Source organism: Drosophila persimilis, unplaced genomic scaffold (genome assembly GCF_003286085.1).
Source record: "Drosophila persimilis strain 14011-0111.01,24,50 unplaced genomic scaffold, DperRS2 tig00000804-arrow-arrow-pilon, whole genome shotgun sequence".
NCBI lineage: Eukaryota > Metazoa > Arthropoda > Insecta > Diptera > Drosophilidae > Drosophila > Drosophila persimilis.
Genome location: NW_020825356.1, coordinates 882,833 through 1,024,134, shown reverse-complemented (window position 1 = coordinate 1,024,134; position 141,302 = coordinate 882,833). Strand labels below are relative to the sequence as shown.

The 141,302-nt window shown below is 43.7% G+C and overlaps 10 protein-coding genes and 1 long non-coding RNA gene across 14 annotated transcripts in view; 4 read left to right on the top strand and 7 right to left on the bottom strand.

The window, feature by feature from the left end:
• The window catches only part of LOC6597678 (ALX homeobox protein 1), a 20,537-nt gene extending 19,373 nt beyond the window's left edge, over positions 1-1,164 (bottom strand). Inside the window, exon 1 of one of the 2 annotated variants that reach the window (XM_026993105.1) lies at positions 724-1,164. In XM_026993105.1, the coding sequence (XP_026848906.1) occupies positions 724-1,120 (397 nt within the window). In that variant the 5' untranslated portion in view covers positions 1,121-1,164. The remainder of the gene's footprint in view (positions 1-723) is intronic. The other variant, XM_026993106.1, reaches the window with a different exon arrangement.
• Positions 1,165-22,376: 21,212 nt separating this feature from the next.
• Positions 22,377-27,865, bottom strand: LOC6597677 (gamma-tubulin complex component 2 homolog). 2 transcript variants are annotated; one of them, XM_002022795.2, is made up of 8 exons: positions 27,795-27,865; positions 27,552-27,707; positions 27,130-27,493; positions 26,522-27,055; positions 25,409-26,454; positions 25,019-25,340; positions 24,709-24,819; positions 22,377-22,804 (listed from the first exon to the last, which is right to left on the bottom strand). In XM_002022795.2, the coding sequence occupies exons 1-8, from the start codon at positions 27,848-27,850 to the stop codon at positions 22,586-22,588; spliced, it is 2,808 nt and encodes a 935-aa protein (XP_002022831.2). In that variant the 5' UTR covers positions 27,851-27,865; the 3' UTR covers positions 22,377-22,585. The 2 variants fall into 2 exon arrangements, with proteins under 2 accessions (XP_002022831.2, XP_026848908.1); XM_026993107.1 differs by lacking the exon at positions 24,709-24,819 and having other exon boundaries at positions 22,379-22,804.
• Positions 27,866-28,625: 760 nt separating this feature from the next.
• LOC6597675 (vacuolar protein sorting-associated protein 33A) lies at positions 28,626-31,020 on the top strand. The gene is made up of 2 exons (XM_002022793.2): positions 28,626-30,244; positions 30,310-31,020. Exons 1-2 carry the CDS (start codon positions 28,799-28,801, stop codon positions 30,718-30,720), a joined length of 1,857 nt encoding a protein of 618 aa, XP_002022829.2. The 5' UTR covers positions 28,626-28,798; the 3' UTR covers positions 30,721-31,020.
• A 2,857-nt stretch (positions 31,021-33,877) lies between these two features.
• Positions 33,878-40,450, bottom strand: LOC6597674 (serine/threonine-protein kinase Tao). Of its 2 annotated transcripts, none has more exons than XM_002022792.2 (13): positions 40,257-40,450; positions 38,310-38,634; positions 37,744-38,248; positions 36,607-36,963; positions 35,931-36,533; positions 35,636-35,809; positions 35,216-35,578; positions 35,005-35,127; positions 34,809-34,925; positions 34,574-34,747; positions 34,294-34,515; positions 34,110-34,228; positions 33,878-34,025 (listed from the first exon to the last, which is right to left on the bottom strand). In XM_002022792.2, exons 2-13 carry the CDS (start codon positions 38,537-38,539, stop codon positions 33,902-33,904), a joined length of 3,111 nt encoding a protein of 1,036 aa, XP_002022828.1. In that variant the 5' UTR covers positions 38,540-38,634; positions 40,257-40,450; the 3' UTR covers positions 33,878-33,901. The 2 variants fall into 2 exon arrangements, with proteins under 2 accessions (XP_002022828.1, XP_026848936.1); XM_026993135.1 differs by having other exon boundaries at positions 36,607-36,960.
• Positions 40,451-42,945: 2,495 nt separating this feature from the next.
• Positions 42,946-49,089, top strand: LOC113566629. The gene is made up of 3 exons (XR_003409173.1): positions 42,946-44,421; positions 44,490-44,687; positions 48,494-49,089. It is a non-coding gene; the product is annotated as an uncharacterized LOC113566629 (long non-coding RNA).
• Positions 49,090-50,698: 1,609 nt separating this feature from the next.
• On the bottom strand, positions 50,699-55,339 carry LOC6597673. Its single transcript, XM_002022791.2, has 4 exons — positions 55,209-55,339; positions 53,089-55,149; positions 51,435-51,758; positions 50,699-51,382 (listed from the first exon to the last, which is right to left on the bottom strand). The coding sequence occupies exons 1-4, from the start codon at positions 55,277-55,279 to the stop codon at positions 50,857-50,859; spliced, it is 2,982 nt and encodes a 993-aa protein (XP_002022827.1). The 5' UTR covers positions 55,280-55,339; the 3' UTR covers positions 50,699-50,856.
• Positions 55,340-56,469: 1,130 nt separating this feature from the next.
• Positions 56,470-61,104, top strand: LOC6597672 (polycystic kidney disease 2-like 2 protein). The gene is made up of 9 exons (XM_026993103.1): positions 56,470-56,853; positions 58,626-59,046; positions 59,137-59,538; positions 59,595-59,826; positions 59,894-60,121; positions 60,197-60,439; positions 60,496-60,746; positions 60,805-60,858; positions 60,922-61,104. The coding sequence occupies exons 1-9, from the start codon at positions 56,709-56,711 to the stop codon at positions 61,028-61,030; spliced, it is 2,085 nt and encodes a 694-aa protein (XP_026848904.1). The 5' UTR covers positions 56,470-56,708; the 3' UTR covers positions 61,031-61,104.
• A 986-nt stretch (positions 61,105-62,090) lies between these two features.
• Positions 62,091-65,329, bottom strand: LOC113566636 (polycystic kidney disease 2-like 1 protein). Its single transcript, XM_026993153.1, has 8 exons — positions 64,900-65,329; positions 63,720-64,569; positions 63,432-63,663; positions 63,084-63,311; positions 62,778-63,020; positions 62,474-62,721; positions 62,360-62,413; positions 62,091-62,285 (listed from the first exon to the last, which is right to left on the bottom strand). Exons 1-8 carry the CDS (start codon positions 65,327-65,329, stop codon positions 62,177-62,179), a joined length of 2,394 nt encoding a protein of 797 aa, XP_026848954.1. The 3' UTR covers positions 62,091-62,176.
• Positions 65,330-67,368: 2,039 nt separating this feature from the next.
• LOC6597608 (polycystic kidney disease 2-like 1 protein) lies at positions 67,369-70,609 on the bottom strand. Its single transcript, XM_026993151.1, has 8 exons — positions 70,180-70,609; positions 69,001-69,850; positions 68,713-68,944; positions 68,365-68,592; positions 68,059-68,301; positions 67,755-68,002; positions 67,641-67,694; positions 67,369-67,566 (listed from the first exon to the last, which is right to left on the bottom strand). The coding sequence occupies exons 1-8, from the start codon at positions 70,607-70,609 to the stop codon at positions 67,458-67,460; spliced, it is 2,394 nt and encodes a 797-aa protein (XP_026848952.1). The 3' UTR covers positions 67,369-67,457.
• A 2,300-nt stretch (positions 70,610-72,909) lies between these two features.
• On the top strand, positions 72,910-76,366 carry LOC6597607 (cap-specific mRNA (nucleoside-2'-O-)-methyltransferase 1). The gene is made up of 2 exons (XM_002022788.2): positions 72,910-73,616; positions 73,679-76,366. Exons 1-2 carry the CDS (start codon positions 72,965-72,967, stop codon positions 75,385-75,387), a joined length of 2,361 nt encoding a protein of 786 aa, XP_002022824.2. The 5' UTR covers positions 72,910-72,964; the 3' UTR covers positions 75,388-76,366.
• Positions 76,367-84,747: 8,381 nt separating this feature from the next.
• LOC6597604 (transcriptional activator MN1) lies at positions 84,748-101,656 on the bottom strand. The gene is made up of 11 exons (XM_026993093.1): positions 101,172-101,656; positions 100,613-101,102; positions 100,333-100,549; positions 93,617-95,189; positions 93,289-93,548; positions 92,788-93,016; positions 91,842-92,099; positions 91,636-91,748; positions 91,456-91,536; positions 88,497-88,846; positions 84,748-86,044 (listed from the first exon to the last, which is right to left on the bottom strand). The coding sequence occupies exons 1-11, from the start codon at positions 101,654-101,656 to the stop codon at positions 85,166-85,168; spliced, it is 4,935 nt and encodes a 1,644-aa protein (XP_026848894.1). The 3' UTR covers positions 84,748-85,165.
• Between the last annotated feature and the right edge of the window lie 39,646 nt (positions 101,657-141,302).

Genomic DNA, 141,302 nt, shown 5'->3' with positions numbered 1-141,302 from the left:
TACAAAAAATTGCATACCGCTAACATTATAACTACTCATGGGCACAGCTTACTTAAGCCCGTCATTAAGACGTTGAAAGAGGTTGAAAGTAATGCTATTCAGGTTGAAAATATCCGATTAAATGGACTAGCCACTACAGCGTTGAAAAGAAGGAAAGATTTCATTGGCCTAAGATGCAATCTCGTACGCTCCGAGACTCAAGTCTTTGTCCATGCGGTTCGACCTTGGAATCAAGTCCCCAAGTAAAAGAAAATGAAATATTCAACATAAAAATTAAAATGTTCGTACATTCCACTTCCACATTTTACACTCCATAGAGTAGATCGATTGGATCTGCCTCCGTCTTTCAGCGGCCAAGTTTTTTTTAGTATGAACTGCGAAATGGGTCAGCCCGTCCCTATGCAGAATGTACATTTGACATCTTGCCCCATGAGTCAACCATTGTGTTGGGCTGGTGTGTGTATTGAGATGTTCTGAAAGGGCTGGCAACTGCGGGGGACACTGGAGAAGGGCACACAGGACATGTACGCAGACTATAAGCCAGGAACAAAGGGATAAAGAGTACTGGGTAATAGTAAACCAGAAATGGTAGGGGCAAAGGACAAAGGCCAAGGCAGAGGCAAAGCTGAGGCCAAAGGGTTTCGGGTGTTAAAGGATAATTCCATAGCCATATCCATTAGGCTATTGTGTGGCCAGATAAGGGGGAAATTAGGGGACACTTACAGGGACACTCACCAGATATTGTGTGGTCGGAGAGCCGTGAGGGTGGCGTGTGGGCCGGAGTGTGATGGTGCGAGGATGAGTCCATTCCAGGTGTGGGCAGGCCTGAGTACAGCGCACTGAAGTCCTCTGGCGTGCTGCTGCATTTGCGTTGGTGGTTTAGCGACGACGTGGACGACTTGTCCAGCGTGGTGATGGGCGATCGCGTGTCCTGCACGGACGTGGCGAGGCTGAGCAGACGGTTTTCGTGGGAGCCGCCGATGCCCATCAGTCGCTGATCCTGGAACGACATGAACTTGGAGTCCTGGACGCCTCCGTGCTGCATGCTGGCATGATCCTCGAGCAGCCCCTGCTGCAGGCCCAATAGCCCGCCTACCAGATTCGGGCGGAGCTCGTCCATGCTCAGCTTGCCTGCCTGCCCTCCCGACGAGAAGTTCAGTTGCCGGCTGAAGATGGCCGGGAAGATGTTGAACTGCTGCGAGTCAGCGCTGGACTGCGGACTGAGGCCGAGGCTGTGGGGCGCCACTTGTGGTATCGAGGCGACTGCTGCTGCGGCCGCTGCGGCTGCTGACACGGCGCCCGATCCTGATCCCGTTCCGGATGAGCTCGGTCCGTTGCCGATCAGCAGAGTCGGGGCGACGGACACTCCGCCGCTGTTGATCAGCTGTTGTTGACTGTGCTGCTGCTGCTGTTGCTGCAGCAGAGGCGGTGCGGCGCCCACTCCTGCGGGCAAGTGTTGCGACTGCTGTTGCTGGGGCCCGGAAACGGATACCGACGGCAACAGACCGTGATGGCCGTGTGTGATCGCTAGGGCCTGTCCGTGGGCGTGGGCGTGATTGCTGTGGACGTGCGGGTGGTTGTGGGTGAGCGACAGGGCCGAGCTGTTGCTGCTGCCGTTGCTCGCGCTGTTGCCGCTGCTGATTACTGATTGCTGATGCTGTGTTGCTGAGTTGGTATTGCCGCCGACGACGACTCCTCCAGCAGCGCAACCACTACCACCACCGGAACCAGGGCCGCCGGCACAACTTTGATGTTTGAAATCCAACTTGTGGCCGGCGTAAAACCGCTGCGTATCGATATACGTTTTGAAGAAGTCAATTGAATAATCCAACTGAAAGCTGTTTCGCGGCGAACGCGGTCTCGTGGCGTGAAAAAAAAAACAATTAGCGGGTAGAGGAGTCGGGAGTCGGGAGTGGCGCTGGAGATCAGATCGCACTGAAGCTGACTACGGCTTACGGGTTATATTATGTTCCGGCACAACTTGCGTTGTCTCAAGTCTCGCTTTTTTCGTCGTGCTCTTTCGATTTATTGCACTGCAATTCGAATTCCACTCGAGTCAACACTTGTTTCGTTGTTGCTATTTTTGTAACAGTAGGAGCACTTGAAAAAAACTACACGACACATAAAAAAAAGGATAAGCGCTGGAAAAGTTTTCCTTCTTGTGGTCGCCAGTGGCAGTTAATTGCAGTGCAGTTTTCTTTGCTACAAGCGCGCACATTTACCGTACCGTAGCGTATGCTTCTACCGTTTATGTGGATTGTGGATTGTGGATGGTGGATGGTGGATTGCGGATTGCGGATCGTGGACCGAGTGCTGTCTACCGTTGTGACGAGAGTATTTGGAGCCACTGTGCAAATTTGCTTAGGTACACGAATAAAACGAAGAATTTAAAAGCGAAAACAAAGAAGATGAGAACGAATATTCTCAACTGCGGCGCAACGTGTGCTTGTGTTTGACTGTTGGGTGTTTAATAAACTCGACTCGACTCGACTCGTCTCGCGCCTCGCGTCTCGCGTCTCCTTTCCGCACCTTTCCCTAAGAGAGCAGTGAATCGTGTGCCCCTGTGCTCTGTGCTCTGTGCTGTGTGCTGTTCCTCGCTGGTGCTTTCGTTGCTCTTGTTGTTGCTGGTGGCTTAGGCACGGCGGTACGTATTCGCGGCCGATCAAACTTAAAATGATATACAATTTCAAGCAACATACAAAATTATAACGAAATTAAGGATCATGTGCTCGGCAACGTCGGCGCCGACGCTGACGCATACGCTGGCGTTGCTGGCGCTGCTGTCGCTGACTCTGTCCCTAGGACTGTGCGCTGATTCTACTGCTGGTGGTTGCTGCTGTTGCTGTGGGGGCAATTGCGGGCTACGCGCGAACGATTGGTGGTTAGCCCTCACCCCGACTCTGTGTATGTATGTGTCTGTGAAGTCGAGACCACGAATCGTTAGTCGTACTAATAATTTTCGAAAAATGAAACTTGTGTTGGTGAGTGTCTTTATGGGAGTGCTAGTGTGTGTGTGTGTGTGTGCCCGTGTCTGGCTGTGTGTGTGCGTTCGTTGGGTTGCAAAGGACCACGTTGTATGAATGCGATAGCAGCACATGCCAGTTGTGCCTTGAAAGTGAAATACATATATTGCCTGCCCACTTGCACGGCGCTGTCACTTGCTGTCTCGCTTTAACTTGTTTGGTTAATTTCGTTAGTTGTTGCCAATGCCGTCGCCATTGCTGCCTTTGTCGCTGAAGTCGCCCTAGCTTCGTTTGTTTTGCGACAGAGAGTCAACACACATACATATTTATGTACATACATACATACATATGTGTATGCGCATATGTATGCAGGATAAATTCTCGTGCAGACATACATACATACACACACATGTCTGTAAACACACATGTATGTAAATACGGGCGTATATGTAACGATAGTTACGAAGCCAAAGCTATAGCCGTATGCATGTTAAGTATAATTTTCTCTATCTAATAAGCCTTGTTACGCTGCAGCCGCTCATGAGTTTGTTGCTCACCGCTCGCTCGCCCTCGTCCAGGCGTCGCGAAAAACCAACACTTATTCCATTGCACGAAACTTATTTTTTCTGAATATTCCAAAAATGTCTGATTACTCACTTACAAGTGCAGCCCAGAGGAGAGCACTCCTGCACAGTGAAAGTGGCACGCCTTCCCAGCTGGCATCCAATAAGTACCCACTACCTCAATCAGTGTGCTTAAAAGCTCGCCTTGGCAATCTATCAAGAGAAGGGCTTGGGAAGTCATTTCTGGTGCATTACATCCAGTTGCAGTTGCTCCAACTGTCGCCAATATTTCTACTCGAATGTGACGACCAGAGTAGCTGCAGGTTGATATCGCAATGCATGCTCCAAATGAAGTGAGGCCTCACTCGATGCTGGCCGTAAAAGAGAGCGAGGGAGTGCCGGGCATAGAAAGAGACAGACGTGAACTGCAACCACAAAATCAGGAGCGAGAAGGCAACGATACGGCGTTGGTTGGCTGCGACCTTTGGCAGAACAACTCGAACGCTGCTTGTCTCTACGTTTGTCTCGCTCAGGCGCATGCCCGCATAGGGTCAACGGCGGCGCACCAATCGCTGAGCACCAAAACAAAGTTGTCGTTTTTGTTGCCGCTGCTGCTGCTGCTGCTGCTGCTGCGCAATGAATTAGTCTTCGTTAAATGTGGCGACGGCAGTGGTAGCAGGGACTGAGAACGAGCAGAGGCAGCGGAGCGGCAGCGCCCAAGCACTTGACTTCCTGCGCTGTTGCCCATTTTCTTTGCCATTTTCTTCTTTCGTCATACTTGCAGCTGCGCACCGCTGTCCTTTTATCCATCTGTCTCTTTAATCCTTAAAACAATACATTCGACTGAGAGCCTGAAAATGGTTGACTACTGCTCCATTTTCATGGAACCAACGCCGTCGCTCATGGCATGAAATCATCCAGCTCCTCAGCGGCGTCCGCCAGGTCCCGAGCCTGGCCCTGGCCTGTACCGTTAAGTTAGTTTTGCTTTGAAGTGGTCTGCGATGGGCTAATCATCGTATCTCTTGTCGTTGTCATAATAAATGTCTGTATGTATGTATGTACGTATACATGTACCTACATATAACCCGGTTCATTCTCCTCTCTCCACCCTCTCTAACTCATTTCTATCAGCATGGTTCGAAATGACTACAGCGTTTCCCCTCGAAAACAACATAGACAGAGAGGAAAATGTTAAAGTCAACCCAAGACCTCCCCATGCACACACACACGCATACACAGCCACACAAAGCAACGGGAAATCTTAAAAATGAGCAAACTGTAAAAGGAACACGGAGGAACAGTTACGGTCAAAATTATAGTAAAAGAAACAACACTATGTACGCAAATGGGAACATTGCAGTACATACATACATACATACATATGTACATATGTATGTAGGTTTGGGGTAGCAGTCCATTGGAACCCGCTCTGTTTTATTGGAACCCTATCCAAATTGTAAAATTATGAATTTGTATCAACTGCTGGTGGCACATGCATGCATTGGTATGCTCATCATTCTATATGTACAGTGCCGGACTTAAGTGTAGGCACAGCAATAACTTTTCACTTTACAGCTGTTATAAGAGATTTTCCCTCGCGATGTTCAGAAGAACAATAAGTTTATCCGACGAATTTCCTATAAGATTACCTAATTTTTATGACCGTAATTTTATTGTTTTTTAACGAAAAATGGGTCGAAAGTATTGGCACACTTAGCATTTAGCACTTTTTAATGAGCTTGAAATTTGGGCATATGGTCATATTTTTTGGACCCACAGTCAGTTCTATGTAGTTCCGTGGAAGTGTCCAGTATTAAATCTCAGAATACCTCCAAAGCACAGGGGCTAAAACAGCCAATTTAATTTAATTTTTGAATTTGAAAGCTTAATATTTTTCAGACTGTAAGGTAGGTGATGATAGTTCTAGCCTAGAAAAGTCTAGAAATTTGTAGATAAACTTTACAGAAGGGTGCTTAAAACAGTATATTTAATATAATATAATAAATTTTTTAGTTTTAATGTAAAAAATGTCTGTTTATTATTGAAAATCTAGACTTCTTTGAACTGGCGGCAAATTGTTGCGCCATCGAAAAATTATGTGTACTTTGAGATAAAAATAATAATAATAATAATACTAAAAATATTAAAAAAAATAATGATAAAGTCCATAATGCATTTTTAATCAAATATATTTAAATTGAAATGTTTTAGGAGTTGGAAAATTGTGTTTTTATAAATTAGATTGGCCGTTTCATCGATTGAGCAATGTTCGCCAAACCGCCACAAATGTATAACAATGAGAGGTGAGGATTATAAACCACAAATGTGAGAGGAAAATTATTCTGCATTTCCCCAACCAAGGTGCCGACTTCCATTCGGAGCAAAAGGGAATCGAGTTTACGCTTATCCATCCCTGAATACTCGTACATTGGTATGAAATATTCAGTGTTCATTATCCAAGCTATGAAATATAAAAACCTTTCAAGTTTAATATACCCGGTACTCGAAGAGTTTAGTTTTCTAGTGGATGTGGATAGTACATACAAATTTTCTTGATCAGCATGAATAGCTGAGTCGATATAGCTATATCTATCTGTCCGTCCCGACAAGCAACCAAATTTTGTGTATAAAATCGTTGTTTCAAGATTGGGCCACGCACCTTCCCACCCACACAAATGACGAACTTGGTGGGTCCAAGGGATAAGGAACTTGCCAAAAAAAAATTGAGGAGATATTGAAAGACTTCCCACACCAGTTAAAGATCGAATATGATCAAAGCCCTCCGCGATATGGAAAAAAATCATTGCACCAATGCATAAATCTGCATTGATTGATTGCATTGATCTGCATTCCTGTGATGGGACTATTCCGATTCCGAAAATTATAACCTATTTGTTCGATTGCAATGATTACCCTATTACCCTAAATCCGCATTACAAGCCCAAAATTGTATCAACAGTACTTCCACACAATAGCCTTGTTTCTTTTCCCACCTACAGAAAAACTGATACAATTCTCCATTCAGGAAAGAAACCATGTAATAAATGGTGGCAAGGAAATTAGGTGTTCTTTTCTTATAGAACAAATGTTAGAGGCAGCTGAAGAACCTTCACCTGATGAATTTGCAGAATATATGTATGTATAAAACTGCACCAGGTTGAAAACAACAAAGACCAAGTACACATGTATATCATGATTGTCTATAAATATATTGTATTTCTGTGAGTGGCAAAGCTCTGAGTGAACACCGATCCAGAAAATAGATTAAATAAATAAATAATTTAAATATAAATTATATAAAACAAACGTGTTTTCTTTATGCTTTACCTTTACCTTTACAGAAAAACAAAACGAATTAAAAAACAATTGAGTGCATTCGAGTAAATTCGGAAACAGTCCCCCGCACTGTCATTCATTCAATTCGTGCCGCGTCGTTTAAATGTTGTGTGTATGAGTTATACGTGGGTGCACTCACTCATTCAAACTTTATAGGCGTAGCATTCGAATTCACTCAATTGATTTCGAGCATTACTCTCTCTCTCTTTCACAGAGTGGCGCCCTGGCGGAGGTGAGCCAGATATAATGGTGTGCTGGTGTGCGAGATAAAGGATTCGAAATACAAAATGGTCGCGGAAAACTCGGAACGGATAAAATATTCTAAAACGCTTTTTGTAAGGTTAAAAGCACGTACTGTACAATGATATTTCGGGCAATAATAATGTATAACATAACCTTTAATATTTCCTATGTTCAGAGCTCAAGTAATCTTCAGTAGAGTTTAACTAAAATTGTCCATTTATGCCCAGTCTAAACCAAGTCTAGTATGAGTTGATAATTTGGTTTGGTGTAAAAAAAAAAAAAAAGTTCTGAAATTAATATTTTGATGAAAGAGCCACAATTTTTTATTTAAAATCCGATAATTTCGCAAACTATCGGCTACAAAGTTTTGAGAGCCCATTGATACCTGCGTTCCTTAGGTTTTCAGAACTACAAAGTTCGATTTTGCAGGACCTCCTATATACTGTATTTAAAACGTTGCGACGTTCCCCGAAGCTGGCCTTACTAATGTGTGTGTGTGTGTGTGTGTGTGTGTGTGTATATATGTAAATTATTGATGTGTGCGTTGCAGCATGTTTGTGAAAGCTTTAAGATTGCATTAAAATGCACCACGACATGTTAAGGGGTACATATGTATGCGTGTATGTATGTATTTATATACATACATGGGCGCTGCGCCTGTGTTTGATGTTGTCAAAGTTATCATCCACGCATAGACGCAGAGAGAGCGAGAGAGAGAGAGAGAGAGAGGAAAGGAGAGAGCATCAGGCAGTGGAGCAGGCTATTAAGCATCCATTTAGGATACTAATTTGTGTATCATTACAATTTGTATCCGTACAGGCAGACAAGAACGCTCTTGGCCACAACCCCCACATGCTGCACCGCTTTGCCAGCTAAGCGAGCTTTGTCGCATGCGACTTATATGTACATAAAAGGCGGGCGACACAAAGAACTTGGAGCATATAGAGAATCGCAGGACATTGGGGTGGGGGGAAAATCGGAAAAAAAAACCCGAAACTAAAGTGGACACAAGGAAAAACATCAGATACATGTACGTAGGTACGTATTTATGTACATACTAAATGTGCGTGGTTCTTGTTTCGTGTTTCTATTATTTATCTTAATTTTTATGTTACCACCATTTCAATTTGGATTCAGACTAGGTCATGGAACTCCTGAACAACTTTGCCGTGTCACAAGTTTTAATCTTGACAGCTTTCACGGAAAAGAGTACACTGTGGTACAACTACATATGTACATATATAACATAATATAGAAAATTCTCAAAGACTATAAGACTATAAAGGTAACCATGTTTTGTATCCAGACTCCTGCCATATCACACCGAATCAACTTTTTTGTCCCCCCCTACCGCCCATACGAGAAAAGCGACATTGCAGAATCATAGAGAATAAGCATATCTAACAGATTGCCGAATCTGAATCAGATCGGATTATTCTTATAGTCAGAAGGAACGCTCTCACACACTCTTCGTCGTGCAATGTGCGGCCTCTGGCGAGCTAGAGCTGCTGACGCTGGTGTGACAATAGAAAGCAGAGACAGATGTACATATGTTAAGAAAAATGGAAACAGATCAAATCTAAAATATAATTAGTATTAAAATGCCAAACAGTTCGACCGACCGGTAGAGGCCGCAACTTTCCTTCTCGTTTTTGCTTGTAGTTTCCTTTGAGCTCAACTTAATATATTTCCATTTCTAGTAATCCAGTGGAGGGGGGAAAAAGAATAGGAAAATCATTTGGATTTTCTCAAGGGATTTCCCTCAAATGGTTGTTTCTCCTACTCTTCCACTCTGCCACTCTGCCACTCTTGAACCCACACAGGTTGTGGGTTGCGCACAGAGCGGCTAGGAGGACTAGGAAATGTGCTACCCTACCACCCGAAATTGTCCAACCAAGAAACAAAAATGTTTCTCATTGATGTGGCTTTTTAACTTTTCATTATTTACCGCTAAAAGCAATAGCAAGAAGGAAAAAACCTGGGGGTAAAAGCGGCAATGGGGAAAAGTTTAAGGAGCAGAGCAGAAAGAAGGAAAAAAAAAACAAAGCAACAAAAAGAAAGCAATGTGAAAATCGCTGGGTTCTTGTTAAGTGCCCGAATTCGCCTCACCATCGAATTACGCCATTTTGCCAGCGCTTTGATATGCGCCGTCGTAGGTTGCTCCCCCCCTCACCACCCACCCCCCACCACCCACCACCCACCACCATCCCATCGCACACCACCCCAGGCCTCTTCTACATCACCAACACCATCACCCCCAGCCGGGTTTGTCCTTCAACTCATTTAGCTGATGCTGCTGTCATTTTTGCTTTTGTCAATTTCTCGTTCCTCATGTAACGCAGCCTGCCCAATACCACGAATGCGAACCCCAACCTACCCGAATCCGTACTCTCACCTGATGTCTGTGTGCGCCGTTAAATTTGTCTGCTATCTCTGTCTCCTTCCCCACCCAGTCTCTCCATTTCGCCATTCTTTTTACCCATTTTCCAGTCCCTTTTTTCCCGGTTTTACTTTGCACTTTTTTCCCTTGTCCCTCGTCGTGCCTAAACGCTATTAAAGGTTTCTACCTTTTGTGCGTGTCTGAGTATGTTGTCTAATTTAGTCCATTAGTTTCTTGAATGCTTTGCAATACACACAAACAAAGCAGAAATACCAAGATGAAATTGGATATGGGCATTTCCATTCCGCCGTTTCGTTACCGACAAATGTACGACAAAATGTTAAAAAAAAAATAATGAAAAAGTCAAATTAAAACGAGGGGGAGTTGTGAGTTGCTGCGGCGACCGCAACTCTACATTTATACCCGATACTTAGTCTGTATGGCTCTCCTCCACCAGACGGCGCTAACATTGCACGACACGACAAAGAGTGCGAGCGACAGAGAGAGAAAATCAGTCTGAGCGTGTCGTCGGGCGACTGATCTCTTACTATTGGCTATAATAATAATCCGATCCGATCCAGATTCGGCAATCTGATAGATATGGTCATTTCCTATGATTGTGCGTTTTTTATTTTCGCGTATCTTCAATATTGCTGCCACAGATTTTCGACCTTTGCTGGGCCGGAAGGGAGTGGGGAGCAATTTTTAAATTTACATACGTGTAATAGTGACACATTACAGGAGTTTGGATACAAAATGTCGTTGCTCTAGCTCTTATAGTCTTTGATCACTAGGCGCTCAAAGGGACGGACTGACGGACGGACAGACAGGCAGGGCTTAATCGACTTAATCCTTAATGGGGTCGGAAACGATTCCTTCTGGACGTAACACACATCCATTTTCACCACAAATCTAAAATACTCCTATACTCATTTTGAGTATCGGGTATTAAAAAAAAAACAAAATCATTTAATCTATTTGAATAGTAATTGTTTTAAAGCTATGAGCCAAAATATAAACTGATGTTACGCTACAAAAAAAAGTGGCTTTTGAGGTTGGGATAGAAAATAGCAAAACGCTGTGAAGTGGGTAGGATTATCTGTTATGTAATATTTTTTGGCTAATATTTGAAGTGTTGAGTACTAAATTTCCAAGTTATTCAATGTACAAACCTTTCCGGAATTTCTTGGTCATAAGTCCGCTCAGACATCCGGCATTTCGGGTGATATTCCGGGGTAATAAAAGTTTCAAAATTAACCATTAGCCGAGATTGGTCAAATTTTCTGGAATTTTTAGTAAATAGTTCAATATGTTATAGAGACTTTGAGGGAAAATATTTATCAAGAATTACCTTTCTTATGGTAGATAAGGTAGTAAAGGAAAACATGACTATAAAAATACCAAAATATACTGAAAAGTGAACTTTGGCCTATTTTAATAGGTTTTCACATTAAGGTTAATGAAATTACATTTATGTCGGAAAATAATATCTGCCCAAAAGTACATATATGGTTATCTGTTTCTATTAACTACTAATGTTTTTTGGCATGATGGAGATTTTGGCGGAAATGCCCATATCCCTAGAGTATGCTAGACTTCAGGGGAATAAAAAGCAAACCCATATAAAAATAATCCTTTTTGTATCAAACAGTAAAATTTAAAGCCCGATTTAACAACGTTTCTTAAGTGTCGATAAAGTTGAAAAAAAACGATTTTTGGTCAATGGTTCAAACATGTCAGCTATACTATATATCGCTCTGATCGGATTTAATTTATTTTATGATTTAGATTTTAAATGGTAATCAAGAGTGAACCGCGGCAGGGGCCGCGCCTGTACTCGGTCAGTTGTATATGTGAGCTCACTTATGTACATTGAACCATACATATATTTCATATGTCATTTCGCAAAAGGGACAAATTGATTTTTTTGGCTAAGAAAAATTTCATAAAAATCGGTTGAACCGTTTGGGAGATTTTATCTGTTTCCCTTTTTTGCATTTTTCTTACATCTGTTTCTTTTTTCCTATTCTCCCAACAACACCCGCTATTTTATCTCGCTCCCTTCCGCCGGATCACGTACACTGAACGAGGTAGAGTGTGCGAGAGAGAGAGAGAGTGGAGGGCGTTTCATTTGTTCCTTCTGGCTATAGTTCTGCATGGGGGCGGAATGGGGCGGGCCTAAATTTGGAAATACACTTGTAACAGTGTGATATCACAGGTGTCTGGATACGAAATTTGGTTGCTCTAGCTCTTATAGTCTCTGAGAAGTAAACAGACATGGCTATATGGACTCGGCTATTAATGCTGATTAAGAATATATATACTTTATGGATTCGGAAACGCTTCCTTCTGGGTGTTGCACACACTTCCACTTTAAGTATCGGGTGTAATAATGATCTAGTCTTCTACTTAATAGATTCCAAATCGTTACGATAAGCATACTGCTGTAGCTGGTAGGATGAAAATAAGTTCTCTGAATTAGTCAGTGCTTTTTCAACTTTTTTCGAGGAGTATTAAACCATACTTCAGTGAAAGGTAACATTTTGAACATCCCAGGGACCAGCCACGAGTGTAACCCCTGACTATAACAGCTAAAGAGTGCAGATACTCGTAAAGCTTCGAGGTTTTTTGAGTGTGTGTTTGTATTTATTTTTGTGTGGACTTCACTGCATTGTCATTGATTGGCGGCTGTCGTGCAGGACAATGTGAAACATCATTCGACACAAATCGCTTTTGCCACCGCCTCCCGGTTCTATGGTCAGCCTCACGCCATTCAGGGGGACACGTGCCTCTAATTTGCAAGGGCCTGCAACAACATCATGAAGTCATGAAAAAAATCCAAAGAAGTGGCAAACCGGGTCACGTGTGTGTTAATTTTGTCACCTCCTGTTCATAAGAGCTTCCTAATTCGGTTCAGTATGAAAATGCCTTGGACTCCTCCCACATCCCCTTTCCGTTCCTCACACTTCCCCCACTGAGCGAAAAGGCGCTGCCTATTTTCAGTGCGATTGTTTTTGTGCACGTCTGCATCGGTGTAAGTATGAATGTGTGTCACGCCCTTGGTGGCAAAGTCTACAGAATTGATTCAATTCAATCATATTATTTGTTTAAGTATCAGTCACCCCAAACACACGGCTCACACAGGGTTCGCGAAAAAACCACGATAAACCGACAAAGACGAATTTAAAATAGTTTAAAGGAAAGAAAACTATTTAAAAGTAGCTCCTAAGATAATGGATAATATCAATAACCAGAGGCCAAGCCCTCAGCCAAACCCCATCTCACTTCCTAAAGCAGTTCAAAAAATACCCCCGATGGAATACGATTTATCAAGATTGTTTATCAATTTACGTGTGGAAAATATGATGTCTTAAATGCCAATGCTCTAATAACATTACACGGATTACACGGAAAAGCAACCACAAAAAGAACCCCGATGGACTTCGATTTATCAAGAACTGTCGTGTTGATCATTCTCACCTGTGAGATACACTTGTATCTGTATGAATCAAATTTCGGGCGACGACCCAAAACTATTTTGTACAATAGAGATTTATGTACTATGGGGTCGGAAACGATTCTTCTGCCGTTACATTTATACCCGATACACAGCTCTTTTTCTCTATTCTCACAACAACACCAGTTGTATCTCGCTGCCTTCCAATAGAGGGCGCACAGTGCAAGAGGAAGAGTGTATGAGAGAGGCGTTGCGAAGCCACTGCAATTTCATTTATCCGTTCTGGCTTTAATACTGATCCGATCTGATTTAGACAGACATGGCTATATTGACTCGGCTATACATACATACATATATACCTTATGAGATCAGAAACGCTTCCTTCTGTACGTTACACACATCCATTTCCACCAAAAATCGAATATACCCCCATTTATACAATTTTGAGTATCGGGTATAAAAAGGGAAGAGTATCGTACCGCTAATTTCGAAGCTTGGGTTGCAGTATTTCGTCTTTCGTTTCGCTAAAACATTGACCCTTGCATTATATTTCTGCGCGTGCTTAGCGGTTCACGCATCGAACGCTCTGTATCGGGTCGAACGTGGTTCGAACTTGGTACGTCGAGCCAGAGCTTAGCTGTTCGAACGGTTCTTTCGTTCAAGCGTGTTCGAATCGAACCTAATACTCTCTTTGAAGGCAGTGCAATTCAGCATTTTATTGCCGCTAAAGTCTCTTGATTAGACTCTAGAACTTAAACCCAGCCAATGTTTTGTTTGGTTCTTTATCTTAATGGAATCCTTAGACCAACATGGCTCAATATATAGTGGTGAAGAGAAGGCAACCGTGAGCGGAATGTATGGAAGCGCGAGGCTTACAAAATTGTATAAAAGGCTAGAAAAGATATAAATCGAATGAGGAGGGTGAAATTTCGCTAAGTCCATTTTAGAACCAGTCAATTCGGAGAGTCCCAGTTGGAAGAAACTTGTGCGGTTACAATGGTTCCTTTCAATCACATAACTCTAATTTGCCAATGTTCAGCGGCAAGGCATTCCAAGTTTCAGATACAAACTAACCAAAGGCTTACCAAGTTTGAAGGCGGTGTATGACAACAAGTGCCTACTATATTGCGATACCCTTGCCCAGTTGTATGATATCCCGGCCACGACTAAGTCCTCCGCGAGTTGCCCTAATTCTCTGCATAAAGCTACTCGTCTGGACACCCTAACCTACTGGCCAACAGATCCGACATCCTGGACTTTGCAATCTCCAGAGCAATTATAAGTTGATTTTGACCTACTTTCGGATCAGTAAAGATGCAGTAAAGGTCTGGGTCGACCTTCCTGTGGAAATTAACAGGTGTACCACCAGGCTACTCAGAAAGAACTTCAAATATTGACACTTTTAAAACAATGCTCGAGGAGACGACTGACAATAACGCCTGCCTCACTTCTGGCGAAGACATCGATGGAGCTTCGCATCTGCGAAGCTGCTTGTGCATGCCCTCCCATCACGCGGAGCAGTAGACACACTGTTTAAATAAAACAATACTATAAAAGTTATGCCTATCTGTCCTAGATCTCAAGGACTATAGGAGCTACGCCGCCTACCGCCCGGACAAGTCTTGAAAATGTATGGCTTTAACAATTTGAAGATACCGAAAACGAGAATGAAATTATCTACCAGATTGCAGAATTTGGATCGAAACATTATTTTAAAATGAAGAAAACAATTGCCCGTGGCTAACTTCCGTACTACTTCCTCTCGATCTCTTCAGTGGAGTCATCTAGCGGAGTGAGCGATATATAAGGGATTGGAGGAAACAGCTCAAAAGTTTATAACAACTACCGGGTACTAGAAGTGTCGAGTCACAACGATTCGACTGGTTCTTACATAATTTTACAATTCATTAGATCTCCATTTGCTTAATATTGTTGTGGCTCTTTCTTACGTTTTGCTGATGCTGATGCGATTTCCCCATTTGTACCCCCGAAGTTCGACCCAAAGCTGCATGGAAGCGGACGGGGCCCGTCCTACTCAAATTACAGACACATTGACATCGCCGTGTTCGGGAGAATGCAAGCAAATGGAAGAAAAACGGAGGAGTAGGAAACTGGGATAATTTTGGAAGATGGGGTGGCTGAGTCCTAGTAATGGGAACAACCCCAACGTTAAAAAAAATATAAACCTGCTGATACACGTCGGGTTTTTCACCGACGCTTCGTGAGAATAACGGAGAGCAGCATTCAAACCCTCGCGACTTTTAGCAAAGAACGCACATCCGATGAAATAGAAAACCTACTCAACTGAGGTTTTATTAATGTTTTGTGGAGTTTTCTTTTGTAATCAGACAGTATTTCGAGATAGTCCTCTATTAAGCTCTAGTCTTTCGAGTGATGCGAATAAAGGGAGTAGAAAAATGTACATAGAATACAAAAATTACGGTAGAAAACGTACTGTTCAACAGCAGTTTGGGCAAACCATAAGAGGTTTCAGTCTCTGGCTCATATTCACGCAGTTTTCCATTAGTTGTCCTCTTGCCCACTCACCGTATATGCATCCCTCTCGTTTGCTCTGCCGAGCCCTGCTCCTCCCCACCACAATATAGTGCGACACCCCGAGGTGTTGGCTTTCGCAATCACTTGGAATGATGAAAGAGTTCTGCTCGGTGAGTGTTAGCGTCAGCTTCGACGTCTGTGGCGCTTAGTGGCGTTTGTATAAGTCGTATATAAGGCGGATCCGCCAAGATCGGATCTCAATACCGTATGGCTACCATAGGAAAAATTGGTTGAAAATTTGTTGAAGTTGAAATTGGTTGAAGGAAGCGGTTCTGACCCCACAAAGAGTATATATTCTTGATCAGCATCAATGGCTGAGTCGATTGAGCCATGTCCGTCTGTTCATCCCTATGGGAGCCCAGTTCTCAGAGACTATAAGAGCAGAGCAACAAAATTTGTATCCAGACACCTGCGATATCACACTGAATCAAGCTTGTATCAAAATTCCACCACCTTCCACCTCCTCCGAAAATCTGTGCCATCCACAATTTTGAAGATACCAGAAAAGCAAGAACGCAGATCCATAGAGAACTATAGAAAATTACTATATCTATATCTATCTATATTTTTCAATTTGCCGAGTCTGGATCAGATCGGATTATAATTATAGCCAGAAGGAACACATAATTTGTTCGAACCTAAAACAACCAATATGGTCGAAGCATGGTAGAAACTCATTTGAAGAATACATCGGATTCGCTTGAAATCTCCGCAAGTTATTGCACATCGCAAACGAAACTCTTGCCAATATCCGTTTAATATTAACGACGGCACGTTGTGAGTCGCAGCCACGGCCGCGACTCTACATTTATACCCGATACTCAGTCAGTATGGCTCCTCTCCGCCAGAGGGCGCACACATTGCACGACGAAGAATGCGTTGCGTATCCACTAAAAATTGATTTGTTCCTTCTGGCTATACTAATAATCCGATCTGATCCAGATTCGACAGTCTGCTAGGTATGGTCCATCTCTATGATTTTGTTTTTGTTATTATCTTGAAAATTGTGTATGCCACAGATTTGTGTCCTTTGAAGTCTGGTTTTTGAGAACTAGGCGTCAAACAAGAGGGACGGACGGACAAACAAGACTATATAAACCCGGCTATTGATGCTGATCAAGAATATATATACTTTATGGGGTCAAAACCATTTCCTTCTGGGCGTTACACATATCCATTTTCACCACAAATCTAATATACCACTATACACTTTTTTAGTATCGGGTATAACAACTTTTTAACTTAGTATGAAAAGTGGAATATAAACTATTTAAATGGCTTGTACTTAAACGTATTGATCATAAATTTTCGGATCTTATCTTAATATTCTAAGATATAAAGAAAATGCAATCCCATCGGTCAACAATCGTTTTGTCATTTTTTAGGACAGGTCTGCACCCCTAAAACATTGTCCAATCTGGCTATAACTTTTTATTTCAGTTTTGAATACCAAAAGGAATATTTTAAGATCCAGAGATCGTAGATTTCGACAAACTTTGTTCGCCTAAACAAATAAGCCGAACCCCTATGAACAAATATAATATAATTTAATTTAATTTAGGTAACTTTAAGGGTTAGGTTATCTTTTTAATTTAAAAAATTTGTATTTTTTCAAAGTTATTTTTGTACGAGCCAGTGCTTTTTTATATCACACAACTGAAGTATCTTACATCTGGTTGTAATGCATTTTTGCAATTCTGAAAAGCTGATAGATACAGGTTCCAAATTGAACCTAAGCACTTTATAGCTTCAGCTCACCGATTGTGTTGCCTAGTGTTTTTTTTGCAATGATAAGACATGCGAGGAAAATATGGTTTAACATCGAGCTGACGTTTTAGATGACAATCGAAATCAAAATCCGAAAAAAATGTAGTGCACTTGTGAGGGACAAATGGTGATGGACCAAAATGACACCCCATTCATAGACTTCCACTAGAGCAGTCACCCCGCAGCACGCCACATATAACAAGAGCGTGAAAAGGAAGGAGTGCCAGTGTGCATTGGTTCATCATTTGCAATTATTTGGGCAATAATTACTATTGTGTCTTATGCTTACATTTTGCGCTTGTCAAACGGGGAGGCGGGTGTTGGCTTTGGAGTGGGGTACACGTCTTCTCACCCCTTGGTAGCGGGCAGCAACGCCTACCCCATTCCTGCCGTCACCCTCTTGACTTAATGAGGCCTTTTTGTGCTCTTGATGGATTTTAAATTGTTGTCATCATCGCTATTTGTTTGCCAGCTGTGGCAGACGCTGAGCCGAGGGTTGAGAGGAGTCCCCAGGGGTTCTACCGGACTACAGGAGGTGGAGAATTCACTTTGAGCATTGTACCTGCACAGGCTAATCCCTCGCAGGCGGATTGCGGTTTCGGGCCACTCTTAAGCGGATGCTGATCGGCTGAAAAACTTAATTTTTTATCTACTGACCCTGGCGATTTTCCAGATTACCGCGTCAATTGCCGACTCTAACACTAAATCGAAAAGTACTATGTGAAAATCTATTAGGGAAAAAACAAGTGATTTATATACTCTTGATCAGCTTTAGCAGCTGATATCAAAACAATAAAATATGTGACGGACACCATTTCTATATACATACATATATACATTTCTTGATAACCTAATGTACATATATGGTTTATTTGGAAAACAAATGTATTATAAGTATCTGTTATATTGGGTTAGAACTAATTTAATATATATATATATTTTTTTTGTAAGACTGTAAACTTAAGATACAATGTTTAGGGGGCCAATTGATGATTTAAAAAGAATTACAAAATTGGAAAATCTATATTTATTATATATTTATTTTCCTTAAAAGAAAAAAAGGATTCATTTTTAGTTTGACAGCTTCATATTGTCCAGTCGGTAAGCTGAACCTATAAAGATATTTAAGTTATGTGAAGAAAAACCATTGCGTCTGAAAAAAAAAACAGTTTTTGGAAACTAAAAAGAACAACCACACCTTAGAAACAAAAATAGTTAATTCCAAATTTGAAAAGCTCAAACTTTTTTAGAAAAGCGTTCGAGGCGGAAGTAAAAAATTAAATTTTGTTGTCTAGTGTAAACTGCGCAAAATTCACCTCGGACTTGAACAAAAAATGTTTTGGCTTTTTTAAATTACATTTAGCCGAGTCGAATTGGGTTAGAAGTTGTACTCAGAACTAAAAAAAAGAGGGTATGCGTGTTGAAACTTCGCTTGCAAAAAAATAAGGGACACAGTAGAGTTGAAATGTTGCTTGCGAAAAGGAAGGGACGCCTTATTAGATATTACTAATCCCGGAACACACACAAATACAAAATAGTCAAGGGAAACCTTTTAATACCTCTTATCTACCTAGTACCAGCGCTTCCATATCGTATGGAATACACCGAGCCATGTACATATACCTTTTCTCTTTGGCTATGCGTTGGTTCGACCGATTGTACTTCCTCGATAAGTTCACGCATGTCAACCGTTGGGATGAATAAAGAGAAAAAAACAGGAAACAGAGATCAGGCCGAGTCTTTTTTCGCCCTTTAAAGTTGCAAATTGAACGATTTTTATAAGAGGAAATTTAAAAGTCTCCAATTTAAAATTGTGCCGCTCATCAAGTGCTCTACCAGTGCTCTACCAGTGCTCAATCCAGCCCAAACTGTCCCAAAAGCTCTCTTCGCTTGTCGCAAAGTGTCCGTTCAAAGGGGCATAGCAAGTTGCGTATGCGGGAGGGGAGCACTTTAAACGGCAACGACAGAAACTTGACATATGTACGCCCCGAGCACTTTTTCGGAAACAGCAGGGCGACATTTTTCTCATTACACCATACCCTGTACTCAAGAGTACAGGGGAAAAGCCAGATGGGAGCGACCGACCCTAAAAAATACGAGTATATTCTTGATCAGCATCAATAACGGTCCGTTTGTCCGACTGTCCATCTTGATAGCCGACTAGATCTTAGACATTTTTAGAGCTAGAGCAACCGGATTTTCCGTCCAGAAAGTCTTGTCGCAAACAGTCCTTAGCATACTTATGTGCTCGTATCGTGTTGTTGTGTTGTGCATCCCCATCTCTATATCAACCCAAATCCCTATCTACCAGATTGGCGAATCAATATCAAATCGTATCATTATTTCCGCTGCTACGCGCTCGCTCTTCCTCATACTCGTCATCGTACATTGTGCACCACCTGGAGGTGTAAGCTTATATGTATATCGCTTAAGCCGCTGGTGGAAAGAGAGATGTACGTTTATTCTACAGGAATGAAAATGGCTGGAATATTGGTCGTTAGCTGTAATGGGATAGACGCACTGCGGGAACATGACTAAAATTAGAACACAACAGCGCTCGCTCTCTCGATATTTCCCCCATAACGGTGATGATGGACTTCTACCATGATAAGGATAAGAAAAAATCCATGTTCGAGCCCCCTATCCAACCCATGTCCTACCACCCTCCACGTATTAACCAAAAATTCATTCTGGGCCAATTGCGAACAGCGATACCAAAACGAGAGCGAGAGAGTATGCGAGAGGTTATGCGTTTATCCATAATCCACTTTTCCCGAGTTTTCAAAGTCCAAAGCTTGAAAGAAATAGCTTAAAAAATGATCAATTTTGAATTTAGAAAGCCTAAAACTTTCAAGACGGTAAGCTGAAGCTATTAAAAGATTGAGTTCGATTCAAAGCTGCATTTATCAGCTTTGCAGAATTGTAAAATTTCAATGCAACCAGGTGTAAGTCAGGTGAAAAAGCCTCTGAAAAAACTCATCAAAAAATACCAGTTTTCAAAAATTGTTAGAAAAAAAAAATCATTTTACATTTTTAAAAACAGTTTGGTTCACAGCGGAATTGTGGTGTTGCATAGTGTTATTAATATTACATTAATTTGAAGAGCATTGGAGTGTACCATATTTTTGGTCAAGCCCTCTTTAGCCAACAGAAATAAGCTCGTTAATGTGAAAAACATGGTGTTTTCAAATCTAGCCCGCAAGCTGACATGCGTTTTATTTATTGTCTTGAACTGGCGTTTCAACTCTTCCAAGAACTCGAGGTCATCACTTTGAACCCTGCTCTCTCCATTTCAGCTTTCCACCGTAACTGCAGCAAGCCACTCCCTTTTAGCCGTTTATATTTAACCATATTTGATCCCCCCGCTGCTGCGCCACTTTTTACGGGTAATTTCGGATAGAATGTGGGTGTGTTTTCACTAATTCAATCTGCTCTTTCAATAGATCAGCTGGCTCGTCGCCTATACGCCTGGATTTTGGCGAATGGAGATTATCGTAGCTGCAACTCGCATCTACGCGATTGGAGAGTCCGTGACAGATATCAAATCAAGTAACTTTAGAGGTACATCAAAGAAGAAAGCCATATTTATTTAATATTTACTTAATACTAAAATCAATAAAAGATGTTTTCCACGACACACCAGTGTGCCGTGGCACACGCTTTGCTGAACAATGGTCTACACGATTGATGTCCTCACCGTCCATAAAGCAAGTATATTTGTAAAAATGTATGTTCTTTGTTTGGCATTGGCAGCAAAAAACCCAATTTGTGGTACACTTGATCTTTGATTTGAAATGTTGCATTGAATTGTTGAACATTTTCCGCCGTATTGTGAACTATTGCGAATGGACTTCAGGAACATGTTTGAATCTAGATACTTGGCGATGGGCAAGCCGTTCAATGGAGCCTGCCTGTATGTATAAATTTTGGGATATTTAGATATTTCGGTCGAGCCGTTTGGAAGGAGTTTAAACACAAACACCGTGACACGAAATTCGTATATATCAGATTTATAAAGACCTTCAATAAGCCAAACCACGCAAGTTCTTCTTATAATTGTTATTTTCCTATTTCCTTATGGCTTCATCCTATTCTTTTTTTGACCACAATTCAGGTCAAGTTGGAACTACGAAAACCGCGTACACGATGGTTTTATGGAATAATTTTCCTAAAATATAAAAATAAGCACAAGAGTCAAAAAACATAAAGATATACCAATACATGGAAAATCTCCCGAAAGCAGCAAAATTGAGATTAATTTAAAATGCTTTTTGCTTTCTTTATTGAGAAATTTTAAAGTATTGCCCAAACTCTAAAAAAAGTATGTGTTTTAAATTATACTTAATTCTTTTCAAAAATATCGACAATGATTTGAAAAATATTAAAATCGGGACCGTACAAAGTTTTTTAAGCACGTTTTTTTCTCATATTTTCCAAAGTAGAAAAATCCAATTTATATCAACTGACTGGCTAATCCTAAGCACTAAGCATTTCCCGCAATAAATAAATACAAAATTATAAAATTTATTTTTTAGACTGGATAATAATTATTTTTAATTTGTTTTATTTTTTCCTCAAAAATAATTATTATATTATTATTTATTATTGTTAATAAAACTCAAAAAATTGGTATTTTCATCGAAGAATATTTTCTTACAAATAATGAATAACTATTATTGTGTGATTTTTTAGATATATGTACCTTATAACCGTTACGATCCCTGATCATAAGTAACATATGTATTTCTGCACAAAATATCTGTACATAAACCTGGTGTCTTACTCAAGCAAATCAGCACAATTTGTCCTAAACTTGTTGCGGCGACTATATCTCCATATATTTGTATTTGACGCGCGGAAAAAAACCATTTTTAGCATTTAAAATTCAGGTGAATTCGCACAAAAGGAATATACACTTAAACAGCATCAAAAATCATGTCGTAAAACCGAGCTACAATTTGTATGTAATGTGATTCATCTCTGATTCTCTCGGATATAGGGCTTTCTGTTATGGCACTTACAGATCAGATTATTTTGGCCTAACTGAAGATGGCAAGCAAAAATAGTTTATATCAGATTACTGATTAACAACAACTAGCTTTTCATGGTTTATTAAAACGATCTAATGAAAAAGATACTTTACAGCTAAATGAAAAATAATTATTGTGTGCTATGAAACACCAGAAGGCGTTTGGGAATGAACAAAATTATAAATAATTAAATACATGTTTAGCTTGGATGGTTTTTTTTTTTTTTTTGTTTGTTTTATACTGCTTCATCTTCTTTGCTTTTGGTATTACTTGTCGCGTGCTCCTTTGAATCAGCCCATGGCATCTTTGACGCAAAGCTTTTCCATTTGATCGGAGTAGAAGGCGTTGAAGTTGATTCGGTGCACCAGATTCATGAAACGATCGGCGGTGTTCTTCTTGGCCATATTGTTGATTTGCTTGAGAAAAGATATCAACAGTCCGGTAAATTCCAGATCAAAGCGTTTTACGCGCTCCGAAAACGTATCTGTCGGATCCAACGAGCTCTCGAACTGGCAGAAGTAATAGAATTTAGTTAAGCATTTTAATTTTTATATTTTTCAAGATCGAAAATATTTAAACGCGTTAAATTAAGAGTAAGTCCTTAGTAAGTAAGGAAGAACTTCTACGAATTTATATAGATTTTATATTCTCTTGAAGCTAAAACAATAAAACTATATCTTAATAAAAAAAAGCCTGTTAGGCTGCAAACAAGACCATTTATATATTATAGAAGATGGAAATAAATACTTGGCGATTTCGTTGATCTATCGAAACGAAATTGATTATGTGCAAAATAAAAAAGGTTTCTTCATAATCATAACTTTTCTGGCATATTAAATCGATAAGATTTTTGATTACATTTAATTAAGTAATTAAAAAAAAAAGAAAAAAAGTCACCCAGTATTAGAGTCTGACTTTTCGAAATTATCTATTGGAAAAAATTTGACCTCCATATCAAAATACAAAATATATTGTTTGAAAAAAATGATGTCGTTTTCTTTTTCGGGGCTCACACTCCCTTTAAAATTTTGTGGAGTATTGAGATACTTTTTGAATAAGCTAGTCCCCAAAAAACCCGCTGATCTAGCGGAACGAAATTAAAATTTGTTACTGGTAAAATCAACCAAAATCCCGCTGATAGATAGATAGATCAATTTTCTGCATTCGATAACTTAAAAATTGCTGGATTTGTTGTTGTTAATCAGCAGGAGCTTTCAAACACGACATTTGTAAAAAACGCTGCGTTAAATATTTTTTTATGTTTTTTTACAAATGTATAGATTATGTGGGAAAACAGTTAAAGACATATATTACTAAAGAATTTTTTGTTTTAAGTAAGTGTAAAAAAAATGTGTCGTGATCTTGTTTTTTATCTCCCGTTTTTGTGACTTAATTGAAACTTCTGTAGAATTAATTCGGGGCATACATGGACCGAAGAAGAAATGAATCTACTTGAATATAACAGGAAAATCATCTTGAAGAAAGCTTTTTTGTTTTGGATCTACATACGATGTTTTAAAATAAGTTTAAAAATTATATAAACTTAGTTTTAATAACTACAGTACATAATATTATCGTATATTGTTATTTTTGTTAATTGTTACTAATAATAATAAGCGCCTTAGTAAACAAAAAATGAAAAAATGACTTTAATGGTAAATTTTAATAGTGCCTACTAATAATTTTTGGTTTTAACTTGGCTAACCAAAAAACAATCAGCTAAAAGTTGTATGTAGAAAGGCGCCAAACTCTTTCGTTTAAATTTTGTAAATTTTTAAAGAAGGTTAACGCAAATAAATGAAAATAAAGGTCGGGTTATGTATAATGTCTATATAACCAATTTGCTGTTTATATTTGTTAGTTTGTTTTTTGTGTTTATTGGTATTTATCCAAAATTATAGAAAACTAAGTCATCGTGCGCATCTGTTGGGGAGTAAAAACTAAAATTAGAGTGGAAACTCTATTTTGAGTTGAATTTTTCCATGAAAATCTGCTACATTTTGGGTTTTAAATTTGTATTTTAATATACAAATTATCACAGTTAAAAAAAAAATAATGTTGTTGTCTGTTACTGTTTCAGCAACTTATACAACAACCAAAACAACTTAAAAAGAGAGCATTCAGATATGTATCCAAAGAAGAATTTACTGAGATGCGTTATAAATGGCTATTTCTAAAATAAACATAAATATAAGAAAATATGAATAAATAAATCCATATAAAATAGTCACTTCAAATGTAATCATTATAATTTCTATTTAAAAAAACGCAAATAATGTGGTTTCAGCTGCGCTTGAAATTAACATGCAATCCAGATCCAAATCATTAGCAAAAAAAAGCAACACAAAAACACTGTTACGGAAAAGGCAAGTAGAAATCAGAGCAGCTTTCCATAGCCATTAATGCGTAATACCTGTGGACAATTCGAGTTTCCCTGATCAACGTCGGAGTTATTTGTATTGTCGTCGCTGGAGTCACAGACCATTGACTTGAGCTCAGCGTCGAGGAAAAAACGCTGCGAGAGCTTTAAGGTCGAATCAAGGGTGTTTGGTTTATATTCAATTTATTGCAGGCAGGCAGCAAGAGAAAGAGAAATGTAAGGAGAGGAGAGCAGAGGAAAGCGCAGAACATACGTATATAAACAGGAATAAAACAGTTATCTTTGCAGGGGCAGCACTCAAAGGTGCATAGCAATTTGTGAAAGGTTCTAGTAACAGTCTCACCTGGATAAAGTCACAAAACTTGAGGCAGATCTTGCACAACTTGAATATGGCTCGATTTAAGTGCGAGGACTCAGTCAGCATGCAGTTTTTGAGGCACGAGTCCAGGAAGTCCTGATGCAGCTTGAGTACATTGTCCACGTTCTCGACATTCTTCATTTTCTCGATAAAGATGTGCCAGTTGGGTTCAATGATCTCAATCATCATATAGTACTCCAGGTTCTGTATGGCATTCATCATGCGCTGGCGCAGAGTAAACGCCGATCGATACAGCTCAGCGGCCTGCGGCGAGAACTTCTTAGCGATAGAGTTTTCTTTCCAAATCCTGCAAGAAATAGCAAAGGCGAGGGCTAAGTGCGACCTGATCTGGAAGAATAGATCTGGAATACTCACTTGCAAAGCTGACGCTCGACGTGCTTGCAAAAGAAGAGCTGACGAAACAGCATCTGGTACTTGGAAATGGCGATATGGTTGAGGACGAGCGAGACAGGCCACTTGACTTCGTAGGTGAAAGCGAAGCACTCGAGACCACTGAGGTCCAGGCGGTCCTGCGACTGCCAATATTCTTCCTTTTGGTTCATGATCTTTGACATCTGTGTAACAAGGTCGTAGGTGAGAAGCTCGCAGTGCAAGTCGTCTTTGTAGGGATCATTACGGGCCGAAGACAGTCTTAATGTAAGACCTAGCAGATTCTCCAGGGTCATGGGCAGCACCAGATCTACATTCTTAGATAGCTCGTCCTCACAGGCGTCCATAAACTGCATGGTGAAGTCGCCCTGGTTCAGCAACAAATAATTTTTTACCGACTGCAGATGCCCCATAAGGTCGTTTTCCGTAAGTAGTACGTCAAGCAGCATGCGGGCGGCAAAGTAGTAGGCGTCGTTGATTACATACACGTGCCGCTCGTTGGTCGGATCAAGCTGAAGCTCCATTTGCTGGGTGGGCATCACTCGCTTTCCGCACTGTCGGATCACATTCAAGTACTTGCCGGTTCGCAGTATCTTGTCCGAGTACTTCTCCAGGAAGGAAGGGATCCGATCGCGACGCACGGTGTAGCGCTTTTCCCAATAATCGTCCGAATAGTGCTCGGGCAGCTCGCCTTGGTGGACAACCTCGTTGTCCTCCACCAGAAACTCACGGTTGCGGTCTACAATAACTCCTTTCTGGATCCAAAGCTGCAGCATTCGCATGTACGGCTCGGCTGCCTGGTGCGTCAGATTGATCATTATCTGTTGGGCCGCCCTGTCCCCCTCCAGCCGCTTTATCCGCCCGTGCAGATGCGTCAGCACTGCAGCTCCCTGGAACTCGTTTAGTTGCACATTCACCAACGTCGTCCATAGCTCTTCCATCACCCAGATGGTCGGCTGTAGGTAGTACAGAAGCTTCTGAACCGTCAACTGCTGCTGCTGTAGCTCCTGCTCAGCTTGTACAACCAGCACCTAGAGGGATAACCCATAAAATATTCTTTTTAGAGGCTTCAGAAGATTTAGTACTGCATACACTTACGTAGAAATCGTTGGTTAGATCTTGGAGAGCCGCATTAAGAGAGTTAACGACCTGCCCGTGGCCATCAGTGGCCGCCATCATTTTTTGAATGCCTATAAAGTACGAGGCTAGGGGAAGGATATCCTGCAGCAGCTCTGTTAGCGATTTATCCAGGTGCGCATGGATAGTGAAATATGTTTCATACTTAGCAATGCCTGTACTGTTCGCATCTGGCGGCAGAGGGACAATAAAGTTCCCTCGGGTGCCACACAGACAATGGATCAGCTCTTTTAGAAGGACCCGCTGCTGGCTTTCCAGAGGCAGGGCGCCAAGCTCCGGCTGCACCGTTTTGTTTCCATCCACTTTGCAGTAATCCCAGAGCATGTGTGTGCGATACTCATCCGGCAAACCGGTCGCCGCCGCTAGAACAGAGCTAGTGGAGCTATTGGTCTTAATACTGGCGGAGGACTTCATCAAATTAACTTCCGTACTTCCCAGCGGACGGTAGTTACTCAGAGAACTGCTGGAAACTGCCATCAGCACGCGCTCTTTGATCTGGATGCAAAAGATATAAATTTTGATTAGATTTAACTAGAGAAAATGTGGCTATTTGGATAGCTCGCTCTAACCACACTCAAATCGGCGCGTTCTGGATCGGTTTTCTGCTTCTGATGGTACAGTTTTAGATTCTGGTTGCGTCGTCCAAATAATCCCCCCGTGGAGCGGACTGGGGATACTTCGCTTCTACGACAATTCATGGGAGTTGATGTGGGAATGCTTTGGGACTTTGACAATGTTTGTATGGCACTATCGTCAGTTAGACTCCTAGTCGACGCACTTGGAGCAAAGCTCGCCAAGGACAAGGCACTGACAGGAGAGCCAGTACTGCTCTGATTTGTTGCTGAGGGCATTTCAATCTTAAAGTGGCTACCGGCGATATCTTCGCAGCTGAATCGTTCGATGAATACAAGCAGTGCGTACATAGGATCCTTCCTGAAAGGCATGGAACGTGAAAAACTAGACACCCAATGAATTATATTAGAATACTGACGTCTTAAGTATATGGGTGACCTCGGTGATCACTGTTTGAAAGTTTGGCCGCTTTTGGCTGATGGTTGCCAGTAAATGCAGCAGCTCGTTAGATGAGAGACGCTGCTCGTGTGTGGCACGAAAATGCCTCACAATGATGTCTGGCGTGTATGGAGCTCTACAAAAAAATTATTTTGGTATTTAGAGTATGCTTGCAGAAAAATAGCACTTGCAGTTGTGCACTGATGGGCTCCAATTTACTTACTGAGATTCGACAATGAGATTGTGTAGTACCACACGCACTAGATCAACTTTACTCATAATGGCGTGGGCGAATTGTTGCTATAATGCATTAAGCAGCGGTAAAATTACAACATTCCAATACTAGCAAAAACACAAACACTCATAAATATGCGCTTGAACTGTTCTCAATTGAAAATATCGTGTGCATTTTTTGCGATTAATATATATCGTGCAGATTTATTTTGCCATTTTAGAATATCGTGTTGATTTATTTTGTCCCATCCAGTTTTATAAGTGTGCTTAACAATATCAAAACATAAGAAAATAGTAAGAAAAATGTATTTTGGTCGACCAAATGTTTCGCGGCTAACTTTTAGCACTCCAGTAGCTAGAGGCGGTGATCAGATCCGAAAAAAAATACCGATTAATACTGGAAAAGCAACAGATGGTATTTTCTTGGCGCGAGCGAAATATAGAAATATTCTATCTCTCGTCAACGAACAGGAAGGGTATGCATACATGTTTATTGCATTTCTTTTCCGCAAGAACGTAAAAAAGAACAGGCCCCTGTGACAAATTTGGTTCCTAAATGTCATATGGCCATTAGTCGTAGAACATGTACATCTGTTCACACTATGCACAAATGGGGGAAAATGATTTAATATAATACAAGTACTAATAAAATAAACATGGGCAGAGCGCTTTTAGTAGTACTGACCGGTAAATAAGACCGAAAAGAGAGGGACAGTGTATAATATCGTCATGATTGACCGGTATTGAAGTGTAGTAAAATACGACCACTAGTGAAGTACCACTAATAATTCACAAATACTTTTAAATATTTTTATTTGTGCCAGAAGTCACAGTTTAGGAACAAATTTGTATGCCTCAGTACCACCCTCCAGTGCTTGCAGCAGGATACCATTACCTTATTGTTGTTAAAAATCTTCATGTGTGTGGGATGCAAAGCATCGTCAACGACCCGAGTGACTAGAATTTGACTCTAATGACACAATAATTACACAAATGCGAACACCAAACAGAGCCAGCGACATGTTTCCCTACCTGAGGAGTCCGGGGCAGCGCTTTAACCTCCAACTGCTGCAGGAGGCAGCTTACCGTGAGCTTGTGCAACACTTGGATAGGATCGAGGGCTCGACAATCATCGTGCTGGACGAGGCAATGATTGGACCGTTCGAGCTAGTAACTAAGCCAAAATTCTTTGCTGACCGAGGCATTAGGCTTGTGGCTCTCAAGCCGGACTTGGTCTTGCCCAAAGATATTAGAAACATCGTCTACGTTTTGCGACCGAGAGTCTCGCTTATGGATCAATTGGTGGGTCACGTCAAAGCTTATGGTCAGGTCGGTGGGCGCCAGTTCCATATTCTGTTTGCGCCAAGACGGTCTTGCCTATGCGTTAACCAGTTGCAGAACAAAGGCGTGATCGGCAGCTTCGGGCGCATTGATGAGCTGTCCTGGAGCTTTCTGCCGCTAGATGCGGACGTGGTGACAATGGAGATACCTAATGCCTATCGCGACGTAAGCATCGATGGCGACACAAGCTCTCTGTACCAGGTTGCTATTGGTCTCGTTCAGCTGCAGCGCCTTTATGGCCGCATTCCAAAGATCTACGGAAAGGGTGTCCAGGCTCAACGCGTCTGGGATCAAGCCAAACATCTGGGAATGGAGGAGAAGTCGCTGTACAACGGCGACAAAGGGGCCATCGATCAGTTGATACTGCTGGATAGGGGCATCGACCTGCTCAGCCCCCTGGCCACGCAGCTCACCTACGAGGGCCTCATCGACGAGTTCTACGGCATTCGGCAAAACAAGCTTAACCTTCCTGCCGATTTGTTTTCCTCCGATAAGACAGCAGAAGGCCGTAGGCCCGAAGAACACTTGCTCGAGACTTCGGAGAAGAAAACCATCCTGATGCACTCTGGAGAGCAGCTGTATGCGGAGCTGCGCAACAAAAACTTTAACGAAGTGACTAAACTGCTTGCCCGCAAGGCCAGGGAGATCCACACCCAGATGCACGCCACATCACAGGACAAGACCGTGCAGGAGATTAAGTCCTTTGTGGAGAACGTATTACCCCAGCTGATGGCCCAGAAGAAGTCCACCTCAGAGCACACGACCATAGCAGGCCTTATCCACGAGCAGGTGAACAATACCACCTTCTCAGACGACCTGGCTGCCGAACAAGAGTTCATGGTCTGCGCCGACATTGACAAGCCAAGTGCCTACATCGAGGATAAAATAGCCAGCAAGGCCGACCTACGCAACGTGATGCGCCTTATTTGCTTGCAGTGTGCCGCCGGCTCCGGTTTGAAGGACAAGCTGTTGAACCACTACAAGCGTGAGGTGGCTCAAGTCTATGGTCTGGAGGTATTGCTCACCTTCAGCAACCTAGAGATGGCCGGTCTGCTGCATCCGCAGACGGATTCGCGGGCATATGCTGTGCTGAGAAAGGTGGGCAAGCGTATATCTTCAATACCAGAAAATAACTCTAAATTTTGTATCTCTAATCCTTGCAGACGCTACATCTAACCGTGGAAGATAATGTCGAGGTAGATCCAAAGGACATAAGTTACGTGCACAGCTTCTACGCTCCGCTGACCGCTCGCCTGGTGGAACTTTCCCTAAAGCCGCTGGGCTGGCAGACACTGAAGAGCCAGATTAACAATCTGCATGGGCCGACCTTCGAGGACTTCCAAGCGCAGCTAATCGGAATAGGCGGTCGGAACGCGGGCTCCACGGTTAGCGAGGGCTCGCTGCTGCATGTTCCGCGAGTTGTATTAGTCTGCTTCGTAGGAGGATGCACGTTTGCGGAGATTGCTGCCCTGCGCTTTTTAGCCGACCAGGAGGATAACAATGTAGAGTTCCTGATCGCCACCACCAAGATCATTAACAAAAACACATTCCTCGACAGCCTGATGAGCACCTGAACGCGCCGTCTCTAGGTCTCGTTCACGGCTTAAAGAGAAGCCTTTAATGTAGTTTTCCAAAGACTTTCAGCTGTATGAAAATATCTTTCTATCGTCTATTCATATATCACATCTATAAAAAATTGACATGCATAACAATAAGCATAGCAATAAAACCATGTACATATTTATCAATTTTCTATTACATATTCCGAAGATAGTTTGTGACGGTCCATTAGGTAGGGAAGGCAAAGAAAACTTCGTTCAGATAGTCTCGAATAATAAACGCCTTGAAAGCACTCACGTTTTGTAACCCTTGTAGACTATTGCTAAAATCTCTTGAACTTGTTTAATTCGATGGGAGTCTGTCGTTTATGTTTCTATGCCCACTAGTCACTCAGTTTTAGATCTACACCAAATGAGACCTCTACATACTCGTATGTACTCTTTTCTGAAAAGGCAAAAATCATTAGGATACGGTCCCTCTCATAGAGTACTCGCTAAGATAGACACTGATAGGAGCCAGAAGGTATATTCTTGGTCGGCATCCATAGTATAGCCATATAGAAGAGCCTATATAAGACCATATATACACGGGTATTTAAACATTTTTCACGCTGCCTTCCACCTCCACAAAGGGCGAACATCTGCTCGCTCATGTGTTATCTCTCCTCCTCCTCCAGTGTACGCCCCTGCCGAAGTGAGCCAGATACAACGGTCTAAGGCTGATTCGTTGGATGCGAAGAACGAGAGAGGGAGATGTATCGGAATGTGCAAACTGCAACTGTGGAAATAGCATATAGGAAGTACACAAATATATTGCCTAAGTTGCACAAATCATCATATTACATATTTACTGACTGGGTACTGGGATTGAACTCAGAACAGCATTGCGACTGGTTGATTATAAAATCGTGACGTGGCTGAATTATTTATGAAATTATATTTTTCTAAGGAAGTTAATGATTCAACTTTAAGTACAAAAAATGTAAATAAAAAATTGTTTCTTCTGTATCCAGACTTCTGTGATATCGTCCATCAAAATTTCGTCCCGCCTTTTATAGCCCCCACAAAGGACGAATATCTGTGGTACGATTAAAGATACGAGAAAACTAAACTAAATGCAGATTGACGAATCTGTGGCTACGCAACGCCTTTCACGCGCTTGCTTTTCTCTCTCTCACGTGCAGTGTGCGCCATCTAGCGGAGGGAAGCCATACTGACTGTGTACCGGGTACAAAGTAGAGCCGCGGCCTTTGCCGCCGCTGCTCACACTACTAGAGCTAACATTGGCAACCAGAATTCTATCAACACTTAAGACACTATGCTATTGAATTTGTATTTTGCCGACTGTGGCATCGACCTCTGGTGCGCTGGTGCTTCCAGGTGTGCTGTCTGCGACCCCACTGACCAAAATTGAGAAATGCTTGTGTATTTTTAAATAAGTGGTATTTTATAGACATCGACGTGCATCAAATTGATTTTTGTTTCTTTTCCGTTTCTCATTTACCATAAATGCAAAAATACAATTTATTTTTATATAATAATAATTATAATATAAAATTAATCCATTTTACAGATATAGAAAATATTACATATGGTTTAAGTTCCCCATGTTGCTCTTTATCTATCTCTTTTTCTCTCATTTCCATGTGTTCCATTTCCTTCTTTTATCATAATAATCATATTTTGAATATTAATCTGGTTGATTAATACATACAAAAGTAATTATCCAGCTGTGTAGTTGGATGCAATACACCTCCGAAATAATAATCACGATCATCATCATATTATCTAACAAATCATGTTCATCTGTCTTTCGTCTTTCTGTCTCCGTCTCTGTCTCTGTCCGTCCATATTTGTGTCTATCTCTAATTAATCATATGAATTTGTATTCTATGTGTTTTAAATAATTACTAACGGAAAATGTTGTAGGCTCATTTCATAATTGTATAGTTTATACTGGAAATTTAATTGCTACAATAAGTGTAATTTTCAAATGTACTCGTATATGTATTAGTTAGTTTTCATTTCTTTCCTTTGCTGCTGTATGGTCGCAGACGAGAGTGTGTGCGATTGATGCGTGTCTCAACTCAGATTAACAACTGATCGAATATACTTCCCCAAAAAAATAGTTCTTTAAATAATTAAACATTTATACGGTCTAATTTTCTATACAATTTTTATTGTTTTGACTAAGCACTTTGCATTAACTCTAAAATAAGAATATTTAGTTTATGTATTTAATATCCTTTTTGTTAAAACAAAAATAAATGGTAAATAAAACATAACTCTTTGCATTTCGTCTATACAAAATTTGGCCATAAGACTTCTTGTTCAACAAAAAAAAAAGATGAAATACATGTATTATCTGTTATCAAAAATAAATTTTTGCATGTATCCAGCCAAATGAAAAAGAACAACATACACACACAGATCGAAAATATTGAACCTAACATGCAAAAATGACATGGAGGTACAATGTCCGTAAACTCTTCGGGTTAACTATAATGAATTGAAAGAAACATTTACAAATCGAAACATTCAAATGCAAGGGCAATCCGACGATGCGAATTCACGACAATTTTGCAGTGCAAAAAAAGCAGAAATGGGTAACACAACAAATTATGAATTGATTCAATTGTCCAGTAATATCAATACTAATTAAACTTATGCACTCAGCATACATACTTTTTGTTGGTTTTCTTGTTTGTTTGATTTTTCAGCTTGTGTTATTATTTGTGGTTGACTTTTGAGCTTAAGTTTGTAATTATGCAGCTAAATTTTATAATTTTACTTCGATTTATGAAATTTTTTGTTATTTATTTCTGTTGATGTTCTCGTGAATCGATTTCATCTTAATACAAAACTATGCCAGCTTCCTTCTGCCTTTTGTAAATATTAATAAGTAGCTGTTTTTGTTTTGTTTTGTTTTGTTTTACTTTACTTTTGTTACTACAAAAACAAGTGACAAGTGTCATCATTGTTTTTGTGTTATTGTTACAGTGTTATCTGCAGTTCTTGTTACTTATGTCGGATTTCTATTATGCTGTTGTTTTTGTGTTCGCTTTATAATTGCATTAAAATTTAAATAGCTCATATTAATTAACGCTTTCTTTTGTTTCCATTGTTCTTGCTCTTGTTGTTGTTGCTGCTGCTGCTGTTGTTGTTGTTGTTGTTGATGATGAAGATGTTGTCTATGCTATAGCGAACCAGCTGGAAAGCTTGTTGAACTATTGCTATGGGCTAAACTAATCATAGATCCAGACAGACTTGCTTCGTCATCTGGATAGGCTTCACGGGATACCTCAGTGAGCGATAAAGAGCTGCAAGACCGAGATTTACGATGAATGGATTGAATGAATGCAATTGTGCTATCGATTAGGCTCAATGAAATCAAAATAAGTTACCTGAAACCTAAAGCAAGTGACTCGTTATCAAATGCTTCCAATTCTCTAGCATGCTTTTCATGTTTCATTCTCAAGCGCTCGGCGCGTTCCTGATTGAATTGCTGCAACTCGGCATCCATCTAAAAGTAGAGGTACGGATACAGGTAAAGGTACAAAAAACACGGATCTTGTAGGCCATGCAAACCTTGTTCTCGAGAAGACCCCGCCGTACGCTGACACGATTCTCCAGCTCACGACGCTCACGATCCCGTTGTTCCTGGGCTTGTTTCTTGTTCTTGTTCTGATAGGCGGTCAGCATATCTAGTTCGTACTCCAATTGCTCATTGGTACGTTGGCACTCGATCACTTGACTTTCGTCCAGTTTGTAGCTTTGACTTTGAAACATATCCGCAATGCTTTGTTCATACTAAAATCGAATGGACAGCATCAAATAGATGGCTCTTTGGCTGGAGCTGTTTACTGACCTGTTCACCCAACAGCGTAAGCTTCCGATGCTTCTCCTCCTTCAGCTGTTTGATGACTTCCTTCTGTTGTTCTCTTGGTGTCGTTTGCAGAACTTGAGCCTTGTAACGTTTGTATTGCTTCGTTTGCGTTTTGCAAGTCTCCCGAAACTGTTTACGTATCTGCAGCTCTTTTTGCTACAAGGACCAGAGTATAAACGTTTAGTGATTCAATTGGGAATCAGGAGGCTATGCATACCTTCAGGCTTTTGGGCTGTTGTCGTAACTCGAGCGCATGCTTGCGCAGCAGCTCCTTTTTAATGCGATCCATATAGTCTTTTTGATTGTGCAACTCCGTGTCGTGTTGCTTGTTTATCTCCACGGCGGAGGGAAAGAAAGATTTGTCTTAGTACATTGACTGGATGGTTGGGACGCTGCCACTTAGAATGTCTCACCTGCTCCTCTCGCAGCTGATGCACGCTCTTTTGTTGGCGATACTCCAGTTCCTGTGTCTTTTCGTGGTGCTTCAAGAGCATGGCATGCGCTTGCTCTAGCTGCTGTTCCTTCTTGCTGAGCTCCTGTAAGGTGGGGGTTGAGAGGGAGGACACTATTAAGGACACTATTACTGCCAGTGACAGACCTGCCACTTGTCTGTGTCATGCTTACGTCTCGTAACTGCTGATCATCATGTTCGTGATGCACAACCATGCGCTTCCGCTTGAATTTGCGCATTTCGAGCTCGATATATTGCTTTTGTGCCTGTAGCATGCGTTGCTCTTCTTGCGCCTCGTGCTGCTTCAGATTATCCTTCTGCGACTGCAAGGTAAGATCACGCTGCCGCTTCGGCGTTGAGTCGTCCATGGAGAGCTCGCGTTTCCAGCGCTCCTTGTTCGCTTTGTATTCCTTTTTGCGATTCAAGTCGAACACCTTGCGATCGCCGTCCTGCTTCAGAGTAATCTCTTTGTGTAGTTTCTTCTCGGCTGCGCTAGTCTGTTTTGCCCGACGCTCCACGTCCTGCTGGTGCCTATTCTGCAATCGTTTTCGCTATCACTACGGCCCAGAGGGTTCATTTGCTGCTTTACTTACCTCGAGCCGTTCGAGATCCCTCGTGAAGTTATGCAGCAGAGTGTCGTACTCCTTGTCAAGGGCTGTCTTGTGCGCTTCCATATCGACCTTGCACTTTTCCTCGAGCTTCACGAGATGAGCCTGATGCTCGCGTCGCATCCGTTTGTAGCCCGACATTTGTTCGTGCATTTCCTCCTATTGGGAACACAGAGGAGAATGATCGTGGTTAAAGATTGAATGTAATCAGAGTATGCGCCGTACCCGCCCGCGGGAGCGGGGAGGAGGAGGACAGATAGGGGAAAAGATGAAAACGCACCTGCATGTGCTCCTTCTGCTGCTTGGTGACAATGCTGGTGGTGCGTATGGTGGCAAAGTTGTTGGGGCCGTGATCGTTGACCGCATTAGAGATGGCTTGCTGCGAGGATGCCGAAGAGGCCGCGTAAACGGCTGCCTGGGCGGCAGGAGTTGTTAGATAGCGCGGCTGGCACACGATGGGTGGCATACGATCAGCGCCAGAGCCGGAGCCGGAGCCGGAGGCGGGCGACCCTCCACTGCTGCCTCCGGTGCCAAGTCCCATTCCGCTAATATGCGTGATCACGGAAAGCGTCGGGGCGGGCGCTGGCACCACAGATGCCGAGTTCGTTGGCGTCACATTGTTGTTCATGGTGTGCATGATGGGCAACGGCGGTCGATTGCGGTGTCGCGATGAGTTCCGCGAAGCGGCTCCGACTGGTACCGCCTGCTGCTGTCCGCCGCCGACGCCGCCACCACTTAGTCTGATGGGCTGCGGCTGCGGCTGCTGTGAATGATAGTGATGATGCACGGCCACGGCCACGGCAGAAGCCGCCTGCTGATGGTGGTGCGCAGCGATATGGTGATGATTCTGTGCTGCAGCCGGTATGGAATTCGAAGAAGAGCTCTGCAAGAGGACGCATGCAAATGATCAGAGCTCCGACCAGAACTACGGACAGTGGGGCTGTGAATAGGCATACCTGACTACTTGCTGCCGATACACCAACAGAGTGTATGGAGTGTTCCGAAGTAATACTATTGCTCTTGCTGCTGTCACCGCCCACATGATCGTCCTGCTGGTCATCGGCATCGCCCACGGCGCTCTCCGTCTCGCACGTGTCCACCATGAGTATCTTTTTCATCTTGCGGTAGTTGAGGTTGTCCAATTCGCGCACGGCAGACTTGGTGCGGGCTATTAGTTCCAGCAGGACCGTATCGGAGCGCGGTCGTGTCACATACTCGTGCATCAAGAGCTCTTCCGAAGAAGGACGTTCCGCAGGCATCTTTTTCAGGCACAGCTCGACGAATCTACAGAACGCATCTGACCAGTCATTCTTCTGAAGCAGGAAGGAAATTTGTAAATTATTGTCATTTTGTGGACAAGCCTTCCTTCTCCAATTTCAATCTAAATCTTCCCTACTTAAAGCCTCTATGGGGGAGACCATGGTTGAACTGCAGCCGGTAAGCAGGGACGAAAGCTTGCTCCTCATAGGTTCCTCAGTGTCGGACGCAGAGCTGGCTAAGACCTTCGACCCCCAATACGCAGACCATGTGGGACCGAAGCCACAAGAAGAAGCACGAGAGGCTGGCCAGGAGCTGCCTCAGTGTCGTCCCCACAGACCAGTTTCCCAGCAGAAAGATTGAAAACCTTGTGGGTTCCTCTCATTACGGAGGAGACCACACTGGCATTGAGTAAGAACCAGAACTTGCACACGTTAGACAAGGGTAGCGGTCGCCAAGATCCCTTGCCTCACTCAAGTGTGCATCGGCGGACCTGCTGTGGCTTCTGGACGACAGGACGGTAGATACAGACGTCATCTAGGTGCCCTGGCGCTTTGGCGAAAGTGTTCGGGGCAGCGTGTTTCTCACACCATGCCGTGCGGGGACGAGGGCGGACAGGCAGTGGAACTCGGCCCCGACTTTCAGATCTCACGCTCGCTCTGCCCCACTAGAACGCCAAGCGCTCCGACCCTTCTGGGCTTCAGGATACGCCAGATACGACCGAAACGAGAGTGGCAGATACTGGGGACCCCACATTCTTTGTACATACTTCAAGTCTATCGAACAGATCCTATGTCTGTGTCTATTCTCCGCACTTCTGAGGACGTTTCACTTACCGGAAGCGTCGGCGACTCATTTTGGGCAATGTGATAGAGTGCGGACATGGCATTCATGTTGAAGTAGGGCGGCTTTCGTTCAGCCAACTCAATGCAGGTGATCCCCAGAGACCACACGTCCACCTTGCCGTCGTACTGGCCCTCGTCCATAGCCAGGATAACCTCGGGGGCCATCCAATAGGGGGTGCCGACGAAGCTGTTGGCGGGGCACTTGATGGCCGCACTACCGAAGTCGGCCAGCTTAACGATACCGTTGTCCGTTAGCAGGATGTTCCCAGCTTTAATGTCCCGGTGGATGCGACCGAGGGAGTGCAAATAGCTCAGGCCACTGAGCACCCCCAGGCAGATGGCGGCGATCTCGTCCTCGTGCAGGGGCTTCTTGTGCACCTCGATAATATCCGAGGCGGAACCCACACAGTACTCCATCACGAGCCAGGCGGTCGACTCGCGCAGGTAGCAACCCTTGTATTCAATGGTATTCGGATGATTCAATTGACGTAGGAAACTGTATGGGATTGGGGGGTTTCCATGGATTAGCGAGTCTTAAAATTGAATTACACATTTACCGTATCTCTTTGAGGATGTCCTGCCACTTCTCTTGACTCTGCTTGCCCGTATACGACATCTTCTTGATGGCCACAATCTCCTTGGTGAGATTGCAGCGGGCATAGTAAACGGCACCAAACGATCCATGGCCGATCTCGCGCAAGTCCTCAAAGATCTTCTCCGGATCATGCTTGTTGAATAGATCGGCTATTTCCGGATCTTTAAGACTACCAGGGCGTACCGAAGGCATAGCTGTCTATCATGCTCCAGCTCACCCAGCTCCAACTCGCTCAAAATGGTTCCTTCCTTGCGCGGCTTTCCCTTACTCGAGCTGTTTATATATTTCTGCAAAAAAATGGGTAAAAATGGTTAAACAACAAATATGGAGAACAAAATCGCACCCCCTCCCTGTGTGGATGAACTGAATATCATTGTAGCTTGCCCTTTGTTCCCCTGATTTTACTGCGCTTCAGTCACTAGCCTTATCAGCGCGAACTGAAGAGCTGAAGAAGAGGAAACACATTTGGGATATCAACCCAATCAAAAGGTAGCAGTTCCCAATTTTGGTGTCTTTCACGTGTGCAAGTGACTCAAATCAAGTGACTCAAGTCTTTCGCACACATGCGGGCATACATCTTCCACTGCACGCCACACTTATCAATAATATTTTCATTATTGGATTTATGTGTTTTTGTCTTTTTGTGTGTGTTATTCCGGACTGCTGAAGCGTTGCGGCGCTTTTAAAATTGAATACCGATGCATTTTGCCCAACAATAAACCCTTTTGGAAACGTCGGTCGGTAATTGCATTGAATAGAAAGGTAAGGCGTGGAGTACACACGTGACCGGCTAGCGGCCATATGCCTCCACATTGTATAGTTCTGAATAGATGCGATGGGGCACGTAATTATACGTTGACAAGAGGAACGGAACGGAGCGGAGCAGAGCGGAGCGGAGCGGAGGAACTTCATAAAAAGGGTTGCGTTTGGCCATGTTGCAGATGCAAAAACAAAAAAAAAATATACACACACATACACACACACACGCACACACCGAATACGAAGTGCTCGGATGTGGGGGCGTGCGTTTGACCATTCGCGCTGCCGATAGAGTAACCTTTGGAAATCAATCTTGAAGCTACACGAATGAATTTAAATTGTTCACTTCGGAGCATTTGTTAGTCTTTTTGTTTGTTGCCCATCATTTTTTTTTTTTGTAGAAACACGCCTTATTTTCCCGAGCACAGACTTGCACAAAGAGCTGCCATGTCGCTCTCACAAAGACGGGTTACAAATACAAACTAGCGTGGTCATACATCCATACGAGTATGTATGCGCATAGATACGTAATTATCTACATTCGCTTGCTGGTCGGTTGTTGTTTTACATTGTATATTCCTTTCGGGACAACAATTACCTTAAAAAAGTATTTTTTGGGCTACTCTCCGCATTTATTTTTTCGATTCTTTATTTAATGTTTGTTTGTTTTTGGTCAGACACAACACAAAAAATAATGGCCTCAATGCGATGGCATTTGTTAATATGGATGTGCGAAATATCTGCAACGATGTAAATCGCTGAACAATTCTGCGTTATTTCTATACAGTATCACAGCGTAAATTGGTTTCTGCATATTAAAAAGTTGCAGTCACATATGCAGTGGTACACGGAGAGCAAATAAATATGTGCAACTACAATGTACATATGTCGGTTGGTTGCAGTGCGCCAGCTCTTGTAACAGATCAATTCTGGCAATTTTTTTGCTAAGTGCTATGGCAAGTATTACACAATTCTAATTTAAGCAAGTTTAATCCGTTTTTCTATTTGGTGGCAGTTGCCATTTTCACTTGGACAAAAAAAAAACAGGAAAAAGAAGAGTATGTACACACACAAACACACGCATACACAAAGAAATAAAAAATGCTTAATTCATATATATATATAGAATTCTTTCGATTCAGCAGCTTACATTTTGCAATTAGTTAATGTTTTCTAACTTATCAGCGCGGATATTTTTAATTTTCGAGTAAATAAGCATTTTTACTTCATGCGTTTCTTTTATTTAATGACTGGTTTCCCCTGCTGCGGTCATTTTCTATGCACGCAAAAGCGTTGAGCTTTACATCTTTGCATTTCATAATCATTTGATTGTGTCCATTCAGAGTATAATTTGTTTGGCACTTCGAATTCACTTTAATTTCCAATTTCCGTTTGTTCGATTTTTTAATTAAATTGCATAAAGTTCACATACACAGAGCACACAGAAGAAGAAGACGGTTAGGAGAGAGGAGGAGGAGACAGAGAGAGAGAGAGAAAACAATCGATATTCCTATCGATAGACGGTGTTAGTTTTTAGTTTAATACGTTTAATACTAAAAAAATCGTATTTCACTACACTTCACGGCTAGCATAGTCGCATGTTCACACTAAAATCGTTGTAGACGTACGTAAATACATATTTCATTATATATTTTATCTTCTTTATATATATATAAGATGGTTTTGTAAACTACTATTTTAATAACTCTAAAACGCCTGAACCGATTACAAAGCAGAGATCTTGGATCCTAAAAAAGTTTTTCAAGCCAAACGCACTATTTTGTAAGCGGTCGAGTGAGACCAGATGTGCATGCCCTACCCTACAGCTACAATATTATGTGTTTGTTTACAAATTAAATCAGTAAGAAATTGAAATTTTGTATGAAGACAAGCAGGAATGTATTATTTGTGGGAGCTGGGGCGATGATACACGAATGAAGAACCGCAACATTGGATAAATTCGTTCTTGTGGAACGACCTCTGATCGACCGCCGTTATAAATTGCACTATATGCTTGTTTGGTTTCTGTTTGTTGCCGTCCATTTTAGTGTTGAACTCAGAATACTCAAAGACTCCACTCTGAATTCGAAAATAGTTTTAGCAAATCGTAAGATTCTTACGGGTTAAAAACGGTGGGTAATGGACTTGCGGAAAAATAGTATAAAAACAAGTGCGTCTGTTTTAAGTTTAATACATATATGTTCATAATTGAAATTTTTTAATTTTGTTTTAAACAAGAAAAATTTGCGAATTTTCTTTAACAAATAAAATATCGATTTTAATAGTTTTCATAAGGGTACAGATGTCATTTGTTCTATAATTCATGAATTTTACAAATACTGCGATTTTTAATAGGAAGGTATAGCTAACTAAATTTTTTTAATGTTTTAAAGAAAAACAGAAGCATTATCAATAAGAAAATATTGCGGAAACTGGAGCACCCAATATTCAATTCTTGCGAATTTCGGCCAAATCGTGGTCGCAAAATTTTGCTTTATGGCTTTATGCACGGCTCTACTATCACATACTTTTTGCAGATTTTCTAGTATTAATCGGTATTTCCTTTTTTTAGCTGAGTACTGGTGGTGTACAGCCGCTAACAAACAGGTTCTACAGAAATTTATCATCGGTTTCAACAACATTGAATTTGTTTGTGTAACTTCTTTCCGGGTCGGAGTTCTATGTTTAACCACTAACCATACAGTATATGTGTCAGTAAATATGCCGCAAACGAACTTTCTGTCTTGTCTGCCAAGGTCTTCGGCTCTGACATTCGGTTCCCGTCGCGTCAAAATGTGCCAGCCAGCCCAGCGGCGCTTTGCATGTGTTAGTGTAACACACACAATCAGTCAGGCTCCGGTTTTCACTTACTTTTTCGCGTTTCGTTTTCGGCAAAACGTTTCGTTTTCGTTTTTACGTGCTCCAGTTTTCACAAATTTGTGTTATCGATATGTTTTCTGATCAATTCTGGCAGACAAGATCAGCTAACCTGGTTGCTTTTTTGTACGTAATGTAAGAAGATCAAGACATCTTAGAGGAAACACCTGTGTTTTCAACATGTCTGACGAACTGTGAATAACAGCATGTATATAAAAAATTAAATTGGTCTGTCTTTACCCAGATGTTACTGAGCTGTAACGCGCACATCTGTGCTGTTATGCGTAAAAATATTTATTGCCAATGTTTCGATAACCAAATCGTGGTGCGTCAGCTGAAAAAATTATTTATAAAGAAGGCTAAATTGCCCTGGTAATGGCGTCAAATTTATATCAATGCATCAATAAGTCATGTATTTGTTGAATTTTTTTTTTTAACTTTTTTAATGAAAATATTTCATGGGTTATTTTTTATCAGATAAATATAAGAAGTTTTGTTGTTTTTCGATTCTAAACACTTGCGTTACAAACTTGAGTTTTTAAATTGCATTTGTTCCACCTTTTTAAGAATGTTTTTTTTATTTGAATTTAAAGTGGCTGGCAAAAATCCTCTAGCTGAACCCTCCACGAGGGTGCCGGCTGGGCAATGGGCACTGCATTATCTCGGACAAGTGTAATGCATTGTCGCTTGCTCTGTCCGCGGTAATGCAGTGTCTAGCAAAGGCATTGGTCTAGCGTCTTCCCGATCTCGTCTCGGGGGAACTGAGCCAGGGCCATGGCTAGAGGTGCCTGGCGGGTAGGCATAAAACGCTAGGGGGTGGTTCTCCCGAAAAATATCAACTACGTATGGACTTCGGGCCAGCAATGGAGTGGGAAAAGCAGCAAACACGGGTTGGGATGTCAACCCAAACGTCGGTGGAAAGCGTGGCTGCTACCACCGGCGGGCACGGGGAGGAGCAATCCTCTCTGCGTGTCGCCAGCGGTCACACCTTGGACGTGGCGGGAGCAGGCCACGTCAGTTGTAATACTACTGCCACAAAAACGACTCGCTGCAAGATTAGATGCGCGGGTGCTGCTGTCGAGACAGACTCGGACCTGGGGAGCGTGCTATCAATAAGAAAAACCGAAAAAGACATCCTACGCTCGCCTGAACCAGGTAGCAGCTCCCAGCGCAGGGAAGGGCCGAAGCGTTCCAGGGAGGGGATGAAGGCGAAAGCTCAGTACAAGGCGGCCCTCAAATTACTGAGCCGGCTTCAAGGAAAGGCAGATCTCTCCCAAGAGGAGAAATCTAGGCTAGCCTGGGCAGAGCAACAGGTAGAGGACGGTCGCAGGCACTACGCGCAGCTGCCACAGATGCAGGCGGCGAATGGTGGATTCGCAAACAAGGTCGAGGAGATGCTGGCCGCCAAGAAAAAACGCTCGACTGAGTGTACCGTCAAGGACTCTCCGGCGAGTAAGCGGAAAAGCGGGCATGAGTGCGTAGCCCCTCCACCGAAACCGGCGAAGAAGCCCAAGACGAAAGCAAAGGTCAGCAACGTGTACAAGAGACACTTGATCGTGGCGCTCATTGACCGGAGCGACGAAAACGGGAAGATGACGGCGGCGCAGTGGAAGTTGGTGCACGCGCGGCTCGTTGACTCACTGTTCGAACGGATGGAGGAAGATCCGGCATCCCCCATGCCTACTTTCGATGGTGCTGGGTGGCTAAATGGGGTGAAAATCCTGAAGTGTAACGACGATCCAACACTTAGGTGGCTAATAAAACGGTCTGCCAAATGGAAGCAATGTGGAAGGGGGCCAAGCTAGAGGTCGTAGACAGGGAGCTAATCCCATCCATACCAAAAGCGAAGGTACTTTTCCCCATTGCAATCCAAGGGGACCGTGCGTTGAAGCTCCTACAGCGGCAGAACGCAGATGTGCCAACGGCGAACTGGAGGATCCTCCACATTGGGAGCCCGCTACCCAACGAGGGTGGCCAGTGTATCATCCTCCAAATCAATAAGGAAGCGGAGGATCTACTCTACCCCAGATTCGGGAAGATGGCCTGGGGCATGGGTAGTGTATACCTGCGCCTCAAGAAGCGCCACCCCGGTGACAATGATTCGCACACCTTGCAGGCGGGCGAGGTAGAGAAGGACCTAGGTCTGGAAACGACCGTCGAGGTCGCCCAGGGTCTTGCGGTGGAAGACTCTGAGGAAGAGGAGGATGGTGACCTGACGATAGTAGTCAACCCGTCGAGTGTAAGAGAGCCAGCCATCCATGACGCTGATTGTGCTGCAGCTCAACTTGCATAAAAGCAAGAAAGCGTTGGCGGAACTCTTTATTGCCATGGAGCAAGAGCCCGCTGACGTAGCTTTAGTCCAGGAGTGGTGGATTGCGTCAGGCAATTTAGTGGCTGGACTAAGGTCCTCAAACTACAATCTATTTTACTCAATATCGGTAAGCAGGAACAGAACCGCCGTACTCGTACGACAGGGAATCCATGCTCACCTTATGTCTCTTTATAGCACGGATGACCTGCCAGTAGTGATGCTGGAAAGTGAGGAAAACCGTTTCTTGCTACATGGCACACGACAGGCCCGCACAACCCTACTAACTAAGGAGTCTGGTGACAGAAGCCGGATCTAAAAACCGTCAACTTCTTATTGGTACGGGCGCAAATGCCCACCACAATGTGTGGGGAAGCCCCGACATCAGTGACAGAGGTGAGTCACTCCTAGACTTTATATTATCAACTAACTTAGACATATGTAGCAAAAGTGGGGGAGGAACACACCTTCGTAGGTGCCACCTCGTCAAACTTGCTAGACCTATCACTCGTAACTGGGGATTACTTTGGTATCTGGCTCGAGAGTCCTTGAAGACCATCCTTCTCAGATCAGAAGTACATTCCATTCAAGTGCGGAATCCGGGCTCAGTGAAATCTACGAAGGATAAAGAGAAGTCCATAGAGACTCTATCCAAGGAATTACTGGATGCCTACCACGCATAGCGCAAACCGGAAAAATCGGAACCGGGATCTTTTATTATAAAGGAACAACCTCAAGGAATTCTTTAAGATCGCCAAACAAGCGAGCAAAGGTTATCAACGAGGAATACAAACAGAACTAATGTAGGTCCATTTTCCTGGATGCACCGAGGTCACTGATGCAAAAAAGCATTAGGAACTAGCAATCCAGGAACAACATCCCCAACTGATCTGATAACCTCTAAGAGACTCCACTGGACTATAGACTCCTTCGCGGGCATAAAAGCGTCTAGACTGTATGGAACATTCCCAGGTGATTACCCCTTGGCTTCCCGCAATATACTCAGCATGTCTAAGTATGGGCTATATCCCTATCCAATGCAGATGGGAATATAGCCCATAGATCGCCCCGCACACACAGCAATCAACCTCTGGAAAAAGAACTTTTCAAGCTGTAGACGGGTGCAATCAGAGTGGGGAACCGTTTCAATGGTAAATGGGTCACACAGAAGCACTCCTCATGGTGGAGTCCCTCCCGTGTAATTAGGTGGTCGCCGACTTCATCAACTGATTTCAAAGGATTTTCGGTTGTATGAACCATCGACCCTTAGCTCCATAATGGAAACCACACTCCGAGAGATATGTGAATAGCCGAAAGAAGTAGCACTCTGTATCAACGCGGACAAGACAGACCGCAAAAACTTGCATCGACTATTGGACTACTGGAAAAAGAGAAGGGACCAGATTGAGCACCTCAATATATATATAGACGGCTCTAAGATAGATGGAGGAGTATGAGCGGGCTTATACTGTATAGACCCCGATATAAGGCTGGCATGCAAGCTACGGTACCGATGCAGCATATTCCAGGAAGTCTTCGCTATCAAGATAGTGTAGGTTGCTCAGCTTACAGAACAAGCAAACGATGTGGTCAACCTATTCGTTGACCGCCAAGCGGCGGTAAGATCCATGCAGTCATCCGCGGTCAGTTGCAGAAGAGTCTTTGTTGTGTCTCCCTGCTTGTCAGGGCGGTTCTATTGGGTTCCTAGCCACCAAGGAATCGAAACGAGTCGGCGCTCTATACCCGCTCTCCTCTCAGTTCTTCCTAATTCCGCGTTAATCGTTTGTCTGGCACACTGGTCTGATATTTAATTGTCTTGACAAACCGCCGGCTTAAATCTCGTAATCTCGATCTAATCTAATAATCGTTAAAATGAAAGCGTCTTAAAGAAAACTGAGCTTACAGTTCTTGGGATTCGACTCGGAAGCTGTTACCAAGAACTACCAAGAGGACATGCAAATGAAGAAGCAGAAAATTCTTTCAGCTGTTAAGCGTTCATTGAGCGCATGGATGAGCTTTTGTCGCTCTAACCATCTGACGAGTTCGCACGGCCTGTCCCATTCTTTTCATTCAGCAGGCATCTCAAAAAGCATTCGCTCTTAAATGAACATATTCAAGGTTTGGCAATTTTCACACAATTTTTAGCAATTTTTAGCAATATTTCTTCCCGTATTGAACGTATTTTCCGATTTGAGTGGGATGATTGGAAAGATGAAAATTGCGGTGAAAATGGAGAGGATAAAGGCAAACCTGACACATTTGAAATTATTATAGAAAACACAATGCAAGATGTCATTGCAAAAGGAAACACTATTGAAGATGCATTGCTGAAGAGGATTGAGGGCGATGACAATGATCGCGGGCCTACGATTAGCGATGAAACAGTGCAGCAAATTTTCGAAAAAATAAATCGGGATACTTTGGGATGGAGAAAAAATATTTTAAATGAAAAGGAAGCAAAAAATGTATGGCAAAGAGTCATCTATGGTTCACTGACCAAGGAATCAATATCATTCTTTTACCAGTACTTCGATGATGAAATTTGGCAACAAATCTGTAATAAAACCAATTACTTTGCATTGCAAAATAGAGCAGCAGAGCTTTAGGTCACTGTAGTTGAAATATATCGTTTTATTGGCGTTTTGCTGTACTTGGCTGCAGTCAAAATAAATGTATTGCGAATGGCATGGACATAAAAGAAATTTTCATTTAGATGGCAACTAAACAACCTAAGAATGGTTCGAATGATTATGAGAAGTTTTTTTTTTTATATTTGGTTTACATCAGTAAGCATAATGATGCTTTAAATGAAAAAGGAATTCTCGCAGTTTGAACTATTTGAGCCAAGAGAGAACCAAGAGAAGGCAGGGTGTTTTCAGAGTTTTGGACCATGTTTTGCCAGATGGTATTCAGCGTCACTGCCCGACTCGAGGAGTACCCGTAGATTTAGCAGTGGATTTTTCGAGCTGTGATCTGTGTATTGCCGTGTGGGCATTCGCATCGTTGCCCGATTCCAGAGAGTCACGACGATCTGGAAAGAAAATTGCGAGGTGATTTGGCACATTAAAAAAAGACAGCGAATATAACTAGCGAGAGGAAAAGATGGGGTGTGCTCACTTGCAGCAACAATAAGTTACAGTTGTCTCTCATCTCGTAAATTTTTAGAATACCAAAATATTTTATCACCAACTATTGAGAAATTAGTCGCATTTGCATCATCAGCCGCTTAGCTGTGTTGTTACTGCTTGTGTCTCAAACATAAATGTAACGTTATCACACGTATAGACAAAGCCCGCAGCTGCACACGCATACATCCCTTTTGCACTACTTCTTTACGTGGAGATCAAGTTAGTAGAAAAGTAGAGTCACAACCACCCGCCCGCATATCGCTGTACCGCCGCAAATCAACCCTCTATTCATATATGTATATATAACCGCCGATATTAAATAATCACTAAATAAATTAAATAAAACATATTAAAAATTATACAGTTCACTAATTCATAACCACCAACATATTAATGTAGATTTAGTTTAAATAAATTTATACATAGGTGATTAAATAGGGATTTGTCGAAGGAGAGGTGTAGGTAGATTGTAAAAAGTGGTTGATGAGTGACCAAGAGATTTTTAAAGGGTCGGGGAAAACTGGGCGTAGCCTGGAGGCACAGCGCAGATACCAAACCTACAACATGAAAACGACTCGGTCGCAGGACCGGAAAATCGTCAGAAGGCCGGAAGGGGTGAAGAAGTAGAAACAAGCAAGCGTTGTTTTACCTAGGACATCCAGAGGCCGGTGCATTGAGACCAAGAACAAACACGTAAGGACCAGGATGTTTTTCCCATTCTTTAAACATCGATTGTATGTGGCAAAACATCGATGTTTAGTTTTTATGTCTTGTCCCGTTTCTATAAAAGAAAAAACTAAAGAAAATAGAAGGAGAAGAAGCATGTTGGATCCTTTAAATTTTCGTTGATAAAACAGCCTTAAAAGGCTAATTGGTTAGTTTGGATGTGTTGGCAAAAGTAAAATTATTAAGCGATAGATAAACATTTCAAGAGTAAGTAATTCACGAATTTCAATGATAAACAAAGGCCCATGTGCTTTTTTCACATGCACTCAAATACATATGTATATGCATTTCGAGAATTTACGTATTCTATGATTTCAATTAAATACATATATTATTTCTATATTACAGGAAGATAAAAAAAACTGCGAGGCTGGACTTTACAAAAATCAGCGTGACTGCTCTAATGTTTGGCAGAATTTTAAGCGATCGAGTGATAGGCAAAGCGGAATTTTGTAATTACTTTGGAAAATGTCTGAAAACAGCAGAAAACACGACGAACCTAATGGATAATTTAAGGCGAATAAGTCCGAACAATGCGACTGAAGACAAAGAGCATGCACCAACGGCATTGGGGGGATTCTTGGTTCGGGATGTTTGGTATCCATCCGGACCGAAACGTTAAAACCAAAGTCCAGGGCAAAGGAAGGATACTTAACCGTAACTTAATTCAGCCGTACTGTCAAACACAAAATTTAGTATCAGAGAAATTTAGTCTGCGATGTTGGCAGCCGGGTGGTAAGTATATTTATACACGTCTGCCAACATCGCAGACTAAATTTTACCGGTCTTAACAGAGTAAGTCTTACGTCGTTATACCCGGAAGACGCTCTAACCAAAAGGAGCAAAAACAATTTTTGTTTGCTTATTTTATGGTTGCCATCTTTGTTATAGGTTTTAAAATAAAACTAATTAATTTTTCAATCAAAACAAAAAATTGAATTCAGCACCAAGGGATTTTTTCCTAAAATTTCGTATACATATAATGCATATTCATAAGCATAATATAACAAGATTTATTTCTATATGTGGTTTTTCTTTTTATTCTTAGCAGAGGTTTTTGACATATAAAAACAGTAGTGCACAGTATTATTTAAACGAGACATGCTGTGCGTTAAGCTCTCGTCATTAAACATTGAATGGATAAATTCATTCAGAATTTCTGCAGCCTTAAATGCCTTTCAAAACGCTAAGTACTGACACATTTGTCGTCGCAAGAAGTCGAGGCTTTATATCGGATCCTAAATAATTGCCGTCTTATTTTTGGATAATCGACTGAATGTGCAGCTTTTCCACTTTTTTGGCATTCTTCGTAAAAGAATCCGAGAACTCCTTATCTTTTTCGGTTTTGTTCTGCTCACATTGGCCTTTTACATAATTGCTCAATTCCAGCTTCTTTATTAGTCATTGGGCAGAGGCATGGTTGTGGTGAAAAGCATATTGAATCCAGAAATATAACAGGCTCGAAAGATTCAAAATCCAAAATGCGGAGAGAATTTTTTGTTTTTTTGGAGGTTTGTTTTTTGTCATTTTTTTCAAGATAGAAGGGTTCAAAAGGAACCAAAATTAAAGTTTTCCAAATAGACCCACCCACACTATGCTACAATTGTATTCCGGATCCCTAGCGGCTTCTTCGTGGCAGTCGCAGAAATTTGGTTTTGTGAACCACTGGCTAGTGTCATTCGGGAGCCATAGCTGTAAGCTCAGACTAAGGTACAAGTGCTTCGGGCTAGGGCTTGCCCTGACTAGCCACCGGATGCGACTGTTCCTTAATTGCAATAAGTTGCGCGGTTTATGCAGTGAGTATGGGCACATCCATGCGGCATCACAACGGACCTTTAATAGTAAGCCTAGTTCTAGGTGTATGATAAATATACAACTAAACTTTTTTCCAAGATGTATCTTGGAAGAAGATAAACTTTAGAAACAGATTTAACGCTGGCTCCGTGCCAATGAACAATGAGCTATTCAATGGTTCCGGTTGTGTCTCAATTTCAAGAAGTTTCACTTTTACTGAAGCGCAACACATACCATCCGACTCGTATTTGAATTTGGGCGCATGACAATGGGGATGTGTATTCAATATTTGACTTGTACTCGAATGCGAGGCGAAGAAACATAGCGGAGCGGATGTTAATACTTTTTATCCGTACGTACCAGCGCGATTGTCTCCGTTCCAATTATCGCTATCGATTTTGTTCATCTCTTGCCTCTAAGGATTGGTATTCACGATATTGCGACATGCTCACATGCACAATTTCGTTATATTGTTGGATTTGTTCGTCTGTTCTTTCTGTTCTACTATTTCGTTTTTTTGTTGCTTTATTCGTTCGACGTCCAAAATGGACCTTGCTGTTCTTACTGATAAAAAATTTGATTTAAAATTTGCAAATTTTTGTTGATGTGCATCTTTATGCACTCTATTAGTATACTTACGTGCTACCTACAAATCTGAACATAAAAAAGTAAAGAATAATCTGGAGTGCCTGGAGTGCTTCAATTCTCATTATTTTAGATCTCTAGAGATTCTGTGACACCTATGGATACTTCTCCACGATCAGATCTATCTTTTTATTTATTATTCTTTCATAGACTTGTTCTTCGAAATGGTAAAAAGTGTATTCTACGTTAAATTTGGAGACATAGAGCAGAACGTGTCGTCCGAGTCGTGCACATACAATGTGGCGTCCTTGCAGGATTTGTGGTTTGAGTAGCTACCCGACACTTGGATCAAGGAATTCTGTCGGCCAATCCAATCTGCCCATAAGCGGAGCAACCACAGGGTAAGGCCGTGGGATAATAGCCTGCCTCATATCCCTGGGGACCGCTGCAGTTTGGCATTTGGAGATGGTGCCTCCTAGGTTACAGCTCATCTGCTCTGGCCCACCGCCCTTTTTCCTTACAATTTTCTTCTTTTTTTTGGGCGCTGCTGCTGCGGGCACTGGGGCTGCCTCCTTGTGCTGTTGTTTCTCGCTTATCTTCTCCAGCGGATTAAGCGGACAGCAGTTCTGGCAGCCATTGCAGTAGTTGGGGCTGGGGTACCAACAGTAGCAGCCAATGTATGGGTCGTAGTAGTAGTAAAAGGGCCAATAGCAGGAATCGCAGTAGGCATTGCAGCAGGTGTTGAAACCACTCGAAATGGGGGCTTCTTTTGGTGCAGGTTCGCACTGAACTGCAGGCGGAAATTCTTTTGGGTTCTTTCTGGGCTTGGATGATCCCGTCTGCGTGCATTCGTCGGCTCTGTGGGGAGTTATTGACATAAAGGATTGATAATAAGTGCTAATTAGCTCACTGAATGAAGAAACTGTTATTCCAGCAGTAGGATGGCATCGATTGCTCCGGCAATACAACAGGACTGCAGTCACTGGAACCGTTTGCGGTATTCGCCGAAGCTGGCATTGATTCGTTCGATATGGGAGTGGGTAAAGCAGCACCAGATGTAGCCTTCTTACTATCTGCATCGCGTTTGCCAAGTTTGCGTTTTAGTGACGATTCCTTTTCCTTCTTGGAATCGCCCTCATCTATCCGGTTGGCAATGTCGAGATTGACAGGCAGAAAGAGACAACAATTCTGCAGACCATTCTCGGGAAATGACAATTGCAGCGACTGAAGGACTCTGCAGATGACGTTGGACATTGGATTAATGCATCGATCTCGGAACTGGGACTTTATTTTTATACCCGATACTCAAAGAGCTTGGGAGTATATTATATTTGTGCTGAAGGTAGTTGTGTGTAACACGCAGAAGGAAGTGTTACAGGCCTCATAAAGTTATATATTCTTGATCAGCATCAATAGTCGAGTCGCTACAGTCACGTATGACTGTCCGTCTGTCCGTCTTGTTTGACGCCTAGTTCTCAAAGACTATAATTTTAAGTGTTGGCTCCTGTGATATCACACTGAATCAAGTTTGTTTCAAAATTTTGCCACACCCCCCTTCGCCCGTACAAAGAACGAAAATCTGTGGCATTCATAATTTCTAAGATACGAGAAAACTAAAGACGCAGCAACATAGGGAATGACCATATCTAGCAGATTGCCGAATATAGATAGGATTATTCTTAGGGCTTAGCGTAGCTGAAATCGGAGCTCATCTGAGAGTTTTTTTCATACAGAATCAGCAGGCAGGTGCGTATATTGTTGGCTGATCTAAATGCTGAAAGCGGAAAGCCATTGCCTACCTCTGTCTCTCTCCTTAAGCGGCATCAAAATGTTATCATTATTATAATTATTATTAATATATTATTAATTAATTATTGCATCACAGTAAGTAAAGTAGCCAGGCGGAAGTTTTACTTTTTTCTTTTAAATACCATTTGCTGACTGAGACATAGTTTGACTGTCTGTCTGACACAAAACATTTCAATATTGACTAATGGCTTCCCAAGGAAACAGATTCTCTGTCAAAATTTGGTAATACTGAAATGGAACTTGGCTGGAAAACTCTTCGGGAAATCGACGAATTGTTTATAAAATTAAATTATACTGTGTACTAAATAATTAAAAGGTTTGAGTTGATGAGCTTAAGCTAGCCATTAACATTCGGGAAGATCATGGCAAGATTTTAAATATGCCAAAAGACTGTTCGATAAACCGCGAAAATACTCTAAGTTTCTTCAAAAATCGAAAAGTGTTTGCCTAGATACTCTGCCTAATACATTACTATGCGAGTGCTCCCCGGAATAGGCCCTTTTCTAAATCCTAAGAATAAAATAAATAGGATAGAATTATTTACTGCTAAAATATCCAGCAGGTTGCCGGATAAGATGTTTTAATCGGAGCAGTATTATAGAAAAAAGGAACATATGAAATGTCAGTGTAACCCATTCAACGCCCTTACTCATTCCCTCCCTATCACACACTCTTCCTTGGCGGAGGAGAACGAGATGGAAACACACATACTGGCTAAGTATTGGGTCTTAATGTAACTCTGACGTGACACTCACCGATGAATAGCATCTCTGCTGGGATTGGACTGATCACAGATTTCTCCGGTCTTCTCCTGCGACTTCCTCGATTGAGCTGATTGAGTCTCTCCTTCTCCGTAAGTCTCATTTGCCTGCACAGCTTGTTGACCATATCCTAGCAGATCTTGTCGACCACCTCCTGGAGCTTGATATACTTGAGGTGGATAACCGATTGCCATGGATCCTGGATCCTTGTACCTTGGTATTTGCTTTGTTATATATCCAGGCATGGCAACTTGTGCACGCGGAGTGGGCAAAACTTCTTGTTCACCGTAAACACGAAACTGACTGCCGGGAGCCATTCCCTGTATTCCGTGCGTTCCAGGAGCCATTCCGTGCATACCTTGTGACCCAGGAGCCATTCCCTGTATGCCCTGAGTTCCAGGAGCTATTCCATGCATACCCTGAGTTCCAGGAGGCATTCCATGCAAAGAGAATCCTTCTTGAGGCGGCCAGGCAGCCGGAGGTTGTCCCGTCGGACCATTAGAGCCATTAGCAAATATTCCAGTCGGTCCATTTTCGTTCCCAGTCACTGCAACTTGTGCACCCGGAGTAGGTAAACCTCCTTGTTCACCGTAAACACCAAACTGACTGACAGGAGCCATTCCCTGCATACCCTGCGATCCAGGAGCCATTCCCTGCATATCCTGAGTTCCAGCAGCCATTCCCTGAATACCCTGAGTTCCAGGAGCCATTCCTTGCATACCCTGCGATCCAGGAGCCATTCCCTGCATGCCCTGAATTCCAGGACCTATTGCATGCATGCCTTGAGTTCCAGGAGCCATTCCATGCACAGGGAATCCTTGTTGAGGCGGCCAGGGAGCCGGAGGTTGTCCCATCAGACCATTAGCGCCATTAGCAAACATTCCAGTCCTTCCATTTTCGTTCACAGTCAGTGCAACTTGTGCACCCGGAGTAGGCAAACTCCTTTGTTCACCGTAAGCACCAAACTGACTGACAGGAGCCATTCCCTGCATACCCTGCGTTCCAGGAGCCATTCCCTGCATTGCCTGAGTTCCAGGAGCCATTCCCTGCATACCCTGCGATCTAGGAGCCATTCCCTGCATACCCTGAGTTCCAGGAGCCATTCGCTGCATATCCTGAGTTCCAGCAGCCATTCCCTGAATACCCTGAGTTCCAGGAGCCATTCCTTGCATACCCAGCGATCCAGGAGCCATTCCCTGCATACCCTGCGATCCAGGAGCCATTCCCTGCATACCCTGAGTTCCAGGAGCCATTCTCTGCATATCCTGAGTTCCAGCAGCCATTCCCTGCATACCCTGCGTTCCAGGAGCCATTCCATGCACAGAGAATCCTTCTTGAGGCGGCCAAGGAGCCGGAGGTTGTCCAGTCGGACCATTAGCGCCATTAGACGGTCCATTTTTGTCCCCCGTTTTCTTTTTATCTGTCCTCTTTGGTTCATTACCCTGTGTACCCATTTTGTTTGCGCCAATACCCGGTTTACTAGACTTTTTATTGCCGTCACCCTCCGGTTCTCTACCCTTTCTGTTTGGTCCATTATCAAGCCTACCATTTTGCATATTTCCGTCCCCAGTCGGCAGTGTGCCCTTTCTGTTTGTTCCAATACTCCTCTTAGCATTCTGTCCATATCTTTCCCCAGTAGACTGTCTTGCCGATCTGTTTACTCCAAGATCCGTCTTACCATTCTGTTCACTTCCGTCCTTAGTAATCTGTCTGCCCGATCCGTTTGCTCCATTATCTGCTCTACCAGTCTGTTTATTTTCGTCATCAGTCTTCTGTTTTTTCGCTCTTTTCTTTGCTCCAGTACCCGGCTTACCAGTCTGCCTATTTTTATCCCCAGTCGCCGTTTTAGTTGTATTTTTTCCTCCACATTCATCAAAGTATTGGTCACAGCAATCCAGCTTGGGTGTACAATCCGACTGCTTGCACAGAAAGCATGGAATACCAATGTCCGAGAATTGGGCAAACTCCTCCGGAGAGTGGACCGGATGCTGGCAAAAAGATCTAGAGTAACATTGGGGGCAATACGACTGGGGGCAGTACGACTGAAAAGAATTTCTGGAAAAAAAAAGAAATAACGAGTCATTACTGACGAGCTATATTGTATTTTTACTTACCCTCTATACAACCCCGTGCAGCTCTGGCAGCAAATCAGAGGCTGATGGGGGTTCTCTGGGCATGCGGACATTTTGAAAACTACGAGCTTTAGCTTCTCACGACTACCGCTCCAACGAAACTCATGGCCAAGGTTAAGGGAACTACAAAATCAAATCATCTCTTCTAGGATAAAATGACAGATTTTAAACAAGTTTTTGATTGTTTAAGCTAAGTCTAATGGGGTATTTTTATACTCGATACTCAAAGAGATTAGGGTTTTACTAGATTTGTGCTGGAAGTGGATGGTTGTAACACCATTTTTATGGTCATCATAAAACCCAGTGCAACCAAGGTGAAATATGAATGAAAAGAACAAACATACAAACGCATTTAAATAAAAGAAAGAGAACAATCAAAAAACATTACAAAGAAAGCCACAATCTATCTGCTTATTGAATGGGCCAAGGAACGGCCATTTTCTTGGGCAATTTCGCAGACACGCGTGGCAACACTGTCTCCGCTTTCGATACACAAGCTTCCGGTTAACGGTAAGTGGCACCCCGTTATATGGAGCGGCACCAGACCACCATCAAGTGAAACGTAAAAAGTTGTTTTCATCTTATTTTTAGATCCCGCCCAGAAGGCAGCGTTTCCGATCCCATAAAGTACACATTTTCTTGATCAGCATAAATAGCTGAGTCGATAGAGCCATTTTTTTTCTGTCTCTCTCTCTCACACACTCTTCGTGGTAAATGTGTGCGTCCTCTGGCGGAGAGGAGCCATACTGATTGAGTGTCGGGTATAAATGTAGAGTTGCGGATTCTAGATCGATTTAAATGACGCGATCTCGCCTCAAAAATGGTAAAAATATGATTTTATATTCATTTTATACGAAGCCCTCATAAAATTCTTTGTCACAAAAACTTTTGGCGAAAGATTTCGAAAAAAAAATTTTGAATGGATATCGATTTGATATTATCCACATATCGATTTGAATGGGGAATTTCGATTTGATAACGAGCTGCTTTCTTTTCCGTGTAGCTGAAGATATATTTAGTGATTGTATGGGTATGGGACTGTATCATTAAAGTAACTCTTGGTATCTGATTAAGAACCTAGCAAGCGGTTTTTAAATTTCTATTTAAACAAGTCTTTCCAAGAAACTAGAAAAATCCTTGTGCAAAAACTTATAAGTTAAATTTGTAATAAAAATGTACTCACGTGGACTGGATCAGAGTCCTGACGCGCCACAAAGGGCGGCACGTGCAGTGCCGCATCCAAATCAGCGCCATACTTCGAGAAATACTGCATTTGCAGCAAGACCAGCCACGATCCGAGTTAAGGATCTCCCTCGTGTCCAGCTGCCAAAACGTCGAAATGGTGCAAAATCAGCTGAGAAAGCTGACCAAGTTAAGGTACCAGCCACAACAGAGAGCCAGAACTCGCTGAAAACGAAAAAAAGTAGTTTTTTCGGACAAAAGAAAGATGAAATAATTGCGAGTCAAAAAAAAGCCACGGCTATGAGTGGATTGGGACGCGACACCCCCTTACCACAGCACCTAAAAGTTAAGACATCGCGTGTTCTCTATACAACTGACGAGGAGGTGCGCGACGCTCTCATGGAGTTTGGAGTTTTCATCATTTTCCTTGTCCTTACATCTCTGGGTGAGTTTAATACCAAATTGTGCTGAAATGAAAGCCATACTTCAATGAAATACGACGGATGGAGGCAATCTTTATAGCAGCTTAATTTTGTATTCATCTTGTAATAATGATCAGATCGCAATCTGGTCGGTAAGATCATATTATATTTATCTTTGAAGGATATATTTTTTACATTGATATCATAGAAGTCTACCCATAATCCGCTTACGTTAGTTGTTATATCCTCTCGTAGCTTGTTTTCAAAAAATACGGACAGACGGACATGGATATTTGCTGTTGTCATGGCTGTTACATTTATTTTAACGGAGTGTACATAATTTTTAAATGTGTTATTATAGGCCTCCAATACTTATTGTTTTCAGGAACCAAGTCTTTTAACTTGAATGGTATACATTTTCCAGTCTTTTTCAGTTTTTTGCTTTTTGATCTATTCTATTCTATATTATTTGATGAATTTGCAAAACTTCGAGTGCAACAAAAGGAATTTTTCTGCTGTTGATTGGGTATAAAGAAACAGTTTTCTCTTTTATTAAGGCACGCAAAATATAAATCGGAGTAATAGCTTTCTATGACTTGTAAGTTCCAAGGCCCATTAAAAATACCGTCTTTTAGACTCCTGTTCCTAGACAGTTTTTGCAGCCAAGTTGTTGCTGTTGTTTAATTCTAAAACACTTTTTTTTTCTTCATTTAATTTCGCATTTCATTTCCAGCTTTGTTATTGTTAGAAATATCAAGAGTTCGTCAAATAAATTATCGGTTTTAGTTAACTTTTAAAACACTTTTAATATGTGTTATGTGTTCAGGTCAAGTAATATAAAAGAAGAGAGTTAAAAATATAGATGAGCATATCGTTATATTAGTTGTATGATTTTACAATCGATAAGATCTCTGTTTCTTCGGTATATCACTGTAAGTCTTTTAACATGTCAACATAAAATTGATCAATAACTAATTTGTATTAACTACATACAAAAAATACATTTCAATGTTACCTATATGTACATACATAGCAATAAGCCGACCATTCTGGGGAGCTGTAAGCACTTAATTATTAAATATTTCAATAGAGAATTAATTAAGTTAAATTAATTAAGTTAAGTAATTGGAATGTTGTGTGCTACGGCTACGTATGTATGCTACGGCTGCGACTCTAAGATTTAATAAGGTAAGCCCTGTATTGAATGTGAATAAATCAATTTTTTGTTGTAAATTCACATGATTCTTATGATTTCAATATGATTTCATACGGTGTATGCCACCGGTTTATGTGACAGTAAAAAAATGTCGCCGCAATCAGAACTTGAACAAATTGGACTTCACAGAAGTAAATGCATCTGAGTTTTCTTTCGTACTGATTTTATTACGAAACATGCGAGGTTTATATACAGTTTTTACGAGTCACAATTGCTTATTTAGGATCTTAGGGTTGTTCTAGATTCTAGGCATATTATCGATAGTCTATTTCTTTATGACTAAAGAAGCACCACAAATATAACAGCAGAATATTCCAAAAGTCAGATCTAAGATAGTTTCATGCAGATGGTGTGAAAGTTGACCAAATGGTCATCCAGAATGAGTTTTATAATAATGATATAAATATCATTAAGGGTCATTAAGGGAATATTTTTGATTATTTATTTAGACAGGCTACTTATTTTTCTAGGTCTAACCATACGATTTTGTACTATATTAGAAATCGCATATACCATAATCAAACCCCAATCGACTTCCTGTGTGGTGATTCCTGGATTTCGAACTCGTTTTTCTTCCAGTAACTTTGTCCGTGCGTCACCCTCATATGTTCTACTTTAATGATACGATGATGAAACTGTTTACCACACGCAACCTGACTGTGGTCCCATCAGTGACGGTCTCCTTTGAGAAGATGCTCACCGTCCCAGATTGGTGGGACTATTTGGTATACAACTTTATAAATACATTGCATGGAGATATGACCAGCAGCACTTCAACAAGCCCACGATCTAAATCCGTTAACGAAGCCAAAACCGATCGGAGCTCATTCAAGTCCAGCGAAGATATCCTGTATGTGGAGGATGGGGATGTTGAACGCAATGATGAATCCTCTAGGAGGAAAAGAGAAACTGGACCAGCACTACCTTACGGCGAGATCGATGAAATCGACAGGGACGAAAATCTCGATGGCCTGGACCTGGACCTTGACCTGAGCGCGCAAATCGGCGAAACCACAAAAAGTCGTAGTGCTCGTAGCGATACTGCTAGCGAAACTGTCCCATGGGCTGAAAGCAGCCTTAATTTGACTACCCATCTCAACGGTCGCTTATTCCTGCACGAGAACCTTATGCTTGGTCCACCACGCCTACGGCAGATTCGCGTTAGCAAGAACAGTTGCCAAACGGACGGTAACTTCCCTCAGAACTTCAACACCTGCTATGCCGCATATTCCAATGCGGCCGAAGAGAACTCCGAATGGCACAAAGGTACTCGATACCGAACAATGCGCGAACTGGGCGCCACCCCGATCTTGACTTTACTGGCCTACTATCGCTCTGGTGGGTACACTGTTGATCTGACCTACGACAAGGATGAGAATCTGCAGAGCATAAATAAGCTGAAAAGCGTTAATTGGCTGGATCGCGGTTCGAGGCTGTGTTTGGTGGAGTTCAATATGTTCAACGATAACAAAGACATCTTTCAGAGCGTTAAGTAGGGGTTTGCCTCGATTTTAATTAAAGTTTATTTCAAGTTCTTCTTCTCTCCAGACTTATTGCTGAAATCCCCCCCACGGGTGGTGTCATACCGCAGGCGCATTTGCGAACAGTCAAAGAGTATTCTTTTTTCACCGATCTCAGTCTGACCATGACTGTAGTCTATATATTCTGGTATATAATGGTATTTTACTACACCATTTGTGAGATCAATGCATTCTGCAAGTCAGGATGGAGAGCCTACTTCACATCATTAATGAACATTCTTGATAATATTGTGTTAGTGGTAAGTATTATTTTCTGTACTGTTATGTTCCCGATCTACTTTTCTTATCTATTTTTCTTGTACCCAGTTATGTTACCTGGCCTTGTTCTACAACATTTGGCATACCTTCAAAATGAAATCCATTACATCCAAGGCCTACACGCAACAGCACTATCAAAGTATCGATGTTCTCTGCTTATCGAATTTGATCTATGTGGATATGATGGCTATTTTAGCATTTTTGGTATGGATCAAAATATTCAAGTTTATCAGTTTCAACAAGACACTCATTCAGTTCACAACGACTTTAAGAAAGGTATGCCATTTTATTCAAAATATTTATTGGCTAGACTGTGACAATAACTGTGATTGATTTTTTGAAAATTTATAGTGCTCTAAGGATTTGATTGGATTCAGTATTATGTTTGGCATTGTTTTTTTGGCCTATGCCCAACTGGGTCTTCTGCTTTTCGGCACTGAGCATCCAGATTTTAATAATTTTGTCACCTCAGTATTAACAATGATCCGCATGATCCTCGGTGATTTTCAGTACACTCTTATTCAGCAGTCCAATCGGGTGCTCGGGCCCATCTACTTTCTCACCTATATTGTGCTTGTGTTCTTCATCCTGTTGGCAAGTTTGAGAACTTAAATACATTTTATAGGTCTTAATGTGTTGTATTCCACAAGAACATGTTTTTAGCCATCATCATGCAAACTTATAACTCAGTCAAGAATGAAATCACTCAAGGACGCAGCCAGTTAGCCTCATATGTCATTAAGAAACTGGCTGGTGCCTTCTACTGGATAACTCACTGCGGCCGTGCGCGTCGTTTCCGGTCAGCCCGCCCACCACCTGCATTCAATGAAGCTGATCAGAATTCCACGGCCACAGAATTAAAGCAGCCTAAGCTGCTGAGGAGGAGCATGACCACAGAAGAGTACATTTACTAGGTACAGCTTTAAACATACATAATTTAAACTGAATATCTATTTCAGGGCACGGTATTTCCAAAATATTCCTCCCGATGTTCAGAATAGGGAATTGTTTCGGTAAGAGCCCTGATATATTGTTTGGGTTATAGTTTATAACTTTTGTTTTTTGCTTTTTCCTAGTCTTACCAATCGCGTAAGTCTGATTGAAGAAGTTCTCGAACAGCTTGTTACCAATATTGATAGCATACTGCAACGCTTTGAGAGACAACAAGGTGTAAGGAAGACCTAAGCTCGAAATATCTATATGGCCAAAATCTTCCCAAAAACGCATGAATATTTGTAATTTTAATATTTATGATATTTGCATTCAAAATTTTACATATGTATATAGGGAGATTTTCTGTTAATTTGAAATTGTTATTAATATAAATTGTCTGATTTCAAATTTAATAACATTCATTTTAATTTCTTATAATTAAATATTCAAACACTTACAATTATTAAGTGATTTAACATGAAAATGAAAATATACAAAAATATTTTAGTTATTTATCAAATTCATAAAGGTGAGATGATTGAGTTCTACACACATACTAATGTTATTGACGTCGATGCACCCCCAGGAATACGCCGATCCTAACGGGCACTTCCTTATAAAACTTCAGTCGTGGGCAGCATTCGCACAGGGTTCGGGTAATATACCCATGAATTTTGAGTATCGGGTATAAAAATATGAAACGGTTCAAGAAATCATCACATGGTGACGATAACTCAATGTAATAAGTCGTAAGAATATGAAATCAATACAATACATATGTACATATGTATGTATATATTAGCATAAATCTTAGAACTGTTTTCAAAACAATTAAAAATATGTGAGACTAATTAAATGTCTCGCGAGCCATTAAATTTTTCGGCAAAGCTTTATAGAATTAAAGCGAGCGGAAACGTTGTGAGCCGAAGCTAGGGCCGCGACTTTACATTTAATCCTGATACTCAGTTAGTATGGCTGCCTTCCACAGTGCAAATGGAAGAGTATGTGAAAGAGAGGGAATGACTAAGCGCATGGTACGCCATCATAGCAATTGCAAATTGAGTTGACAATATAATAATAATAATAATCTGATCTTATAATAATTTTAGTTTTCTCATATCTTCAAAATTGTGAATGCCATAGATTTGTTTCCATTGCTCAGCCCAATTTTCACTAAAAAAAACAAAGAGGATTTGATGATGGACATGAAAGATGAGTGAAAGCAATTTTGTTGTTCTGAGACAGACTGTTTCCGATACTGATTTTATTTTACAGAACTAATTCTATTTACATTCAAAAAAAGGTGCAAAAAGTTCTGAGTCTGTAAGAATACGGTAGTAATGAATAATGCTCCAATATCCAACATTAGTTGAGATACATCAAACTCGTATATCGAATTTAGTGTTTTCTTGCGCCTTGCTCTCTCTCGATGCGTTTTAGTACATCATCCATATTGGTGACCAGCTGTTCGAGAATTTCTTCAATCAGTGTTACGCGATTTGTTAGCCTAAGAGATAGTAAAGAAAACCAAGGTGATTTACAAATAATAAATGGCACTAAAATAAGTATCGGAGCTCTTACTGAAATAGTTCCTTGTTTTGAACATCGGGGGGAACCTCTTCAAAGTAACGGGCGCTGAAAGAGATATTTAGCTAAAGTTAAAAAGGACTGGTAAGTTTACTCTGGTAAATATACTCTGCTTGGGTTATGTTTGCTAGCACTTTAGGCTCTTCAAATTCTGCGATCGTGCCATCCACATCAGTCTCATTGACAGAAGCAGTTCGGCGGGTAGGCTGAACCCGTGCCTTCCGGCCACAGTGGACGATCCAGTAAATGGCTGCAGCCAGCTTCTTATAGATATATGAGCCCAAATGACTGCGCCCTTGGGTAATTTCACTCTTTACCGAGTTATAAGTTTCCATGATGATGGCCAGGAACATGTTCTAGTGGAATACAACTTATGGTAACCGACAAAACTCATTCGATGCTCAAAGCTTACCAGCAATATAAAAAACACAAGTAGAATGTAGGTGAGAAAGTAGATGGGACCCAGCACCCGATTCGCTTGCTCAATGAGATTATATTGAAAATCGCCTAGGATCATGCGGATCATGGTCAAGACTGAAGTGACGAAGTTATGAAAATCTGGATGCTTAGTGCCGAAGAGCAGAAGGCCCAGTTGAGCATAGGCCAAAAAAACAATGCCGAACATAAGACTGAAGCCAGCCAAATCTTTGGAGCACTACAAATGTTCAAATAAATCATCAAAAATGACATCTATTGAAATTAAAATATTAAAAAATACCCTTCTTAATGTAGTTGTAAACTGAACAAGAGTTTTGTTGAAACTGATAAACTTGAATATTTTTATCCATACAAGAAAAGCTAAAATGGCCATCATATCCACATAGATGATGTTCATAAAGCAAAGAACATCGATACTTTGATAGCCCGTGTGCCTCTTGGCATTTCGTGTAAGGGCACCAACTTGGAATGTGTGCCAGACGTTGTAGATCAAGGCCAGGTAGCAAAGCTAGGAGTGGAAAGGTAGATTGCGAAGCGATGATTAAAAAAATTGTTACCACTAGTACACTAGTACTGTCGAAGGAATGGAAAGGGAGATCAGGAAGCGACCAATAATGTTAATATTTACCACTAATACAATAGTGTCGAGAACATTTAGCAACGACCTGTAGTAAATTGTAATCCCCGACTTTCTCAATCCATTAATCTCACAGATAGTATAATAAGCGACCATGATATACCAAAATATATAGATCACAGTCATAGTCTGACTGGTATCGTTGAAGAAAGAATACTGCTTGACAGTTTGCAGATGCGTCTGTGGTATCACACCTCCCGTGGGGGGGATTTCGGCTAGAAGTCTGGTTGGAAGAGAAGCTTTAAATGAGCTAAACTTTAAGTCGAAGCTGATCCCTACTTGACGCTTTGAAAGATGTCCGTATTCTTGTTGTACAGATTGAACTCCATCAGACATAGCCTTGAGCCGCGATCCAGCCAATTATCGTGCCTCAGTTTATTTATCTTCTCCAAATTATCGTTCTTGTCATAGGTCAGATCAGCGATGTAACCACCAGTACTATAGAATGCCAGCACTGTCCAAATCGGAGTCGCGTTCAGCTTGCCCATCGTGTAGAACTCTGTACCTTTGTGCGTACCGGTTTTCTCTTCCATCCCCGCCGAATAGGCGGAGTAGCAGGTGTTGAAATGTCGTACGAAGTCGTCGCTCGCTTGACAACTCTCCCTGCGGACACGAATCTGCCGAAGGCGCGGGGGACCGAGCAGAAGGTTCTGGAGCAGATATACGCGACCCTCGAGATGTGTGGTTGCTTTCGAGTTTTGTCTAGTACTGGCAGAACCATCAAAACCAGCTCTTTTGTCGTTGAAAGTTTGCTCGTCTAGCTCGATGTCTTCAAGCCCGGCATCTTGTGGTCGTTGTTCGAATTCCCCGTTCCGTTTCTGGGATTCATCATAATCGCGATCCACATACCCATCCTCCACATTCCACTGATCCTCGCTGGCCTGACGCAACGCTTCAGCGTTTTGTTTACCGGTTGTAGTGTCATTTGGTGCTGCTGTAGTTATGGTCAAATCTCCGTGCAATGTTTTTATAAAGTTGTATACCAAATAGTCCCACCAATCTGGGACAGTGAGAATCTTTTCAAAACAGACCGTAACGGATGGAGCCACAACCATTTCGCGAGTGGAAAATAGTTTCTTTATAGTATCGTTAAAGTAGAACATGTGAGGGTGACGCACAGACAGAGTTACTGCAACACAAATTATTTTAATCTTAATAGCGCTTGAGGTTAGAAAAATAGATGCAACATGTTGTTTGCTGACTTTTAAGATCATAGAAATGGTTATCGTATTTTAATCTTATCCGAGGTTTTTGAAGTAAGCATAATTGTTTTTATTAAACATGGAAGAATATTTAAAACAATTTTTTTTTTCTAAAGTTGTTTGAATTTGCATACATGATTGATTAAACATTCGAGTAAACTTTCTAGTAATTATATTGTAATATTTATATATAAGAATATATACCAGTCGTTATACGTTACGGATGTATACACCTTGAATGTGAATCACCTACTCACCCAATGATGTCAGTATAAGAAATATGATGAACACTCCAAACTCCAGGAGAGCATCGCGCACTTCCTCATCTGTGGTATAGAGAATGCGCGTTGATTTTCCTTTTTGGCCTTGGTGTATGTGGACTTCGCGTCCTAATCCATTAGAAAGTGAACCCCTTTTCGGGGTCGCAACCAGTATCCCCTTTTTTCGTCCGAACAAGCCGCGTCTTTCCTCTTTTGCCGTCTCCTCAGTCACACCAGAAGAACGGGTCTGATCCAGAGGTGGATCTGCACCGGGTTCCGGAGCCTGACCACGGCTCGCGGCTGGTTTCTCTTCAAATGCCGTATCTTTCGCAGAAGGCGGCAGCGACACTGCACGTGCTGACCTTGGAGGCGAAATAGGACTTTGAACCTGTCTATCCGGTCTTTGACCCTGACCCATTGACGACATTTTTAATGCGAACTTTTCTAAGATATATTTCAGTTAAAATTATGCCCCAATTTGTTGCAAAACCGAGTAAGGACTAAAATAAATCTTGAAGTTTAAGTAAAGATTGCTTCGATCTGGCCCAGGTACTCAAGCCGTGTGTCTACATTTATACCCGATACTCAGTTGGTATATTTATATGTAAGCTTTTTTTTTTACATGTGTTTCTTTTTCTCTATTCCCATATTTCCTGTTTTCTATTCTGCCGGACGGAGGACTCCGCAATTGATGCTGATCAAGAAAACGAGTTTATATGTATACTTTATGGCGGCAGAAACTCTTCCTTAATCGTGCTATCCACATATCCAACTTCACCAAAAATCTACTCTTTGAGTATCAGGTACATAAAAGTCGATCCTTTGGTTTGAAAAAGTTTCTAAAGACAACTTTAGTGACATTTGACTAATTCAAAACACTAATACCGTCAATTGCTACTCTACTGAATTTTGATAATTTTTATACCCGATACTCAAAATGAGTTTTGGGGTATATTAGATTTGTGGTGAAAATGGATGTGTGTCACGTCCAGAAGGAATCGTATCCGACCCCATAAAGTATATAAATTCTTGATCAGCATCAATAGCCGACTCGATTGAGCACTGTCTGTCTCTCCGTCCGTCCGTCTGTCCGTCCCTATTAGCGCCTAGTGCTTAAAGACTATAAAAGCTAGAGAAACGATTTTTTGGATCCAGACTTCTGTGATATGTCACTGTTACAATATTTCAAAACTTCGCCCCACCTTCCGCCCCACAAAGGACGAAAATCTGTGGCATCCACAATATTGAATATACGAGAAAACTAAAAACGCACAATCATAGAGAATGACCGTATCTATGAGATTGCTGAATCTCAGATCGGATCATTTCTATAGCCAAAAGGAACAAATTAATTTGCAGTGGCTACGCAGGGCCCGACGACATGTTCAGACACGTTTTCTGTCTCTCTCGCACGCACACATTGTCGCTCAATGTAGCCATACTGACTATGTAACGAGTATAAATGTAGAGCTGCGGTCGCCGCAGCAACTCACAACGTTCCCCCTCGTTTTTTAGTGGCAATGCGTGGTACTCTTGCCCTTGCTGATTTTGACCTGGCTATACTAAAGTAGCCCAAGCTACGACACCCAAGGCACCCATAAACTTTAAATATTTGCCCATAATAATCCTTCACAAACCTTAGGCAACTCAGCTCCTGAAAACATAGACACGCATTCTTTCATTTTTGACAAAATCCAATGTCTTCCAATCAATATGAACTAAGATGTACAATGTATATGAAAAATAATCTATATTTCGATTCTTTTGAATTAAGATAAATATAGATATACATACATATGTATATATAGATATGTATATATAGATATGTATATATAGATATGTATATAGATACATAGTATATCTATATCTGTACAAATTTTTAAATACTTTAATTGTTTTAATTAAGCATTTAAATACTTTATCTCAATTGGGACAAAAGACCTTACGCCGTTAATGTTTTTTTAAACTATACTAGCTTGTAATTTTGTATAGCCCTTTAAAGATAACTATAAAATAGGATAAGTTTCACTGTATCCATAGATCTAAGAGTAGTCGAAGTACCAACAAAGAAACTCATCTAACACTTCACACCTTTCTTCAAAAAGCTTGAGTATGCAACATATTTTTTTTAAAGATTTTTGAAATTTTAACTTCCCTCAGATCGAATCTATTCACTGTCGCTTCGTTGAAAGGCTAACCATGATCTAGAAATAAGTGTAATAAGTTACGTTGCGTACGTACATAAACCGGCTTCAGTTTGGTCGTTGCAACTAGAACTAGAAAGATTCGGACTGAGAACTGTGGTATCCTACGTTGTGAAAATGAGAGTCTCAAGACACGGCGACAGTCCTTGATGATGGAAATGAAAGATGAGTGAAAGCAATTTTGTTGTTCTGAGACAGACTGTTTCTGATACTGATTTTATTTTACAGAACTAATTCTATTCATATTAAAAAAAAGGTGCAAAAAGTTCTAAGTCTGTAAGAATACGGTAGTAATGAATAATGCTCCAATATCCAACATTAGTTGAGATACATCAAACTCGTATATCGAATCTAGTGTTTTCTTGCGCCTTGCTCTCTCTCGATGCGTTTTAGTACATCATCCATATTGGTGACCAGCTGTTCGAGAATTTCTTCAATCAGTGTTACGCGATTTGTTAGCCTAAGAGATAGTAAAGAAAACCAAGGTGATTTACAAATAATAAATGGCACTAAAAAAAGTTTCGGAGCTCTTACTGAAATAGTTCCTTGTTTTGAACATCGGGGGGAACCTCTTCAAAGTAACGGGCGCTGAAAGAGATATTTAGCTAAAATTAAAAAGGACTGATAAGTTTACTCTGGTAAATATACTCTGCTTGGGTTATGTTTGCTAGCACTTTAGGCTCTTCAAATTCTGCGATCGTGCCATCCACATCAGTCTCATTGACAGAAGCAGTTCGGCGGGTAGGCTGAACCCGTGCCTTCCGGCCACAGTGGACGATCCAGTAAATGGCTGCAGCCAGCTTCTTATAGATATATGAGCCCAAATGACTGCGCCCTTGGGTAATTTCACTCTTTACCGAGTTATAAGTTTCCATGATGATGGCCAGGAACATGTTCTAGTGGAATACAACTTATGGTAACCGACAAAACTCATTCGATGCTCAAAGCTTACCAGCAATATAAAAAACACAAGTAGAATGTAGGTGAGAAAGTAGATGGGACCCAGCACCCGATTCGCTTGCTCAATGAGATTATATTGAAAATCGCCTAGGATCATGCGGATCATGGTCAAGACTGAAGTGACGAAGTTATGAAAATCTGGATGCTTAGTGCCGAAGAGCAGAAGGCCCAGTTGAGCATAGGCCAAAAAAACAATGCCGAACATAAGACTGAAGCCAGCCAAATCTTTGGAGCACTACAAATGTTCAAATAAATCATCAAAAATGACATCTATTGAAATTAAAATATTAAAAAATACCCTTCTTAATGTAGTTGTAAACTGAACAAGAGTTTTGTTGAAACTGATAAACTTGAATATTTTTATCCATACAAGAAAAGCTAAAATGGCCATCATATCCACATAGATGATGTTCATAAAGCAAAGAACATCGATACTTTGATAGCCCGTGTGCCTCTTGGCATTTCGTGTAAGGGCACCAACTTGGAATGTGTGCCAGACGTTGTAGATCAAGGCCAGGTAGCAAAGCTAGGAGTGGAAAGGTAGATTGCGAAGCGATGATTAAAAAAATTGTTACCACTAGTACACTAGTACTGTCGAAGGAATGGAAAGGGAGATCAGGAAGCGACCAATAATGTTAATATTTACCACTAATACAATAGTGTCGAGAACATTCAGCAACGACCTGTAGTAAATTGTAATCCCCGACTTTCTTAATCCATTAATCTCACAGATAGTATAATAAGCGACCATGATATACCAAAATATATAGATCACAGTCATAGTCTGACTGGTATCGTTGAAGAAAGAATACTGCTTGACAGTTTGCAGATGCGTCTGTGGTATCACACCTCCCGTGGGGGGGATTTCGGCTAGAAGTCTGGTTGGAAGAGAAGCTTTAAATGAGCTAAACTTTAAGTCGAAGCTGATCCCTACTTGACGCTTTGAAAGATGTCCGTATTCTTGTTGTACAGATTGAACTCCATCAGACATAGCCTTGAGCCGCGATCTAGCCAATTATCGTGCCTCAGTTTATTTATCTTCTCCAAATTATCGTTCTTGTCATAGGTCAGATCAGCGATGTAACCACCAGTACTATAGAATGCCAGCACTGTCCAAATCGGAGTCGCGTTCAGCTTGCCCATCGTGTAGAACTCTGTACCTTTGTGCGTACCGGTTTTCTCTTCCATCCCCGCCGAATAGGCGGAGTAGCAGGTGTTGAAATGTCGTACGAAGTCGTCGCTCGCTTGACAACTCTCCCTGCGGACACGAATCTGCCGAAGGCGCGGGGGACCGAGCAGAAGGTTCTGGAGCAGATATACGCGACCCTCGAGATGTGTGGTTGCTTTCGAGTTTTGTCTAGTACTGGCAGAACCATCAAAACCAGCTCTTTTGTCGTAGAAAGTTTGCTCGTCTAGCTCGATGTCTTCAAGCCCGGCATCTTGTGGTCGTTGTTCGAATTCCCCGTTCCGTTTCTGGGATTCATCATAATCGCGATCCACATACCCATCCTCCACATTCCACTGATCCTCGCTGGCCTGACGCAACGCTTCAGCGTTTTGTTTACCGGTTGTAGTGTCATTTGGTGCTGCTGTAGTTATGGTCAAATCTCCGTGCAATGTTTTTATAAAGTTGTATACCAAATAGTCCCACCAATCTGGGACAGTGAGAATCTTTTCAAAACAGACCGTAACGGATGGAGCCACAACCATTTCGCGAGTGGAAAATAGTTTCTTTATAGTATCGTTAAAGTAGAACATGTGAGGGTGACGCACAGACAGAGTTACTGCAACACAAATTATTTTAATCTTAATAGCGCTTGAGGTTAGAAAAATAGATGCAACATGTTGTTTGCTGACTTTTAAGATCATAGAAATGGTTATCGTATTTTAATCTTATCCGAGGTTTTTGAAGTAAGCATAATTGTTTTTATTAAACATGGAAGAATATTTAAAACAATTTTTTTTTCTAAAATTGTTTGAATTTGCATACATGATTGATTAAACATTCGAGTAAACTTTCTAGTAATTATATTGTAATATTTATATATAAGAATATATACCAGTCATTATACGTTACGGATGTATACACCTTGAATGTGAATCACCTACTCACCCAATGATGTCAGTATAAGAAATATGATGAACACTCCAAACTCCAGGAGAGCATCGCGCACTTCCTCATCTGTGGTATAGAGAATGCGCGTTGATTTTCCTTTTTGGCCTTGGTGTATGTGGACTTCGCGTCCTAATCCATTAGAAAGTGAACCCCTTTTCGGGGTCGCAACCAGTATCCCCTTTTTTCGTCCGAACAAGCCGCGTCTTTCCTCTTTTGCCGTCTCCTCAGTCACACCAGAAGAACGGGTCTGATCCAGAGGTGGATCTGCACCGGGTTCCGGAGCCTGACCACGGCTCGCGGCTGGTTTCTCTTCAAATGCCGTATCTTTCGCAGAAGGCGGCAGCGACACTGCACGTGCTGACCTTGGAGGCGAAATAGGACTTTGAACCTGTCTATCCGGTCTTTGACCCTGACCCATTGACGACATTTTTAATGCGAACTTTTCTAAGATATTTTTCAGTTAAAATTATGCCCCAATTTGTTGCAAAACCGAGTAAGGACTAAAATAAATCTTGAAGTTTAAGTAAAGATTGCTTCGATCTGGCCCAGGTACTCAAGCCGTGTGTCTACATTTATACCCGATACTCAGTTGGTATATTTATATGTAAGCTTTTTTTTTACATGTGTTTCTTTTTCTCTATTCCCATATTTCCTGTTTTCTATTCTCACCAGCCGCTTTACCTCATTTCCCTTGGCCAGAGCGCGCACACTGCACTAGGAAGAGTGAGTGTGATAAAGAGTATACGGAGAGCGTAGCGTAGCCAATGCAACTTCATTTGCTCCTTCTGGTTATAATACTGATCCGACTGCAATCTGGTGGTTATGATTCTAAGTTGAGTTTTTGTATCTTTAAAATTGTAGATGCCACAGATTTTCGGTATTTGTGTGTCGGCAGGGGGCGTGGGAAAATATTAAAGCAATCCTAATTGCAAAAGAAACAAAATACATGACTATGTGATGCATTAACATAAATTTGAAACCATTTTCAGGGCAGTTCAGCTTGTGACTTCTTTATAAACAATTTTTTTCTTAACCCAAACTAAAATTTGGCTGGCAAATAACTAATCAGGGTAGCAGCACTTTTCGTTTGTGCGCTTACAGCTGACGCAACCCGATTTGGTTATCGGAACGTTGGCAAGAAATAAATTTTTGCGTTTAACTGATCTGGTAACAGAAAAGCGGCCAGCTCGTCAGACATGTTAGACATGTGTTGCATCTGTCTTGATCTTCTTAACTGAATAATTGAATCGATGACAAAATGATACTAATCGATAAGAAATATTTCTGAAATCTGGAGCACCTAAAATCGAAAACGAAAACATAAAGTACAAAAGTTATTATTGAATTAGTGGTAGAATTTTGGTTGGAATTTCTAGGTGATACATTGAATTATAATCTGAGATATATGGGCAAGTGCCCATCTTACTTCCACGGATCATACCTTCCGCGTACGTTCGTACGCTTTTAATGTATATAAAATATAGAAAACAAAAATTGTATCCTTGTTATTTTAGTCAATTCGATAGTCTTTTTTTAGTTAGCTCCATGTTTAGTAAAAAAGATGCGATTCATCCAATTTTTTGTTTTCATAACGATAACAATAAATATGTGGTCGCGAACGTACGACCAAGGCTTAAACTAGTAAATGGAAAAATCTGCGAAACGGAACGGAATATTCGAAAGCAGTTCATTTTTTTTTTCTCTATTGGTGTTTTTAAATTGAATTTCAAATATAGTATCGAGAAAAAAGTATGGTCAGACCATATATTTGATCGATAATGTCTAAATATCGTGAATATTTGTATACTTTTCATAGTATTTCTGGTATTTTCCAATATTTTTTAGGACGCGACTTGGTCTCACCCTCTTGTCCAATAAAAAAATTTAGAAATCGTGTAGAAATTCCAATTAGAGTCATGCCCAGGCCACATCGAGTTAGTATTCGTGAACGGCATCGAGTTACTTATTGTTTCAATTTCAATCTATGAACATGTCTGAAACAAGGCATAGAAAACGGTAAGCGGTAAAAAAGTAGATAACGGAGGTTTTTCACACTGGCGCTTCCATACGGATTATATGGAAAAAAAACGGTCAAACGTTTTTTAAATATATTATATAATATTATATAAAACTATATTGAATTTTATATATCCGCTAAAAAATGGCAAGTTTGTCCAAGAAAAAATTCGATGTATTTTTTCCCCTAAAGTTTTATGGTAGTATCTATTCAGAAAATACGTTAATAGAGCGAGCTGAAAATGCGCAAAGAATACCTTTTAAGCTGGAGCATAACCTATTCAGCCGCCAATATGCATTTGATAAATGTATGGTGTTATACTTTTTAATGGATTAAACTTAGTTTAATATAAATTCTAAGCGGTATATAAATATGCACCTAATATGTAGAAAATGTGTAGTTACCGTGTAGTTACCATGTAAAATAATTAATTTTGTGGAAATTGTTGTTGACTTTTTTGCTTAAGCATTTCATTATAAGCAATAACTTAACTTCGTCAATCAGATAAAATTATGTTTTCAGAGCTGATGGTTCTGCTAGTTAGTAATATTCAACGGAATATCCAAATCGTAGAATATGATGGAATATGAATGCAAATAATTCGTCGGTATATTTTTGGTATGTTTCGAAACTGTAAAGTATATTGCTGAGGGTCAGACCGTATATCTTATCGATAAATCCACGGCCACACTGAGCTCTATATAAACAAATTGTCTGCCGTACGGTTTAAGGAAACTTCCTTATTAGTTTATTCAGTGCATAGCCATGATGGAGGAACAGTCCGACGATGAGAACTCGGAGCCCACTCCAAAGAAGATAAAGCGGGAGTGGGTGAAGAGCTACTCCAACAAGGCCATGGAGATGATGAAAAAAATGGGCTATGAGAACGATAAGGGTTTGGGTAAGAGCAATCAAGGTCGCTTGGACCCCATTATAGCTGTCCAGCAGGATGGTCGTCGCGGTTTTGGCCTCAAGCTGGACGCAGCCCACTTAGCTGCTGGGCAATGGGACCCCAACTGCGAAGAGCTAGAGATGCCAGAGACATTTGAGTGGCTGACAAATGTGGGCTCGAATGCCAGTCATTATGCCATGGATCAATTGATGCGCTCCGTCGTGTTTGGTAAACGCAAAAGCACTCTGGATGATGAGACCCGCTATTGTAATCCAGCAGTCCTCCATGACATCCTTACGGCGAAGTCCGCATTTGACGATCTTAACGACAACGAGAAACGCCGGGCCCGCTCTCGCTGCAATCCATTTGAGACCATACGCAGCTCCATTTTTCTCAATCGGGCCGCCGTCAAAATGGCCAACATTGACTCCATGTGCGACTACATGTTCACCAATCCCAGAGATCTCGAGGGCCGTCCTCTGGTGGATCCCAAGGACCTCCTCTACTTTACAGACATGTGTGCGGGTGAGTTAATGCCAATCGGGTGATTCCAGTTGGAGCTCTTCTGAATGTGCTCCTCTTTCCAGGCCCCGGCGGCTTCTCTGAATATGTTCTGTTCCGCAAATTGTGGGAGGCAAAGGGATTCGGATTCACGCTGCGCGGTGCCAACGATTTTAAGTTGGAGAAGTTCTTTGCCGCCTCCCCTGAGTCGTTTGATACATACTATGGCATCAAAGATGATGGGAACATATTCGACGACCAAAATCAGGATTCATTGAACGAATACATACGCCGTCACACACCCGATGGCGTGCACTTTGCCATGGCCGACGGAGGATTCTCAGTGGAGGGCGAGGAGAACATACAGGAAATTCTGTCGAAGCAGCTTTATCTCTGCCAGTTCCTCACCGCACTCAAAATATTGCGCAAGAACGGGAACTTTGTGTGCAAGGTGTTCGATCTGTTTACACCGTTCAGCGTAGGCCTTATCTACCTGATGTATAAATGCTTCCACCAAATCGCAATCATAAAGCCAAATAGCAGTCGTCCGGCCAACTCGGAGCGCTACCTTGTCTGCAAATACAAGCAGGAGGATACCTCTGCCATTACTAATTTCATGAATAAAATCAATATTATGCTTAACGAGGAGCGCGACAGTGATAACGACATCCTTGAGATATTCGACGCCAACGAGATCGCTGCAGATGCAGACTTCATACACTACATCATCGACTCGAACAATGCCATTGGAAAGAAGCAGATTGTGGGTCTGCGAAAGATCGCTACCTTTGCCAAGAACACGGAGCTGAAGGAAACACGCCAGTCGGAGGTGCGTCAGGAGTGCCTGAAGCGCTGGGTACTGCCCGATAAGCTGCGTCAGGCGCCAGAAATAAAACCAACAGATCGCCTGCTCGAGGAGCTGCTCGTCGATTGGTGGCAGGATCGCAGCTGGCTCAATTTTGCGCCAAATGAGATGAACAATGTGGCAGCCCTCTCCAATACCGTGCAGAATGTCAGGGACTGGATATTCATGCCGATCGGGCGGGAAGAGACCAACATCAATAGCTGCAGCCTCTTCATGTGCAAGTCGCGCGGTAATCTTCTCCGCTACACCGAGCACAAGAAGTGGGAGCTGGTCGAAACGTCCTTTGAGGTGCAGGCTCGTTCCATATTTTTCGGCCAGATCGTCTTCGAGTTCTATGGTGAGGGGCGCACCATTCAGCGCGTGCCCGCTCTGCACATCATCGACGGGATCTGCCTGGGCGGCATCGACATCCGTCGTCGTCCGCTATGCGATCGCATCAGCATGTGCGATAAGTATGCGCGTAGCTTGAACAAGCCGTACAAGAAGGAGCGCAGTTGCGGTCCCTTGCGCAGCAAGCCATTCTTTCGACTGCAGGACATGAACAGCTTCTTTAGCGAGATGCGCCACTATGTGCTGAAAGACAATTCGCAGCGCTTCGGCTTCTCCCTCGATGACAACAAGTTCTTTGTTCCCGGCAGCATTCTCATGCTCTGCGAGTTGAACCAAAGCTATGTTTCGGCCAAATCGCGCTCTCGCAACCAGGTCTACTATTTCAACACCAAGAACAAGGAGTCGTATTATAAGGATAATATACCCAGCAAAAAGACCTCCGAAATATTTGCCTCCTTTCGCCAAAGCTACGCGCGCCGTGCACTCTGGAAGTGGACGAACCTGCGCCAGGTCGAGGAGCATGCCCACGAGGACAATCCAAAGATATTGTTCCGCAGCCATTTCATTAAATTTATCGCGGACAAGTTGGCCCACGCGTAAGCAACATCTGCAATTGCATATCCATATCGAGAATGGACAATGCCCGTAGTAGATCTTAATATTATCTATATTTAAAAAGAAAGTACATATTTTTTCGCCTGCATAGGATTTATCTGGAGGTTTTACAACAGATCCTGTATTTTACTTATACGAATTAAGTATCTGACGAACATTTGCCCCCAGGAGCTGTTCCAAAAATTTTAATTTTCTGTATCTGACGTTCATATGTAACTATATACATAATTAATTGTAAATTTGTGTCGAACCGAAATCAGACGATTTTTCGTATGGCAATAGATCCTACCAAAAAGTAGACCGTCAAGGCTTTGCATGTCCTTGCCGAAATTTAGCTAGTTTTAATTAATGTTTTTTTTTGTGTTTGGAATGCAGAACCCTGAAATTGTGGATGAAATACCACAGAGAATCACTTAACAAATACATATAATTGTGAGTTTCGAGTTTCGACTCAGATTTTTGACAAAATACCAATCATCTTTACATTTAACTATTTGTGTGTACCCCCCCGAATTTTGTATACCCTTTGAACGGTATACACCCCTTGAAGAAAGCGAATGCATGGCACAAAATGAATCAAGCATGCATATCGTCTCTGCATAACTCTTATTATGATTTTTTTTCCGCAAGCAAAACCAACCAATAATAAACAAGTTTGCGTTGCCGGAGAGCATTACTGGATAAATAATCAAACAAATGAGAAGAATTGTAAGCATCGAAGATATGCTGATTCTTAAATTCGTACGCATTATACACCATCTCCCTCTAGCACCATTGCTTTTACAGAATTGTTTACGAGATCTTATTATTTATCGGCTGCTTTGACTTCTGTCTAGAATTTTGAGCCCCAGAGGCACCCCTCGCACCACACCCACTCCCCCATTTATTTCATTGAAGTTTGTAATATTATAAGTGTAAATAAATGGAAATAGCCAACAATAAATACAAAAAATTAGGCTTTTCTCTCGAGTTGAGTTGAACAGAAAATTTCCATAGTACTGTTCTCAGTTGTTGAAACCAAATCTAAAAATATGAAACTGGAACAAGAATCAAAGGCCAGCTTCGGTGACCAAAGTTTTGACACCCTTGGGTTGCGATTTTTTGTATGGCATCCTAATGATGTAGTGATTTAATGAACAACAGACAATTTTGTTTGTCTCATTCTGAATATTCTGAATGTTCTGGTCAAAAATCAATCAATCAAGTCGATTTCGCACATTGCTAAGGTATGATCGTAGCATTACTTTAATATGATTATCTTTTGCAACGAACAAAATCGTTTTACAACAAACTGGAAATAATTGAAAACATCTGGAATAATAATAAGATAATAATAAGATCACTCGAGTTTCAAGAGAGTTAGGGGACAAAAAAACAAACGGCTAGGGGAATCAGTGGAGATAATGAAGGGAACTGAGTGACTGGGGCAACCAAGGGTGACATTAGTTCAATTCATCGACGATATCGATCAACTGGTTCGATTTAGCTGGTGTCGACTGTGGAAGCCTCACATTAAAAAAAAAAACAGTATACTAGGAATACAGACTGGCTGGACTCCGACTCAAGTAACGATTTCTCGAATAAGTATCTGACATTATATGTGGCGCGTAATCAATTATTATCAATGAAGTAAGTAGATTGGGGAATTCTTTAGTCATTTTTGCGTTTTCTACATATTTAAGCGTTTTCTAGTTCAATATTTTTCGTAAATCTTTAGCATTGTCTTTCTTTTGGTGGTGTCCAGGGTCCGGGGTCGGAAGTTGTCAGCAGCAGAATTCGCTGCATCCGTGCAGCTTAATTAATCACCCGATAAATGGACGAAGAGTGTGGCCCGGACGCGGATGCGGATGCGGATGCGGATGAGGGGGCCCCAGTGACTCTGTGCTGTTTACAGTTGGAGCCAAAAAAGCAAATGGTCCGCTCACGTCCCCGCTTCGGGGGCAATGCTTCTGCAATTCATGCCACACACAATACAGTTACACATTGAAGGAGGCGCAGAGGTGTGAAGAGCGGCTCACGAATGTCCATCGGACATGCGCCAGTAATTAACGTCCCATTTTGGGTTAGATTATCCATGAATAATTGGGAATGACGATGGTCGCGCCTGTCCAATCCCTGGCCATGGCAGCTCACAGTTAGGTGCAACCATAATGGATGGAGGAGCAGTCCCCGGTTGGTCTGAGCTGGTTTGGGCTTGGGTTGCGCAACTGCACCAGATTGATGATGGCCCGGCAAAGTGTACGAGTGGTCCTCCTTCCCCACCGTGAGTGTTTTGGAGACTGAAAACTTTGCTAATTGCTTTTTGGCTACGGCAATGGCGATGGCAATGGCGATGGCAATGGCGATGGGAATGTTGATGACGACGAGAGCGGGGCTTCAGTTTTCAGTTCAACTGCAACGCACAGTGGTCCATCGAGATCCAATCGATATACAGTGATAAAACAGTGCAAGATATGTGATATGTAGATCGTTGTCAAATTTTTTGTATACCATCGACTTCTGTTCGAATTTAGATTGTTTTTTAGACGTTTTTTTTCTTAGTTAAATAATAATACAAGAAAACCTATGGATGGACAGGAAGGCTTTCTCAATCCAATAACATCCGGTTATCAAGTATATATTTACTATCGCATTCTGCACCTAATCTCATTGAAATCTCAAGAACAAAGCGCCAGAATCAACCTGGGACCAGTGTGCAGTGTGTGCAGTGTCCGGGCAAGCTGTGGGCATTGTGTTTGTGCTGTGCATTTAATTGTGCTTTTTTGGTTCGGCCTACGATTGCCGAATCAGCAGAGAGTTAATTACACACACAAACGGAGGACCAGTTAATAGTTTTATAAATTTTGCACACTTTGCCTGCTACGAGCATCTTCAATTGTCAAAACAAATTTTTGCAACTGTGCCGTTCATTTGTAACGGAATTACGGACAGCCCCAGAGACGACCCTGGCTCTCCCCGTTCTTCTAACAGGCACACGCTCCAATCCACTCCACTCTAGAGCTGTCGGGCCCTGCTCCCTCGAGGCCAGAGCACATGAGACCTCAGTGGGAGTTGAGTCGCACTAAAACTGGACGTGGACCATTGTCGGGGTTTGGGTCTGGGTCTAGGTCTGGGGCTGACCGCTGCCCAAATGCAAATGTCATTTTGTGGTCATTCGAATGAATAAACGAAATTAAATGCCAAGAAACGGAAAAGGAAAGAGTTTGAATGGCAGCCCAAGTGGAAGTCGTAGCTGAAGCCGTAGCTGGACCGAACCCAGGGCCACCCCTGGCTTCAATAAACCATTTGGGACCACAAATGATTGACACATATCGGAATCAACCTTGAACTAAGAGGGGAATTTCATCTATGTATAGAACAGAGTACGGTTAAAATATTGTTTCCCTTTTTCTTATGTAAGGTTTCCTGGTGATCAATTAGCCAATAGGATATTGATTGGTTTATAAAAAATGAATGGGGTATATCGACATGGACTATGCAAAATCGCTGTGTATATATATGATATATGATATGATATATATGATATGATATATATGATATATGATACGAAAGCCTTAATGTTAGACTACTCTTTGACGGATCTAAGCATTTACTTCACCAGAATAAATAATAATAATCATTAACTTTTATAATTTGTCACCAGTAGGTATGAACCGGCGCGCCTTAGGCCTGTCTTATCCGAAGCTAGCTTCCTTGAACGGCAAAAGACTGAGCTAGGGAATTTCTGGATTCCCATCTGCAAGATCCGATATGCTTCAGAGAAACTAGCTTCTGTCATCTCAAGTTTTGGGGAGCCCCTCTCTCTCGCCATCTCATCTTCTTCCACATCGTGCCCCTCTTATGGCCACGTTGAATGAGGTCATTGGCGAGCATAAGCATGCGAGTCGCTTTGAATTAAGAGTCCTTTGCCTGACTGGGACATCGTCCTCTTCGTGACGACTTGAGCAGTTTTAGAGGAGGTGGAGGGGGAGAAGAGTGGGTCCAGCAGATGAGTATGGGTTGTCGGATGCGTGGGTGGTGGCACAGAGACCGCATTCGATTAGCGGAGTGAAGAAACTCGATGAGTTTTATTAGTAAATAATGGCAAATCATTTGCCAGTTGACACTTGCTGAATGGTCGAAGGAGGGCAAATTGGGGAGGATGTCGGGGGACATCTGGAGAAGGGAAATGTCAATGCCAGGAGCAAAACAAGGAGCGGGACTAAAGCCGAAGCCAAAGCCAGGAAAAGTCCTGCCCGTTGCGGCTGCTAATGAGCAGCATTAATGAGAGCTATTTTTCATTGAAAGGACAATCAGTGTGACCATGTGTGCCTGTGTGTGTGTCTGTGTGTAGTAGGAAGAGAGAGTGTGGGGAGGGTGATTGCTGATGGGTGGTGGGAGTAATGGCTGAGGAGGATGCTCTCCGTTTCTTAAGTCTCTTGGGTATTTAAGCGTCCAAAATGTAGCAAAGATGGCAATGACAGCAGGTGCCACACACATGCACGCACATACATTCACACAAGCACACGCACACACGCACACACTTACGCATGTGTGTGCATGGATGTACCGTTACACTGATGTCAGAGCCCATGAAAATTTAATACAATGGAAAAGAAAGCAAAGAATTTGTAATTAAATTAACCATTTGCTGCCTCTTTCTTTTTCTCCCACTCCCCATGTTTTCTGCTCTGTTTAATACCCTTTCTGAGGTTAATACGGTTCTAACTAGAGGAAAGCCTTCTCACTTTCTGTATTGCTCATCAAAGTCAGTACTCTACAGTCGTCTGTCGTCTGTCTACACACTCTTCTGTATAAAATGGGACCTCCAAGACTAATATATCATAAAATAGTCGTTGGAAAAATAAATCTTTGTATGAAAAGCTAATTAGTTTCTAGTGTGGTTTTTGTTTCAGGGTTAAACTAAATTCTCAATAGCACTGGATGACTATAAGATAACCATATGTATAATATATAATATGTACATATGTAAGAGTATTCAAAGCTTCGTTTCCCGATGCTATTACGAGTATATAATGATTTTTTATTTTGTTGCTCTTGTTGTTTTGAATTAAATATTTTTGCCTTTTGCAGTGCGCGTGTGTGTGCCCTTCCGGGATGTGGCTGGAGTTGAGTGGGTCAGCGGAAACCTCAACAAATTCCACTTACGGCCGGGGAGTCCCAGACTCAATCAGTTCCTTGTCCAGCTTCAGGTTGTGGTGCTCCGTCTCCATCTCTCTAGCTGGGATGAGGTTCGGTTTTGGGGTTCAGGTTGTATCTGAGGTTCAGGTCCAGTACGACACTCTGGAGAGAAATGTGAAATGAAAAATCGACTTGCAATTAGCAAACATGAAACATGACTACCTCACAGCTCATCCCCCGTCTGTCTTTGAGGTATGTGTACAGACAGAGCCTGGCTCCGGCTCTGGAGCTACGAGGGAGCACTCCAGGAGCTGGCAGCGTTGTCAGCATGGTTAATAAGTTACTTTCGAGATACTTTATTACTTCCTTGGTGGTGAGCGACAGCTGTGTGTGTGTGTGAGCTTTACAAAGGGTTGCCATTTCTCCACCCCAATCTCATTCCGCCGTCGCTTTCTCTATGTATCTCTGTCTGTGCGTGAGTGTGTGCAGTTTTTTAATTTATGCGATTTTTGACTGCCGTTGCCCACAGCGTATGAATGGGTGGAGATCCAGCTAGATGGGGGTGGTAGAGGGGGAGGCAAGAGTGCGTTGCACAGTGACATGCAGAGTAATTAAAATACATTGAGCGGGCAACGTATGGGAACGGGCTACCTGGAGACCAAACATCCTCGAATCTTCACGAAAATTGCCTAAGGGCATCATAGCAGAAACAACATTCATGTACAAACAGTTGAACCCGCAGAATGTATCATGCATTATTTATCAGGAGTTATGTACCGTGTTTTTTTGTTCCGGTCAAGACCATTGTAATGTTGGAGAATGGAAAATATAGTTCGGATGACGAAAACAAAATCTACTACAAAATCTTCGAGTTTTTTCATGTGATTTTTCATGTAAGGATTGGCGAATCTCGAACCACAGTGTCGGGCTTCGATTGTCTATGCTTGGCGCACAAAAGTAGGCAATAGTTTCGTTTGCGGAACGTTATCATGAGGACAGACAGGGTGCCCCCATGCACACACCCTGTACCGTGCAACCTCCGACCAGCAACCCCGTGGTACCCGCAGACTTTCGTCGAGTTCCCCATTCGAGTTTTTCCTTATTTATGCAAATGAAATCAATGCTTGTTGACGTATATGGATGTGTTTGTGTATGTGTATGTGTGAGTGTGTTTGTGTCAAAAGAATAGAATTTTTCATTTTAAATTACATGCCAGCGCATACATATACATGTGTGTCTGTGTCTGTGTGTGTGTGCAAAGAAAACTTTTGTTCGTTTGTTGTTGAAGAACTTTTGCATCGAGACTGAACTCAACTCCACTCCACTTCACTCCATTTTGAACCAAACCGAACCAATCTGAAACGTTCTGAACCGAGCTCCACTGCTGAAACGCTGTCGAACCACATTAAAGGTAACTATGCAAATATTTTTGCGGCTCACACGAGCAAACCCAGAAACCAAAGCTTGACCCGGACCGGGGCCCCACGGGGGACCCAGACCCTGAACCGAAGAACCCTTTGCCCTCATTTGCAGAAGGCGTTTTTACCCCCTCAGCCCTCTGTGCGCTTAACCCTTTGAGTGCTTAGGTGGTAGCCAAAAATATTCCATGCTGGTCAATAGCAAAACTACAGAGCCCCCATTCCACTAGATAAAACCCACATTCAACCTCTCATTGAAGTTCGTTTTCGGCTCTAATTGTGTTTGGCCGTGTTCGCTTTTAGTTATTTTTTTTGGCAATCACTTAGTCAACTTTCAACTACTTCTCTCACTCCGTGTTACAGCGTGTGTATTTTCCTCTGACTCTGAACCCATTTATAGCTCTTTTTCACGCTCAACCCATCTAAATTTCCCTTTCGCACACATATGTATGTACACATGTATGTATGTAGTTGGGACTCGCTATGTGCGGAATTTCTAATGTAGCCACATAAATCAAGTGGCAGCAAACCAGAAAACATTGCAATCCTCACCAGTCCCCAATCTCTGCCTCCATGCCCCATGGGTTCGCCTTCATCCTTCATCGTTTAGCGGTGGACGGAGGTTTCTCCTGGTCAGTGCCCGGGCTAATTGAAATTAAAAATGTTGCCAAGAAATTGCTGAGCATTTTTCATTCGATTGTCAGGCCGGAACCCATCCACACCAAAAAAAAAAAAAAAGAAATAAGAAATGTTCCTACTGATTTATGCTAATGTAAGGCAAAGAAAAGAGGAAAATATTGGAATATTTGTAGCAAATTAATAAGCGAAAAGAGTTAATTAGTTTTAGTTCGTACAGTTATCTGAATCAATAGTTGAAACTCTGGAATATGCAACAGCAAGATTCAAGCCCAACAAATCTTAACCGCTTACATATTTACTTTTCTGGTAGTAAAATTAAGTTGTGTAATATGCAGTAACATGCTGCTTAATATTGAAGAAAAATCATATGCTGATCGATCCTTTTTACACACCAACGGGAGCGGAAGTTCACTGCCGATATTAGAAACATCCAAGATTATAAATGAATCTATTAAATAATTTATTCCTAATTAGCGTTCAAGACAACATGAAATCTGTTGTTGTGCCTCTAGAAACGACTCCTCCCACGTTGGTGGTACCAGAACTCCAAAACAATTATAGTTTACGAACTGGTTGGGGAAGATCGGTTTACATTCCTCCCTCCGCATATATACCATAATATTTACATTTAAAATAATATGCATATACAAATGTTTAGGCTGTGTTGAGCTAAACGCAGCTTTTTTCTTACAGAACAAGGACCTCTAAAACTTGGAAAAAGCAAAAATATATGAGCATAAATGGTAGTTGGTTTCTGGCATAAGCCCTGAACGCTTTCTCTCGGCGGTTAAACGCTGCTTTTGTTTTTATTTATCTGAACCAGTCTCCCATAAAGATTGATTGGTTTGTGTCTTGAATCTTCCGATCGATGGTCTCTAGTCCCATATAAATATTCCCCGAAGACCCGCATTGGAAACATCCAGACATCATGTTGTGTATATCCTTTATTTGGTATTCGAATTATTTATTTCTTGTAATATTAAAAAAAAAAATGACAATGATCACATAAAATATTTTTCGTTTGTAAATTACAGAATTTTCTTGTCATACAATACAATATTATAATATATATACTCATATATATATATAATATTTTTTTTATTTATATTTATTTTAGTGTAATTTTGTTTATCATCATAATTTATGACTTCATTAAGTACAATGAATCTTTTAAGCCTGCTATTATTCCATACTGTTTGCTTTCCGTTTTCCGGTTTTAATTTTCTGGTTTGCTTTGTTTTTTTGTTTAAATTTAATTTAATTTTTTAAAATTCGTCTAAATTACCTTTTGGTTTGGGTGCCCTCTTCTCCGTCTCTCTAGGAATTTATTTTCCTTATCTCCCTCTTCTTTTCGTTTAGTTATATTTAATGTTATGATTAGACGTAAGACGATACAAAAAAAGGTGACATTATGTTCAACTACTTTTTTGTTACTTAAGATTACACAATTATATTATTTATGCTTTTGGTTTTTCGCTATTCTTTTTTGAATGTATTGCACTGAATTTTAGCCTATTTATTTTCATTGATTTTTTCGCAATTTGCTTTTCGTTTGTGGCGGCTTGGTTGATGCCTTTTGCCAATTCCGGCAATGGGGTCACATTAAAACTTATGATCCTACAGAGACAACCACGCATATATATATATTCATATACTCCGTGTATGATCTTTTATGGAACATTCATATGTATTCCCTGCTCCCAACCACAAAAGTCATACATACCCATACACCATACATCTAGTTGTAGGTGTTCTCTTGATATTACACACACGTTTTTCCATTAATTTCCAATATTACAATAAAAAAAAAAAACAAAAAAAAGTAACACGATTACATCCTCTAACTTTGGTATTGAATATATTTCCCGTTTATGTTTTTATTATTTTTGTATCTCCACTTTTGGTGTTTGACTTTTCCTCTAAACTAAACTTACTTTGAGGGGCTAGAACTCGGGTTTGGGGCTGGGGTGGGGTTAGGGTTGGGGTTGGGGTTTTGTGTGTGGGTGGAGGGGCTGATTAAATATTTAAGAATATTATCCATTTCGTATGCAAAAAATTGACCAAGACATCAACACCAAACAAATGGCCTACATTAAACATATACTTTTTCAAACTCCTACTACTATATTTATTTATAAGTTTCTATAACTTATAGTTTTTTTTTTTAGTATTTGATACAGACAAAAAAAATGTTAATCGTAAATCGTATTATGAATATTATTACTCACTTACTTTAGGTTTTAATTTTTATACAGTTTCTATCAACACGACGAAAGCGTCTAGGATATAGGATGTGCAACAGCTCAATCTAACACTAGGAAAAGGATCTGTCCGTTTTCCAGGCGGACTCAATATATACGTAGATTTCTACACATATGTATCTATGCGCTACATAAAGATCCTTGGGCTGGGAGATGTCTCGTTCTTCAGGTTAAAGCAAATATCCCCACCACAATTCTTATAGTCCGTTTTATGGGGCCGACACTGAAGCCGCCACTTCTCCACTCTATTGGTAGTATATTTACACTCACGAACCCTGGACGGGACATCGGGGCTACCAACTTTTGCTTTGATATCCTCCTCGCTTAGATGGGTGTCGGCATCAGTTTGCCGTAGTCCTGGTGCATGCTTGGCTTCACCGAGTTGTAGACGGTCCGCTCGGCGTCGTCGGGCAGGGCATAGACATCGGGCGGAACGCAGAGCGACTGCAGCTTGGAGATGTACGAGTCGAAATGCTCGTGCGGATGCGGGTGCGGGTGTGGGTGACCGTGTGGATGTCCGTGCGGATGCGAGTGTGGGTGGGCATAGCTGACGGGATGATGCACGGTGTAGGCATGATGCGGTGGCACCGGCGGCGGACCCGGGGGCGGGCCACCACCAGTACCCGTCCCACCCTGATGACCGTACATTCCGCCACCAATACCCCCGCTGCTGGCCGATGGGGGTGGTGGCGGTGGCGGCAGCAATGTGGAGTAGGCCGTGGCGTGATCTCCGCCGCTTCCGGCTACCAGTTGACCCCCGGCACACACGCTGTCCAGGCCATGCCCCGACACCACCTGGCCGCCGGCGATCGAGGCCGAGACGGAGACCGAAGTGGGTGGTGCCGGTGGCGGCGGCAAACGCACGTGCTCCAGCAGCGTGATCACGTTGTTGCGCAAGCTCTCGTAGTAGTTGTTTAGGTTGGCATTGGGCGGGGCTACACTCCCGTCCACCGGGGCATGCGACATCATGCCACCCACATTCGTGTTTGGGTTGCTGTTCCCGGTACCTGGCGTCAGGCTGCTGATCGAGTGGCCCAGATCGTTGCTTCCGTTTCCGTTGTTGTTGCTGGAGCTGGTTGCGGGACCTGTTCCGGTCCCGCTGGTGGAGCTGACGCTGGCGAAAGGCGATTGTCCGCTGGGTGAAGCCATGGCCACATTGGAGGAGCGCTGCTGCTGCTGATGGCCGCTCAATGGAGATGCCTCCTATGGGGATGGGAAGAAAATAGGTTATTGAGGTGGTTAGAAAGTCTTCAAGCTGGCGGTGCGAGGGATGGAGTTGGGGAATGAACTATACTAATACGATGGTCACGGCTGAAGGCTTCAACTATGTTTTTCAAACCCCAGACACCTAGGGACCAATCAGATCTCTGTGATGTTACACTTAAGCAAGTATATTTTTCCAATAGTATATTTCCAATAGAAACTGTGTGCCGTGTATCTTAATGTCAATGCACGAGTGGTTCGATAGATAAATTCGGGTTGTAATTATTTGCTTGGTGCTGTCCATTTCAAAAGGAGTTCGAACTAGGTTCCTTTCAAATGGAACTTGGGGATATTATCGAAATGGAGGTGTAGTTTGTTTCGTTTCGAATTGAAGGTTAGGGCTGTTCCTTTCGATTGGAATTTGAGGGCTGGCCAGTCGTTTGGCTGTCGGCGACCCCGTGGTATGGGGAGGGTTGGACTTTTCTACCTCTAAACATATGTATGCACCTCGCTCACTCACACTCCCACCCAAACACACACCCACTCATGATTCGTTATGTGCACATACGAGCATGTATGTACGGATTTATGTATCTCAGGCAAATTGAAATTCCAATAAGGACGCACCAAACACACGAATAAAAAAAGAGAGTGGGTGACAAGAAATGAAGAGCAAGAAGGAGGCACAACAACAATAAGAGAAGCAGAAAAAAATGTTCAGAGGACGAATCATCGACGATGCCGTCACGAGCACAAACGAGAGGGAGAGAGGAAAAGCAGGTTCCGTTATTTTTTTCAACTTTGCCTTTCGCTATTCGGAGTTGTTAGAGCTGACACTCACTCACACACACACACGCACATGTCTCCCCTTCCCCACTGCGGAGGCTACGAAAGGTTAATGCTGTCTGCCTTTGCCTCTGCTGCTGCGTCGGATACGGTTTGTGCCCTCTGCCGTTGCCGTTGCCGTTGCCTCTGCCACTGCCTCTGCCTGTGCTCTGCTACTGCGAAAACACTGCTGGCTCTCTGCTTCGGCTGGTGCTTTCTCCGATGCTTGTGCTACTGCTTGTACTGCTTGTACTGCTTCACCTCTTCCCTTGCTTGCTGCCGCTGTCGCTGCCTCTGCCTATGCTCTGCTTTGACCGTAGCACAGTTATTTGGTGTATTTCTTTTTGGTGCTGCTTTCTTTCTTTTTTCTTTGTCCGCTTTAGGAGCAAATCGAATGGTGTTCTGCGATTTGCTGGCTGCGTGTTGGGCTGGCGCCTCGCCTCTGACGGGGCTGCAGCTGCCTGCGCATGACCAGCATCACACACACACCAAAACACATACTGACACTGACACTCACACTCCTTGTGGTCTAGGGACATGCGTGTGTGTGTGTGTGTGTGTGTGTGTGTGTGTATATGGGAGCTTGACGCTTGTGTTTAGGGGTGTGTCTGTCTCCTGCCACCTCTCCACTCTCCTGCTACCTAGTGGAATCTGATTCGCTGCCACAGATGCAGTGCGGATGCAACGTCACCGATTGGTTAGCTGTCACACTCTGATGGAGAGGGGTGAATATCAAAACTGCATTTCGGGTTGTTTCAAATCTAGCGCTGATTCCTTCTCGTCTTGGAACAGTAAATAATTCCAACTGGAAAAATTCAATGGATATGTATATTGCGCTTCACGCTGTGAAGATCCATAGCTCTGAAATATGTACATATGTATATATGTTCAAACTATATGTACATACATTAAAACGGAATTTGGGGCTCATTTTCCACTTCAGACCAAGGGAAAGCCTTGGCAAAGGACACATATTGCATATATCAAATGACCAAATTAGCTGTCATCACTTTGCCTTCACTGTGCAATTACATTATAGTCTTACCTACTTGTTTATAAAGTTAATCCAACAAAACTTTTTTGATTATTGTGCCATAACAGTTTAATTGGAATCGGACCACTATTAGGGCTACTTATAGGAATGACCGCGAGAGTCCTTTCCTGTGTTTTAGTCGACAATTTGACAAAGTTAATACAGTTAGTTCAATGACGAGTCGACGTGAAATGCGGCTGATAAAAGTTTCCCCTTTACTTTGCTTTGCTGTACTTTGGCTCATTGTTTCAGCCCTTTGTCGGGAGCTTTGGAGACGTCCTTGAAAAGTGTTAAGACAAAACTCAGGTGCCGATAGACAGTACTTCGGGAAAAACAAGAAAAAAAAAAAATGAAAAAAATAACAAGAACTCGGGGGAAAGAACTCCACTCAAAGTCTCGTTTTGAGTCAAAGTTTAGGCAACCCCAGCCCCCTCCCGACCGACAAGTCTGGCCAAACTTTTCGGCGCGTTAAACTTTCCCTATGACCATCATATTGCGCTACACAGGGCAAAGGGAAAAGGGTGCACTTAGCCTAGTTAGATATGGTGTTAGTTCTCATAATTTGTTGCCGTCAACGAACCTGAGCCTACGTACCCGATCGCTGGTGCTCAGCTGCGACTCCATCGCATTGATGTCGGACTTGAGCCGCATCATCTGCGACTCGACTCGGGCGTTCTCCCGCTGCAGCTCGGAGATCTCGGCCTCCAGAGTGTTCAGATCGTCGCTACCGTTGCCGGAGGCAGGCGCCGTTCCGCTCTTCTCGTTGTTTCCGCCGTTTCCGTTTCCGTTGTTGTTGTTGTTGCTGCTGCTGAGACTGCTGTGGGCACTGTTGCTGCTGCTGGTCACTCCGAGGCCAACGTTGACGTTGAGGCCAATGCCGCCCACGCCGCCAACACCGCCGGAGCTGCCCACGCCGCTCATGACAATGTCCAGGCCGCTTCCTCCTGCATGGTGGAGTAGGATGGTTGATGGGAGAGAGAAGGGTAGGTCAAAGGACACAGTTAGTGGGTGTAGCCGATAGCGCTCTCTTAGGAACTATTTTTTTGTTTTTCTTCTGTTTTTAATCTTGATTTTTAGTTTTTTTAGTCTTGTCTCTGGCATTCCACGGGTTTTCTATGTGCGCGTGTGCTAGCAACTCAATCGGAGCGTGTGTGGGTTGGGTTGGTGGGTGAGTGGATCATAGAGTGCGTGGGACAGAGAATGTGGAACAGCTTGATGACAAATTCATACTGCACGCACATGCATCGCTGAACGTGAAACCCCCCTTGGAAATTACAGCATTAAAACATTGAAAGTAAAATACTCGTACAACACTGAACGTGGAACCATGCTTTGGCATAAGGATGCCTGAGGAAGACACTGAGGAATGTGGAACACTTTATTGAGAGCATGTTCTGTTATTCACTTTTTGTTTCATTCCATTGTACTCTTTGAGTCGGAAAATAAGCTTATCGATTTCGTTTGAACGGCAAATTGACAATCACGCGTCAACGTCGAAAGGAACCTTTCGGTGAAGCTGCGTTCGAAAGCTACGGGCTCAGGAAACAGGAAGCTATCTTTATATGGGTACGAGTAGATCACAGTGTGTGCCTCAAACACCGAGTGAATCGCTGTGCCCTGCGTAGAGTGGCTGGGCTGTGATGTGGTGTGTGTTGGGGTGTTGGAGTGTACGAGTATAGTTGTGGCTCTGAGTGGTGGGGACTGTGGTGATGGGTGATGTGGCCGTGATTGGATATGATTGGCAGTGTGTGTTTTCATCTTTAATGGACATATGTTTGTATGGATGTATGTATCTTCGGGGCTTACCTTGATCGACAGACCTTCTGGGAATATTTGTATGTACATTTTTTGTGGTAGACTTGAATTTTTTGATTTTTGTGTGGGTTGTATAACAATTTGCTGTATATATATGTATATACACAACATATCTTCTCTATATACTACATATACATATATATGCATGTATTTATATACACACATACATGTATGCTATGTTTTTTGTTTTATTTGTTTTATTTGGGGGTGTCTGTATTTCTGTATTTCTGTTCTTCTTTTGATTTTGTTTGCTGGTGCAATTGCAGTTTCGTTTTTCGCTTTTCGCTTTTCGTTTTCTCGTTTTTCATTTGCATTTTCATTTATTTTTGGTTGGTGGTTGTGGTTTCATGTTTTCGGTATTTCGGTATTTCGGTATTTCGGGCTGTTTTTGATCAGTTTCGTTTTCTATCTACAGTAGATACTCGGCACCGATACAAAATGTTGCGTAATCTAAAAGACAACGCCAACAAAAACCATGAAACGAAACGAAAAGAAGGAACACAGAATTAAATTAGAATTAAAACTAGGAATTTAAATGTTTTGCTTTTTCTTTTGTTTCTTTCTCTTTTTGTATTATCTTCTTGGTTGCTTTAGTTTCTCTTGTTCTCTAGGCACACACACACACAAGGATATTCAGAGGATACAGTTGTGTGTGCGTGCTTAGAGATCTCAACGGGTCGATCGTTCATGTTATGTACCGGGTTAATAGAGGATTTATTGGTTGGTTTGTGGAGTGGGGTTTTGGGGATTTTGGTGTTGGATTGTTGGGGTTTTTCATAGCCCGTATCCTCTTTAATTTGAAAACGATAAATTTTGTCTGGAATTTATATTTCCTATTCGTATGGTTTTATTATATTTTATTTTTTGCATTTTCCGAAACCAAAACCAAAAATAAAGTCTTTCATCTTTGAATATACTTGTAACTCATGTCTTTACGATTACGATTATCTATTCTTTTTCAATTTTTTGTTTGTATACTTTTTTTGACGTTAGCACACGCACACAAAACTCCAACCGAAAGTTTTTTCGATTAAAAGCGAGCAACAACAGAGAAGAATTTCGGAGCCCTATTTCTCAGTACCCGTTTCGATTTGTTTTTTTATTTTTAATATTTTTAAAATATTTTCGAAAGAGATTTCTACGAATCTTAGGGTAGTTCTATAGTGGAAGCGATGAAAGTTGGAATGCATGAAGATGACTAACATTTTAGCACTTAAGTTACACTTTAATGGGGCTTTAGCTCTCAAGATCTCTTTCTGAAAAGAACGGCTTTTTTCTAGTGGAAATTGTCAAGAAGCTAAAGTGATTCCAATCATTTAAAAGATCAAGAGCTTTGAATGTAACGCCCGTGGATTTTTCATGTAAAATTAACAAAAGTCTGCATATCCAATATCAGGAGACTTTGAAGGAGACCACTGTCTGGTGGTTGTATCTTTGGAATTTGAGAGTCCTTTGGAACCATATTTAGTGGATAGTTTTCTCATTGGACCGGCGATCATCACTTTTTAAAACTATAACAAATAATTTCATCATTTCATTTCGGGTTCGGCCTTATTATTCTTCTGTGTGTTGCAGACTTTATGAAAATGCCATTATGACCCCACCTCCGCCCTGTTTGAGAGGAGGTGGGGTAGTATAATGGCAATGGGCCCAGTTCATAACAGAAAAAAAACGCGCAAGAGAGAGATGCAGAGACAGAGAGAGAAGGAGAAGGAGAGATAGAGACCTTGACACTTACCAGTATAGCCCTTGGGATAGACCATGGTGACCTCGTCGAATTTGGGCTTCTTGATTCCCTGGCCTCCAACAGTGGTGCAGGCTGAAGAAAGAGAAAAACAGAGGGAAGATTGGAAGAAATAGTTCAATAGAACGATTGGGATCATTAAAGCTTCTGTTGAGGTCTCTTCGGGGATCTTACCATCGAACTTCATAGCTGTGGCAGCGGCCACAGCGGCCTTGTGCTGCTCCACAGTGCCCCCAGCTTCCAGGACCCTCATCTTGTTCCGATTGGCTATGGGACAGCCCGAAGCACTGGAATAGACAGATATCCATCCCTTTTATAGAAAACCAATGCAGAATCGAACAGCCGACATCCCAGATCCCAAATCGGCAAACCCAACTCACCTTCTGTGGGAGAGGAACTTGCCGGTGGAGTGACCGGAGCCATCGCATCCTGGTATGGGACACCGCAGCGGCTCCGAGTCCTGGCCATCGCGCGGCTTGCTCTTGGGCTTGTTGGCCCGGGGACATCCGGAGAGGCTGCGGTGCGATGAGTAGTTGCCGGTCACATGGCCGGAGCCGTCGCAGCCGGGTGTGGGGCACTTGAGCTCCTGCGAGTGAGACTGCAGATGATTCCGGTCCGAGCGCGAGCAGCCCGTCAATCTGTGGATGGTTCGGGATGGAACATACGTACAAAGGGATTACTGGCTGACCCAAAAGTATTAAATCAGGCCAAGAGTGCTAAGAGTGCTCTTGGCCAGATAAGATTGCTCCCTCTATGTGTGTTTGTGAGTGTGTGTGTGTGTGGGGGGCTTGCGTGTGTGGTGGCTAAGACTTTGGTCTTGAAACTTTCAGTTTTAAAGTTTCATTAAACCATCTGCCTGTGAGTGGGGAGTGGGACTAAGACTGGGACTGGTTTTATGACCGCTCTGCGTCAACTCTCCGCCGTAATCATAAATATTAAAGTCCCGGGTCTGTGACACAGTGGTCCGCCAGTGATGTGCCTGAAAGCTTTAATGACCCTTTTTTTGAAGCGGAGCTCAGATCAGGTGGTGGTGGGACACTGTCCGATATAGAATACATAGACAAAATAATCTACAATAAACATTTTGTTCTGTTCTTCCAACATTTGCATGTTCCCAAATTCATATTTCCCACAATAATAAAAGCAAACATTTAATATGTAGAAGCTGCTTCAACTAGAAAAGTTGTCCGTTGAATAAACTTGGAACAGTTTTTTGTCGAGTGTAGGATATTTTCACACATGGTCGTGTCCCTTGGTGCATAATTCATTACATTACTACAGGCACAGGGAGCATCTCTCCGAGGCGCATCCTAAGCGCGGACTTACCCATCCTTGGTCTTGTCGTGCTGCGGTATGTGCTGTGGCGGTGGCATCGAGTAGCAGGTGGCCGGGCTGGGCGAATAGCCGCCGGAGACGGGTGTCGGATAGCCGCCGGGGCCTACCGCCGTGGCATACGGATTGCTGCACTGATACGCGGCTGGACCATAGCCATGATAGCCAGCCGGAGGATAGTCCGACTGCACCACCATACCGTATCCGGGATGCGGGGAGTACCCTGGAAGAACAAAGAGATCATATTTAACGCTGGTCCTGGAAAGGCATGCTCGCGGCGTTTATGTGTAAGTATTCTTTGCCGGATTGGTGACGGGTGGTTCCAAAGAATGTTTCACATTATTAAATACTACACATATCTGACAGTAAGCATGGAAATGTATTGCACTCAAGGGGAATACGAGGCATATATGTAGTTAAACCGACGGGTTTTAAACTCCGATGAGTTTACAGGGTACAATAGAACTGTTTCGTCCTTTTTTATGGGTTACTTACCGCTCGGATCTCTGTACGTCTCGATGTAATGAGAGCCGCCGCTGTCCGGTGTGGATTCACGGCTGTAGGGCCGCGGTCCACTGATGTGTCCGACCAGTCCGAAGCCTAATGGTCGCGGCGGGCCGCTGAAGTCGACGGGCTCCATTTGGGGGGAACGTGGCGGTCCGTTGGGACCTAGGGCGCCGGGTGCTCCGCTGCCAAATCCCTGGGCATGACCCACGACAAGGCCATCGGCGCCGTACTGGGGACTGGTGATGATGCTGTAATCCCAACTAATGAGTGATCTGGTGGATGCTGTGCTGGAAACTGTCGAGTGCTGTCTGCTTACCTGTGTGGGAGCCGGGTGACACTGAGGTCCAGGGTCTGGCCCTGCGGACTGGGCACCTGGGGGCTGGCTATGTTCGGACTGGCCCCCGGCTGGGGGCTGCCGTTGCCCATGCGCTGGTTGTATTGGTTGTGGGAGGCTGGTGAATTGAAACCGTGCGGACTGGAGGAGGTCACCGATGTGGACCCGGATAGGTCTACCGCTGGCGCTGGCACGCCTCCAACGTTCGGGGTGGGCGAGGAGCTCTGTTTGCCGTGTTGCTGCTGCTGCTGCTGCTGTTGTTGCTGCTGCTGCTGTTGCTGCTGCTGCTGGTGGTGTTGCTGCTGCTGTTGTTGCTGCTGCTGCTGCTGCTGGTTCTGATAGGCGGCTGCAGCGGCGGCTGCCTGGGCAGCGGCCATCTTCACGGACAGATTAATGGCGGAAAAGCCCGGGGGGAGGGGGCCCATGGTGGGATCGTAATGGTACATGGGCCGCGGATAGATCGGCCCCGCACCGCCGCCATTGGCCAACTGCTCCTCGTGCTCGGCCTTGGCCAGCATTAGCTGCTGCTCCTGCAGATACTTTTGCTGCTGCACCTGCAGATCGTCGGCGCTCTGGGGCAGATAGTGATAGGCTGCCGCCGCCGCCGCTGCCGATGCTGAGGCAGCTGCCACGCCCGCCACGGACGCCACCTGACGCTGTCCGTTGGGGCAGCAGTTGGGGTCGTACCGCTCGAAGCCGCCGGCTCCAGCGGAAACGGTCACCGCTGACACGGAGTCCACTGTGGCGAAGGCGGGCGCCCCCACCACCGATGCACTGCTGAGGGAGCTGAGCGAGGTGGGCGGGTGCGGATGTGGATGCGGATGTGGGTGTGGATGCGGATGCGGATGCGCCTCGTAGGCACTCCGCGCCGTTCCAGGTGAGAGTTCGCTGGCATTGGCTCCACCATTGCTACTCAGCAGCTCTCCGCCCACGGCGTACCGCATCTGCTCGTACTGTCGCTCCTCAGCCTGCTGCTGCTGCTGCTGCTGTTGCTGCTGCTGCTGCTGGTGCTCTGTGTGGTAGCTGGCTGAGGGATCGGGACCGTCGTTGCCCTCGTTTATGAAGGGTCCGCGCTGCTGGTGGAGTGTGTGTTGCTGCTGCTGCTGTTGCTGCTGCTGCTGCTGAACGTGGTGGGCATGTGGATGGTGGCTCTGTGGCTGGGGAGGACTCTGCATCCCCACAAAGCGACTCAAGTGCGGCGCATGCAGATTAGCATCGCCACCATTGGAGGAGGTTGTGCCACTGCCACCACCGTTCGTTGCCCCGCTGCCGGACGCAGTGCGGGCCGTGCCCGGTGTCGTGGATGCGCTGGCCGTCACACTGGAGGCGGGGCCGGCTGCATCGTTGGCCAGATATGAGTGCATTGGGCTTTTGTTGTACTCCGATTTGATGCTCGCAACAGGACTGTACTCCGATTTGATAATGGGCATTGTTGTTGCACTCAACTTGTTATTGTTGTTGATGCAACTGGTGTTGTTGTTGTTCAGATAATGACTGGAGGTGAGCTTCAGTTTATCCAATGGATGCAACTCTTTCTCGTGCTTTTCCAAGTCCGCTAAAGTCGTTTAATCCCAAACAAAATAATAAATAAATGTCGACAAATAACAGAGAAAGTGTGGAAAGAAAGAGAGAGAGAGAGAGAGAGAGACGGGTTAAAGGATCATTCTTCAAGAAGTTGGAGAATTGTCAAATCTCAGCTTAGTGGTTCTGTGGTTCTGGTGGTTCCGTGGACTTCACTGGCCCTGTGGCCTCGTGGACGCACCTGTTCGATCAATGTTCGAGGGCTCGCTATTCAGACGACGACTGGCAGAGCGACGGACTGCGCGCGGACAGCCGGAGAGGCTGCGGTGCACACTGCGGTGCGGCTGCACGTGTCCGCGTCCGTTGCAGCCCGGTGTGGGGCATTTCAGTATCTGTTCGTGCAGTGCCAGCACTGTTCGATTTGATTCGATGCGATTCGGGTCGGGGTTTTCGATTAAGAGTGGATGGGAAATTTCATTAACGATCAGCGGTGAAATGTCAGCGATTTTCAAACTATCACAACTACAACGCAACATCAAATAGAAATGCATACCACAACCAGTGAAGGCATGAAAGAGAGGCACGCACACAAAGAGAGACAGAGAGAGAGAGAGAGAGATACAGTCAGACAAACAGAAAGAGATCGTCCACCACAAAGGCTATGGATAGAGAGAAGGAGAGAGCCATCTAACGATATATGTATCAAGCTTTCCTAAAGGAAGCCTTCGCAGCCCCTGAGCAACATGCAACTAAAGAAAGAGGGAGGTGTAGAGAGGTAAGAGAAAGGAAGAGACTAAAGGAGTTTGTGGAAGAAGGGCAAGGAAAGAAGCAGAGACTAGATTCTAAAATGACTGTGGAACCAAAAAGTGGATGTCAAACAAATGAGTAGAAAATTATATTCTGAAGAAGCTCAGAAAACAAAAGAACAACCTTCTTGAAAATATGTTATAGAAAAGATCTTAAAGTAATCTCCGGCATTGATAAAGAAGGGCCCATATCGAAAAAATTCCATTTTAAAGATAAACGAGATTTAATATGAGATGTCATAAATGGTCTATCATAAAATTTAAAGACTGACACTTTCGTTGAGGAGATTACGATAAAAACAAGATCTGGAAATGTGAATCGTAAAGCTTTTGATCTGAGAAATAAGATTTAAAAGGTAGATCCTTTAGCCGGCTATAGGTACGCTTTCGAAGAGAGGGTAAAGCAGGAAAGCTTCCGCAACACAGACACAGAAATGAACATAGACAACATGCTTTTTTCGCTACGGGAGAAATGAAAGCTCAGCGAACTCTTCATTCAAGCATGAATGAGCGGAGTGTAAAGAGAGTGAGAGATAGACAGTCAGTGAAAGAGAGAGACAGGTAGACAGGTAGAGAGGCACACACAAAGACAGAGATAGATGCAGAGAGATATATCATCTACTACGCATAGGAATGGACAACTTACATTCTGTGGTAACCTTATCGCGCTTCGGACAACCCGATAAACTGCCCAGGCCAAGCATGTTCGAGCAGGACGCAGAGAGTGTGTTGAAGAGAGAAAGAGAGAGAGAGAGAGAGAGAGAGAGAGAGAGTGGGAGAAAGATATGTAGATTGATTTCGCAAAACGCCCCAACACGAGATAAACGGTGCAACGGTACCTGCGATGATGCGAATACAATCCGGTGACATGTCCTTGGCCAGTGCAATGCGGTGTGGGGCATTTGGCGCCATCTACAATTAACCAATTAACAGTAAAAAGGTGAAATCAACGAAGCTCTGGGCAAAGCGATTGAGTGTGAGTCAGAGTCAGACAGAGAATCGCACACAGAGAGAGAAAGAGACAGACACGAGAGTGTGGAAGTGGCATAGATGGATGAAGCTCTGGAGCTGGAGCTGGATCTGGAGCTGGAGCTGGGGTGAGCGAGCGAGCGGTTTTCTAATTAATTATATGGGAAGCGACAGCGAAAGACAAGCCTGACGTTGTCCATACCCATACCCATACCCGCTCCCCTCCCCCGATGCCTTTACCTATGCTTTACCCCGCTTTCCACCCTTTCACTTCACAGAAACCTCTCCAAAAAAGCAACCTTGAAGAAGAAATGCTGGAAAAGCGAACGTACGAATTCTTTTAGCCTAAATAATTAATTAAAATTTGATGGAAAACAGCTTTGCATTATTTACTTTAAAAAGCTCACACACATACACACACACACACACACACACACACACACACATTAGACAGCTCCAGAGAGGGGGGTAGAGGAAGTGGGGGCCGGGTACGACATCTTTCAAAAATCAAACCAGACCCAGAGCCAAACCATGTCGTGCAGACGGAAAAACTTGGCCTTTTTCTAAGCGCATATTCCTACCAAGATAACAGCCATCCTGCCTTCCCTCCGGCCCGTACATACAAGCTACGTGTGTGATATATATTAGACAGTCGTGCGGGGGGTGGGTGGCGTTGGAGGGCGGCCTGGTTAATGAAATACTTTTCGAAATATTTTGCTCTTGCCTGCTTTTTGTTGTTGTGTCTATTACGTGGCCGGGCAAAATGTCAAACTGCAGCGGCAGCAGCCAGAACAGCGGCATCCGGAAAAGGTAAAAACCAACTCGACTCTAATTAGAATTTAATTAAAACCATGAAGGAGGGGGAAGTGGCAGTGGGAGGCTGAAGCATGTGGAGAGCCAAGTGTTTGTGCATTAGAATATTTTCCACTAACCATAAATGGTAGTGAAAAAGAGATACGGTAGGACCTGGGACCTGCCAGCCTCGCAGGCCGAAGCATTCGATACCCTTGTCGTTTTCTATATATTATCATATATATAACATATTCAACTACAGCTCTAAGAGTGGAATTTTTGTATCAAAGAAGTCATTAAAACTGAGAGACATGTGTGCATATAATCAGGCATAAGACTCAATTACATTATTATAATAAACATACTACATCTACTAGATACTTTGAAGATGGATCACTATGGATCCTGTTTTTAGTTGGGGCTTATACTCGTACTCTATGGCCTCAGATATACCTATTCTATGCGCTACAAGCGTCTACTTAGCAGAGGAATACCCTCTGGCAGGGTATAAAAAGAAACTAAAGATATCTGGAGAGGAGGCTGCTCAAGGGTTAAGCCTAATAAGCCACATTAGCGAAAGGCAGCAACAATAATACCAACAAAATGGGAAATATGAGTGCCTGCCACACGCTAATGACTTATTTCGTGCCACAAACACACAGGCACACACACACACACACACACATACACACGTACCGAACACTCGAAACTGCCTCTATTTTAGAGCTTTAGAGCCTTCTGTCAACTATTTAAAAAGTCATTCAAATTATATGAATACCAAAGTCAAGCCTGAGAGAGACACAGACCCTCTACCTACTCGTACATTTATATATATTCATGTTCAAGGCTCATCTAAGGCGGCGGTCCTCTGCAGCATATTAATGCCAAAACATAATGACAAAATAAATATGCAAAAGTGGTTTTGAAGGAAAACGTGCTCATAATGCTTTATATCTAATCATACACCCACGCTTTCCCACCCACTTCTGACAGTCTGTGGAAATTGTACAGCGAAATTAGTAAAAGGCAAAGCTCAAGGCCTTGCCAGGCCAAGGAGGCACTCACTCAGCCAGAAGATGTGTCTGTCTATGTCTACGTCTAGCTCTCAATGTGTGTGTGTTGTGGTATAAAGGGTTTACAAGCCATTAGTTGTTGTTGTGTGTCCCATTCTAGCCAACAAAATTGCTGCCCCCTGCCACCAGTCATACCTTATTCCCCTACCCTATATTCATACCCATTCCCGATCCCATTTTCATAACGACAAAATCGCTTAATGTCTTTTGGCTGCCTCAGCCACACTCTCACACCCTCACACGCTGCTGCTCCTTTCCTTTCCATCGACAGAGCGCATTGAATGAGCTGCAAAAAGGGTTTAATTTTTAGAAATTCGAGATATGCCTGTAAAGGGTCATACAAGGAGGTGGTTAGGTGAATCTGGGGTGCTGGGGCAGCAGTGAAATGTGCAAATAATAACAACAAAAGCCAACATTGTAATAATGGTCCTAATGTTGCTCATTATGCAAGCAGATTGAGTGGCTCTCTCATTCAGAATTCGAATGGGTCTGAAAATTGTTAAGTTGCTGTGATCACAGCATGCCTGGTTGCACTAATCGTCATTTCGCGACATTCCATTGTCCAAATTATGTGAAAAGTTGCTTCACTATAGCACGTATCTCATGAGGGAATCACATAAGTCTGGTACTCATACGAACAAAATTATTATAAAGTGTTCCATCAAAAGCAAAGAGGTGATGTGTGGATTACACTTTCTTATAAATTAGTTAAACATTAAAAGTGACTCTGATTTTTAGATAAATACCGTTTAAAAGTGCTTATTTCAATGGTAAACTACACCGTACCATAAATATATTATTCTCGGCGTTGATCGTAAGTCTCGCTGGTTATTGCCCGAGTATGAATGATCACGGCTGTCCCTTTCTTTGATTCAAATTGAGTGGATACCTCAAAAAATGGATACCTTTCTGAATTTACTCGTGAAGGAATGTGCGAGTAATTAAGTTAGACACAGCATCGCTACTCGTTGGTTCTTAAGTGGGTGGGTAATCGGTCATTCTTTGGCGAGTAGATCAAAACACATCACAGAAATTTGCTCATAATTGGGTTGGAAAATGACCACAGGAACTCCATCTGTCATCGCCCGCTGTTTCGTTGGGTAAGATTGAGTTTCTTGGGCACTTAGTCTCTCTCTATCTGTCTGTCATGTAGTTGAAGCGGCGAGTGAGTACAGTACTGCCGCTCGCTCATTCTATACATCCATATGTATAATACTTCATCCACAAAACCACACACACTGGAACACTCTCTCAGTTTCTGTCACTTTTTGGGCAGGGTTGGGACGGGTTGAGACTGTTGGGGGGTGGGGCTTTGTTCTGTTTTTGATTTTGCCAATTGAAGTGGTAAACTCAATGCAACAAGAAGTCTCGCTCACATCATCAGCCGATCGATCAGTTGAACCGTAACCGGAGACCAAACCGAACCACAACGAATCACAGTACTGTGATGCTGGAGCACAGTATCCGGGATTTGATTCACACCAAATCACAGTCAACTGTAAAGTCTCGTTTACTATGCTTACTATGAAGAACTTACCGCGATTCTGGCTGCCCGGCGAGTAGCTAGGTGCCGGCGTCGATGTCGATGTCGCTGTCGATGCTGCTGTTCCTCCTGTGGGCGGACTACTCGTGGATGGGGGAGTGGCGACCAGCGGTACACCCACAACACCTTCCCGGGCAATGTCCTGCATCACTGAGGCTGCTCGACTGCCCACGCCTGCCGGCTGCAGGATCGTATACTGTTTGGCATCCACCTGGGACCCACCATGACCCGTGCCCGTGCCCGAGCCCGAGCCGGTTCCTGGCAATGCTCCTGCCAGCGGCTCCTTGGAGTTCTTTGAGGGCTTTTCGCCCAGCTGGCTGGCTATGTCAAAGGCGGCCCGTGGCGGCAATGGAGTCGGCTCCAGGCTCAATTGCTGCTGCTGTTGCTGTTGCTGTTGACTGGCGGCGGCGGCTGCCGCATAGCCATAGTAGGCCAATCCGGCGGCGGACTCTGCTGCTGCGGCCGCATTATAGGCGCTTGTCGTATAGTGAGCATGGGCATGGGCCTGGGCCTGGGCCTGGGCCTGGGCATGGGCATGTGCGTGGGCAGCGGCCGCATAGTTGCGTTTGATAAAGTCGATGGGAGGCTTGAAGGCCGAGGCGGCCTGGGCGTACACATTGCTGGCGGCCCCCTCCAGATCCATGTCCTCTGGTCCACCACCCAGAGCGGTGCCTGTGGCTGTGACCGGGGCCAGCTTCTTGCCCCGCTCGCGATCCTCGAGAGTGGCGCCGGCATTGAGGCGGGCCTGGTCATTCTCCTTCTGTCTGTGGAAACGTGGAAACAGGGATACAGTTGCAGTTGTTGTGGGAGTTCTGGGTGCAATGGCCTCATACTTTTGCTTCTCTTCGAAGAGGTTCTGGAAGGGCGGTGGATTCTCGTCCTGCTCCTGCAATCTGTACAGATTGGCCCGGGCATCGGGCCAGCTACCGGACAGACTCTTCAATGCCGCCTGCGTCTCCCGAATGAGGGTCTCATCATCCTGATCTGCATCGGCGGCTGTCATTTTAGCCACTCCGGCTGTTCCGACAGTGGGGATGCTTGTCGGAGGACTCTCAGGGCTGTCCGGGATGGGGCCCTGTTTTCGTTTCTTTTGTGGCAATATGTTGTTATTGTTGCTATTACTGTTGTTGTTGTTGTTGTTATTGTTGTTGTTGTTGAGGGCCGCGTCCTCATCGCCACTGCAGCGCTTCCTGCGCTTTATGGCTGTCGCCTCAAGATCACTGCTGGTGTTGGTGTTGCCCCCGCTGTGGTTGTTGCTGTTGCTATTGCTCTCGGCCAAGGGCGTGTCCTTGGTGAGTGGACGCTTGGAAAGCGCCATCTTGTGGTGGGCCCTTCTGCTCTAAGCCAGTTCGCTGATCAGAAGAGATTCAGATTCGAGTTTGGGATTTGAAAAAAATTTTGATGGTTGTGTTTGATAGCGTGACGAAACTTGTGTGTGTAAACAGGAGCGGCGCAACTAGCATCATTATTTTCAACATCAGAATCTTCAGCTTCCGTAATCCCAGTAGATTGCAGATCGGATCGCTTGCAGAGGAAACTGCCCCGAGACCACACTAAACAAAATCGAACCGAATCTGAAGAGCCATGTTCTAACGTTCAGGGTGGGCTTTATTATATCAATCAACTTTGGGAGTTATTAAGAACTGCGATTTTATGGGGAATTCGAGCTTTCGGATGCTTTCCTTTCCTTCCTTTCATACTATTTGTATCCCTAATTGATTGCATTAGCTGCCTGGTTTGATTTGCGGCGTCTGCATTTAACTACTAAGTATATGGTCTATATGATTTTGTGTGTTTATAAAACCTTCCGCTGGTACATATTCTAAAATTTAAAAGACTGCTATCAAACATAAATTTTTTAATTTGTACATTTAAAAATAACGACCCCAAAAAAAAACTAAATTTAGGTGGGCAAACTTCTAGGTACTTGCTTTTTTTTTCTTATGTTTCGATAATGTTTGTATATATGTATGTTTGCATGATAAGAAAAATTGCTTGAATGAAATGAAGTGTTTGTAACTGGGGCTGTCAAAATATTCGAAGCCGATTCGAATACAATTCTTAGTTATTTAGCTGCTGAAAACTGCACTTAATAATTTGCGTTGCTAAGATTGGGACCCCGTATGTATGTGTTTCATTTGAGCGAATACTAATAGTAATGTGAAAGGTAAATCTTAAGTTTACTGAAGTTTTGGTACTTGATAACGATCTATAATATTCGCAGTATCTGAAAAAATTCAGATATTCAGACTTCTATTCTAGGAATTACATTCTGCTTCTCTGGCGGTTCCAGCGTGGAACATTCCTTGGGTACCAACTCGTAATACACACTAATATGGCCTAAATGCGATCCATCGAATATGAGTAAAACCCTTAAAAAATTCTCGATAATCGTTTGTCAATTTATCAAATTCTCAATGTGATTATTCTTGTTGCATTGAATTTCTTGTATATATTTCGCTTTTAGTTTCGTTTTTGGTTTTCTTTTGCGGATCATTTTCTGCTTCGTTCGTTTCAATTTCAGTTTGAATTTCTGTTTTTGGTTTGCTTCAGATAGTTTTTGATTTTTGGGGCTGGGGCGGGACAAATATGTGGCTAAATTATGGGTAAGGTCTGTTTTGGGATCAGTTCGGTTCTTTGGCGTTCCGAGAAACTCGAAATCTTTTAAGGGTTGACGAGAGAGACAAAATTGGCTAGGGGATTGATTACAGATTCAAATATATATGAACTTTACCTATTTTGTGAATTCTGTTTCTGTTTCTGTTTCAGTTTCGATTTTGTTTTTGAGTTTGGTTTCAGATTTTTTCGGATTCTGTTTCGATATTCGTATCAGTTTATTTTTGTGTGTTTTTTTGTTAATTTTTTCGTTTTCAGTTTCGATTTCGGTTGACTGTATCGATTGTGTTTACGATTTTCTATAAGCATTTGATTCTTTTTTGTTAACACTTTCAACTTGGACACTTCTACATTTTCTTTTGCTTTCCTCTTCGATTTCCTTTTGGGATTTTCTTATTGGTTGTGTCTTTTTATCATTCGTTATTCTTCTGGCTTGTGAATGCTGTTGTTGCTTTGCTGACGTTGCTGCTGGATAATGTTGCTGCTGATCTTCATCTTTCCGTTGCCTCCACGTACACACACACACCTAGGCACCTGCACGCACACAAGCACTCACACACACAAACTGACATGGAAAAACACCAGAAAAAACACAAAAACAAACAACCAAAAAAAAAAACAAGGAAAAACTACCAAAAATAATTCAAACTAGAGAAACGAAATAACTTTTTATTAGGCACTCACTTTGTTGGGTCAAATTTGTTTGAAATTTTGTCAACGTTTCGGCTCGGCAGCGGCGTCTGCGAGGTCTTCAAGGATTTGCAAGTTCAAAGTTGTTCTTGGTAGAGGGCTTGATCGGAGGAATTGATCGGCCGATGGAGGGTGTTAAACTTTTCCGGCATCGGAGGCGTATACACAATATCAATTTGGCCGCGCACTTTCCACTTTTGGACAATTGTTGTTTCCACTATACTTCGGTTGATTCTTCTTATTGTTTCACTGCACTGTTTTAAGGAGGGTGCTGCCGGGAAGGGGGTGGTTGCGGGGGTTGCGGATCTGGGACCGGGAGAAGGGGCTAGTCTATGTCTATAAGCAGCATGACCTCCGGAAGAGTTGATTTTAGTTTTGCGCGTAGTTCGGAAAAGTTTTTTCTCGTAACTTTGATGCCGCGCAAAAGTTTGAATGTCTCTGTGGCCTCCGTGCTTCTCTGTATTTCTTTGTTTCTCCGTCTTTGTTTGCTGCTCTCCGTATTTCTCCGTGTTTCTCCGTATCTCCGTATTTCCGTCTCCGTCCGTTAGTTCTCAAACGAGGTTGCCCTCTGGGTCTGGGGCCGCTTTTCGCCGCTTGGGCGAGAGAATTGCAATAAAAGTCGTCTGTCTCAGCGAGGCGGCGGTGTAGTCCGGACGTCCAAAACCCGACTGCTGGATGCGTTTTGGGGTAATAAAATTTTACATCGGCAGCAGCGCGACCAGCTCAGTTGGCGTCGGCGCTGACAGAAGCAGCGGAGCTGGCGACGCGGCAGCCACAACAACAAACAACAAAAAACGACGAACCAACGGAATGGTCGAACGAACGCATCGGAACACTTTGGAGCCTGTCCGGGGGATTCCCAGCTAATCTGCCGCTTCTGCTTTTCCTCTTCCTTTGATCCTGCTTCTTCTTCACGACTGCACTCGGACACATTCACATTCACACACACACGCACACACTTCGGCTTCGCCTACACTTCGTTTGCGTTGGCGAGGGGGTTGGTTGGTCGGTTCTCGTGTGGGTTTCGGGTCGTGACGATGTTCCTTTCTATACTGTTCCGCTTCGTTTTCGGCGTCGCTTCGCGTCGCGTCGCGTACCGTTACTCTCTCTTTTTGGGGCCCAGGAGGAAGGCCGACAACGTGCGTGTCTACCTGTTCTAAGTTCGCTGCCAACTGACAGTTTTCCCAAAGTTGTCGAACTCTTAGAACGCGAAGAAAACTGCAGCCAAAAATGTTGTCGACGTCTGCGTCGATGCCAGCGTCGCTGTCGCTGTCGCCTCGCCGTCGCCGTCGCAGCCGAGAATTGATGGTGATGCCACAGACGGCGTCAGCGTCGTGTTTTCGGAGTAAAGCCGAACGGTTTTCGTGGCCCTTTGCTGCCTTCCCCTGTTTGGTCACCCACATGTAGAACAGTGCCAAAGCGGCTGGTAGCACAGTTATATGCCAGTTACGGAGTCGGCGCAGTGCCCGGCTCAAGGCGCACTGCCTACCCCTTGTACGCTGCGACTGCGACTGCGACGTCGACTGCGACGGTTTCGAGTTCGGGTTCGGGTTCGGGTCAAAAATATCTCCGAAAAAATCGCACAGACGTGGACGGAATGACGAAGGGCGCAGGGCGATACGGCGCATTCCGTCAGCCGCCCGCCAGTTGCTGATTTGGCTTTCATTTCGGTGCCTCTCTAATTGTAAATTCCAACAGCGGCAGAGGTAGCAGCAGCGACGGCAGCGGCGGCAGCAGCAGCAGCAGCGTTGGTTGCCCACAAATGACTTTATCCCGTCGTCGACTCAAGTCTAGAGTCCATGGACCGTGGTCCGTGGTCCGTAGTCCGCGGTCCGCTGATCCCGTAGTCATCGCTGGGCGCCGATCAACACAGATCGATCCAAGCCGGGGCTCTGGCGCCCCAACCATTTAAAGTAGTCCCGTCTTATCAGCAGTGCCCATGCAGCAGAGCATCACTAAGAGCTGCCACGCAACTTGCCAAAGTGCTTGACGCATTCGCCGGACGCTTGGACGCACGGACAGGTGGACAGGTGGACAGGTGGACGTTGGACGGACGGACTTGTGATTCAAAGCGCATCTACTCGTGGCCGAAGCAGCTGTCAAACTTGCATCGGTCGATCGATCATCATCAGCAGCAGCAGTGGCAGCAGCAGTAGGAGCATCATGAGTAGTTGTGGAAGGCCCGGATACTTTAGGGAATGCCGTTGCTGCTGAAGCTACGACTGATACTGATTATCCGATTGATATCTCCGATTCCTACGGCTTGTACTACGGTGGATTCTACTACTACTACCGACCCGCGTCTAAAGATACTCCTGATGCTACTAGTAGTATTAATGCTGATATTACTTCTGATAACACTGCCGCTGAGTATGAGTCTGTTGGAATTCGCTGTGGAGCGCTCCCGCTGCTGCGTTTGTGCGTGTGCTTTTTTTTGCAGTTCTGTGAATACGATTTTCTGGAGGGAGGAAATAGTTGAGAGATTTGTTGCGCTCAGATTAGTTATCCGTAGATTGAGATCGAGATTTTAGAGTTGCCGATGATTGTCAATCAATCGATTATGCTATTCGATAGTTGATGACGAAGCTCGCAAAAGTTTGCTTTGATTTTGGTTGAATTCAGCTTAAATCTCCGTAAATCTCCTGCAGAATGGCCCATTATAAAATATTTTATTTTCTAATGGACTGAACATTGCCGGGGCTCCTATCGATAGATGAAATAGTTTACATAGTCCAAGGTGAATGCAATCATATGCCATTTATTCATGATTAGTTATTTTAGTTGATATATTTCAAATTGTTCTAGTTTGATCAGATTTAATCTATTAAGCATTAAAGCATAGGAATAGTTTTCTGACGAATTACGTGCGCTCAGTGGCATTCGATAGAGTAACTGATCTTTTGATACTAACTAATTTTCTTTTGAGCCAAGCTTATCTAAGGAAACGAAACATTTATTCAAATTCTTTTATCGAGAAATATTTATCAATAGTAACATATTTTATTTATTGCGCCAACAGAAATCGTATGCTGATTGATTCTTCTTGGAGTAGCTTTGATCATGGATACTAGACATTAGAAATATGGATAAATCATAAGGTCCATAATGCATATGATGAAAAAGTCAGGTACTCCCTTCAATTTAATTTTAAAGGACTTATGTCTAAAATATAGGTTTTCAATTAAAGTTAACAGGAAGGAGTGCTAAATCGAACTTATTTCTTAGATTTCTTCAGCCATAACATTACACTTTTTGTTATAACTTATGTTTTAATTATTTTATTGCAAAAATTAAAGTTTTTTCTGAGGGAAAAATTATTTTGGTGGTTCCTTCAAGCTAGAAAAATTGTTCAAGGTTTAATTTGTAGAAGTTACGAAATTTCTACCATCCAATGTCGGAAAATAGGGAAAGACTATAATTCGCTTACGCTTTAATTCAATCGATTTCATTTGAGTTTGAAAACGTGTTCACAGCTGAAGGTTTAACATTTTTGAACTGGTAAACTGGGGAAATTATTTCGGAGGAATAATAAAACGGTTAATTATATATCGCATAGTTAGGAATGAATCAACCATATTAAGTTCAGTGGCAGTCCCCCAGCGGAAAGCAGCCATGTTCCTTAAACTAAACGCGGGAACGGGTTAGCCGGGCTCCCCGGTTCTTTGCTCTGTGTGTGCGCTGGGCCGTAATTAAAATAATTAAATGTAGAAAAAAGTAATCACAAGATTGAAAAGTAATTTACACATGTAAGCAAACACCACATCAACAAATACACATACATGCACACATAGATACAGATACAGATACAGATACAGATACGTTGAGGCATGTGCAGCTTATACAAATACAAGCACAAACAAGGCCCGCAGGATACGTTCTAGGAGCAGTAGAAGCACCAGAAGGTAATGGTTCAAAGAACCAAAAAAATGAGACAAGACGCGAAAGAGAGAAAGCCGAGCTGAGGAAAAGAATACAGTGCAGGAAAATTGCCAAGGCAAATGGAAAAGTCAACATGACGACGGATGGGAACCAGGACTGGGACTGGGACTGCGACCGGGGCCGGGACCAGGCAAAGGGATAGAACTGATGAGAATCTCCAGGAAATGGCAGCAGCAATACAACAGAGCCCCAGTTCGGATTCAGGATGCAGGATGGTACAGGGCCCAGGGTACAGGCTGGGGGCCATGGATTAGCAACTACAGTTTCATGTCTTACGTAAACGCAAAAACGCAAATGATTTCTCTTATTTCGGCGCGGTTCTTTCGGGGAGAGAAAGAGAACAAGCGGTAACAGCATCAGTCAAAATTTGCGTAGAGGGGTGAGGAAAGGGCTAGGATGCGGTGAGACGGGCTAAGATGGGAAGCAGAAGGCACTGGCTGAGCGGCCACAGACGATGGCGCAAATCTAAGGACAACAAAAATTAAGTGGCAACAAGAAAATAAGTCACTCTTTGCCTAGACTCCTCACCCAGCCCAATGGACCCATGGGCGTCTGTCTGTGGTGGCAAGAGGTGGGCCAAGGAGGGTACAGTAGGCTAAAAGGATAGGCGTGGCCTGGTAGGCAGACAAGGGACCTGGGGCTCGGTCGTGGGCCAAGGCAACGAAATGATTGACAGCGCATAATTAAATTAATTGAGTAATCCACTGGCTGGCACAGGCAGAGCACAGGCCCAGCAGGGCGCACGTGGTGGAGGCGGGGCTGGAAGGGCCGTACAGGGGTGATACTGTGGGCACAGTGGGGTAAAGGGTTAAATTCCCAACGGCTGCGGCAGCACAATGCACACAAATGTGCCGCTCCGCGGTTGAACCACACTTTCTGTAAATTTCTCTGTCTCTCTCCCCGCACCTCTTACCCTCCTGTCGCCACATCTTCTGCCACGCCTCTCTGTCCGTAAGATAGCCTCGAAAAGATCGCTTGGTTGGTACTCTTGTGTCGATCATATCTTTAGTCCTCTTATCAATAACTATCAATAGGCTTGACCTGCGATCAGCTTTCTTGGCATGGCAGACTGCGTAGCAATCCACAAGAGCTCAGCCAGCAAGAATTGATCTCTTTTAATGTAATTTTTGATACATTTATACAATCTACTTTTACGGCAGGCACATGCAGAGATCCTATATTTTTATTCAAGTGTTCTTAGCGATTTTCAAAGCAATAAGATAATGCTTCGGTGCCAAAAAAATGATAAGCTTTCTGCTGCTTCTCTTCCTGGCTGTCTCTTTCTCTATCCCCGTCCCTCTCACCTTCGCCATGCGCATCCACTAACGGCATTTCCGCGTTTTCCTCATTTTCCGCCACCGCCACCGCCACCGCCTCCTTCTTCTGCTTATGCTTCTGGCGTCGTCTGCATAATGAGAAACCGCGCCGCGAAATGAGTAAAAACCGAAATTGAAAGAAATAAGCCGGAATGCTATGTGGCATGCCCCATGCCCCACAACAACTTCCTCACAACACCACCACCACCCCCCTCCATCTGTGTGGAAATGTCGTTGAGGCGGAGCGGAGCATATTCCCACACACATTTTGTGCAGGCCCGCAGCTTGGCTAACACTTTTGCCTTGCGGTTCATCATCTTGGTGGGATCTGGAGTGGTAAAGGGGGGGGGGTGGGGGCAGGCGCTATAGTGGGTGGTGAGATGGGGCTGAGACTGTGACTGGGCATGGGCCTGGGCCTGGGCCTGGAGGTGGCGCGGCAGGTTAAGGCGTAGGTGTAGCTATAGCTTGTGGTTTCCTCTTGATGTGAGCCTTTGTCTTATGATATCGAGTTCCTTGAGCCACCGTCGTCGTCGTCGTTTTTTCCACCACCCCGTACCGAGCCCCCCCCCGTAGGGGGAAAGGGTTGAAGCAGCTGTGTGGTGTGCCTTTGTCTTTGACTCAGCCAGGCGCTTTATTAAAATTAGTAAAAATCGGGAAAAAGGGCTGTGTGGCAGGCGTCAGCCACCAACCATCCAACCATCCACCCGAGGCAGCCACCGCCACCGCCACCGCCACCGCCGCTGTCACCCAACTCCTCACTCAATCCAAGGCTGCCACCGCGGCCAGTGACAAGTGCCACAATGGGTGTGTTCCTGAACGGGGGTTAGGCGTTTGGGAAGAGCGTGGATTGCCGCGGGCAATTGTTTACGAGAATATCACAAATTAAGTAGGGCTTAAATTTTACAAGTATTTCGCCTTTAAGAGTTAAGTGCTTTCTGTTTTTTGGCGCTGTGTTATCGCCAGAGAGCTGTCCCACCCCATACCCTAACCCCAGCCCCAGCCCCACCCCCACCCCAACCCCGCCGTAGCTAAAGCTTTGTGCGGATTTCGGATTTGATTGCCAGCAATTCGGCCTGGCATCCCGTCTTTGACACTCAACACTTCTGCGTTGACATTCTTTCTTGGATTCCATACCATTCCATTCCAGCCTTTCTCGGAGTACTCGATTTTGCCACTTGCCAGAGACACTTGAAGGGGTTACTTACTCCAGGGGCGATATTATGGATGGGGGTTGCCGGATCAAGTTTTATTTGTCTCCATTGGTTTAATTTCAAGCGAAAACTACAAAACATTATGAACACTGCCGGACAGATTCCTTTTACGGATAACGAGCTTCATATATACACATTTGCACTTCGTAGCACTTTTTAAAGCTTCTAAAACAACATTGATGTATCTGGCCATAGCAGGTTAACTTCCTTGCGACCATTCAATACAAAAAATATATTCTCCTATGCTCCTATATTCGATAAAGGGATGGGGATAAAAGCGATACCACATGATTCGAATATTGTAAGCTCCTTGGCATTATTTTTGTGTGTGCTTTGACGTGGTCTTCTTTTAGGCGTTGATGTTTCCTTAAAATAGTACGGGTCCTAATAGAATCTTACAAAACTCCTGGCAAATAATTAATCTCTAAATTGTCATGAAACCCAAATTTCTATAGAGCTTTTACTGGAAATTTGTCCCTTCATTACCATAAAAATAATATTGTTGTTCATCCAAAAAAGTATGCTACAAAAATTGCACATTTTACTCATTGAATTCATTTAGAGTTAATTAAGTGTGTGTGTGTGTCTGTCTGTGGTGGGAGATGTGCGTACTCAGCAGCGCGTCTGAATATGGCTGATTCGAGGTTAATAATATTTGCGGCTTGTGGCCATAATAATAGAGCCGCAAAAGATGCTGCAACCGCAACTGAATGCGGTTCTCCTGCTCTCAGGCTCAGCACCACAGCCGCCGAGCCACAGCCTCCGCTTCACCCTCACTCTGATCTGGTCCTGGGCTCCTTTCAACTCCTTGGTTTAAGAACCAACTTGGCTCTGCCCAAAAAGTGAATTTTGCAAATACCCTCTCAGTGGGTATTCTTAAACATCTGCGATATCGGGGCAAACTGCCTTCGAAAGTGCCGATGAAAGTGCAAGGGTATCTAGTGCTTCGGCCCCCTGCGTCGAGACTTTCATTCTTTTTAATATTCCGCTGATGCCCGACTCTCCCTCACTTTCTCTTCCCAAACTTCTCTCCGACTCTGTAATTACGCGTATAGGATGATGATTAACGCTCACGCGGCAGCGGCAGCAGCACCAGCAGCAGCAGCACCAGCAGCAGACAGGCAAACAGTCAGAGGGGGTGGTGCCAGCGGTGGTGGTGCTGCTGTTGAGGTGGCAACTTGATTTTGTATTAACTGAAGCAAAGCTAATGAGTCTCCTCTTTGCATGCGAATCCGAATACTATGAATCTGAATCTGAATCTGAATCCGAATCCGCAGCTGAATTCGCATCCAAGTCCAAAGGATTTTTGTGTCCGCTGTATATTTTCTTTGCAATTAGTTTGTCGTCCTGACAGCCCTCTCCTCTCTCCCAATCTCTCTCTCTCTCCATCTTCTTGCCAGACGTTTCCTCTCTGCCTTGCCAGACAGCTGAATTATGAAATTAGCAAACGCATTTTTATGGAAATGAAAAGCAGAGAAAAGTTCTCTATACACAAACACTGAGATTCCATAGGCCTGCCATTCGTCCTGCGGGACTTTTTCAAGGCCACGACAACCGAGTGTCGAGCTGGCTTTTTGCAATGTAGTTAAAGCCTTTTGCCACTGCCAAAAACTTTGGCCAAGCCCACTACCCCAGCCGGCTTTCCTTGTTCTTCTTGGTTCTTGGCGGCGTTTTAATCAGGCAAAGTGTGAAAGTACGTCGTCGTCGGCGGCAGCAGCAACGGCAGCAGCAGCGTCGGCCAAAAGTTTGTTCTTTATACATATTTTTAATATGCCAAGCGTGGCCAAAAGCAGAAGCAGAAGCAGTACCAGAGACTGGGACTGGGACTGGGACTGGGCTGGAACTGGTACTGGGACTGGGTCTCGGAGTTGGAATTGTGTCTGCATCTGTGTCTGGGAACTCTCGTCTCTCAACTTTAGCTCAACTCTGCTCAGTTTTCAGATTTCGATTCAAGTTGCCACATTCCGCATTCAGTTCAAGGCTCTTTGGTATGGTTGGGAGGCTATGCGGTACGAGGCAACACAGTTTAATTATTCGCAGATCAGGCAGGGACCGCTTTCTTAAAGGTGCTCTAAGAGGACAGACGCAGCTAATTGCATTTTAGAAACTGCCGGCAACACCTAGGCGATTAATGAGTTCAGAAGGGTAGATGTAGATGGGTGTAGGAGTTACCTCTGTGCCCCGCCCGCATCATCAACATAATAATCGCTTCTGTTAATTGTCTCGAACTATGCTGGAGGAGTTCTTCCATCGAGTGCTCTCAATTGCTTCTCGATACGATACAAAGCGCCTTGATTTACTGAGTTCTCTCTACTGCTTTCTATCTCTGTGGTGAGTGCATGGCCACTAAGAGAAATTCATATGAGATTTTTATTTTTGGTACTCCCATGTAACTGAATAGTATTTATTGCCTATATGGATGAGGTACAGCCCCTACCCTCTGCGTATCCATATACATAGTATATCTTTCATTGAATTCCGCTGTGTTTTGGCGCTCCTTTATTTCCACAACCCTACAATGTGGTTTACGCGAATAACATGATTATCCGTAAAGAGTAATGCTCGGCTTCATGTTTTCTTTGAGTGTACATTTATGCATATCTGCCATCATTCATGCATGAGTCTGTTTGTCGGTGTGTGTGTGCGTAGGTAATTGTATCTATGTACTTTTAATTGCCGGCAATTAAAACTTAAACACACCTCCGACGGGGGCGGATACTGATGTTGTTGGCTGTTGCTCGGGCTGATGGCGACGGTGCGTGCCAGGCTTCATTTAGTGCGTTCGCCAGAGCGGTTAAGTCACCAAGGTGCTAAGTGCTAGTAGGCCTGCTGATGGCCGTGGAGGGAGTAGTGCCGTAGATGGAGGGGGCTGTTGGTGGACTAACAAGAAGATTGCGTGGCAAACACAAATACAATACGCACTTAAGCGATTTTAGGTGATTGAAAAGCGATAAGCTGGACTCCTTCTGTCTACCTCTCTCTCACTCTCTGTGATTGTTGTGTAGTGGGCGGCAGGCGGTGGGCCCCAGGAGTGGCTGGTGAGTGCAAGGGTGGGTGTGTTGCACAACCACAGACAGTTCCCACGCGCCCACGCACTCGAAACGAGAGAATGAATACTAATTTCAGTATCAAAGAAAAGCACTGTCAGCCACAACATACTCATAAAAGTTAAACTGTCATTAATAAACGAAAAGCAGCATGCACCCACAAAACCACCCAAGCCGTCCAAGCCACCCAAAACCATCAGGAGACCTCCCAGCCAGAGAAAGGGAGCCGAGAAGCGTCCTTGCTGAGCCTCACGCTAATTAAATTCAATTAAACGACAATCAAACAATGTCAAACGGAAGTCAAGCCACGGCACAAATAAAAAACCGATTTCCCAAAAAAAAAAGTAACGAAAAGAAAGAAAAGAAAAACACAACCTGTCCTGGCCAGGCCTCCCTGCCTTCCATACGCTCACGCAATTGGCCTCGGCCACGCAATGCATGAAAATCGTGGAAAATTGTGAAATGTGAAAAGTGAAAGCTGTAGCATAACATTTGAGTAATTATTTTCATTTCATTCAGCCTCTGGTGGAAGGGATATCCTCTTAATGGGGGCATGTGGGACCTGTCAAGAGGTTTGATTCTTCCTACAGCCCCTCAGTCAAGAGGGAGGTAAGAGCCCCTGCTGAGATAGGGAGAAGTTTGCAAGTTCTTAAACGGGGATCGTTTCCCTTGAAACCTGCTTCAAAACGACATCTAAGACACAACACGGTTCCGAGACCCACTGAATAGCTGCCAAGCGATCAGTTCTCTCAGATCAATACCGAGATCTCACTCAAAGAATTCTGAAAAAAGTGTTCATCAGAAGCGAAACGATTTGATCCTTTTACTATTACTTTATATTCCATGAGCTAAAAGAAGATGTTTAATCATATCGAACACATACTCGTAGAGCATTCTCCATTCGGGTTTTAGATGGTAAGTATTATTTTTTGGGCACATTTTTTCCATGTTCTTTGTTTCGTTTTGGCTTCCATTTTTTTTCGGTTTCACTTTGACTGACGACTTTTGCTTTTCGGCAACAATTGACACGCGATATAGTCTGCTGTCCGTACCCTCTTCTCTGAGCTCTGTTCCCTTAACCATTCCACTTTCCATTCCATTCTTTCTCTTAACTGAAACTGACAAAACAGATTCAAAAATTTGGTTTTTGTTCGTTTTGCGTTTGAAATGTTAATGATGATGATGGGACCGGACTCGGGCTCAGACTGGAACTGCGGACGAGGGTCCTCCTGTTGGTTGTGCTCCTGCTCTTCGTGTCCCCGGCTCTTCAACCTGTTGACAACACTGGCAGAGCTAAGCGAGCGTGTCACATGTCCACAAGAGGACTGGTCACCCATCCAGACCAACCATGTCCGCAGAAGGAGGAGGGCCGGAGCTGGAGTTGGAGCTGGAGCTGGACCTGCAGCTCGACCGGTGGCAGCAGTTGCCACCCACTGTGGCAGCTCAAGTTGTTGGCTTTGAGGTCGGCTTTAACCCTTTCAGCGCATTTCATTAACGCTTCCTTTTGGCAGCTTCAACTGGCAGCTGCCACATCCCTGAATCTCTTCCCCCACCCATCCGGTTGCACCTTTTTATACGCTTTTCAGAGGGTATGATCATATTAAGGAAAGGCATTTGAACGCATTTCTGGGACGGCTTCGCTACCTGCAATACGTCGTCATAAGAAACCAGCTTTAACTTGTTTTGTTTCCTCAGAACTCAGCCACATTTGATCATAGTCCCATGACCATTATTGGGAATGATGCATTTTCAAGGGTATTCAAAGATTCGCATCCCGGAGAAAGCCTTTCATTCTTGTGTCTTTTTTGTGTGTTTTTCTTTTTATTTTCATTTGGGGTTATTTTGCTTTTTATTACTCCGGCTCATTTTGCATGCAGCGAGCTGAACGGGAATATATATTTTTTAATGCGTCGGTTTACTTGCTGATGAAGTGAATCAAATTGGGGCAGCGGCCAGGGCCAGGGCCAGAGCCAGGGCCAGGGCCAGCGCCAGGGCCAGGACGAACACCAGCAGGAGACCCGGGCTGGGTCTGTGTAATTGCATTTTTATTACTTGGAACAGGCCCGGACTCGGTATCAGCCTTAGCCTCAGCCTCAGCCTCAGTTTCAGTCTCAGTCTCAGCTCCAATTCAAGTTGAGTTTTCGCCCCAGACCGCGACCGCGACAGTTTGTTAAGTGCCCTGCTTTGTCCTGGCCGCTCCTCTTCGGGCTCTCTGGTTAGTCGAAGGAAGTGGAACAAATGGAGAAAGGACGAGCACGAAAGGGTTTTAACTGCGGGCAAAAAATCATCATCAAAGGTGTAAAAACTTTTAATATGTTTAATTTTCCACCTATTCTTATGAACCCATCAGCGCATCTACCCAGAAAAGGAAATGGGTAGCACGGGACTATAAGGCATTAGTTGCATGTGAGATCTTGAGAGATTTTATATGGGAGTGAATTTCGTATTGGTATAAAATGCAGTAAAATTGTAGGAACGTCCCTTAACAAGCCAATGGAGAGGGGAGCGCCCTAGTGAGCGCTCAAGAATGTTATCCAAACTACATACATACTTCAATAGTGTGTCCCAGGTACTTGTCATTCGAGCTGATGATGATCCCATCCAATATATGTTTATATACTTTGGCCGGCTACTCTGGAGCCCAGTTCAGCTGAGTACAGTTGCATGGGCAGTGGCATTGGGACTCCTTTCTATGGGAGTGGGCCTGACCACACCCAGATTTAGCTCCATTGCCTGGTCATAAACCTCGCCTTGAAGATGTCCCGTCTGCGGCTCAGGGTCTGTGGCACTTTTGAATATTTTAACCCAAATAAAAAATGATGTGAATTCCTAATTAGGCACAAAACAGCGGCCGGGCCAGGGTCCGGGCAAAGCCAGCCCAAGCCCTGCAACCCTGGCCACAAGCAAATCAGCGTCGTTTGTTCTCAAGGATATCAACGAGGGGGAAGGGATGAGAGCAAGAGAGAGGTTTTCTTGAGCCGGGCGTTATGATGATGGCTAAATGCCACGACTGGCTGTCACGGCCACGTGGGAATTGAACGTTTCAAACTGGAGCTGGGACCAGGACCAGAACCACTGGCAGGGCTAGGGCCAGGACCAAACCTGACTGACGGACCACTGCCACGGCTGACTAGTTAAAATGCAAGGATTTCTCGACTCTCTGTGTGTGTGTGTGTGTGTGTGAGTTTGTGTGCTTGGAAGCCCCGCAGCGCCCAAGTGACGTCCGCATTGACAAATTGATATTTGCATTTAAATTGAAAATTTACATTTGCCAGGCGATGACGATGATCGAGAGACTATGCCTTGGTCTGCGGCCGCGTCCTAGCTATAGTCGTGGCTCTGGTTCTGGTTCTGGTTCTGGTTGAGGTCCTTCCTGGCACTGCAATCGCCTTGTGGTCACAGTGGTGTAATTCACATTAAATACCGCATTTTTCTTATTTCTGCCCCATTTCCATATCCGACTCGTTCTGGCCGAGAGCACGGAACATACAATTGGACGTCACTTCATTCGCTTGACATTCGACATTAATACTCGTACCACCCCCCACTATAAAATATAAAAATGGAAAAAAGTGAAGCAACAGGGATTGGCAGGGCGACTGGAAACAAGGGGGACAGACTCAATTTGCATTATGAAATAACATTTCTTTTCTTTCATTGCCAGGAGAATATCCCATCCAGCCAAAGCACTCCTTAGATTCAGGCCCCCAGCAGCTGTTCTACTCTCCATTCCTTGGGAGCCAATCTGTGTTTATTACTTTCCGAGGGGTAGGGCTGATATGGGTGGTGGTATCCGTGGTGTGGAATGGGTCTATCCCAGGTAAAGCCCACCCGAGCAGCGAGACAGTCGACAGTCCGACAGTCCGTGAACAGCGACGGTGTAAGAATTCAATCCTTCAGTCCATTCAATCAATCAAAGGTCGTTGCACATGCACGGAAAGGGCCAAATGTCAATCAGTGAGTCCCCTCTACAGAGAGAGATTTACAAGGCAGGGTGGTTGTGCTGGAGGTCTTCTTGTATTATTGTGGGGAATATTTTTGGAAAGGCTCTAATATAGAGTTTTGCCATCTGTGTTTTCCGGCAATGCTTTCCGTCGATCTCTAAGGTTCTTATAATTTCATAGAGTGCATGGAGGCTTTCAAATGGATTTGTATTTCTTCCTTGAGAGGTTCTCCTTAGATACGGTACAAAAATTGCAATGTTTTATATTTTGCACATTTTGTGTCGATCATATAGAAATAATTCTGAACTTATGATCCCTTGAGATAGTAATATTGCCCTAATAATGTACCCGTAAACATGCTTTTTTGGGATTTCATATGGTGATTAGCTTGAGGCTTTGGTAATTTCTCTGAGGCTATGACCCCTTGACTTTTTTTCTGTGCTTTACCTAACAGTTGCTCCTCCAGGAACGACCTCTTGAAATACATAGCCGTCAAGGATGTACTTCTTTAGAAGCCCTATTCAGTTTTTTACCGATATAAAACTTAACATTTATTAGTTTTCTCCAGGACATGCAGGAATCTGCTACTATCACAGCGGAGAAAATTTCAACAAATTAATACATTTTTCAGTTTGTTTAAAAAATTTTTTTGTGTGTTGGGCTGCTTTCTGATATTATTTATTTGCCTAAGTGGCAGAAACTTCATCTGGAGCAGAGCCATCGGAGTCGGAGTTGGTTGCTTGATTGGATGCGGATTGGGGATGTGGGCGAGGATGGATGGATGTGTGTGTTTTTGGGGCTGGCAAAAGGGTTGCCATGCAAAACAAAAGGACCCCAAATACCCATTCGCCCATCTACATATGCGGGTGCCAATATTGGGACGACTCGTGTGAGGGCTTGCAGAGATTTCGGGTGAGGGTGCGGGTGCGGGTGCGGGGGCGGGGGCGGCATGCCTGCGGGTCACGGCATTCGTTAATGGTGATAAAATATGCTCAAATTTGCCAAATATGAAAAGGTAGCAAGAACAGCCCAAATAGAGTTGGAGAAAAGGGGGATGGCAGCAGCCCGAGGGTTCGGTCGTTCGGACAATCTGACTACGGAATCTGGAGTACACATATATTGAAATCAAGTAGCGCAAGAAAGTGCCATAACCGCACCACACTCTTCTCCTCTCCTCTCCTCTCTTCTCCTCTCTCCTGAATGTTATCCCACACCCCCTGAAGCACTGCGGCCGCACCCCCTCCCCGCAAACACTCTCCCTTGTGTGACCCTGCTTCTGGTCCGAATCTCAGCGAAATGAAAATAAATGCGTTGGCTAAAACGAAGCGATTGATTTTAAGCTAGCCCCAACTCCACCCATGAGTTTCAACAAGAGAATCCCTAATCCCACTCCACACTGTACACCCCTCTGGAATGGTTTCGCCCTTTTGTCTAGTACTGCGGGGCCAAGGAGCGTAAGGCCGCAAGGACTTTGCCCAGTACAATTTTATATTCATACGAGCATAAAGAACCAGCAAAAAAAAATATTTTTTTTAAAGGAATAAATCAATTTTTGTTGTCCGAAACTTTGATACCCTTGTAGATCGATCTTTCCTATGGCCGCTTTTGTCGCCCGATCCTATTCACATTCTGCAGAAAATGGTTCTTTACTTTTACTAAAGTTCAGATCAAGAATATATTCTCCATGGGGCTCGAAACGCTTTTTTCTTGTGCCTTACGTTGCAAACATCGCATAAAATCAAAAGACCCTGCAAGGCTTTATGAAATATACAAAAAAATATCATATATTTATTTGTGGATAAAAAATGAGAGGGAATTGGAAATGGAATTTCCTTTCAGTTGTCTGCCACACAGTCGGTACTCCACCCTCCCGTCACCGCAGTTTTTGTCCTGATTCCGCCTTGGCGTCCGTCTCAGTCCATCCACGTCCACTTGCTGGTCATTCATGCGAGTCAAAATGGCAAACCGAATTTGTATTCAAACATTCAAATGCGGCCACACCCACTCCCCTCCACTCCTTTCTCCGATGTTCGGCGACGTCGCACATGCGTTAATATTTCCGGGCGTAATGTCGGCCGGCCATAAAAAAATTGAATAAAATATATCCAAATAATAGAAAGAAAACACTCACACACAGACTCGTACTCATGTGTACATTGTGGAATTGCCAAATTGTCACGCATTGAGTTATTTTGTTTGGTTTTGCAACAACTGAAAAAAAAAAAATGTATAGACATATATGGAAAAAGGAAATAAAAATAGAAAATAAAATTTGCATTTCAATTTCTCTTACATCCGTTCTTTGGCTGTCCCTTATCCGTCCATCACTCGATCGCCACTCGCATTGTTCTGGTTATTTACGAGTGTGTAAAGTGCGCAACCCTCTCCCGAGTCCTGGTCTTTAACCAGGTCTTAGGCCGGGTTCATCAATCCATGACCGGACATGGCCACCAATTTGTAGTCGCCATAGTTGAACTCAGAGGGTTGGAGAGGTAGAATGGCCGAAACTAGTGTTTTGTTGAGATCTGATGAGATGGATAGGAAAAAGATGGGATGTGTATAAAACGAGATTCTGGATAGACATCTTAGAGGGATAAGAATAAGTATTATCTGATCTATATTCCGGCACCCCGTCTATTCTTTTTTCACCTGATGACAAGAATTTTAGCTGATTCCATCCAGCATCTCGCTTTCTCTTTCAACCAACCTCCGACCACTTGCCAGGGAAGACAAACGCGGGATATTTTTGATTGTCTCTCGGTACAATAATGATCCGATTACAATGTATTGTTACAATCTATTAGATGCGTTACAAGGTATCTTGAAGATGGTGGATGGTGCACATTTTCTTCATTTGAGGGGGCAGTAAAGGGCGTGGCAAAATTTTGAGACCCACTGGTTTCAGTGCGATATCACAAAAATCTGAATATATAATCTATTCCCTCTAGCTCTTGTACTCTCTGAAAACTGGAGGTGTGTGAGCATGTCGCAATTGCGTGTATCTCCATCACAGTGCATCTTGTGGGATGTGAGAGGAACTACAACCATTTTAACAAAGACAAGCTCGCTCGTTCGTAACTTACATTCAAAAAGAACGCGGACGACAACTCCATCAAGTACATCGATTCGTTGTCTTGCACTCGCGTACGAGTCAAATATTAAATATTCCGCTCATCCGAAAGTGCTGATTGGTGCTATGGTTGTCCATAAAGTCACCATAAAGTTGGAAAAGTGCAGCTACCAGAAATTGAGACACCATCAGAGCGCTTAAACTGCTTGCTCATCAGATTCACACCTGTTTCTGAAGTTCATTCGCACAATCAATTTATGCTTCCAAATGACATCGTTCGGTTATAGTTATAGTTATAGGCGACAAATGGTTTGCCGGGTTAGATAGTATATTTCTAAATAACTCTTACCTTGCGAAATAAGTCTTTGATTGCCGATGAAATTCCCGTAAATTAAGCAAGTCTGATGTTCCAGTAGAATCGTTAGGTCATCCAGAAAACTTTTGACAAAACCAACCATAAAGCTGATTGAAATTTTCCTTGCTAGTGCATAATTCCAGTTCCATGCCCAATTCGTTTAAGTTCTCTTACGGCTACTTTATTTTCGCCCCCCAGTTTTCATTCCTTTTGTAATTATTTCATTAAGATTTTCTGTTGGCTTTCTCCTTTCTGCCTCTTATGCGATTCAGTCAGATTTAATTGGATTTTTAAACGCGTCGAAATGCTGAACGATGAGGGCAGGCAAAATTTGTTGATGGACTGTTCAAACGACGGAAGAGCACAGCTCCAGCTTAGGTCTGGGTGGCTGGGCTGGTATTCGTCCTGGCCCGGCATGTCCTGATCGTCCATGTTGCATGCCAATATTAATAACAACAATGGCAATAAAGCCTATTAGAGCCGGCACACATTTGAGCCATTAATGAAATACATTGATTTCTGTGTCGGATCCTGGAATGGTAGTGTGGGCCCCTTTGGCAGGGAAAAGGGTTTAATGTCAGCACTACCTTGTCCTAATCAATTCGAAGGCATCGAAGCGGCGGCAAAAGCGTTTTCGGCAATCGTTCGGCGACATGTCCTGTTCCTGTTCCTGTTCATGTCCCGTATGTGTCCTGGCCTTGCGTGTTGTCACGTTATAAAAACTCCACTGATCCCCATGGCCCTGGTGTTCAAATGGGAACTATGGGATGGGCTTGGACTCTCAACCCCGTTTTGGTTCCGCTCGTTACCAGAAGCGCCAACTCAGCACGAAATGACTCTGACTCTGACTCTGACTCTGAGGACGAGGACGAGGACAACGGCTGTAGCTGTTGTTGATCCTGGTCGGGGCAGGGACCCCCTCTTGGCAGGTTATTAATAAATCTTGAACCCTTTCGCGCTTCAGTTGGAGTTGGAGTCCATGGGGCTGCTTCTGCTTCTGCTTCTGATTCTATTTCTGTTTCTGTTTCTCTGGGGTGTGCGTGCTTGGGCTTCCTGTTGCGGAAACGGAAACGCATTGCCGACAGAGTTACATACGAGTATAATCGATTAATTCGATATTAGATTGAATTTATGGGTCCCTATCCCCTCGATTCCCCCCACCCCTTATTTAGTCACGCCTGCCTAAACACTGAGCGGTGTAATATTTGGTAGAGTTTTGGGCCATTGCACCTGGGCAAGGCGCGACAATGAACTGAGCCCCGAACTTTCGGGCCAGAAGAAAGTTAAAGAACTTTAAGTTCGAGACTCCTAACCAAAATACAAACTCAGACAGAGACAGAGACAGAGACGGGAAGAGCAAGCGGAGAGCTAGAGGGAGACAGAGAGAGAGAGACTGGAAGAAATTAAAGAAAAGTCAAAGTTTTCATCCTAAAAGAACTTTCGCCGTGGTAAAGTTTTGAGGCCATAATTGAAAATTGCGAACTGGAAGCGCTTTAAAGGGCTTTAAGATCAGATCGGTTTATTGGGCTTCGGCTTCGGCTTGGCTGTGGGTTGGAATTAGGGTTGGGGTTGGCTTTGTGTTTGGGTTTCCGGCTAAGTTGGTTTCAGGCCAGATGAATGGCCCGTTGATTTGCCTGTGTCGGGGACACAGGGACCCCGAAGCTGGGGCTATTAATTAATTGGGATGGAAACAAACACAAATATCAATGAGGCAAAAGCAGACGATGACGATGACGAGGTCCAGCTGCAGGCGAATGCAGGTGGAGCCAGGTCCCGGAGAGGAGGAACTGGTACTGCAGTTCAATGGAGTACATGCCAGGGGGCAGGGGGAAGAGAGAGGCGTTGGGTGCGCTTTGATGGATTGCAAAAAAAGGTATTTTATGTAATCGGAGGATGGTATGACGCTAAACGGGGGATGGGACACATACATAAACATACCCGTAGCTCGAAGCTGTGGAAGGACCTCTATGTGGCTGTATTGTGCGGACTGTGCATTATGTACAGGGAGAAACCCCCAGTGGAGTGGAGGGCAGCAGCAGGCGTGGCGTGCCCTGAACCGCTCATAGGCGCAAGCGTTGGTGCTCCGCCGTCTCGGGGCCGCCTCCCAATGGAAAACCACGGAGGCGTCGCCAACCTTGCTCAAAAGTGGGAAGTCCTTCGGCTCGCAGCCGGAGTCCCACGCATGCGCCTTGCCACTTCCCACTGTGCCCGTCTGCGGCCTTAGTTCCCGGCTGGGGGTGGCTCTCTGCCTGCTCCTCTGTCTGTTCGGGGGGAGTCCGAATCGGTTGGCCCCAAAACTGTTCTACTTAACGGGGCGCTTTCGGAGAGACCTGCTCAGTGGCAGACGGACCGGCCACGAGCAGATGTCAGTGGGTCCCCGTAAACGGTTCTGCGACTCTTGGTATTCCTTTACTTTTGCTTTAGTTTTCCTAATTTTAATTTTTTGTTTTTTGTTTTTGGTGCTTTCCAAGGAAATTGAAAAGTAAACAAGTTAGCTGGCTCACACTCTCTTCTCCCGAGTCCCGAATTACTCCCCCACCCATACAAAAATCCACAAAAAAATCAACAACGAAATGAAATGCCAGACTCAAGACTCGAGGTCCAACAAGGGGATGAATAATTAGATTTCTCGGTACTTCTTCTTTACCACTGCTCTGCGGAGTCCCCTGGCTCGGCCTAATTTCATTGTTTTTACAGTTATTTCGAATGATTCCGTACTTCGTACTCCCCCCAGTACCTTTGCAGCAGCGAGACATGGGGCACATAGAACCAACGTCAAATGAAATGAACAATTTGCCTGAATTTCTTCCCATTTTCCGTTTTCCATTTCCATTTCCATTTTTCACTTTTCTGAGCTTTTTTTTTCGTTTTGTTTTGTGTTTCTTATTAAGTTGAGCGACAGTTGTTTTTATTATTTTTATTGTTTTGTGCCTCCGATCTGGTTCCGTACCCCCCATTCCGAATCCCAATCCCCTGCCCTGTTCATGTAAATCAAAACTGACTAATGGCATGCGAAAAACAATAAAAACCCTAAATGAAATAATGAGCCAGGGGACTCCTGATCAGGAATTGTAAGACAGGGGGACTTAAGGAAAATAAGTAATGAGAGACGGAGGCCGGAGGTCGGAGAGGACGGAGACGCCTCTCCGAGCAGAAGGAGAGGCTACATACATATATACATATGTACATATATGGATGTGGAAGAGAAAGGGGCCATGCATATAGGGAGTCGTATCTCGGTTCGATTAGGGAACATTTTGATGGAGTAGGTCTTGCACCCATCGTTCTGTTCGGCCATCCCCTATCTGGGGATTTTTAGCACAGCAATTTGCCAATATTTTGCTGTCCAGATAACGGACACTCGAAGGGACACAAAGAAAAGTTCACCCCGTGTCGGTATGACTGTGAGTGTGTGTGTGTGTCGATGTGGATGTGGATGTGGGTGAGTGGATATAGATGATGCATGGAGACAAGGACAAGCGCCCTTATCTGTCAACGGTTCTCAGGCTGGACACTGGACATGGACATTGACTAGGACTTGGACTTGATTTGGGTGCGGGTACGGGTGCGGGTTGAAGTCGGATCCGGGGTCTGGAGACTGGAGACTGGGGCTGGGGCTGGGACAGACGCAGGACGCTCTTTTTAATGTGATTATCTTGTAGCGTGCATGTTCATGTCGCTTGTCTGTGCCGGACTGTCCACTTTTTCCTCTGCCATCTCGTTTCGATATTTCTGCGTTGGCTTATCGAACAAATTGACAGCCGGCCGGGGGTAGGCGGTGGAGTAGACTGTTATTCCAGCATCAGTCGATGATTAAAATGATGATGTCAGAGGCGAAAACAAAACAAAACGGGGTCCGCGTTTCTCGGTCTACAGTCCCGGGACAAGTGCCAAAACTCAACTTTTTACTTGACCACTTCAGACTTGAACGTGGGTCGTGTCCTGTGCGTACTCTCTGGAGACACCATATAAAGAATTTCCTCTATTTATATATATACACATAGACATATATACATATATATATATTTATATAGTGAGAGAGAGAGAGAGAGATAGATAGAGAGAGAGCGAGGCAAACAGGGACAATGGGGCAAATCACGGGCATTGCAATCGAATCGGAAATGCCAGGAAAACGAAGCCAATCCAATCCTGGCGAAAAAACTTGACTGGAGGGCGAGCACTTAGGCAATAAATTTATGACATTCATTAGAACGTCAGATTAAGAAATCTCCAGTCTCCAGCTGACGCCAGTAGCAGCAGACCCCAAAAAAGGACAACCAAATCGAACGAAATCCAAGCTGCTGCTCCTGCTCCTGCTGCATCCCTTAGACTCCTTCCCTTGCCTACGTCTGTACTTCTGTGAAGTGGATTTCCTTGCCTATCTTGCCTCCAACTTTCCCGCCAAGCAACAGGCTCAAATGGGAACAGGAAGAGCAGGATGAGCTGCAGAAATTGTTGGAAAGCTGGCGAATGAACTTGAGTCGAGGCTGGTGAAGGAGTTGCGGAAGAAAATGGATACAGATTTTGAATATGAGGAAGAAACCTGGAAAGGAAAAAGCTGCCGAAGATCACTGAGAAGGAGGTAAAGTCGGAAAAGAGGAGCTAAAGAAGGCATCGGGCTAATGAGCTGGAGAAAAAGTGTGAAAGAAAAAAAGCCCCAACGATGTGAATCATGTGTTTATGGAGGAAATCCTTCTTCCAGGAAGAACCTAGCCTTCATCATCACAAGGCCTGATGTGTACAATCCCTTTAAGACAACTTCCTGTTTTATGTTGAAGCTTATCTTTGCGCTGCTGCTACTCTGTACCGATTAGTTGCGATTTGATAGTCCGCGGGCCAGTCCGGAACAGCACCCCAGCCTTACCAATTGGAGTTCCGTGATATTGAAAGTGACTTTAAAGTCAGCCACAGCTGTGTTCTCCCTTGGCCTCCGTCTTCCGTCCAGGTGGTTTGAGTGCGTTGCGGCTGGGGCTTCATAATTAAGTATGCGGTTAGCGGGACCACCAGCGCCGGACGGGATGGGACGGGGGCAGGGACAGGAGCAGGGCGTTGGGCGTTGACTGCACCGCGGTGTAGTGGGTGGTGCGGGAGATATGCCGCGTACACAACAACTGTCACCGCTGGGGCCGCTGCCAGTGGCAGTGCCTTTGGGACACGACTCGCGCCAGGATTTATGTGCACGACAAACAAACGACCACCGCAGGACAAGAAAGCGCTTAAGAAGTGCCCTGGCCTTCCGAGAGGGTGGTGGGTGGCTACGGGGGCTGGGGTTGCGCGCAACAATCCAAACAGCTGCGAAAGAGACAACAACTGCAGGAATATCGACCAGCATAGACCACAGAGATACGCAGACCCACCACAGTCCACAGTCCACAGTCCCACTGTTCCACAGTCCCACAGCCAAGGTTGTTTTGGAAAACCAAGTTATTTAGCCACGGAATCGAATGAAATGTCGCGCTGTGCCTGTGCCCCCGCTACCTCTCTGGTGGCGTTCCTCCGCTCCGCTCCGCTCCGATCCCCGCCCCACCCCTTAATGCTCCATCCCACCCGTTGGCCATGCGACGCTGCGTGCAAATCGTTTGCGGTACCCGCTCGACATTTGGGACACATTTACCAAAAACATTTTACGTATTCAGAAGGAAAGTTTTGTTGCTGTTGTTGCTGCTGCTGCCGCTGCCGCTGCCGCTGCCAGTGCGGTTGTTGTCGCCGCCTTCGACTGCCCCCAGCCCCCCAGTTACTGTCCCAGGCTCTAAGCCAGCTCCTGCCCCACCCTGCCGCCCTTGTTTGCATTTCGCATTTGGCTTTGCTGTGCGCCAAGTGGCAAGTTGTTGTCTTCATAACGCGCTGCCCTCGCCCTCGCCCTCGTCCTCGTCCGCGACCCCGTCCCCGTTTTCATCTTTATCGTAGTCGTCTTCTTCGTTGCCGCTGGCTGTCGCGCATACCAGTTCAAAACAAAGACAAAACCAAAAACTTTAACAAGAACCAAAAAAAATAAAGAGAGAAAAAAATCCACAAAAAAAATATGAAGAAAGGCCCAGTGTCAGGGGCCGAAGCTTAAATCATCCAATGACAGCTATATAGAGGCTCGATTTTATAGAAATGCTGGAAAAGAAATTTCCACCACAACTTCTGGAGTTGCTTTGGATTCTTTTCAAAGATGATCGATGTTGTCCAGCAAAAGTCCTCGGACAAGTACTAAATTTTGCAACACTTTTCAAAAATTTTTAAATATTTTCAAACATATTTCAAAGACTAATTTTCGTTTCAAAATGAGAATCTTTAAGCCGTTAAAAATTACACAAAATATAAGGACTTTGGCCACAAAAAGTGGCAACGTTTTCCATAGTGCGTCGTTTAGAACAATGCGACGACAAAGCAAGAAATACTTTAAGAATTATGCCCCGAAATGAGTGCTACAGAAATTTAACAAATGACAAGAAAACGTCTCAATTAGCCAGAGAATCCGCAGGAAAAAGATGGCGCGAGAAAAAGACAAAATAAATGTATGATGATGATGATGTTGCTGCTATTATGCAGATTTCTTGATGATGTCTATATGAAAACACGCACACACACACACACACACACACGCACACGCACACGCATGCACATGTACAGCTAAACATGTGTGTCAAAGAGAGAGTGGAGGGAGGGAGCGCGCGCACACACAATTCAAAATACATAAATAAAATATACACACAAATACGCGTAACGACCTCATTAGCATAATAACGGTAAGTAATGGAAGAAAAATACCATTAAACAACACTTTATGACTTTCTTTCGCACACACACAGACAGTGTATACGCGTATGCGTTGTGTCTGTAAATCTCAGCCTTAGAGGCTCCCAGCATGTGCGACGCCTAATCAACTGAAATCGGCATTGTATCACAGGAGGAAGGAGAGGCATGACTTCGCTGTGAACATAAGATACTGCCGGGAATGATTCCGTTTAAAACGTTTGCTCGCTGCACATATTCTACACAAGGGTATTTAAAACACCTGAACGGAGTCTTAAGAAACAACTGGAAATTCATTAAAAATTTTGTAGAGTTTTCGGTTTCCAGACGAATATCCACAGCATCACGCATCGATGCAAACTAAATTTGTGGGAGAGAGATCACAGACTTTGAGGTTACTATGTTGAAGAAGAAGCACTGTTTTATTCGATATAAAAATATCGACTTCACTTGGTTTAATTTTATATCCTCAAGAAACTATTTCAATACAACTCTTTCCTCGATTGGTTTATGGCGCTTTGGATAGAGGAACAGTTCCGCATAGGGCTCTAATAGAATGCAGTTCCATAGAACCGGTTCCTGAATCTCTGTGTATTGTACAGAATACCTATACTATGCGACTTCTCAACTAATATATCTCAATTAATATCCCACAGAGGACTGTCACCTGAAGAAATTGAAACTACTAGAGATAGACTTCTGTGGATTCTGTAAAATAGAGCAGGAAACATCGCAACATACTTATATTAATGTGAATGCCCTGCACTCTACAAAAGAAGATCTCAACCTTGCTCGGGTCTTAACTTCATTAAAAGGTTAAGTATATACATCTATCTATCTACATATACCTATGTATCTTCGACATAATTATATTGGCCAATACAAACGATCAATATGTTGTCGAAGTGCAATAATTACTTGTATTTATAATAGAACAATATTCTAGGATATTCAGTTTTGGCTTGAAGCCTTCCCTTACGGTGCTGATAGCTAATTTATTTTTATTTATTTGCACATTTTAATTGGAAACAATATTTAAAGTCGTTTCCTAAACGCTAGATGCTCACCATTTAGCTGCAGTGTCTCCGAAGTGCTACCTTTAATTTTCCATTTCCTGCGAAAATCTCGTCAATCTCAACAATTTAAATTGCTTAATTTTCAATGGAAATTGTACTCTTTTTTATGTCTTTATTTGCATATTTTTGTGTTTTTTTTTTTTTTTTTTGGTTTTTTTTTCTGTTTTCTTAGCGAATTTATGGGATTTGTCCTGTTTTCTCGTTTTCGTTTGGTTCTCAGGGCTGCAATAATATGTTTAAAGTATGTTAAATGATGCTGCGACCTGTCCCAACCCTCTCCAACCCTCCACAACCCATCCACAGGGTCCTCAACCCCATTCAGCAGGTCCCTTTAGACAGATAAAAGTCGTGCGCGCCCCCATTCACCCGTCCCACTCCCTTATTTGAAGTCGACCCGCTCGCTTGTTTATTTAGGTCTGAGCTAATAAAAAGGCTTACCATCTCAATAAAAGTATTTAACACAAGCGTTTTACTACACTTAAACATTATTTTTTTTTGCTCCACGGCTGCCCTTTTTCAAAAAAGAAAAAAACCTAAGAATTGTAAGAAGAAAGGGATGGGACGGTGTCTTGGCCTTGGTTTTGGTTTCACTTGCTCATCTTTTGCTCGGGCTGAGGCTTTGGCTGCTGCTCCGGCTCCGGCCTCGGCTCTCCATCGGGCTTTGTCTTGGGGACCCCGTCTGGTGGCCATATCGGTGACGGGGCAAGTAGCGCTTTGGCAGAGTAAATCCCTTAATCTATGGAAATGCTACGCAATTACCACGACAAGCCCAATGCCGAGGCATGTGACGCGCTCTGGATGCTGAATGCTGAATCCTGAATCCCGAATGCCTCCACTGACTGACAGACCCTGACCCTTTCGTCGTTTCGTTTCGTTTCTCTTTTTTTACGGTCACAGGAGTGGACGTGGCTTTGGTTGCTTTTCCCCCTATATTTATTTTTTTCTTCGCTTCTTTTTTTTGGGAGTGTTTACACAACCAGTTACAAAGTGCAGAAGCCACCCGGCTCTGTTCCCTTTTCGCGGAGCTTGGCCATACTTGGCCATCACTTAGCCCTTTTCTTACGGGCGCCCCGAAGGGCTCGCAGGGGTTGGACCATTGGAGCAGCAGGAGACCCTCACGTACGGGGCCGCACAACAAATCAAATTTGCATACCAAGTATTATCGGTATCACTCGCTGTGGATGTCGCCGGCACTGTCTCGGTTGTCCGAGTTGATTGGTGATATGCCTCAGGAGGGCTGGAGGGCTGGAGGGCTGGAGAGCTGGAGGGAACATACTGCTTGACTCTTAGGCCAGGGCTTTAACTCCTTGAAATAGGAAATATTGATTGTTGGATCCGAATGGTATTTGGTTTTCTAACGTACGCTTGATTCACTTACATGCACATACTAGATTAGCGAAGCAGGAAAAACCTGTCGTATGGGGTGACCGTGAGGTAACCCTCGGCTGTTATTAGTGATGGTTCCATCCATTAGCCTTACCACTCACCTACTCATCTGTTGCAACGTGCTGTCAGGCACCGGGGTTGCGAAAACTATGCAACAATAATTGCAATTCACGATAATTATGATTGATTGATTTCCGGGCTGGAGCATAGATGGTGCTCATAATTGCGAAACTATGATGAGGCCACATCCCAGCAGCCAGTTCCCAGTGCCCAGTCCAGTGCCCTCTCCTATCCAGTCGAGTCTGCTGTCAATGTCCAGCGCTAATGATGAACTGGAAATGTGCCGAAAATGTGATTGCCCCCTGTAGTTGGCAGCGGCAACGCAACTTCTGGAAGCGAAATTGAATTAGAAATAGAAGTCGAAGTCGAGTAGGACCACGACCAGGACCAGAGCTAGAAACAAGGCCAAAGCCAGGAGCGGAAATGGAATGGGGAATATGAATCCGCACAGGAATTGCCATTGAACAAATAATTAAATAATAAATGAAAGTCGAATCATCCTATTGGCAATGGCAACTCCACCTCAAACCCAATTTGAGTCGGAATGAGAGTCGACAGGCCCTTCGCGATTCCACCTGAATATCCCTCCCAATCCCAATCCCAATCCCATTCCACTCAAGCGCTTCTCCACGTCCCACTTGAAGCACTTATAATTATGGCTAGAAAATAAATTCCTTGTTGGCCAGGAAAAAAGGAGCAAGAAGGAAGCTAGATATGGAGCTGGAGCTGGAGCTGGAGCCCGTACCTCAATAACAATAAATCGATTCAAGTGCGAGTAATCGGGCAAATGTTATTCAATAATAAAAATAGCACTGGCATAGAGAGGGCTTGGGGCATGGGGCATGGGACAATGGCATGACAATAAAACAGATGCAAACGTAAATGTTATCCAAATGTTGCCACAAATACGGGATACTCTTCAGCGGGAAGCTATTCAGGAATGTTAAATTGAAATTTTTCAATCTCTGGAAGATACGACAAGGAAACAGAGATTAAGGCTACCTCAGAATGTTTGAAAAATGATTAATTGAAAATCTGTGCTAATTATATATACAACTTGCTAGAAACTTAGAGTAAAGAAACCATAAGGAAGATATGATGGAATACTCGTAGGATATATCTAACACGGCACAGATCTGAAATAATTGTAGACATAAAGAGGATATATTTTATTAGTAAAGACTAACAATAAGAACGACTCTGACCCCTGAGAAAAGGGACTAACCAAGGGTATGAAAGTCGAATGTATAGCCATTCCAATGCCTGTTTTGATTTCAATAAGTAGCAAATCAAGTGCAGGGCCATTTAGGCAGCGCATCGGAGTAGGCATAAAGATGGGGCTAAGCAAGGAGCTAGAGCTAGAGCTGGGTCTGGGGATGGCACTGGTACTGGTACTGAGCCTTGAGCCTTGAGCCAGCGGGTAATCCAGCGGAGTAACGAGCCCATTAAAGCCACTCACCTGTGCCACCCCCTCACTGACAGAACGCGGCGTCGTTTGCCAATTTTGCCATTTTGCGACAGTTTGCCGCCGCCGCCGCCGCCGACGTCATCAACAAGAGATCAAGTTGCCATTGAACCGACGACCAAAAGGACGGATGCTGAGGCTGAGCCTCAATCTACAGCTGAAGCCGATTCTGAAGCTGAACCTGGAAATGGTGCTGAATCTGAAGCTGTTGCTGATGACGAGGACGAGACCGAGGACAAGGAGAACGATGATGATGATGGTGACGCACTCAAACGGAAATCGAATTGAGCAATTGTAAATGTGTGCGTCCTCCCATTCGCATGTCTCGTGCCCGTCTCCCCTTATCCAGCGTTTGTCAATTGCCGCAACATATCAAATGATTTGCTTCCAAATGATTTGATTTGAATTGACTTGAAATCAAGGCGAGCCGCAGTCATTTCCCTCCCCCCAGAGGGCTCCCACCCGATGTGGCTGCCTCTTAATATCCACTTGATTTCTTTTGCTGCTCCGCCGTCAACTTTTTGGGGACATATTGTTGCTCATCGTGGCACATTGTTGGGTCGGCAGGCTACTCCTGTTTCTGCCTCTTCTTATGCTCCTTCCGTTTGGTGGCAATTTGAAATTTGTCTACCGGCAACCACGAATTCAGCCTCCCCAGTCCTTGGAGGTTACCTAATGAATTTCATTTCAATTTGGTAAAACGCCAAACCAATTTGTAAGCCGTGCGTTACACACACACACGCGCACACTACAGCATACACACGCAATAGAGCATGCACACACTTACACTCACAGTTGAGGTGTTGTTTATAGTGTTTGCGGTTAATTAATTCACATTTACACCTGTTGGCGGCACACAGACAGGCAGTGAGTGTATGACTCCTCCGCCTCACTCTCAAAGTGCTCCATTCAATCTACTTGCCCCCCCGGTGAGTATGACTGTGACTGTTCCAGCTCCGAGGTGGGTATATATTCATTTTCATTTCATGTTCAGGTCATATGCTGCAAATTACCTTGAATGTAAGCACTAGGAGCAGTAGCAGAAGCAGTAGCAGAAGGAGAAGCAGTAGGAGAAGCAGTAGCAGTAGCAGAAGCAGTAGCAGAAGCAGTATCAGAAGCAGTAGCAGAAGCAGTAGCAGAAGCAGAAGCAGAAGCAGAAGCAGTAGCAGAAGCAGTAGCAGAAGCAGTAGCAGAAGCAGTAGCAGAAGCAGTAGAAGAAGCAGTAGCAGGGGGATTAACATCAAGCCGAACAGGGATAATAACGAAAACATCTGCAGCAGGATAGAACAGTCGCTTCAAATATGAGTGTAGGAACTGGGCTTATTGAGACATTGGAAAGGTCGTGAGTGGACACTACACACACTAAAGTGGTAAATTATAGAAACATATTGGAATAAGATGGGAAAAGATATCAGAGAGAATAGTACAGAACCAGAATTACAGAGTTTATCGCTCGAAACATATTGAGAGCAAACATATAGAATAATTCCGCTAATCTGGGAATAAAAGAGGAACCAAATTTGGTATATTTAGGACATATATTTCTATAGCAAAGGAGATGTAGCATAATCTTCTACCAAAGGAAATGTTCTGCATACAAAGCATTCCGCTTTGAACCATTAGTTTGTGCGAGGTAATCGAGAATCACTTTTCTGTATCATGCCCAAGCAATATATTTTGTTTTTACTTTCTTGTGACAAACTTTTGCGCGTCGCCAAAGACAGTGTATTTTTTGTCGCCATAGCGCGTCACGAAAACCCTTGCAACATGGTCCCTCATGCAACATCGTGGTATTTTATGACCTGACCCTCATCGAGGGGTTTTTAGAAAACATAGAGGTACCGAAAGTTTTAGGATTTTGTTGTAGTATATCTTAAAATACAAATCGTGGTACTTAATTATTGGGTAAATAATCGTGTCTTCCTCCACATCTTCTTCGATCATTTATCTATTTGTTCACTGCATTTATTCCATCGCACTAACACCTCTTCCCCCTATCATCTCAAGGCTAATGCCTCAAGGGCGGGGGTCCTCAGGACAAGGTGTTGACAGCACTCGACCGAATGGTCGCACCAGCAAAGGGGCGTTGATTAAGAGGGGGTGTGCAGAGGGCTGTTCCTGGATGGAGAGTGGGAGTGTGTTCCTGTCAACGTCATTAACCAGAAAAAGAACGCCGAAGGAAGGAACAAAGCGTCCGGGCATGCAGTCAACCTCCATCCACCATCGACCGTAGCCCCAGTACCCTCTCACATGTGTGACCCCCATTGAGGTTGACCCAACGCGGTCCTGCTGCTAGTCCATCTCCACCTCCACCTCCATCCTAGGGGCACAGGCGCAACAGGCGGCGGCAGGCGTTAATTACAAAATAAACTCCTGTGTGTGTCGGATATGTGGGGGGAATGGTGGGGTGCAGCAGCAGTGGGTAGTGCAGGGGGTGGGTTGTGCTGGGAGGGAGATTGGAGTGCCGGGTGGGATGTCATTATGGCTGCGAATGACCCGCCCAAAGCACACATTTGCGTCGCGTCGCTGACCAGCAGGAAATGCGGGGACAAAATGCAAGAGCAGGAGCAAGGATTGGAAAACAGGACTGGGAGTCTGGAGCAGGACCAGGACCAGCAGCAGGAGCCGGCAGCCGGGAGATGGCAGCCGGGATCCGGGAGCCGGGAGCTAGGACGTGCTTCAAAGCGTTCACATATGCCCGGCACGGAAGCATGGGGGAGATGGGAGGCTGCCCAGCGGTTGCCGCCATTTAACGGCGTGATTTACTGCGGTCAACCTAAGCGCGCGACCGAAATCCCCCCGTGCCCCATGGCAGGCTCCTCTCCTCTCCTCTCCTCTCCGCTCCCTGTGTGTGCTTTTGCCACCTGCGGCTGCCCCCAAATGACCAGCCTCTGCTCATGTCCCCCATGCTACTCCCCGCATTTGGCATAATAATGTTTAATTTGAGGTAAATACGTTTTTTGTTTTTCCTCTCTTTCTGCCAGAGGTCCCCCGCTGGGCTGGAGAGGCATGTTGAAAGCCCACCTCTCCTTCTACCTCTGTCTCAGAGTAGTGCATTAAAACTCAATTCTTTTCGTTCTTTTTCGAATAAGCTTAAGCTCTCCCACAAAAACAGGAAGGTTAGTGTCCTATTTAGTAAATATTTTAGATAAGTAAAATCATATAAGACTGTCCTATAAGAACCCTTGATTCCACATCATTGAAAATATCGAACTTTCAAAAATACAAATTAACCAAAATTCCCGGAATGAAGTCATGCATAGGACTTGAAGTCAGGCTCCAAGCTCCGGTTTCAGCGGATTTTCAACCACTGATGTAGTCGCTAATTGAAATTTGTTAAACTTCAACCCAGCGCCAGCGCCGAGCCTCTCCCAAACCAGGCGCCCTGCGTGGAGGTAAACCTGTGCAGACATTGTCAGCAATTCCTTTTGTCCAGTGCTGTGAAAAGGCTTCAAAAGGCAGAACCCAAACAACAAAAAAAAAACCTGAAAAAAACACACACACACACACACACACACAATATAAGTACAAAGAATTCCCATAGATGGAGTCGAGACCGGACCGGGGCAGTTCTGGGCCCCGTCCAGACCATCCCGGATCGCAGTGCAATGCGGAAAAGGAAACGGATGTCGCGTTGGCCAATGTTTCTGTTGCTGTTTCTGTTTTCGGTGGCTGAATGGAATCCATCAGGGACAGCGGCCAGGGGATACTGGACAGGGTTTAGCGGAAAGGGGACTGGATGATACATGCCACTGAGCTATGCGAACATGTTTATTGTGTGTCCATCGCCTTGTCTACCAAAGACTAACAATGGATGGAAGTCAGGGCTCTGGGGGTGAGGGCATGAAGAGATACAATGGTTGCATGATTTTTGGATGAATCAGAGATCGAAGCACTGTAGCCTTATGCATCTTAAGGTGTAGGCATAGAGGATGGAATTACGTCAGGCTGTTCTTACCTAAGAGTCCTTAGACAGTTGAAACTGTATGATAGTGAAGACAGTGAACACTCGACAATGGGGAATTCCTCATAGATCCCACAGTTTATATCGACAGGATTCCTTCAATTCCATGCAGGACAATGACAAAGACAACGACTATGATGACGGGTTTCGACTCGTTTCGTTTTCGTTTTCGTTTATTTTAATTTAATTATTTAACAAACGGCAAATGACCAGGGGGGTCCTGGAGCGGCAACAGCTGAACAAACAAATCAAATCGTAAGCCAATCGTCTCATCACCCGAGGCCTCGCACACACACACACACACACCCCCATCCACACAAGTAGCTGCAACTACAACTACAACTATGATTTGGCTAATGGAGCTAAGGTCGTCCTGTTGTCGTTTCCAGCACCGCCTGCAATCGCCCTGCTGGAATTGAGAGAGGGCAAAACGCAAAGGGCAATGGGCAATGGGTAAATCGCGACGCAGACGACAGGTTCGACAACAGAGAGGGGTAGCAGCCATCTGGAGCCATGCAAGAAACCCAAAGAAGGAGCAGGCAGCTCTCTTTTCAAGAATGAATCTTTGGTTTAATGGAATATTGTTCAAAAATGTGCGATTTCTTCGATCAGTTCTTTCCAGGATACACAGAGAGTCGAGCTCAGGACGGGCTGACTTGTGCTGCTGGCTGGCATTTCTTGGCCAATTTGGCAAAGTGTTTTGCCCCCATCCTTGTCCCCCATCAACGACATGCAACAGCGGGCCAAATAAAAAAAATTTGCAATCGACAGGCGCAATAAAGTCAGTTCTGGCACTGCCGCTGTCGGTGCCAGGCACTTGCGGCCAGCCGGCAACGTTTTCGTTTACAATTTTCGTTGTTTTTTTGTCTTGGTTTTTCCGGTTTCGAATATTGTTAATTTGCGGTGGGCGTGGCACTGATATGCAGGTAATTGGTTTCGCCTTTTTGTTTCTGCTTCGCCAGTTGCCCCGGCAACGGCAGGGCTCCTTGGCAGCGCAGCAGGGAAATGCTTTAAGAAATGCTTCTTGCCATAAATCTGACACGCATTCACCTTCACCATTCCAGGCCTGCAACTGCGGCCCAACACGCCCCTTGTTGCAGTCAAAAAATGCAAATGAGCGGCATAAAATTGAGGCAGACCTAGGAAAAAGCAGCTGCAGAAGAAGGCGACACAGACGGCAGCAGACAGCAGACAGCAGACAGCAAAGATCCCAAGTGCCTTAATGAAAAGCAACAGCAGCACAGCAGAGCAGCAGAGCAGCAGAGCAACAGTGCAACACACACAGAGTGGAGACACCTGTGCGGTGGGGATTCGATGATGGGTGGGGGATGGAACTTTGCGTTGTCGGCGCTAATCCTCATTTAATTTTAAAGTTCGAAGGTGTTGAAGATAATTTTTGCACCACCCACACTAATACCACCTCAACCCCACACTGCACTGGGGAAAAATGAATTCAATTGAACACCTATGTATGTGCAATTCCCGCCTTAAAGCTAAGCTTCGGCTTAAAATGTGGGGTCGCAAGATCTTCAAATATTTAGACAGTTTCTAAGCCTTTTTTATTGGTCTACGAGTATAGCTTTAATGTTTGGCCTGCAGAGTAGTTTGACTTTAACTGATCTTTGAGATAGAAGATGAATGAATTTCATTCACTTTGCACAATGGGTGCCAAAAATGTTTGCCAGTGTATTGCAGATTCTCTGCTTGATACTCTCTCTCTCTCTCTCTCTTAGATGCTCTCTAGATTGTGTCTGTGTGTGTGTGTGTGTGTGTGTGTGCGTATGGCAACCGCAAAAAGCAACGGTACCCAACGGCTCCCGTATCCCATTTCCCGTATCCTGGGTCCCTTATCCCGTCTAGAGCTTGTGGCTCGGGCACATTTATAGAGTGTTCGCACATAAAAATATTTTATGGCGCTTTCCTCTCGACATCCAGCGCGAAGGCTAGAAAGGATTGCAGACGCCGACGACGACGACGACGACGACGATGGTGATGCCACTGGGTTTTCCTTGGGCGTATGGGTGCTTGTGGAGTGGGAGTCTGCAGTGAGGGTGGGGGAGGGGGTGGCTAAGTGGCGTTACCGTTACCGCACATCGCCAGATAAAATAACGGTGCCAGACATTGTCTTATGAATAAATTGTTATGGAAATCGAATTAATGAACGCTGTGGCGCACAATGGAGGCGACCTCTACTGGGGGCTGCTCCTTCAGGTACTGTCTGCTGCTGCCCCTGCCCCTGCCTCTGCCTCTGCCTCTCGTCCTGCCTCGCCTACTATCCTGTATGACACCTTCTGCTGCTCCTGTTCCTTTGGCTACTGTGTGTGTGTGTGTGTGTGTTAGCGTGCCAGAGGTTAATACCTGAGCTTATTTGTCTAACTCTTTCGTTGCGTCGCTCTTCTCTCTTGCTGCGTAATTTAATTATGCGTTCACTTTGCCAGTCCCCCCATTTGCCCCGTTTAGGGCAGAGCTGCCCTAAAGTTCTTATCTCAAATGTTGAGTGTCTGCACCGCAGTGTCTTCTCTCTTCTTTTTCACTGTATGTGTGCGCCTTGGTGGGGCATTAAATTGCAGCATTTAATCGAATTTTCAAGTGAAACCCCCACACCTACACACTCCAAGCGAGATATGCATATGCATAGGGCTTGGCCTTTAGAGAGCTCCTCAGCAATAGCTCTTTGTATATCACACACTCAATCCCTCAATCAGGTACTCGTACCCGCTTCTCTTAAAGCGCTTCATATCTACCAACAGGTAATATTTTTTTGAAGAATTCCTGATCTTATAAACTATTTATTTGTTTTATCAGAGGTCTATGCCAAGGGAACATATAACGAAACATAGAAAGGCATCTCCACTTCGGCCTCCAAGGCATCCTTTCCTGAATTCATTGCTTTGATTGAGACGTAATCAATGTCAGCGAAAGTGAGAGGTCAACGTCAAGGGAAAATACATGAAAAGTAGCAACAGATGCACGCACTTCTCCTCTTGGAACTTTGTCTAATTACCGGCGAAGAAATGGAGTTAAAGGAGTGCCAGGACAACCACAGAGTTCCTGCATTCAAGAGACTGGCTGACTAACGCACTCCACTCCGTGCCCCTTCAGTCAGGTGTCAAGAGCAACAAGAGCCAACAAAAGGCGTTGATGTCTTGGGGACAGGACGCAAAAAACATCAAACTTCATTCGCATTCCTTAATTTTTTGCCTCAAAAATCCAGTTAAGCCCTGAAAGAGAGGAGAGGAAAGCGGGGATGAGGCTGCTCTCAAAGGCGAAAATGAGCCGAGGCCCAGGCGGAGACTGTAGTCCCTGCCCATGACCCCGTCCCCTCCCCATATCGCTGGCACTTTGCACTTGAGCAGATAAAGGGCTTCCAATGATACTTTGAAATCAAACACGATGACGGGGGAGACGCTGATGAAGTTGACGGCACAGCGAGGACGCTGGGAATCGAGCCAAGGTTGGAGCTGTGGACGGAGGATGACGAGAAAAAAGACAGCGAACGGCGACCTATTTGACACACGGCGTACTCTGCTCTCCGGTGGAAATTAAAAAGCGCAAGACGGCGTCGTTTGAAGTTCGCCGAGTAATTGTCCCAGCAATGTTGCCACGGACAACCCACAACCTAGACAGACCTAGCCGGAGATTGCTCGTATAATGAGTGAACCAGAAACCGAAACTGTTTTAGAGCGAGCCATAGCCCCAAGCTCGGCATAAAAGTTAATTAAACTTATCGTCTGGCAAGCGCTAGAGCAATGGATCTTGATCCCGAACTTTTTGATCGGATAACTGAATGGCATAAGAGCCAAGAGTATAATGCCAAAAGATCTCGGTGGAGGTATACCCGATTTAGGCGAATTCAATGAAGATTAAATATTTTAAATTACAATTTCGAAGACGATTTACAGTACGAACTGCCCTAAAACGATGTCCATATGTAATGTAAAGACTCTAGAAGAAGAAACTGGTTAGCTCTTCGATCTGTTTCAAGACCACACCGAACAGAGCCCGAAGCCAGACCCAGCTCTAAGGGAACTTTATGGCTCCAGCTTCCACTGAGTCTCATCTGCATCTGCCCATTTCCAAGGGAGCCTCGCCCGCTTAAGGCGCACTCCGCGCATTTCTCCTACCCAACAAGACCGGGACCCAACCCCAGTTTCATCCAGTTGGAGGACGGATGCGAGTGCGAGTGCGTGTGCGTGTGGCCGGGTTGAAGCTAAATGGCCCGTGGAGCACAGCAGACGCTCCAGCAAAGACGATGGATATACGGACGATCGGACGGATGGGTGGATGGGTGGATGGATGGATGGATGGCGGCAAAGGGTTCGCTAATGCAATTGATGTGCGGCGCGCCGCCCAATGTCGGGCGATGAGGGGGCGTTCCAGCGACTATGGGCTGCAGGTTGACACTGGGGGCAGGCGGGCGCACTGAGGCGGCAACCTAATAAAAGGAACGAAAACAACTTGTTTTCCAATTTTACAATTTAACAAGTCGCCATTAGACGACGTCGCCTAGTCGGGCCGGGCCTGCTCTGCTCTGCCCTGACATAGCGCGAGTCGTTAGTCTTGGGTCCCCGGTCCCCGGTCCCCGGTCCCCCGTCCCTTAAGGCTCGGCAATCCCCCTCAGCCCAATCCGCAATCCGCAATCCACAATCCTTTTTTCCTGAACCGCCACACCCAACCGAACCGAACCGAACCAAACCAAACCATCAACAACAACTGGCAAAAGAATTCCAAAGAAAATCGACTGCTATTGGATTCCAGGCTCTCGTGAATCCTTTGCTAGCCGTATACCAGCTCAAAGGCTTACCGGAACAGAGAAATAAAATAAAATAGAATAGAACAGAAAATAAAATAAAATCAAGCCAAAGGCAACGGCAACAACAATAAGAAAAAAGACAGAGCCCCAAAATTTTTCTCGGGCATAGCGTACAAATTTTTCGAATTGTTCGCTAGAGACTAATAAAATCAACGACGTGGAACTTCAAGCCGTTCCCATGGACCAGGCCGAGAGAGAGAGATTCTCGTAGAGAGTGTGGGTGCCAGCCAGAGACAATGAGTCGTCGTTGTTCGGGCACCGGCGACGTCGTCTCACATGCAGGACCCACAACCAGAAACAGGACCGGGACCAGGACCAGGACCACAGGCAGACAGAAGCAGCACTGGGACCAAAACCATGCCAAGACGAAGGCCAAGAGCAAGACCTGCTCAGAGCCAGCCTGAAAGTTATTAAACAGTTAAGCGGCGTCGCACGTCGTCGCGTTTTGGTCGGCCAAGTCTGAGATTTGCTGCCGTACACCAGAGCACCACACCACAGAGCACCCACATACACACACAGGGATCCCTATCCACGTATCCGGAGAAGAGTTCAGTCTTCCCATCCAGCCTCGTGCCTTTGTTTGTTGCCAGGTCGAAGACGCAGCCAACGTTGTCTAATTTATATTTAGCAGCGTTACCCGGAGAGAGGCAGAGAAGTTGCCCACCCCACCCCGGCATTTGCGAGCAGGACATCGCAGGCTCGTTGTGTAGGCCTTAATCAGCCCGGCCGCCATTAATAAATCAGAGTCATTAAAAATGCAGCTGCCAGTGAATGGAAAAAAGGCAAGCGAACAACGTAATAGAAAAAAGAACGCACAGAGATACAAAGAAGAAATAATTCAAAGAGAGTCAACACGAAGACAGAATGCTCTGGCCATGGCTTACTCGTATTCGTTTGGTCAGCAACGAGTGAGTATCGCTCTCGCTCAGTATAACCCTCTCGTCGAAGGCGAGCGAGAAGCCTTGGAAATGATCGCGCAGCCATCGGTTTGTGATAGGTAGAGGATCAGTTGTGTTTGTTCAGTTAGAGAAGCGTTATGACTCTACCAAGTGGTGTCATAAATTATTGCATTATTTGTTGACTATAAAATCAGTTTTTCCTGAAAACATGTACTTGATCTCCGCCATCGAACACCTTAGTCGTTAAAGGAATTTAACGTAGTTCCATATTAGGTTAAAATGCTCCCATACGAAACGGTTTGTGAGTACAACTCCTATCAAAAGTTTGAGTCTGAGATTGAAAATACAAAACTTGTGGAATTTTCACTCTGT

What these genes read in the sequence shown, in the direction of transcription:
- LOC6597608 (XM_026993151.1), bottom strand. Translation starts at nt 70,609, where the DNA reads ATGTCGTCAATGGGTCAGGGTCAAAGACCGGATAGACAGGTTCAAAGT. An exon ending in TTACAACTACATTAAGAAGG is followed by an intron (nt 68,302 to 68,364) that starts GTATTTTTTAAT and finishes GAACATTTGTAG; the next exon opens with TGCTCCAAAGATTTGGCTGG. An exon ending in GCAAACATAACCCAAGCAGA is followed by an intron (nt 67,695 to 67,754) that starts GTATATTTACCA and finishes TATCTCTTTCAG; the next exon opens with CGCCCGTTACTTTGAAGAGG.
- LOC6597607 (XM_002022788.2), top strand. Translation starts at nt 72,965, where the DNA reads ATGATGGAGGAACAGTCCGACGATGAGAACTCGGAGCCCACTCCAAAG. An exon ending in CTTTACAGACATGTGTGCGG is followed by an intron (nt 73,617 to 73,678) that starts GTGAGTTAATGC and finishes TCCTCTTTCCAG; the next exon opens with GCCCCGGCGGCTTCTCTGAA.
- LOC113566636 (XM_026993153.1), bottom strand. Translation starts at nt 65,329, where the DNA reads ATGTCGTCAATGGGTCAGGGTCAAAGACCGGATAGACAGGTTCAAAGT. An exon ending in TCTTATACTGACATCATTGG is followed by an intron (nt 64,570 to 64,899) that starts GTGAGTAGGTGA and finishes TTTGTGTTGCAG; the next exon opens with TAACTCTGTCTGTGCGTCAC. An exon ending in TTGTGTTTTTTATATTGCTG is followed by an intron (nt 62,722 to 62,777) that starts GTAAGCTTTGAG and finishes GTATTCCACTAG; the next exon opens with AACATGTTCCTGGCCATCAT.
- LOC6597675 (XM_002022793.2), top strand. Translation starts at nt 28,799, where the DNA reads ATGCGAACACCAAACAGAGCCAGCGACATGTTTCCCTACCTGAGGAGT. An exon ending in CATATGCTGTGCTGAGAAAG is followed by an intron (nt 30,245 to 30,309) that starts GTGGGCAAGCGT and finishes TAATCCTTGCAG; the next exon opens with ACGCTACATCTAACCGTGGA.
- LOC6597677 (XM_002022795.2), bottom strand. Translation starts at nt 27,850, where the DNA reads ATGAGTAAAGTTGATCTAGTGCGTGTGGTACTACACAATCTCATTGTC. An exon ending in AACGCGCCGATTTGAGTGTG is followed by an intron (nt 27,056 to 27,129) that starts GTTAGAGCGAGC and finishes TTTTGCATCCAG; the next exon opens with ATCAAAGAGCGCGTGCTGAT. An exon ending in AGTTTTGTGACTTTATCCAG is followed by an intron (nt 24,820 to 25,018) that starts GTGAGACTGTTA and finishes TCGACCTTAAAG; the next exon opens with CTCTCGCAGCGTTTTTTCCT.
- LOC6597604 (XM_026993093.1), bottom strand. Translation starts at nt 101,656, where the DNA reads ATGGCGCTTTCCAAGCGTCCACTCACCAAGGACACGCCCTTGGCCGAG. An exon ending in CTCTTCGAAGAGAAGCAAAA is followed by an intron (nt 101,103 to 101,171) that starts GTATGAGGCCAT and finishes ACGTTTCCACAG; the next exon opens with ACAGAAGGAGAATGACCAGG. An exon ending in AGAACTCCAAGGAGCCGCTG is followed by an intron (nt 100,550 to 100,612) that starts GCAGGAGCATTG and finishes GGTGGGTCCCAG; the next exon opens with GTGGATGCCAAACAGTATAC.
- LOC6597672 (XM_026993103.1), top strand. Translation starts at nt 56,709, where the DNA reads ATGAGTGGATTGGGACGCGACACCCCCTTACCACAGCACCTAAAAGTT. An exon ending in TTGATAATATTGTGTTAGTG is followed by an intron (nt 59,827 to 59,893) that starts GTAAGTATTATT and finishes TCTTGTACCCAG; the next exon opens with TTATGTTACCTGGCCTTGTT. An exon ending in CAGAATAGGGAATTGTTTCG is followed by an intron (nt 60,859 to 60,921) that starts GTAAGAGCCCTG and finishes GCTTTTTCCTAG; the next exon opens with TCTTACCAATCGCGTAAGTC.
- LOC6597674 (XM_002022792.2), bottom strand. Translation starts at nt 38,539, where the DNA reads ATGCCTTCGGTACGCCCTGGTAGTCTTAAAGATCCGGAAATAGCCGAT. An exon ending in ATCAGCTGCGAGAGGAGCAG is followed by an intron (nt 34,926 to 35,004) that starts GTGAGACATTCT and finishes TCCGCCGTGGAG; the next exon opens with ATAAACAAGCAACACGACAC. An exon ending in TTACGCTGTTGGGTGAACAG is followed by an intron (nt 34,516 to 34,573) that starts GTCAGTAAACAG and finishes ATTCGATTTTAG; the next exon opens with TATGAACAAAGCATTGCGGA.
- LOC6597673 (XM_002022791.2), bottom strand. Translation starts at nt 55,279, where the DNA reads ATGTCCGCATGCCCAGAGAACCCCCATCAGCCTCTGATTTGCTGCCAG. An exon ending in TGCACGGGGTTGTATAGAGG is followed by an intron (nt 55,150 to 55,208) that starts GTAAGTAAAAAT and finishes TTTTTTTTCCAG; the next exon opens with AAATTCTTTTCAGTCGTACT. An exon ending in AATAACAGTTTCTTCATTCA is followed by an intron (nt 51,383 to 51,434) that starts GTGAGCTAATTA and finishes AACTCCCCACAG; the next exon opens with AGCCGACGAATGCACGCAGA.